We start from the raw sequence: 115,601 nt of genomic DNA, 5'->3' as shown, positions 1-115,601 counted from the left end.
CTGCTCCCTGAGCTATTGTGAGACAAGAGTACTGCACAGGCAGCCCATGTAGCCCCTGGGATGGCTCATATTTCTCTGTTACAGGTGGTGCCAAAGTGCAGCTCACAAGCCAAAAGCAGCCTACTCACTACAACACAAATGTGGCAGCTTTAATTTTATCCTAAGCTGTGGTTTTGGGGACACTACAGGCCTCATCATCTAGTGTTTCCAAAACCAAGCATTCGAAAGTCAGGAGCTAGGGTTCCAAAAAGCAGGAACTTGGGCTTTAATTTACTGTTAATTAATTTGGGAATCCGTTTGCCTTGTGGCTTTAAGTCTTTAGGCCCCCCTCTCCACTTCCCATTTCCTACGTTTCTTTAGAGCTGGGAGAGACAAAAAATGTATAGAAGGAAAGCTGAGTTTTATGCATCCGCATGACACCAGGACCTGGAGCTTTAGAACACACATTAACTATAGCAAGATTTGCAGTAAGATTGCAAGGGCCAACAACACTGAATATGTAATGTCACACAGCACTGAACAATTCAGCACCCTGCCCATCTGCTGTAGCCAACAGGCTTCCCAGAAGCTGCTAATATGGCCCACAACCAAGCAAAAAAAGACCCTCACATGCTATTCTAGCAACTCAGGAGAGGGACAGGCCTCATCCAGGAGTAATACCCAATTGCAGCTCAGAGGATTAGTTTGCTTAAGATGCCTCACCTTGAACTAGCTTTAAAAGATAGGTCAAAAGGGCTACCACTTGCACAAACAGCACTTCAGCAAATGAAGGAGGGAGATGCCCTGGACTTCTGGTTTCAGGGTGAGACAGAGTGTGGAGTCAAGTAAGAGGAGTAAATAAAAATAGGAGAGAAAAAACCCATGCACCTTAGGGGGCTGTTGTAGCAAGACAAAGTTCAGTCTAACATCCCAGGCAGCAAGCCTCAGTTCTGGGGCCCTTACTGTTCATCTGTTACCCTTGCCGTACCTATTGTCTTCTCCAGATATGGTTTGTCAAGACAGAGTCTTCTCCTGAAGAACAGCACTTTGGTTAGGATATGTGTGTCGGTCGTGGCACTAAGAGGGAAGCCAAGCAGGGGAGGGGCTTGGTTTGGTTCTAGGCAGAGGTGCCATTGTGGAGCTGACAGCAAGTGTGGGAGACCTTGGGGAAACACTGTGTGGGGGTAACACTGCTCTCTTGGGTCTTGTTCAGCATTAGAAAAAATGGGGCCATTCCTCATAGTCATATGAGGCTTGTGACATGATGTTTCCTGTTGTGGCATTCAAGACTGACTAATGTGTGTAAACTTTGCTAGAGAAGCACATCTGTGGCATGAGGGCAATTTAGTCTTATGATTTGCTGAGCTCTTGGCTTCTCAGAGCCTTCAGCATCATTACACGATGTTCTCAAAAGTGATGCAGTGGAGGGATGGGGAGTGGGGACAGATGGAAGGGAACATGGAAAATAATAGTGGGGAAGGAGAAGTAGACTAAATAGGCAATAGAGAGAAGGAAGGAAGGAGGGAGAAGAAAGGGGATTTGCTGGGCAATATACTGCAACTGGAATATACTGCCTTTGTGCTGTAGCAAGGGTAGTCTGCCACTTCTCAGCATCTGGGTGCTTGCATTAGACACACATCCCTTAAAAGGCTGCCACTTCATATAGTCTAGAAATGTTTTGTCTGAGCCAGGTGCTCTCAAGGCTCCTTCCCTCTGAAGCCCTAGAGGAGGGGTGAACATTTCAGGAGCTTTGCCAGAGATTGCTCGTGTAAGTTAACACCAATGGAGCATTGCCATCTCTTGGCTTGAGTGTGCAACAGCAGGCATCTGGGAGGTATGGCTGCTGGCACAAGAGTCTTTGCTGAGTGTGGGGAATGCATCCTGGGCAGTGGTGACGTGTAGGGGGTGCACGGGAGTGCGTGTGCACCCCCTGAGAGTGCCAGTGCACCCCCTGACTGGTCGTGCTCGCTGCTTAGGCGATAGGTGGGGGGGGGGGGGGGCAGGAGCACCGGTGTCCACCTGCAAGCGCTGGCCGGGGAGTGGAGCGCCGGTGTAGTCCTAGAAGCAGCCGCAGCCACTTCCAGAAGCGGCTGCAGCAATCATTTGCAGTGATCGGCCATCTTGTGATTTTTCGTGGGGGGACCCTCCTCCCCCAGTCGCTGGGGGGGGCACATGCCCCCCTTGACTAAGACGGCACCAGTTGCCCATGATACTGAGTCAAACACCAGTAGGGAGCAGGGGTGGCAGGGACATGGTTATGGATGGGGTAAGTGGACTGACACCTCCTACTCAAGTGCCACAGAAAAGCACAGAAGACTTACAAAAAACTAGAACTCTTGGCTCCAAAATCTATGTCTTCTTGTCTCAGACCAACACAGCTACCAAGTACACCCACAGAAGAGCATGATTTTAACTTACATTTCTCTTTCAGTAGTACTCCCAGCCAGGAGGGTTTAAAGTGCTGCCTCCTGCCCCCAGGTTATTTAGCCCTGATAGAACTTGGTTTCCTTTGGCCGTTCCAGCCCAAACCTGCCTTCCTGTCCTACTGCTTCCAAGTCACTCTTGCTCTAGCATTTCAAGCCTCGTACGTCCTCCAGCCCCCTCTGAGGCAGCGACACACTGCCAAGCCCACGACTTCTCTGGGATCCCAAGATTCTCCTGCACTAGTCCCCCCCACACCTTCCACTGGTGAAGGGGCTCCATAGCCCCCTGCTTGAGATTATAGCAGGACTCAAACAGGCTCTCCCACCCCAACCATACCTGGGCACCCTGCACACTCCCTTGGACCATGAGTTCAGACACCTCTTTTTCTTGGCTCAGCAGGCCCATGTCCCCCTTCAGGGGGTCCTTGCAATTCAGACAGGATTCTTCAACCTAGCAACTTCTTCCTCTGTGTTCCCTGACATTCCCTGCTTCAGGTCACCTGGTTTTCATCAAGTAGTTGCCTTGTCCACCCCACCCACTTCTCTACTTGTCTGCTGATTTCCTTGAACACCTGTTTCCTTAGAGGACCCCTGATAAGGAATGGGCACTAGCTTGCTCCAGGCCCCCCTGCACCTTGGAGGAAAGGGAGTGCCCTGCTTCCTCACCTGTAGAGCAGGGCTTAGGTGCTTCCACAGCTTCATAAAGCTCTTTGAGAACCATGGCTCATGAGTCCCAGGGGAAGAATCCATGCGCTACACACATTCAGGGAGACCCTGACCTCTGCCTCAGCATACCTACAGGCTGGGAAATTCCCTTCTCGAAAGCACAGTGGCAGAAAGAGATCTTGGAGTCATTACTGATTCCAAAATTAACATGGGCCAACAATGTGAGGATGCGGTCAAGCAAGAGCAGGGCTGCTGGCTGCCACCTCTGAAAATTTGGCCACTGTGGCCAGAGCCAGAACTTCTGACCACCACCATGATGCTGGAGCTGCCCATGCCCCAGCTCTTGTTGGGGCGCTGACTGCTGCTGAGGGAAGCCCAGACACCATGGCCAAAAGCCCAGCAAGAGTGGCACAGCTTCTGCCCATGGTGCTCTTGGAGCTGTATGCCCACCAGTTCTCACTGGGGCACTGACTGCCCCTGCAGGAAACCAGGCCACCAAAGCCAGAACAGGGACTCTGGCTGAAGTGCCAGAAATTCTCTCTGTGGTGCTACTGGGGCTGCCCATGGTGCTCTTAGAGCCGTACGTCCATCAGCTTCCACGGGGGCATTGGCCACCACCATGGGACTCATCACAGCCCCAGTCTCAGCTCTAGCCACAGGGGTAGGGCTTTGCCTGCAGTGCTACTGGGGTAGTATGTGCCCTGCCTCTCACCAGGCATGGGGTTTTGCTGTGGGAAACCCTGCCAGGGTGCAGACAGCCCCAGCAGCAAACCCCATTACCTCAGGCAGAGTGCCAGCTCCAGATGTGGTGAGGGGGCTTCCTGTGGTGGCAGCATTAATCCTGCCTCTTGCAGTCATTTAGGCAGACACATGCACGTGTCCGCATGCGTGCGCGCTCACATACACAATGTCGCTGATGGATCTTCTGCCCACAGTGCTACTAGAGCTGCCAAGATAAGAGCTGGGGTATGGCCCACAGACACCTAAAAAGGAGGGAATACATCCTTCCAGCTGATTTTACATCCCTGAGCTAGTGAATATATCTTACCCATGCCCATGCATCTGCCCCATTCAAATCCTTGTGGGGAGTTGGTTCTCACTGGCTATCATTTACCCTAACCATATAACTTGTAGCTCTCCTCAGATCAAACCCTGCACCTTGTTACACCCCGTTGAATTGCTTTTTTGAGCTTTTTTCCCCCTATTTGCCACATGGGTCAGCATATAGGCACTGGGTGGCAACTTGGCCCCTTTGAGGATGCTGCCCAAACATCCTTTGCTTTCAGCAGAGGCAAGGTTTTACCAAGGAGTCTAACTGCAGTGTTATCAAAGAGCTAGCTGCATATGCGAGTACCCACAAGGTTGCATGCCCACACTACTGCTTTGTGAAGCCTATGAGACCCTTGCACTGTTGTGCCAAAGGTGCCAGAACAGCTGACCAATAAGGTTTAGGTGTTTGATACACAACAGTCTCTGCACTATATTTTTTTCTCACAATGTGCCAGTCAGAACCAGAACACTGATTTCCTGATGGCCCATCCTGTGCTTTGAAGCCCTGACTGTTTAAATAATCTAACAAGCCCCCTAGCGCTAAGGCTGTTTTTCTTCCTTGATTGTTAGGGATGTTGGATGCGGCCTCCACCAAATATGCTCAGCCTCCACCCTCCTCCTTAGCCCAACCCTTCCTCTCCGCTTTCTTGCCCAGGAACAGGGTCGAGGATCAGAGCTGGGGGAAGAAAAAGTGTTAACCATGTTGCAGAAAAGCTCTTAGATGTTATGCCATGTTCTAGGTCTCCTCTCTACTCTGGTCTCATCAAAGAACTGTCTCTCCAGCTGGGAAAAGGAGTCTCAGCTGGTTGCCTGGTGCCATCACTTTGGGGCACAGCAAGGGTGTGAGATCAAGGTCCAGACTAATGCAAGTACCTGGCAATATGTGATCTAAGCAAGGCATTAATGAAATAATTAAGAGGTCCTGTAGCTTGCCCTTTAACTAAGGTTTCTGGTACCTGTTTCCTATAATGCTTTATTAGCCATGATTATACCGCACCCCCTAGGGAACTGCACTTGGAAGTCAGTGAGAGCAAAGAGGCTGGTTCCTCCCCGGGTAACTACAAGCAACAAGCTAAACAACACCTTGTTAGCTTCAATTTCCATGCCAAATATAATGAATTGACCAAGGTAGTTGGGGCCCTCCAAGGTTAGGCAGATGTCTGAGATTTGATTCAAACACTACAGTGAAGTCCTGCATTTCTGTGAGGGCAAGATACTACCTCTCAGTTATGTTGCCCAGCCCCCTCACCATTTAACAGATCTTACATATTGCAAGATAATTAACTATCTTCTCCACCCACATCACAGAGCCAAGTGCCTGGTTACCAACCTTAGTACAGTCCAAAAGCCAGAGTGCTGTCTAACTACCGCTTGCTTCAGCTTCCCACATGGTGCCTAGGAGAGACTAGGATTCTCCTGTTAATTTGGTCTAGATGTGAAGTGACCTCATCAATTTGCAGGCATTTCCCCAGCCAGTTCTGGACTATTGGAAAAGAGTTTGAGTCATTCAGGCTGGTCAGAGGTTTAAAAATATCTTAGAGCTGAGCTATTCTTGAGGAGGCAGCAGATGTAGGCAGATGTCAAACTGGGAAGGTTGCTGCTCTCTGTGCAGTGCTGCTAATTCTGATGGCAGGATTGGCATCCATTTGGGGTGTGCACATTGCACTCCCAAATCCCTGCCCAAATATAAGTATTACCACCCCCAAGGAATCAAGCATCAGTCATCGCCTCCACAGGCAGTACTTAAAGTTGAGCATCAATAAATCAGTATCTTCACTCTTCCACCTGGACAATCACTGAGCCATGAGCATGCTGAATATCAGAGTAGGCAACCACATCCTTCCTCATGAGATTGCCCCAACCTACCTAGGAGTCACATTAGACTGCTGCCTCACCTATAAACACCACATTCAGGTCAGCAGTAAAGTTTGTGCACAGGTAGCTGCTGTATGTTTAGCCAGCACAACATGGGGTGCCAACTTCAAAGTGCTCAGAATCACTGCACTTGCAATTATATGCATCCCAGCAGAATATTGTGCTCCTGTATGGTCCAGAAGTTGTCACACTAAAAAGCTCGACACTGTACTTACCAGTGTGCTGAGTTCACAACAGGCTGCACAGCCTACACACGCACAGATGTACTCCCTGTACTCTCAGGCATTAGAACAAGTGATATAAGAAGACAGACCCTAACATCATTACTAGCAATCGAGGCAAGAGATGATGAAAATCACTTGCTTCATCAACTGTTAAATGAAAAACTGAACAGATGGAGGCTTAAGAGGCTTAAAAGTTGTAAACTGTTTGTACATGAAGCCCATAAGCTCCTGGAAGAGATTAAGGATGCTGAACCAAACCTATGGGCAGCAACAGTGGGCCAACTGCTGGGAACGGTCAGACCTATTCCTACAGCTTTTTATACCAACACCAAATTAGCCTGCTGGGAAGGAGGAGCACTTTCACTCCACATCAGTTGAGAAAACACACATGGCCAGCACGTCATCTGGGCACACTCTTGAAACAGAAGTGTGGGTCAAGCTGAACACTGAGATTTGAATATGGACACTTCACAACACTTCAAAAGGTGAACATCTTGGACAGCCCCTTTGTGAATTCAGTGTCCATCAAACAAACAACACAGCACTTAATCAAAAGCTGCTATCTTTACAAATGCCCAGAGAGGGTAGCTAGAATCTGTATATTGAGTGATAATACCAGGCTGTAGCTCATAGATTTGGAAGTTGATATCTGAAGCCATATGAAAGAAGTCCTGGCCTCCCATCAGCCCCCAAAAGCATGACATTTACTTGGGTACCAGGAGTTTTTACATATCAGATTTAAGTGAAGGGCTGTGGTTGTGTTTTGTTTAATTCTGCGCTTCTGGCCCAAACCTTTATGGTGCATATTGGTTATATTGGAGTTTTTCCCCAGCCACTGCAAAGAACAGAAACCTGCTTTATTTTAAGGAAAATCAAGAGTCTCACGTATCCCTAGGGGCTGAAGCTACAGGTAAACATCAAGCATGACCAGATTTGTGATAAAATTGAGACCCCGAGTCTGTAATACCAAAATACTGCCAATTTTCTTAATCCACAGTTAAATATTGTTATGGCAGGGCCAGCTGATAGTGCCATTACATGGGCTTCCAAGTTCTTTTTTAGCAAAGAAGTTTTTATGATCTTGAGATCATGCACTAGCTTTCTGATGAAGCTTCTTTGGGGCAGCAGTTGGACTGAGGCTCCACCCAGACTCTCCTTCCACTGAGAATCAGCAAGCCTTTTCTCACACTGCCCCAACATCTGTTTCCAGTGGGTCAAGACAATGAGTATTGTAATTGCTGTAATGTACATGGGGAAAGAAAAGCTAAGGCCTGCCTGAGGCCATTGTGGTCTAAGGGTATCATGATGGATTTAGATTCAGGAGACTGGGTGTTCAGCTCAGCTTCAGTACTGACTGTCTGTTTTTAGGTGGGGATTGTATGTGCCAAGGAACAAGGGGAGAAGAGACAAATGTGACTTTGTGGTCTGCAAAGGATAGCTGCCCTAATTGTTTCTTCTCATCCACAATGAAGAAACATGTTAAGAGAAGGACTCCTGGGTTAAAACCCAGATGATGTGCTGGCCATGTGTGTTTTCCCAGCTGAGGTGGAGTGAAAGTGCTCCTCCTACCCAACAGCCTCAGAGCCAAGTCCCCAGCAGGTTTGTCTTTCATTTCTCCTGCCATCCCCTCCCCAAACTTAGGGTCCAGTTGTACTCTTGCTAACAGCACTGTACCCCTGGTTTTCACGTGTGTAACCAAGACAAAAATCAGGCTCTCCACAAGTCAGGGCTTGGAGAAAAAGATAGGTTCCATTCTCCCAAGTTACTCCCAGGCAGGCTGACCAGGAACAAATACTTGCTGCGGAGACAGTTTTCATATGCCTTTATTTTGAATGGTACAGGACTTTTACAGGCACTGTGCGTTGGTGTTTCAGACCAGTTCAGATTTTCCCTATATCACCCAATGACCGAAGAAGAGGTGAGAGTTGGGGGGGGGGAGGAGGAGGAGGAAGAATATCTCACAGCTACAGTTCCAGCCTCCAGAAAGGCATAAGACATCCAGGGAAACAATCTGCTTCTTTCGAAGCTGCAAAGCAAGGTTTATAAACAGACTTAAAAAAATAATAATACACATATAGGAGCAACTCAAAAGCTAAAAATACAGCTATAAACTGGCACAGATCTATGCTGCCGCTCGGGTCTTTTCCCCAAAGCTGGAAAAGGATGTTTTTAAAACTAAAAATACATTAAAAAAAAGTTTCCATGCATTAAGTCTTAGTGTTTTGTGCAATTAAAAAAGGAATTAAAATAAATATAACTTAAAAAAAAAAAACTTTTCCATGACACTAATGGAACAGAGGCAAGTCTGTAAGGCACTTCCATATGGGCTATTCTAAGCAGCCTAGGAAGACTGGGCAAAGCTAAACAGTGCAACCATTTACAACTGTATCAAAAGAACTACAGACATGTGCCTGGTGAGATATGAACCAAGAAAGTCTTAGGAGATTTTAATCTTCATGAAAGACGCTTGTGTTCGACTGCAGAACAATTGATGGCTAAATCGCTCCTGCATTATCGTTGCAGTGAGAGAACCTCCCTGACATAGGAAGCTGCACCCATTTGACTATGGCAGACAGTCTCTAGCGCTGCCACTGGAGAAAGAGATGAGGCAATGACCTTTTGGAGTCAGGCGAGTGAGGGATTCAGAGCTTCTGTCGGAAGCTGCTCTTACTCGTGGACAACAACCTTCAGGACTGCTCATAACCTAAACTCAATGCCATCCTTCGGTCCTAAATCCCAGAGACCTCCAAGCTCCCTCTGATGATCAGAACACACCAGCAATGCTTCCCTCCCTGCCATTCTGCCAATACTTGACCTTTAGCAAACCGGCTCCAATGCAAGCAGTCTGCTTAGTTCAAATGTTCCAGGAAGTTAAAAAATAGCCTCCACCCTCAATAGAGGGCTGGTTGTTTTCACAAGACTTGAAGCAGAGGCCATGTATGCTATCCAGTTCAGACAGAGCAAACTGTAAAAAAAGCTGAAGACCGCCACCAGATTTAGTGAACTGTGGCACGAAAGGAATGCCTTAACATCCTTACATTTTACCATATCAGACTGATGTGATCATCTTGAGAGCTGATTGACTGCCCTCTTTCTTCCTGGTATTAGCCTACAGGTATTAGGTCACACCCACACCACCTCAAAGATCGCTTGTGTGTGTACTGAAAAGCCCCCTCAAGACCTGACAATGCAATTCTCTTTTGAAGACACAGGCAGGGTTTGACCTACAGGAACATACAGCTCTGCTGCCTGGCACTTGGTAAATTTTAAAAGGTTTGTAACAAGAAGTCTGCAATAAAGTAAATCATGGAGACAGTCTACACATCACATTTTGACTGAACCAGATGTTAGGGGGCATCAGGGTGGGGAGGAGAAGAAAGGGGCATCCTGGCAATGTTAACCTTTCATGCCATGGAGGAGAGCCCGCTTGAGTGCTAGTCAGAAAGAGCAATCAGCATTGAAGGCTTTAAGTGTCTCTGTGGTTTCCTACCACCACTTTCACTCTCCCTCACTGCTGTCTTGGCCCTTCAGGCCCAGGGTGGGCCAGCTGCCCCTGCTGAGGAGTGCTAGAAGCTGCTCCTAAAATGAAAAAAAAAGAGATCATTGGCTACGTAGAAATCCTTCTCCTCTTGTCTGGCCCCAGACTACTGGTTCTATAACAGTCCTCACCAGTGCCAACTCAGGAGCTCTGAGCTAATGCCTCAGACCTTCATGTGGCATCACACTGCTATACCGCTAAACCATCCAAAGGCATTTTCAATTGGAAGTTGAGGCTGGTGGTAAAACTTCTGCACCTAACATTGTGGCCCTACCTCAGCAATTAGAGGGAAACTCATCATCCAGCACAGGTAGGTCAGCATGGACTAATACACACACACACACACACACACACACACACACACACACACACCCCGACTTGGCCACAGATAAGAAGTAACCTTGAAATCCAAGTGGCCACTCAAATGATCCCATGATCCCAAGCAGATAATAGGATTTCTCAAGTATAGAGAAAAGCTTAGTTCTGCTATTACTAGTTACTCCCACAGACTCTACACAGCTAGGTTCCTAGATTTAAGGATATTAGTAAATAACTAAATTGCTCCCACTTGGCTGATCCTGCCTTTTCCTGCTCCACGACCTCTACGTTTGTTCTTTATTCCATAACCCCTGAACACCTGAAATGGCAGTCTGCAACTGCCTTAGCCTTGGCTACCTTGAAGATAGTGTGTTACCAACACCTGCCACTGGAGGGCAGCTGATCATTACAGATAAACAACTACTAGCCACCCTTCACTTGACTGAGCTGTCTGATACCTGGAAAGGCATTAAAACATACACATAATCTCATGAGCCACAGAGTTCAGCACTTAAGACATCATCTTCCTTCAGCTGGAGAATGTATCAACTGCCTAACCTTTCACTAAATAAATTTTTGTTAAAAACAGATGGAATAAGAACTAGAGATGCTACAGAAAGAGCGTACATTTGCCTAGCCAGACCAACCAGAGTCGTTAACCTCCAGTACTGAAAGGGTGTGACACGATTTGCTTCTGTCTACTGCACAAAGCCAAGACTTCAAGTTCAGCTTTTGTTCTGGCGGGTGACCTACATATTTACACAACTAAAAAAAACCACCTTAAATAGGGAGATTATAGCTTTAAAATTGGAGGGGTTTGGAAAGTGTCTTGTAGTGCAGTTCGGAAGAGTCAGTTTGAGGGGCAAGATTCTGGGTAGTGGTGGAGTTGGACATATGGCTTTAATGCAGGTCCTCACTTTGTGACAATTCTGTCAGGATCTGAATGAGGTTGTCCAGTCCCCAGAGGTAGCCATCCTCTCTGTTCCCTTCTACCCAGGGCACGTTGTGCTGGAGGACTTGTCCCTCTGGCAGTGGTGTGGTTTTCCCAAAGTCGATCATCCAGACTTTGGCCTGTTCTTTTTTATCATGAATGAAGAGCAGGGAGCTCCCAATCACCTGCAGAAAGAAGACACCAAGTTATTTATGCTCCAGCTTTTCCTTAGACACATGCCTGCCCTTCCTTATAGCACCAGTTTTAGGGCCACACTTTCAAACACATTACCTAGAGGTGCACCTGCAATACTTCATATAGGGTTTTTGCATGAGCAAAACCTTAAGTGCATACCTGCCAGCTGTGTTTGCACATACAAATCAGACATTTTAAAACAACTGGACTTACCAATACAGTACAGATCCCAGTTTTTGTACATGCAAAGAGGTTCAGTTCAAAAACGGAAGTAGTACGATTCAGGTGACTTTGACCCAAAAGGAGATATTCCATTTAGACTTTTATATTGAAACTGATTTTTCCTGTGGAAAATTTCAGTTTTACCAAAACTGTTTTGTCAGGAAATTATTTCAATGGAAAATGACTCAACACATCTACCCAGTAAGCACTACAAATGCTGTTTTGATATAGTCTGCCAGCACTTTTTTTTTTTTTTTTTTTAAAGATCTCCAAAGCTGTGTTCAACTAACTTAGTGGTACTCACGCTTCAAGCCCCCAGGGCCAGATGAGTACAGGGAAGCTAGGCCCACAGGGCTGTGTCCACTGTGCACAGTGACCTGACCCAACATTGGATCTGGCCATGGCACAACCCCATATGCTATGCCAGCACAGGACATGCCATCCAGTGTACAGGGTCCCCATGGGCCTGGAAATTTGGCAGTGGTGGGGAGCAGTGACAGCATTTATACAAGGAATTTATCACAGGCATACCATCTAGTCTGTAGCAGAATAGCCAAAAATATTTTTGAAGTCACATAAAACTTCGACATTCCAAACCCATACACAAACTTCTGGACTAATTAAAATTGATAGTTTTTAGCTAAAAACTAATCTTTAACCTCATCAAACGTACCAAGATTAGAGTGTTTTACATCAGATCTCCATAAAGATACTGACTGGAAAAATAAATTAAAGCAACAGATTTGAGAATGGATGCAGATTTCAAAAAGAGGAGCTTTTATGCTGACTATGCTACTTCCCTTGGGCAGGATCTAAAATGAAATTAAAAGCTGTACAACAGTTAGAAACAGATCAAGCCAGGAAAAGTTACAATAGAGAAAGGCAAGTTCTACCTCATGGCATTTAAAGAACGGTGACATCTCCAGGGTGGCACGAATCCCCTTCAACCGATTAAGGTAACTGTTCTGGAAACACAAAGAAAAAGTGTTATGGCCAGTTTAAGCAAATTTCAAGGAAGTCCTTAGACAGACTCAGTGAAGCGTACATGTGGGATTGTTATTATTGTGAATGTCTATACGTTCACTGAGAAACCCTTACCAGGCAAGCAACAAGCCTATGTATTTTCCTGACCTAAACAGAAAGGCTAAATTAGAAACAGTCTGATGTGCCCAATACTGGACAAGCAAGCTGCCTGCCAGCCCTTCCTTTAATCCAGTGGTTCTCAACCTTATTAGACTGGAGACACTCCTTGATAGACTCAAGTCACCCCTATTTTTTGAATACAGAAAAATAGAGCAATTCTTCTATTGCAAAAAACTGAGAAAGACCACAGTAGGTCAGAATGCTTTTGACAGCACGGATTCCTGTCTGGAAGTTTTGGGTTTAATCTTGTGAATTGTGTTTGTACACCAACAGTACTAACATTGTGTGGCACCCCATAACACCCTCGAAAGGATCTCAAGGCACCCTGGTTGAGAATCATGGCTTTAGTATAATTTGGGTGGACAGTTCACCAACTATGATGGGAGCTTGTGGGCTGCAGGGGAAGGCAAAGATAAGGCAGGATGGATTCAAGAAGCCTTGACAACAGGATGGATTAAATTCAGTTCTCATTAGCTGTACTCTAGAATGGGGTCAGGATGGTTTGAAAGACCTCCATGTCCTTTGGTGTACACAGGAGCAATTTGCACAGCTTTGTTTACTGAATTACAAATCTATCCCAATTTACTACTATCAAAGGAAATGTGCAAGTTTAGACATGCCATTTAGAGTCATTAGTGTGTAGGCTTTATATAGCAAGACCTAAAACAAACCTCCCTCAACACAGCGAGATCTTGGACAGTCAGCATAAAGTGTTTACAGTTAAATATCTAGTCTAATCTAGCAACTCAGCAGCCAGATTTGGCAAATGCAAGATATAGGGGTTTGCCACATTCAGACTCAGATGTCCACCACAGATAAGGGAACCTGGGCACCTTGTTAGATCATGCCTTCCCAGGCTACTCTGTAAATTTCTTTAGGAAGAAAAACTCTTCACCAGCCATGCAGGCAGTTGCCATGGTTAAAAACCACATGAAAATGTCCATTCCTCTTTTTCTGCACTACCCTCAGCCACTATAGATGAGAGTTTTACATCCCAGAGGTGATGCCTTCAGCACCTCTGCAGCAGACTTTCCCTTGCCTAGAGTAGCCAACCCAAGCTTATGCTTTTGCCTGTCCTGTGACTTAATCTTACCAGATGCTATAGGCAACAAGGTTCTTTGTGTTGTTATAAAAGCCAGCCATGCAATCTCCCTTAACCTCTCCCTACCCTGGCAGCTCCACCACTCCAGGAAGTGGTTTCTCTTTGCCCTCTTTTGTGCTATTTTAAAGCATGCTCAGCAGAGCAGCAGAGGGCTTCATCTGTCTGTGGTCCTCAGCATTAAAGAAGTTCACCAGCGAGGCACGAGTCCGCAGAGAGAAGCCCCATTCTTACACCTGGAAGACACTTGAGCAATGCCCTCCTGACGCAATGAATGACTCACCAGAATGTTACGGTTCCCTTTAATGAACTCTCTGAAGGCCTCTGTGACTTGTTCCTTTGTCTTTGTCTTCTTGAAGTCCCGGTTTACAGTGCCATCTTCATTCTTAAAAGAAGGAGAGAGAGAGAGAGAGACTCAGAGAGAGTCATGAAAGCTGCTAGTCAGGGAAAAGTATTTGTGTTTTTAAACACTACTTTGCGCATCTTAGGAGGATGTGGACCAGCCTCTTAGATTGCAAGGTCAGGATTTAAACAAGTGCCACTCAAGGCAGGTTAGAGGGAGACAACAGCCAGCATCTGTGCCCTTGCTTTAAGGAGGAAACCAGCATAAAACCTATGCCAGAAACCATTTGAGGGTGGCTTGAGAGAAGAGGCAGACATTTCCCGGAATTTGTAGCATGGTCTTATTTGAAGTACTAAAGCAGCTTGCACAGAGCAAAGCTATAACAGCTCACCTCTACTTACCAGAGACATACCCTGGGTAATAGCCTATTTTCTCCCTCTAGAAAGTCTCAAAGTGATATGACAGAAGATGGAGGAGGTCAAACAATGAAGTCTCCTTTCTACAAACAATTTGGTCTCCTTTGCACTCAGCACCAGCTTTCCACCCAGCATCCAGCTCCTTTCATCCCAGCACCAGATGAGCAGCATTGCTACTTGGTCATCATCCCAGCTTCTCATACTGCATACAACCCAGACTCAGATCCAACCCAGGATGTCCTCCAAGTTGAGCTGTCCTCCCTCCAACATCTGTCCTTACACAGGAGAGTATATAGTCCAATCACTGAAAGACAGATTCCAAGAACCTTCCACCTAATGGTATCTTACCCCAAGAAAAGTCCTGGATTTAGAAGCTAGTATGAAGTGTGCCCTAGGCATGCAGCTGTATTTCTATAATCTAGTTCTGCCATGATAACAACTTGTTTGTGCACAATAATTTGAAGGGGTGGAAGCCGGAAAGACATCCTGTTAGTCTGGAGGGGATGAAGGAAGGCAGTACAATGAATATCCTGCCCTGAAGATTGAGATGTCAGGGGATCCCTTTCAGAGTTTGCCCAGCAGAGTGCTCTTTGTTGAGCACAGCTCTTGGCACACAGCACTCCCATGAGGCAAGGTACTAACTGCAAGCAAGACGGAGTCTGAAGTCAGTCACAAATGGAAAGTGAAGTACACAGATACAATGCATTGAGCTGCAGGGCTCTGCAGACTATAAAACAGCGTGCTGGACTTTATCAGTAAATGATATGTATGCAGCTCTAAGGCAAGGTTATATATGGTTTACAAATTAAAACTTCCAATTTGGAACGCACACCTTGATAGAATCTTTATACACACACACGTGCACGCATGTGCACACACAGAAGGCGGCACCCAAACAACTGTCCTAGCTTAAGCAGCTTTATGTATGCACAGTGGAATAGGTCTCGGTGCTCTGTAAACTGCTCCTTGAAGGTGCAGGTTTGGGAGCCATTTATAATACATAAAATCCTGGATGGTCTGGGACTCAAGGGCAACATATGTTCTCAGAGGACCTACACTACTGTAAGGGACATGGACAAAGCAGCTGTGCTGATAGTCTACAAAACATGGACCCTCAGAGAGGAGAAACAAGCTTTTTTACTGGAAACTTCCTTGCTTAGAGACTTGCTTCCTCTTGTGCTCCAGCAAGAGACAGTTTGGTGACTTCCAGAGCATGCAGGCCACATGCCAAACTTTGGTTAAGTATTGTGACCAGGTCCCCACTAGGGAAAGGATTTTTGTGGTCATCAGGGGTAGGACAGGCACTGGCCCCATTTAGCTGACTCCTCTGGGGTTCTCGTGCTTGTATTATGCGCACACATTAAAAAGAAAGCTGCCAACATGGCTGCACGAGTCACACAAGCCCTTGTGCTGTGGTCTGGAAACATACGTTCACCCTCTCCCCTGGGACAGTCAACATAAATGTGGGGAAGGGCCACAGCAGCAGCCATTGAAGTCTAGTCTAAGAAAGGGAGATGCATGTTTATAAGTGGAGTCTGATACAGAGTTCATAGTTAAATGAAAATTGTGGATGGGCTTTGAGATAAGGCATGATCTCAGCTTCAGGAAAGCCATCTAGCATATTCACAATGCTGCTCCCATAATTACTCCCCTCGGGCGATTTCCTTGACCTGCCAGATGCTGCAGTTGTGCTTTCTGCAGGCATGGCATTTACAGGTGTTCTAACCCCAGGCAGCTAAAGTTTAGAAAGAAGAAATGTGAAGGTGGTTGATAAGGCCAGAGCAACGAGGCTTATCCTGCCCCCTCACCACATCAGCGGCAGCAACCCATTTTTGGCCCGAGGTAACCTTTGTAGTGCTCAATTCACCAGATTTCTTGGCAGAAGCCCAGGACTCCTAATCAAGCAAAGGTCAGGTCCTTTCTAGGAGGGTTCTTGTGCACTGCATACCATGGGACATCATGAGATTTTCCACAGTCTAAGAGTTAAAACAGTAAATCTGGACACCTCATGCTTAAGCTCCTTCCCAAATCCTGGTCTATAGAAATGCCTCTAAATCAATACAGAAATCCTTTACACAGAGCAGGGGATTTAAGGAGAATCATAGCAGTTAGCCCACATCCTTGCTGCAGCACAACAGTTAATTCTTTGGGCCATGGAGGCATCACAATAGCCTAATGAAGAGATAAATGTATCTGTTCTTAGCGAGACAGTTGAGAGATGCATCAAAAGAGTCACTTTGGCAAGCTCCATATATTCTTACAATTTTAGCAGTATAATACCCGTCAGTCAGAGAGTGACAGCTGTAGGAAATAGGTAAAAGTTTGTTCAGAATAAGGGCTGATGACAGGACCTGGCTGACAATGCACATGTCCACTGGAGGCAGCAGGAAAGAAGGGGAGTTTAAGAGAGCTGGGAAGTCAGAGAGATGGAGAAAGGAAGTCTCTTGCAGCTGGCTGGGTGGCCCAAAAGTTCATCCTGTGACTGGATTGGACAGGGTAGGAGAGTGTTTGGAAGCGACTGACCAGAGGGAATGGGATATGTGACAGGATGAGCTTCATGGCAGCAGGATCATGAGGACAGAGGTTTTGTATTGGGCAAGTGGCTACTGGTTTTCTCTCGCAGACTGGGTTAGGTGGAAGGGCCTGCATGAAAGGGAAGATTCGGATTCAGCCAAACTGAATCAGGGACAGTGATCCGAATCAACAAATTGAATCACCATCCCCGATTCAGGCTGAAATCGGGATCCGAATCGAATAGGGCCCGCTTCGCACACCCCTGATGTTCAGAAGTGCTTAAGCAGCTTAGAAGCCTAAGTCTTACTTGATTATCACTGAAACATAGTCCAAGTCAGTTAGGGCTGGAGTTAAGTTTGCAGTAGATACAAGCAAGAACTCTAACTCCTAGCCACACACAAGACCTTTTAACTCAAGTGTGCTGTGACTTTTCATTGGAGCTGGCTGGCCTGTCAGAGGCCACATGCCAATGTTCTGGTTAATGTAAACCTTCAGTTGCTGAAACCACCACTCTGTAGTGAATGCAAGCTGGATCTGCTCAACTGCTGCTACTTTTCTGATGCCATCCCACAATTACCTCTACTGTCCATGTTCTTCAAAGGGGCAGGCACGTTCTCCCACAATTTATTGGGAAACAATTCATAGCGAGTATCAGTTTGCTGCAATGCAAACAACAGTGGAATGTATCCATAGCAGTCTCAGGGTGTGGACAGTCAAACAATAGTACCAAGGTAAAAGGTTTTGGGGGTATGGAGGAGGACAGATTGAGAAAGGCCCCCCTTACACTTTAGCCTCAAAAGCTCAGTGATTAGGCTACTCACCTAGGAAGCTGGAGACCCAGAGTACCTATACATGTGCCCAACACCTGCTCCAATGAGTTCTTATTAGAATGCGTTAGAGCAGACTCAATTAATCAAGTCTGCTGGAATGTGCTAATTGGCATGCTCCAGCAGCCTCAGCATTACAAGTATTCAGTGTCCTCATGCTTCAAAACGGCAGTGGGGTCACGCTTTAACTACAGATCTAATTAAACAACCCCCCCCCACGCACATGTAAAGATGCCCCCAGGTTCTAGCCCTACCCTAACCTTATCCAAAGGGAACCTGAACCTGTATTTTTTACTTCTCTTACATATTCAGGACTCGGATGTAGGCACACATCCAGAATGGGTGCATATATATAGCTGAGTAAGTGTGCACTCAGGTGGTCACCTACTATGCATGCTTAGATTTCATAAAGAAGTAAGGTGGGAAGGGACCTCATGAGATCATCTAGTCTAACCAGGGATCAAACCTATGACCTTATGCATCCCCACTGCAAGGATCTGCAGCATCATTACCTGCATGTAAATGCCAAAAATAACACTTATTCAGCTTAAAAGCTGCCACTTAGATGCACAAAAGAACTCAGAATTCCACCTAAAGCATAGGCACTTTGACCAAATTACTCCTTGCCATTAAAAGGGAAAGCAGTGCATGAGAGAGGAAACAACTTAGAACCAATTAGGACCAAAGTCACCTAGATAGGCTGCCTCTAGAGGGCAGTTTTAAACTGTTAGGATGGAGAGAGATAATTAGCTACCTTAGTCTGAAGTCAGGCAGAAGGCACCTTTGAACCAGTTAGTCTCCAAGATGGTACCCGGCCCTGCCTTCTTAAAACAGTTAAGAGCAGGTAGCCATTTAATGCTTTCATGGACCACAGTGGTGTGTGAAACATGAATAAAGCATGCAATGTTACAGAGAACCTCTCTCACAAAAAGCTTACCTAAGGCAAGTAAACTGGTGAGTCTGAGTGCACCTTGCTATAACTGAAGGAGTAAGGCTGAGGGAACGTTTGCAGAAACAATAGAAACAAGTTCTCTGTAGATTTTGCAAAGAAGCGGCTTGAGTCAGACGAGCTGACTCAAGACTTTTTAATATCCTTGAAGTTTAGAAAGGATCCTGATCCAGTTCAGCTCTGGAGCTATATAGTATTGGGTGCTGACATGGCCCAAAGCGAAAATTCAGGCAAAGATGCCACTGCTGCCTGGTTTTTGGTGGAGGCAACAGCTTTACAAAGTTCCATCTTAGACACTGTAGTGCTATGAGCTAAGCCCAGAGAGAGTGGTGTGCGCTCTTTACAGTAAATCCAGCTACAGAAGCTTCCTGAAGCTAGGGGGGGCTCACAGGAGGTTCACATTTTTCCATTCCTCCCATGTGGTTTTTCAAATAGGCTCTGCAAGCAATGGATGGTACAGTACAGAAGGCAAGTTAGGCAACCTCACCTTGATCCCCTCGATCCTGAATCCCAGCGTTGCTGTAGAACTGATGGTCTCTCTCCACTGCATGTATCGGGGTTTGGTTACTGCTCGCTGGGCATTCTCCTCCTCGGTTGGAGCATCTGGATCTACTTCAGTCATCTTCATATACATGTCCTTCCGCAGGTTCGGCTTCTTCCGAGCTTTTGTTAGTTCCTCTTCCAAGTACGTTCTGTCAAAGGGGTACAAAACCTATTAACAGCCTGAACATACATTAAGGTTCCACTATACGGATTTATGGTTTATGAATGATAACACTGGTGAGGGATGAAGTGCACCACTAATTCATGAGCAAGGTCAGGGATCAGGTCCTTAATCTTGGCTACAGCAGAAGTTTTCATGTACCCTCAACACCCACTGCCTTCACTTGGAGCAGATAACACTCAGCACCTCCCAGGATCAGGCCCTAGACAGTCTGTTTCACGTGGGCAGTGCCCAAAGAATCCCCCGAACCTCTGTAGTCTCACTCAAGAAATATAAAGCCCCAAAACTTCAGGGCCTGCAATGCTGGAACAAACAAGTATCAGACTCACATTCTACATCAGCAACCCAAGCTAGGATGCCAGAGGAGACCAGCATCTTCCACTCACACATAGGAAAAGATACAGAAGGCAACTGTTGAGTTCACAAACAGGGTTTTCACTTCTACTCCCCCAGCCACCACTTGGAGCTCTGCCCAGCTCGCAGATATGCCCTAGTCATGGTGAATCATAGAAAAACACCACAATTCTGGTGTGATCCCCTCCCCCCTCCCTTTTCCCGAAAGTGCTGCAATTTATACCATGTTCCAAGGGCAGGATAAAGTAGGACTGTTTTTGCCACGTGCAACAGGACAAGGAGAAAGACAAAGGTCATTCAGCCTCAAAGACTTGCCATGCGAGGCACTGCATAGTTAGCAACAGTCCCTGCCCCAGAAAGCATGTATCCAGGATAACCAACACCCAGGGAGTAGTTAGCCACAGAGGAGCATAAAGAGACTCACCCCCCCCGCCACCACTACTTTATTGATCCTGCTCAGTTCAGCACCCTGTCGCACGTACTTCAGATATTCTAGTTTACAGAGAATTCAAAATGCATTGGGATAAAATCAGACTAGTTCATTTAAAGCATTTGTCCTAGAGGACTGTGCTCTCCAGGGCTCAAATTACTCTCCGACTCTTGGGGCGGGGGGTCCTGAGGTGGTGGCAGCCGGAAGCTGGGAGCCGCCACCGGAACTGCTTAGAAAAGTGCAGGGCAGGCTGGACGGAGGCTCTTGTCTCTTACAGGGGGGCTGAGCCCCCCCAAGCTCCTTGTATTTCAAACCCTGGTGCCCTCTCCCACAAGCTCTGACAACTAGACAAGCAGGTCACACCAGAGTCAGATCTGCTCCAGTGTTACCTACTCAGCATTGCTTGATAATCTAAATGGGACTTAAGTACATTAAAACAGCTTATCTCCAAATCACTAATCCCCTTTCAAAATGGATTAAACCAATTTGGAATAGGGAATCTGCAAATGGAGTTCATCTGGAGTAGTCCACCTTGCAATTTACACCCTACTTTATTCCAGATTATCTTTCCAATGTAGATTATGCCACCTCTGTGAGAATTTCCTCATATGAGAGGCCTGCCCTGCTAGATACCAAGCACTACTTGCAGTATCCATATCCTGTCACTTCCTCCTACCCATCACCACAAAGACCAGCCTTCACTCCATTCAGCTGCAACTCTGGTAATGACCTCAACAGCCCAATACTGTTACCTCCTAGCTAGTCTTCCTAAACACTTCTGCCAACCTATGCAGGAATGCAGCCACTGGGATCATCTTCCTTGACCAGCTCCTTCTTTTCAAGTCCAACAAGGTCAAGCTTCTTTTAAATCACCTTGAAGAGCCTACATGACAACTGATTCAATTTTCCAATTCTCAAAAGTGCATTGAACAAGGATTACATCCAATCATGGTTGACACTGTCCTAAAGTAGAAGGAAACCTCTCTTGACCTTTACTTGAAAGGGAAGAGCTGTTTTTCTCCCCTCTGGCAAGCTGGGGCCAGACGACTCAAGACTGGACAGCTTGTTTGGAATACTGAGCAAATCTGAACAATGACTTATTCTCATGAGTTAAATGAAGCTTTCAGACTGTGCTCTGTCAACTGATTTTGTACTGGAAAAGTTGGCTAGGTTCAAGGAAAGAGAGCGAGTGAGCGAGCTACATCCCAGCACTTGGCTGTCAGCAGCATTTGATGTTCCCTTTGAGAATCAGCTGACATGTTCAGACTTCTGCTGAAATCTAGTGTTTGCCTTATACCCTTCCCCGCCTCTTTGCCACACACAGGGAACTGGACTCTCCCAAGAAACAACAAATGAGTTTATTCTAATTCCTGAATTTGTGGACTACTTTCTTTTAAGTCCACCTCGAAGGCGGCCTCCACCATTTGCTGAATTAAATTAGGTCAGCTCGGGAAGAAACTATGCAGAGTCAGGAGTCTCCATGGCCCCTTGCAAACCTCACTGTGACAGTCTGCAGTCCTAACTCAAGCTCTATATAGAAACTCCTACTCCTTGCAGGTCCATTCATGGCATCCTACAAAGCAAGCTATTGCTTATGAAATCTTATGCCCTTCTGAATTGGTTAGTCTTTAAAAGGTGTCACTCTGCCTTGCTTTCAAGCTCTAAAGCACTGGTTCTCAATCTGTGGTAGATGTACCACTGGTGGTACACAGACAACCTGTTAGTGGTACACATTAACAAACTTATTATAATTACTTTATATGACAAACATTTGCTGGTGGTTTTTAAGGTTGTATTGTTTTAAATTGGTGGTGCGCAATCTGTCAGAGTTTGGGAACCGCTGCTCTAAAGGGAGCCATTCTCCAGTAGCGGAGAGAGTCAGTGGCTTTCACCTTTTACTGCTTCTCCGACAGAGACGATGTTCATAATATCAGACCTTAGTTTTCCAACTTAAGGGACTTCCACCTTCTCCTTAAACCTTATACTGGTTATTCAGCTCCCTTTTCTACAGCAGTAATAAGCATCACTACAAAACTACACAAGAATCTCAGAAGATTTTTTTTCCTACACTAACTTGAAACCCCATTAAGTAGTAAAGAGTCGATTTGATCAATCTGTGACATAACAATGCCTCCAGGGAGGTCTTTTTACCCTTTTTTGTCAGCAGTGGAAGACACCCAGGTGAAAAGCAGATGGAATTCAAGAAGACAAAACTTAATTACCACAGCTTGATTTTGGCTGGGAAGAGATTAGTCTTAGTGTGTCAGGGGTCTTTTAAAAGCCACAGAAACCCCCAAAACATAACAAAACACCTTGGCTTTATTTTTCCTTTAGAAACACAGTGTGTCCTAACACTCTAGGAAAGCTGCTTCAGGCCTCACTCAGGAAGAGTGCTGTCTATCAACACCACAATTTCCAACTTATTTTATTTATTCCGGCTTATTTTCCAGAATGGTTTCCAGGTCCCAGCCCTCTTTGTAGAGAGGTCTTGTCAGAACCAGAGATAACAGTGGAAAACCTTGCTGCGTCCCTTCACTCCATGTCTGCTATATCCAAAGAGCAGCTTCCTGTTTAGGACAAGGCAAAGAGCTCTAAACACATACTTGACTTTCCTATCTCAAGCAGAGTGTAGGGGAAGCAAGCTAGGGAAACTGTGGAATGGTGTTTGCACATTTTCCCCTGGGACCTACCCCAAGCCAAGTCATATCTTTCAGAGAAAGCATCTAAATCACATGGTAGATATCCCCAGATTCTATTGTCTTTTTTTAAAAGCTCAGATGAAACTGATAAAGGGCTCTTGCTTAAGTCAGCATTGTGATTTCTCAGTGGGTGGAGTAAGACAGCAATGTATTCCTATAGTCATGCTACTCAGAGGGCTAATTTTTCTTCACAGGGCACATAATCACCTGTGAATTCTCTTCCCTCTACTTCTCCCAAGGTTTAACCCTCTCCAAACCCCATTGAATCACAGGTTTCAGTCTGAAAATGTCTGGAGAAGTTTGTGTTAGGTGTAGCCATACTGGTCTAAAGACATAGGCAGATACTTCCTCTGCCTGAAGAAGGGTGTTTGTACCCGAAAGCTTGCAAAGAAGAATTTTTCCAACTATTTTAGCTGGTCTAATAAAAGCCATCAGATCTCTTGTCTGGAGAAGTTTGCCACTGTCCAAAGGAAAGCAGGATAGCTTCCAACTTGGATGTTAAAAAAAAAAGGTGTCAAGTCAAACAAGTGGTCTCTTCCTCCACTCATAACACAGAAAAGAATACTCCTGCAGAGATGAACCCTTTTGACAGGAATGCCACAAATCACCCCTAAACCCTCTTTGAGTGCCACTCTGATCCCCCTCCTCTGCTCAGTCTGCTGCTCTGCCTCCTGTCCCATCTGCCTGTCCCCTCCCTTATCTACTGTATGTCACGCAGAGGCTGCCTGTCACTTGTGCTGCAGGTTGCACACCCCTGGAGTACTCTACCTTCCCTGTGTTCTCTGACTGGGGAAAACTCCCAGAAATCCTCATGTCTGAGGAACAGCACAGAATAACTCATAGGTCAACCAAAAAGATGGCTCTTACATTTTGTGATGCCATATACTTAAGGAAACGGACCTGATCCAAAACTTCAAAGAGATGCCAAACCATGATGCACTTTCCAATCCTTCAGCTGGGACCCACAGTGTCTATGGGCCTAAATTCTTTATTAGCTACTAAATGTTGCTATATATTTCACGTAACTTATAATGCGGTAGCACTTTCAGGGCCTGAGTAGCTATTATAATACATAGATAGTTGTAGAGTTTCTTTATTGTGATGGCATATAGGTCTCCAGGATGAGGTACTGGTTGTGCAGTGTGCTATACATATGCACAATAGAAACTATTCCTGCCCAAAGAGATGATAGGTGGATTCGTACAGCAAGGAAAGTAATAGGGAAATTATCACACTTAGCAAAATAGAGAGCAATCACAGCACAGCAATGCAACAGTCACTTTCAAAACCCTGCCCTAGGCTTTAAGGCTAAGTACAGACAATCAAAAAGCCTGAGGCTGAATCAATTCAATCTTTGCAGGTTAGTCTAAACTATGTAGATTGAATCCCTACAAAATGTGAGCACACATTCACTTTTGATTCTGGAAATGCAGCCACATGCCTGCTGTAGCCCAGCCAGAAGCTGGGGGAAATTAGAGCATGCCTTTCCTGCTTGTCTGGTGCAGACAGCTTGGGTCAAGGCTAGCCCACCCACCTGGAGGGGTTTGTGGAGGAGGTGCAAAGCATCCTGGTATGCTGGAGGACTGTGAGTTAACTTGAATCTGTAGGGGATCTGGGACAGAAAGTTCAGTAAGTTTAAAATCAGTTAAATCTGATACTACATCCATCCAGGTATATCTTAAACTACTTTTAAAAATGTCTGAAACCAGTTTATGTGCATTGAAACTTCTACTGTGTTATAGATTTGAACTGGTTTCTGATCATTTATACCAGTTTATGTGCAAATTCTATCCCTAGCCTAAGAGGTATGTGCTTTTCTCACCGAGTTGCTGTTTAATTTTAATGATTTCTTTAGTGCACCGTTATGTGTTTTAACAACAACAAAAAATTGTGCACACCTCAGTGTACTTACTGCACCTCTCTCCCCTACACATGTGCCACTAGCTCAAAAAAAACCAAACAAACAAAAAGAAACGTGCAAGTTAGCCCACGTAATTTTGCCCACACACACACAGCCAGCCAACCAGTTCATCTCATGGGGAAGTGGGACATGCCAGTGGTTCTGAACCGACTAGAGGCACTCCCTGAAAAATGCCAGCTTATAGTTTTTACTCTTTTTCTGCCTACAGAAAAATAAATAGTGCAGCTTTTCTCTTGCTAAGGTCTCTGAAAAACCACAACTATGGCTTCCTATTTGAAATCTTTGGGCTTACCTTATGAATCATGTTTGCACACATGGTAGTGCTAATGGTGCATGGCACCCCGCAGCACTCTTGAAAGGATCTCAAAGTACTCCAGGGTGCCATGGCACCCTGGCTGAGAATCAGTAAGACATGCAACCCCCTTTCAACCTGACAAGCGGGAGGCTGATTGACACAAGCCAGGCCTACAGGTTACTGCCGGTGCACGCACATTTTAAAATGAAACAAACTCCCATGATCTGTTTGACAACGATGTGCTTTTATGGGCAAAACATCAGTTAACCTGTTCAGAATGTTTTTCCATTTGTTCATGCAGTAACTTGAACCTCACTCCCCTTTCATGCTGGCAGAGTCCAATCAAAACAGTGTCTATGAGCAAGACTTCTCTCAGAGATGCTAACAGAAGCACATGAGAAGAGTTACTAGAGCAGCAGATAATAGATGAACAATATTTAACTGTCTCCCCAGGTAACAGACTCAGTTCACATTTCCTTCAAGGTACACCTCAGGCCATGCTGGAGCAGGATATGTAGCTAGCTTGGAGATTACCAGCACTCCCTTAGCAATGCCTTCACCCCTACAAAGGAAAGAACAGTTCTGTTTCTGATACACAGGCACAGGAGGCACGTGCCAGGAAAGGAAAGGAGGGGGGGAAATATTCCTCTAGCCAACAAGAACCATCAGCTTTTTCAGAAAGAACCAGTCTCCACTACATCTGAGATGCATTTCAGATCCCGATCCCCTCCCTCCTGCAATAACTAAGCCAGCCAGATCTGTGCAGTCTGGCTGGGCTGCAGCATAACCATTTGTGCACCTGATCCTGCAAACGTTGCTCGTTCAACTTTTGCTTACTCATTCCCACCCCTTCATCCTCCCCAGAGCCAACAGGATTTGCCATGTCTTTAAGGACTGAGCAGTTAAATATGTGCAGGACTGAAGTTAAATACTTCACAAATGGGCTTCAAGACAAGCAAGGACAATAATGTCCAAGAACCTCAGAGAAAGAATGCATACATATGCTATATTGCAGACATGAATGTAATAGCAGGAGGAAAGCTCTCATACCTTTTCCTTACTTTGAGGTCAGATGTGAAGCAATGAGAGACTGAGGAAGACATACTGAAGAACTAGCAGTGACAGCAGCGATGAAGGCCTTGACACTAATGAACAGGGCTACTTGAATAAGCTATTCCAAGGCTCAACGCTTTACTAGGACATTTTCCAGAAAATTACTGGTTGCAGCCTACTCTCGAGTGAGCTAGAAGAGGGCTGTCCAACTGGTGGGCCACATGTGGTGGCGCACAAGGGACTAATTGAGACCCCAAGGCTCCAGTCTGGCTGTTGCTCCCCTCATGACTCTGCCTGTAGCAGCTGCCAGATTCTCCAGGCTCCCCACACTTCTGCTTTCTGTACCCATCCCAGGATGCAGCACAGTTCAACACAGCACTGAGCCACGAGCAAGGCCAGGGACACATGGGTATATGGTGCAGTGGAGGCGGAGAGAGAGGGGCACGTCTGTGTGGCATGCAGCCTGTGGTCCTCCTGGTGTGGCCTGTGTAGCATGTGTACCCCACACACCTAGAAGCTGGACAGCTCCAAGCTAAAATATACTCCACCAACATAAAATAAGAGAGGACAGTGCTGTTCTTCCTTCCAGACATGACATGAGTGCAGCTCCGTAGTTCTTTTAACCATGGAGCCCAACATGGCTGTGTGACATGACTGAAATCCTTCAGTCATGACATGCGATGTCTGACTGCTTATGGCAATGCTACTCCCTTCCTCATCTTAAGAGAATTTGTCATGGGAACTCCTGGGCAAAGCTTCATGGAGGCTTTACCTACTTACCATTTTAAAGCTACTTCCATTCAAGGACTGCTATTTTACCCCCTAAAACTCCTGCAACATGTCACCCCAGCTTGTAGATCAATGCCTTCCTGTAGCTGGGAGAGCACAGTAGACTACTTCCTCAAAAGCTGCCACCCCAGGCCAACAGAATAGCAATGGGCTATTGCAGCAAACTAATGCAACAGTCCCCACAGCTATCCTTCCACAGTGTGCCAGGAGGTCATCAGGCTGAGAATATAAAGAGCCTGTCATGCTGCTGCTAAACCCACATGACCTGGGTAAGTCATTTAGATCCAGGGAAGCTTGTTACACCAATTTTTATTTTAGATATTTATTTCCTTCCAGCATTAAGTTTGCTGCGAGTTCTGCACTTTCAAACTTCAGCATCATGTTTTTCCTACAAAGACAAGGGAATGCAGTAAACAGTACTCACCTGACTCCCATCTTGCAGTCCATAACACAGGGGGAGTCAAACTCAGCCAGCAGGTCATCCATCTGATTGTACCGCTCCCCATCCTTCATTACGTCCCCATGATAAGCAGGAACAAAGGGCTTCAGGACATCATTCATCAAGCGGTCCAAGCAGCGCTGCTCAGATTCACAGTGCTTCTTCAGTATCCTGCCATTGGCTGCTGCTTTAAAGCTTCCTGCAAGACAGAAGACAATACAAGACTTGCCTCAGCTCTGGAGCAGGACACCTTGCCAGGTAGAGGAAGACAGGCCAGGAATTTCAAGTCTCCTTCCCCTGTCCACCTCCCTACCCAAACAATATTTTAAAGGTTAAACACTCAGAAGTGCTGTGAATGGTTAACAAGCTTCTACTGATGGTTTTATTTAGTGTCAAAGGCAAATGATCATCACCGCTGCTAGGACTGATTCACTCCCACTTGAGTTTACAGCTAAAACTCATCACAGTAATTTCTACTGAAGATTAGTCCTGTTTAGAGGACTCTGTCTCCTCTTCCCCCCAATCACTGTCCTTAAGAGCTGGAACTCTCAGGAACTGGTAGGAGGAGAACTTAACATCACCTCCTACCTTCAGTCAGTGGCAGAGTTTGAACGGAGGTCCTCCATGAGGAAAGCACAAACCTCCACCACTTGACAGACATGAGTAACTCCAAAAGCTGGCAGCAGTCCTAAGCAACCACCTACTGTAGAGACTACACTTTACAAGCACAATATGCTAGAATTTCCTTCACCTCTACTTTGTGCTATTTAAGATCAGTTGCTCCCACAGCCCTGGGCTTCCCTAGAGGCTTAACAAATTAAACCCTGTGAAATTAATTCGGAGACAATTTAGGCTAACACAGCTAATTAGCTTAACAGTCGAGAACCTGCCTGATGCTCTGCCCTTTCATTAGTTTCATGCTCAGGAGCATCTCCTTGGGCTTTATATAGCACAGCTTGATGTCCCATACCTGCATGACCCGCCAGTTGGATCCAAGGGTACTTCTTCTTGAAGGACATAACAAAGGGGGACCAATGCACCATATTCTTGATCTTCCGCCATGATTTGCTCTGAGGGGGGAAAAATGAAAGGAACCCATGGAAGTGAATACAGTGGGTTTTTGCTACCCAAATCCAGCCCAGAGAGCGTATTAGTGTAGTACAGTTTTTTAGACAGCGGACAAAACTTTAAAGGCTGGAAAGGAAAGGAGCATTGGGGAACCTTCTCCTGTTTTGTCCCCATCATCACTGTCCCAAACCGAGTCACTGGGTGTCAACTCCCAACCCACCACTTACGTTAAGGCACAACCTTGAAGTGAATGGAATCACATTTTTCTGTGGGATAAGCAAGATAAGAAATCAAGAGAGTACCATACAGCACAATTACTAGATATCTTCTCCCTACTCCTCAGAGCTCCTCTTTAGGAAAGGGCAGAGTATTGCCTCCGTCCCAAGGTGCAACCATTACATTGAAATTTGAGTAGTCAAGATTTTTCATGAACTCCAGCATTTTTTACATGGATTTTACCTCTTGAACCATCTAAAAATTAATACAAAAAGCTTACTTTTATTCCCTTGTGAAAAACAGCTGCTTTGGTCACTACATTTTGAGCCTGTTTTAAGCAAGCGAATAACTATACTGGAGAGGACAGTTCACCTCTGACATGTGGAATTTGTTACCAGACAGATTGCATACTGTAGTAATGTAAATACTTCTGAGGGGCTGTACTCAAAAGACAGAAAAGTCTCATACAAAATGTGAAATCTTTCCTGAGAAAAGTTGTTTTCCTTAGATCCATTCAGTGGGATACACAGATAATAAAAAAGGCAGAGGTATTTCTTATTTCAACACCACAAGACTCTAGGAACTATGCATGCAGGCAGTATGCAACAGGGACAATGGAAAAATGTCTAATTGCACAGAATGAGGCAAACAGGGATTATCTTCTGGACAGTCACAAGTCACTGAATCCAACTTGGAAGTGCATGTTATATTACCCTCTTTTGCACAACCTGAAATGCAATCATTCCACAAAGCTAAGATCATACCCTCCTACTATTTGCAGAACTCCTATTTATCTGATAAGGATGTCTGACAACTCCATCAGCTAAACCCTTTACTAGGATATGTGGTAGAGTAAAGTCACAGGCAAGAGTCAGGCAGCTGGTATAGTAGCTGCTGATGTAGTTAGAGGAAATTTTATCTGGATGAAGCAAGCTGACAGGTGTCCATTTCCTGAACCATTCAGGTAGTAATTCTCCACTGTAGGAAGCTACAGGGCAGGGACTCCAGAGCAATCATGAGACTTGCAGAGTGCCAAGAGGATGTCTTTGCAAGACAGAGAAACCTTGATTATCTGAAGGGGTGTCCTGTGTTTTGAGACAATAGGCTCTTCTACTCACTTGGAGAGAGATGATGTCCTACAGCAGTGGTTTTCAACTTTTTTCATTTGTGGACCCCTAAAAAGTTTCAAAGAGACGTGTGGACCCGCTTTCTATTTAAGTGTGGGTATTCACATGCTTTTGATTGATCATAGTCATCTTTTGCAGACCCCTTCAAAACAGTCTGCAGACCCTCAGGGGTCCACGGACCATAGGTTGAAAACCACTGCCATACAGTGTGATAAGGCAATTAAGTGTTAATGCTAAATGTCAAAGGTTCAAGCAGTCTGCCCTGGATTGGCAAGGGCCAAACGTTTTGGCGGGGGTGCCACCAATTAGCCCCGCACCCTCCTCGAGTGCCACTCTGATCCTCTTTCCTGCCTGATCAGCTGATCTGTTTTCTGTCCTATTCCTTGCCCAGTTTGCCATGTGTCACACAGGGGCGGCCCATGCCACCTGTGGTATTTGTACTATACACTGGCCACTCCTGCCCTAGATAGTGCCATTTAGGGGCAGCCCAAGTAAGGGTGGTACAGAGCTGCCTCCTGGGATATCCGAGGAATGCCTTCCCAAGCAGCCTATGGGCAAGCAAGAACATACCACCCCATACTTTACACTGGCCTCCTGCAGGACAGCGAGGGCACGCAGGGCCTGTTACATTCAGTGTCAGGCACTTAAGAGGGAGGACAAAAGGAAGGATCCCTGTGCACTGCCTCCTTCCCCATCCCTCACCCAGGGTTTATGTTGGCAACTGTCCTGGGATTGAAACTGTTAGCCTGCTCTTTGGATTGTTTGCAGGACCAGACCAGAAGCTTGGCAGAGAAACCTCCTGGAATTAGATCACCCAGGGCATCCCCCTCTCCAGCACTGTGTTCAGGATTGTTTTGTATTTGAGCTGTAGCTATGCCAGGTTGGGTCAAGGATGCAGAAGGCAGCTCCCTACCTGACATGGGGATGAATGTTTTATTTCCATGTAAAGTGCCAGAAGCTATGCACTTTGGCTGTTCTTTGTTCTCTCTTGGCAGACAGCACCCGGGGTTTTCCCCTCCTTTTGTTTTTAAATAGCACTCAAGTTCTGACTGATGTCATTTAAGAGAGAAAGAGAGAGAGAGACTCTAGTCTCCAAGGGAGTTTAGGCTCCAGAGCAATGTGACCCAACTCGTCTAAAATAGAGAGGAGGAATCCTCCCACCAAACAGAAACATAAGTCACTCAGGCCCAGGATGGACGCCAAGGCAACAAGTGTTCTCGAGCCAAGATTTTGTTTTTCGGTGGTTAGAGGTTTATAGCAAAAAGCTTGATGTACTTCAAAAGCATAAGCAAAAAAAATGAAGCTCCAAAACTACTGCAAGCCTTCCTGATCCTTCCTCCAGCTGAGGCTTTCTGATGAGAGAGGCATGCTAATGAATTCTGCTCTATGGATTTCAATTTCCCTTCTTCTATCAGACCCCAGGGCCTCTTCAGCCAAGAAAATTGAGGCTTTTAACTCCAGGGAAGGGTTAATCCCTTGCCCCTGGCAACTTGTTCATGCCAAGTATAGATTAGAGGCCACTGACTTATGGAGTGAACTTTCTATTGAGTTGAACAAGATAAGAATCCTAAAAAGGCAAGGGAGCCAGGTTGAAGAGTAACCAGCCTCAAGCATGGCTACAAGAATTGCAGCACATTTACAGCACCTTCAGAAGGGGAGAACAAAACAAAATAAAAAAACCCAAAACATTTTGATGCAGTTCTTGCCTGGTTTCATGCACACCTTTGGAGAAGTGATTCTTTCACACCAGTCACTGCATTTTGGATCAGCTTGCACATGCTAACTGTCCCTCAGCCCTGCTAAGCAGTCAGACCCTTAGATCCAATAAAAGGAGCCTTTTATTGAGCCGGTAGAGGAAAATAAAAGAGGCTGAAGTCTTTCACAGAATTTGTATTTTAGTACCCAAGAGATTTACTTGGAAGTTGTGTGAAAGATTTCCCACAAAAACCGGAAACAACTAGGGGCTGCAAACAGCAGCTCTGGTCTTGAGTTCAAGTTGCCAGAGATCATCCCCAGCATACTTACTGCCACTTCAGGTGTGCGCAGAGCTTTGCAACATGTTAAGGAGGATTCAAGTGATGTCAGGCTTTCAAACTGGCTTAGATTTGTTGGGGGCAAGTCGCGTGTAATTTGAAAGGCTGAGCTTATCCCACACTATGACAGCTAATCCACCTTCACAGAAAGCATTTCCATGCATGTTCTGAGACACAGCACTTCACTGGAGCCCACCCAGTAGAAACTGCAAAGTTAGCCAAGTCCTCACCCTGGGCAGTATACAGCTCTGACAGGCAGCAGCCTCTGCATTCATTACTACAATCTGCAATTCCTGCAGGAGCCATCTTACTTTACATTTGGCTTCGCATACTCTTCCCCCGTCCCCACACACTTTAATAAAGGAAAGTTTACTTTATTAAAAAGTTCTTCCGTGCCATCAGCCCACAGCTTATTATGCATTATTCTCAGAAAATGGCACAAGAGCAGCTTGTTTTCCTGGCTAACCTACTGGGGCTCTTTTACATTTCTTTTTCAACAAAAGTACTCCTGACTGCTCTGTTCAAGTAGCTGCCAACATACAATACATTTTTCTACAGACAATTCTCCTAATAAACCAGGCAGCCTCAGTTTCCATCCTTGGAAACTGTTATTTCTCATTTTCAGAAACACAGGGGCAATGGTTTTTCTTTGTTAGATTCACACAAAGAAAACCTAGTGGCCCTGGTATTCCAGTTTATTTGAAGACAACCTCACTCCACCCAGAGGAACTTCTCCAGTGGGATAAAGGGTGGGTTCAGAGAGGAAAAAAACAGAGCAGCCTGGATGAGGAGGGCAGCTGGGCAGGGCATGAAGCCAGCAGGCTGGACTCTACTTTCAGCAGGAGACAACAATCTTAACTAAAACCTTCTGCAATACAGCGCAGCGAAGACAGGACATCGGCAGGAATGGCCCTTTTTGCAAGACACGTTTAAGCAACCAGCAGCAGGCTGAGCAGCTTTGGCAAGCATGCCTAGATATGGTATATTCTATACATGGGGTACCCCTCCCTTCCTTCCAAAATAAAATGCAACATACATTCTGTCAGTGGGGCTTATTACTTTGTTCTCCAAACAGCTTTCTTCTCCGGGCAAGGCCAGCTTGTCCACTGTCGCCTTGGTTTGCCAAGTGTCCTATCTCCAGTCCTCCACAGTGCGAGGTGTGTTCTCAGCCCAGTCTCCAGGAGGGGACCATGAGAGTCACTGGCCATATTTTGTTTCTGGTGAATCCCAACCAAAAGAGTCTGTCCACAAATCAGCTTCAATTCATGCAAAGATGAACTCACTTCATACAAATGGGCTTGGGATTCCACTTGAATACTAGACCAACACAAGAGCGCTCAGAAAGCTGAAGAAACTCAGTTCCTGAGCGGCGCATTGCTTTAGTTTTACTCTACAAGCTGTGTTTAGAAAACAGCAGCTCTTTCCACCAGAGTTGGCTGTTGTTTCCACCACAGTACCACACCCTGAACTATTGATACATTACAACAGAAGTGTTAATGCTATTTACAGCTAACTGAAGTTCTTTAAACTGGTTTTTGGCCTAGAATTAAAGGGTCACCTCCAGGCTTTTACTAACAGCTAGTTTGTATTTCAGCAAGTTATCTGAAGGTAGATTCAAGTATGAATGAACAATTAGGTAAGCTGGCTGCAACTGCAGAAATCTGCAGACACACAGGGGAAACAGTATCTACCAGCAGGGACACAGATCCATAATAAAAGCATTATGATGCTTCATTAGGGTACTCCTTTGGTAATATCCAGTCCATGAAGTTCTCTCTCAAAGTGTATACAAAAAGAATTTTTAAACTAAGTCAATGGGACTACTCATATGCCAAAAGTGAAGCACTCACTTTGTATGAAATAAACAAGACATGCATAGATAGCCATGCACTCTAGGCAGGGCCCAGGCAGTGGTGTTTGACAGAGCCTATCCTACCAAATGATAAGGGAACACCAGTTAATTTAATGCAACTGCTGCAACAGTCAGGCTGCTGTGCATCTAAGCAGGGCAGGGATGGAAGGTGTTTGATGCAGTGAGAGAACGCTACATTTCACCAGCCACAGCACCAAATGCCAAGAGATGAGCTATTTTGTGCTAAATCTTCCAGCGACTATGCAAATATATTCAGCGTACAGCTCTACTGTTCACACAGGCAGTTTGATGGAAGTGGGCTAAATACTATAACTAGGATCTGATGCATTAGATTAATTTAAAAGAAACTTAGGAGCTAAAAAATTCACACTTTCTTCTGCCCCAACAAAGCAGTAGCTACTTGCTAGCTTCTTTCTGTGCATTTCTGAATGCAAGGCCCCACCACACACAGTGCAGAGTGCCCTCAGTAGGGGAAGGTTACAGCAGATGTAGGATTAGGACTCTGGCTGTGAACACTCCCTTTCAGTGGGTGGGGGAAGAGGGCAGAGAAGACACCGTTTTATTTGTCTGCTGTGCCTTTAGGAAAGCTAAAACTGTAGGCTTTCCCATCTGTCAATGCTTCATATGGAAAGTGCAGCATATGAAAACTGAGTGCCAACCCAAAAGGTCAGAGAAAACATTATGCCTAATTGCATTAAACAAAACATAACAGATCAGCTCAACATTTACGGTACATATTTTCCTTATGGCAGACAGCTTTCCTTTAAGCAGGTGAAACTAATAACTGCTCTAAGGAGATATGCCTTCTGAGAGCATCCATCCGCTTATGCTCCCCATACTTGCATGGAATTTGACAGAATTGTAACAGTATTGTTTCCCTTATGTATGCAGCCAGAGATCTGTGGCGACCAACTTCATTTGCTGCAATTATAGTTTCCTACAGTTTTATAGACCAGTTGTTCCTGGAAAATGCTGGGGTCAGACTTGTACTGAAATATTTTTTTGTTATGAACTCCAGCACATTATGTCAGAGTCAAGATCTAACTTGACCTTAGGCTTAAGAAAAAGGAGAGAGAATGCAGAGGGAGCTTGTAGTTAGTGACCTCTTCCTATGCTGAAGAAAACTTCCTCCCCATCTCTCCCTCCGGGGAGATTTTGAAAGAATTTAAGAGATGGAAAGCTAGAGGTAGACTTCAAGGGACACTTTGGTGGAGTGCGAGGGGAGATCCTAGTAAAGAATCCAATACAGAGGGGCTGACAACCTACTGTTCTCACTAGAACTGCAGGTGCTAAGTAGTTCTGTAAATCAGGCCCAGAATAAATAGGTTTATCCATTCATCCAGTTTTGGAAAAGCAAACAGAGCTAAAGAAGTTGAGCTCAGGAGCAGAGGGAGGATCAAAGCCCAGGCTGCTAGCTCTATTTATAGACACTCCCACCCATTTAGATTTTGACAAATTTAATCCTTGGAATCCTTCCCCCCCCCCCCTTCCACAGTAGGATGGAGTGAACTAAGTGCAACTTCTAAAATCTACGCCAGGAACCAGCAACCAGTCCCACTTTTGCTAGTGTGGCACTTCAGTAACCGTTGGGGTGGTTAATGCCTGCAAACTATCCTGACCACCAGTGCATTTCATATTTCCTTAACGACTGAAAATAACATGTGGTGATTGCCTTTACTGAGATCAAAGTTTGCAAAGCCAGCAGGGACCTTTGCTCCCTGGGTCCAAGCTGCTTCAAGTTTGCATTGACACACATCACCGTGAGAAGCAGTGTTCTCTGCCCCCTTTCCTTTTGCTGTATGGCAATTAACCCGGTCCAAAAAGGGAACTCCAGCCACAGGAGGTTTTTTTGCTGCATTATGAGAAGTCCCTGGAGGATCAGATTTGCAGCAGCACTTGATAGGTGCTGGGGAGTTTGTAATTGGCAACCTTTAGAGGTATAGTGATTAGCTGGTGGCTCCCAGAACCTACTGCTATATCCCCTACCCCCCCACAAAAAGAGAAGGAAGGAGGACAGGTTGAACTCAGTATTTAGTGGAATCCTTTAAAGGGAGGGAGAAAGAAAACCCGGGCATGCAGTATGTTTACCCATGGAGTTCATTTCGTGTCAGCCTGTTTTGAGGCCACAGTACATGCAGCCAAGGAAAAAGAGGCTATTTAGTTTAAAAGAATGAATGTTTTCTTTTGGCCTTAAAAAAAAAAAAAAGTATTTAAGGTTTCCCTAGTGATGATTTGTTTCCCTCCACTGGAAAAGCCCTGTCCCTCCAGAAGCGATAGGGAGGCCAGCTTTGTTTATTGTACAAGACACTGCCATGCAGATGGCAACAACACAACCTGTGTTCAAGCCTTGGCAGGTAGGTGCTTCAGGCTGAACAGCTTGCTCCTGGAACCGCATTTGAAAACCTGGCCTCAGAGCATCGGAATGTCCTGGCACGGACCGGAGTAAAAACATGGTTGAATGACAAGAGGCTACGGAGCAGAAAGCTGTATGGCATCTCTTCTGGCGCACGATCACAAGTGTGTGACAGGGCTCAGACTGTGCTCTTTTCTTTCAAGGCTTAGACATCTGCTGTGCAATCTTTCCTGATCAAAAAGTAAAGGAAGAATGCAGCTTCTGGTTCCATTCCACCATGCTAGCCATCTCCTCCCCTTTTAGGCAACCTTTTGGTCTTGGGGGAAAAAAAATATATCAGCAGCTTTCTACTCACTCACTATTCTGTTATGAAGCCTGAGCCTTTTGCTTTCAAAATTGTGATGCAGATAGAGTGGAAGGGAGCCACCCTGACACTGTTCTTCATCAAGGAACTCCTCCTCACCTCCTCAGGGCCTCCTACTGCCAGAGCGCAAGCTGCCTACATGCCAGCTCACTTGTTAAAGTACTAGCTCACAGTGGAAAGACCTTGAAATCAAGGGATGCTCAAACTTTGTTCAGTCAAATGTATATCATATCCCTAATCTGTGCGAATTAAAATCTCAGCAGCTCATTCCAAATCTTAAACGTGCTCCCATCACATTTTTATACTGCCCCCATCACCATACTATCTGTAGAGCCAGGACACTCATGACCAGCACCAGCCTTTCCCAGTTACTGGAAGGGAAGATGGTCTAGTGGGTGGGAAGCAAGTCTGGGACTCTGGAGAACCTCTGCTTTATGCTCCATTTTGCTCCATTTCTTGTAGGGGACCCTGGGCAAATTACTCTTCCTCCTCTGTCTCATCATCAAGACAGGCAGTTAGCTCCCCACTATAAAGACCTTTCCAAATTATTGGATGGCTCCACTCCCCACAACTTCCAAGATTCCATTGCATTTAGCAGATATTATGTGAAAGTCATAGCATGCATATTATTTCCATTGCCTCAGATACTCTGGTTTTTCAAAAGCTATGCAGTTCCACTGACCAAGCCACTCCCATCGAATTTCAGTGGGAGTTCCTCTTCTTCCAAGAGGAGATTAGCAATAGCCCATTTCCCCCTCCCCAGTCAAGGTTTTGCTCTTAACACTAAATTAGTGGTTCTCAGCCTTTTCAGGCTCAAGGCACACCTCCATAACCTTTCTGAATTTAATGACACCCCATTTCAAAAAACAATTTAAACTTGGGGGTTTTTTGCTATGTTCAAAATAGAACAGTTCTTCTGGTGCAAAGATACTTGGAAAGACCAAGAGAGGTCAGAATGTTTTTGACACTGTAGATTCCTATTTTCAAACTCTAGTTATATCTTATGAATGTTGTGTAGATGTTTGCACACCCAACAGTGCTAATATTGCATGGCACACTCCAGCACCCTTAAAAAAAAAAAAAAAAATCTCGCAGCACCCTTGTTAATAATCATTGCTTGACATTAACCACCCCCAACTATTCCTGCTGAAGCATGAAGTCAGCACAACAGCCTTGGTAAGATTTACAGGATCTAGTAACATCTGCCTAGATCACATGAAAATATTCCAGTTTTTAAGAAAGCAATAGTTTGCTAGAGTATTGTTACAAAATCCTTCCTGCATTATAGGCATGAAGAAATGGAGGCTGAAAATGCAAACCCAAGAGCTTCTTCTCTGGTACAAAATATATCGTTATAACAAAAGGAAGTGGCTGTTGAGGGAGCATGTGGAGTGCAAGTCACCCTTGCTATATTTCCAAATGACTGCATGTTTACAACCTGAACCTCAAACCATGTTCTACTCCCACCCATCCCCACCTGTAACACAGAAAGAATACCTACTTTACAAAACATTTTTAACATTCATAAAGGAACAGCACAAACTAAGAGTGAGGTATTGTATTTAACAACCATTCAGCCCTGATTGCACAGCTATAACCACCCACCCCTCTAGCAACAAAGCCTCCATTTCCTATTTCACAAAGATGTATTTATCTAAGGCCTCACAGTAGGTAACTGAATGGCATAGCTGGAACTGGGGCTCAAAAGCCACTGAGTCCCAAATCCATAGCTGTGCCTCTGATACTTCCTCCTGAAAGAGAGTCCTTATTTTAAACAGCTTAGTTTCCTAATATAGATTAGTCATAACTGGTTTTCCAGTAAAGCTGGTTGAATTATTAAATTAAAGTTGTGTGAGACAAGCGCAGCCAATCTTGTTTGGGAACAGATCCAGATTTCTAAAATGTAATTTTCTTCATTAAATATACCTAAATTAGCTTTGCTAAACAATTTCCAGTTTGGAGAAGAAATGGCTCATGAATAGGCATTTGCAATTTGTGGTATGTGGGTAGCCACCTAAATCATATAGCATTTCTACTCTGCAAGTGCATGGCAAGTTTTAAAGCTAAATAGATTAAGGATATACTCACTGGAGGGCAGAATTAAGTCAAATCATCCACACCTAAAGAGTCTAGGGCAGCAGTGCCCCGCTCATCCAGCCCTGCAGGCCAAATGATATAACTCTGTGCTCTGGATCTGGCTTGTGGGGTTCCCTGGCGGTCTCAAAATTTGATGGCAGGACAGCTTGTGTTAATTGCTATGGCTGCAGGAGCTGTAGCAATGGACACTGCCACCACTTGTCATGCCACCAAACATCCAGACCACGGGGAGGCCCATGGCCCAGAGGACACTGCTCCTGGTCCCCATCCTGGGGGAACAGGAAGTCTTCACTGCAAAGTGCTCACTAACAGCAAGCAAAGGTGATGAGTAGCCAAACTGAGCAGCTATTCAGACATTTCTTTAGAGTGCTGCTTTCTGCACTTGACAACTACAACACATTGTCCTGAGACCTGACCATAAGCACTAGAGAAGTTAGTGGGGGCTTTGCCACCTACTTCAATGGCAACGGCATTGAGTCTCTGATGACTTGCTTTTTATCCTCTTTGCACTTGTAAAGAGATGAAGTGAGGTTGCAGTGCATGGACTCTTGCTAGCCACAGATCGGGTAAGAAAAAGACAGAGGCCCAGGCTGTCCTGTACATCAGCCCCACCTTACTGAAGCAACCCTGGTTTCCCATTCTTATCTGACTTGCCCTGAAAGGACCCCTCCTCCTCCTGCCATCATTAACCTATTAGCTGGCAACTAACAGCACAGGCTTTTGAACTAAAGAGCATTATCACCTGTATTTTGAGAGAACAGAGATTATCCCTTCTGGATGCCAAATACAAAGTTGGTTCCAGGCTTGTTTTTTATTCCTGGCCACAAACAATTTCAACATGAAGCCAGCACAAAAGTTCAATAGTCCACAGAAGCAGAGGGCTGCAGTTTAGAAGTCAGAGGGTGTTTATTCTTAAAAGTCACCATGAAAGTTTAAGACTATCAAGTCTTAGTAGGCTATAGGTCTGCAGTAAAAAAAAAATCCACCGGGGTCAGTGACTGAGCTTTGTGCTTGGAAGCAAGACAGTTAGAAAAGTTATCAGCTGCAGGGAAAGTGCTTGATAGGAACTATATAGCCACAAAACAGAAAGACAGCTCCATGAGTATGGCTGGCAAGCCCAGAGGAAAGCAAGCGTTTAAAGGACTGGCTCCCCACCCCCTTTTTTCAGTGGTAATACTGTAATAGGTCAGATGAAACTATTACTCCATGTTGCATGTAGGCATTTATATATTTTACAGGTTAGTTTGACTCGCAATGTGTAACTTGCCCTGCTTAGAGACACTTGGTACAATACCTTAAAGATGAGATAGTCCCAGTCAGCAGAAGAATTCAATATGAGGTGCTAATACTTAAGCAGGAAGCTGTGCATTGGTTTCCTATTAGCTTTAGGGTGCAGTTCAGAATAAACTCGGGGCTTGGCCAGCCAAGTCCTGTTTCTCCCCTTGGATATCACTATGGCAATTCTCACTAGAGCTGTGTGCAAGTGGCAAAGCACTTTTGGTGGATGGCCATCCCAAGCAAAGGCTGATCTAGGGCAGACTTGAATACATAATAATACAAGATGCCTCTGTTTAGCCTGGCATTTTAACAGGCAGAGAGTATACAGGCTGATTCAGGAGAGGACTGATTTGTAGCCAAGTTGATTAGCCATCTATAATGATCTACTTCTCTAGCAATGCTTAAAGAGGACGATTTATGCATTTAAATAAAATAAATAAAAATGGTTCTAGAAGTGAAAAAGCCAAAAGAAAAATCTCCAAACCTTGTACAAGGCAAAAAGTTAAAACCTACTTACTATGAAGCTGATTTAAAGCAGAAATTAAATATAAAAGCTCCAAATCCCAGTGATTTAGCTCCAAACTAAGATTTCTAGAAGCCTTGTTGAAAGACCAGCTCAACAAGGGATTTTTATGTAAGCCCTACAGATGGGGATACAGTAGTAGGACAGTGTTTAGATGCAAAAAAGTATTTCATTCACTATCTTTTATTTAGTTCATCTCTGTAGTACTAGGCTATTACACTACACCACTTGCCTTTTGCTAGACTGCATGTAATTTTCCTGTGAAAGTGAGAAATATTGAATGAGTGTTTTAATTTGGGGTGTTTTGGGGGAGGGAGTTGTTTGCTTTTTTTAAGTAGAGATTTGCTCTACTTAAAGACAAATGCATGGAACAAGTTTACTTTAGGTCACATTTGTTTGGGGGAAAAAAAAAAACACCACTCAAAAATCAAGAGTTTCACCCAAAGAACCTTGTCTGAGTTTATTCACTTGCATTAGACACATGGAATGAGAGAGTGATTTGGGGGAATCGTCATGAATTTTACAGATATGACTGAACCCTAAAGTTGAATAAGTAATGTTGAACAGCTGTAGCCTCTTAATTCCCTTTAAATCAGTTTAGCTCTTTGGTTTATATTCACTAGTGCTTAGAAGATTTAAAGTGCTAGTCTAAGTTTTATTGTTTTTCCTGCTTTGGTATGGCAACTGCAAATGCTTTGTTAAGTGGAGGAAGAAGTCCCATCACTTTCATAGCAGCTTCTGTAAATCATGACCTCTGCTGAGCTGATTTTTGTAATACAGAGGAGTCATCACACAGAGAAAGAGCTCAAGAGTAAGGACTGCCATGCCAGGCTGGGGAACAAACTGGCCTACACAGACTGCACAATGAACAGCGGGTTATGTTAGTTGCAAAACCCAATAGCAGAACACTAACCTCCCTGAGCAATCTAACCCTGACATCAGGGTACCTGTTCTTTAAAAAAAACAACAAAAACAACAACAACAAAATTGCAGACCAAGAAAATCATCAGAATTGGATCCAGAGACTCTGGATTCTTATCCCATTACCTGAACAAACTGCTTTACTGCTTTATTTATCTCTTTTGATCTCTTCAACCCACCTTTCCCTACCAGAATAAACACACAGAGACAAGATTCTATCAAAGACAAGAACACCTAGTTACCTGTGGGGACACATTTCTCACAAGAAAAATCACTCTCTCCAATATCACAGTTCTAATCCTCAGAGGGAATTTACAAAATACCTTCCACAGAGAAGCCTATGAACTTCACTGCATCAATCTACTGGATACAAAAAATCATGGACTAAATATAGACTCTGGATTTATGACACATTATAACCTGCCTAACATCTGACTCCTCAGGCACCTCTCCATTTTTTACCAGCTATATTCATTCCCTCCCCCCCATCTATTGACTACAGCTACATTCATTCCCCTTCCCCACCTGTTTCTTACTTACTGACTCCCTCAATTCATGTTTTAACTGATTGGCTTTCTTGCATGTGTACTGGCCTCTAGCTTCTTTACTACTCCATCCAGGAAGAGCACAGACCAACTGCAGACATTTCTCCCAGACAAAGAGTATTTGTACCTGAAAGCTTGAAAAGAAGAATTTGGATATATTTAATGAAGAATTTTTCCAACTACTATTTTTGAGTTGGTCTAATAAAAGATAATTGGATTTACCCAAGGAAACTGGTCTACCTTTTCCTATCCTTTGTATTTAAATGACCTTACTTAAAGTCATTTAGTATCCCCCATCTCTGCAAGTCCATTCTAGCATCTGATGAAGCAAGCTGTTGCCAAAAAAAGCGCATGCCTCTTTAAATGAGTTAGCCTATAAAGGTGCCACTTTGCCCTGCCTTCTGCCTAGCAAGTTATGTTAGTCTGTTTTACTTAAAAAATGTAAATCCTCTCCTCGCCATAGAATATAAAGGTTTCACATTTGTACGGGGCAGAGGAATGGCATAGGCATATCACTGCCTGCCCCCACAATCACACACCCCTCCCCTGTTTCCTCCCCCCTCTCAGGTGTCCTCTGTTTTTATACCGGAAATATAGTAACCTTAAGTAAGTAGAGGTGAGCACAGTAGCAGAGCAGGCTTCCTGTTTTGTTAGCTGGTGAAGGTATGCCTAAGAACTGGAAGAGACTAGCATCCACACTATTACAATACATACTCCAAAGCTCATGGATGCTCCTAAATGCTCATGACAGAAGTGCTGGTCTCCTTCCCTAACTCCTGAATCCCACTTTTGCCCTAGTTCTGTGCTATAGTCAGGATATTTGCTATAACTGAGTAAGGCTACTATACAGCAGGGACTACCATATGGTCCCAAGCAGGTGAGCTCCTGCAAGAGAAGAGAACCAGTTTGTGTCAGCAAACCTGTTCCTCAAATTCTTCCCACAGGACAATTAAGGACTGCTTATAGTTAGTTTCTTTTTTTATTTTTAAGAAGCTCTTGATCAGGAGGCTTGGTCTCAGTAGAGAAACTGCTTCCCAGATTCCAGCATGGTAAGTAAACTAAAAATCAATTTCCCCCAGAAGCATAACCATTACTAAGGTCTGCAAAAGATGTGCACACAGCTGCAGCTGATGCAGTAATTGAAATTCTGGGTCTAAATACAGCTTTCACATCCTTGGAGTCAGAAGCTATGCAAGAGAAAATACTGGTCACTAGCAACTGTAGATAATAGCAAAACTTTAAGTCTACTGGCCTGGTTCTTTCTATGAGCAATAAGCACTTTATTGGACCTACAATCTTAAACTTACAAGTTGGAGCCTCTGGGGGGGAAATAGCAGAGGAGAGAGAAAGTCATTGGGAGGGAAAGTGGGTGGAGGAACATAGCTAAAGAGTCAAAAATATTAGCTCCCCATCAGCTCAGTATGTTGTGCGGACAATGATGACCTTTGAGGTTATGATCAAGAGTGAAAAGTTCGTATGAATGTCAGACACATCAAGTGCTTCTTTGGCCTACAACAGCAGAACTACTTCAGTGAGGTCAAATCAACAGTGATCAGACATCAGGGCAACCTCACAGCGTCACTTATGTCTTTAAGGGATCCTTTCCCCCCCAGCACCACGTACACTAACCATTTGTTTAGCTGGGAGTCATCAAAATACCTGTGTTTTAGCAAACAAGAGAAGATGCCTTGCTCAGCTCCACTGCATGCAATATCAGCTACTGAAACAGGCACTGCCAAGGCCACTTAGTTTTACAGAATGTGCCTCCTTCATCCAGCACTTCAGCTGGGAGAAGTGCATTAACCACATAGAAAGACACTTGCACAAAGTAGGCAAGTATAAATGGTTATCCTTGTTGAATGCTGGGAGGGCAGTAACAAGTCAGCTGTGGTCAGCAAACTGTGGTTTCCCTTTTCATTGACAAAGGTGACAGATGAGTGAGCAGCCCTGCAGCTTGGGGGAAAGCCAAAAAAAATTAGATGACAAGTGAGGAGGCCTCCTTGGTAGCTAGAGGGAAGGGGTGGGTGCTGTCTACTTGTTTCTTTTACACACTACCCCCCCTATTTTTATTTTTTTTTACACAACCCTTCTTGGCTTTGGCTTGTCAATTCTACCTACCTAGCAGGAAGTGGCGCACCTTATAAACTAACCCAGAGCTGTCCAACTTCCCTGTGGCTGGGGGTCATAGAGTGCCAGGATCCTGCCCCCACTGTGCAGGCAGCACTGACAGCTTGTGCCCCCCCCACAGCTCTCCTCCACTGTATGGCTGTGGAAGATGCAGCTGCAGGGGCGCCATGGGCCTCATGTGGCCTGCAGGCCACCTACTGAACAGTCCTGGACTAACATGGACCCTGCCTTCTGCCTGATTTCATCGACGTTAGGGCTGGAAGGGACCTCGGAAGATCAGAGTCCAGCCCCCTGTCCCAGGGGCAATTGTGTGCAGCTAACTACCTCTCTCTACTGACCCAATAAGCCTATTAAATATGGTAGCTGGAACCAAGGATTCTGGACTCAGAGCTCAGAGGAACACCATCAAAATCCACCCAGCCCCTAACATTGTTCTCATAAACACTGATTGTTATGTTTTCAGCTTAAAACTAACATTGATGCCCAGAGGTATGGCCAGAAAAACAGTGAGAGGATTTCGACTGTAAACACTTTAAGGGAATTGCATTGTATAGCTCCTATATAAACTGTGGTTATCTCATGGGTGATCTTCCTTCACTACCAAAAGGCCAATCATTCCTGCTTACATTCTCCCAACAGCACCAAGTCGAGTAAAAAGAATCACGAGCACCTAACGTGTTCAAGTTACAATAGAAACCTGAGCTGTCAGAAGGGAGTTTACTGCTTTAACTTGTGTTTACAGTGTTCCACTGGGTGCTGAGGAGGAAGTGGTTTCTCTAACCCAAAGGGGAAATGCTCATCTGAAACAGGAAAATGGAACTTTCTTTTGAGCATTAATAATGGAAAATAGTGTCTGCAGGGCTGCTTGCATAACCACTGGGCAGTGCAAAGGGAGCTTTCAAATACTTTCTTCTCGCAAACCCACCCAGTCATCTGCATAAAGATTCTGGAGGACCTGATTCTGTCCTTTGGGACCCCTTTACAACACAAAACAAAGGTCGGTGACACTGGCTCACATTTCACTTACCCCATGACTATTTTTTTCCTGGTGCAGATCCAGAGAATCTCCACTAGCCTCAAAATTTAAAAGTGACATTTGACCCTTAGTTAACCATCCGGTCAATATCTGCTCAGAAGTAGAACCCAGCTCACTCACATGACTGCTTCTGATCTGCTGGAGTGAAGACCAGCAAAACAGCTCAGCCAAGCAAGCAAATCTGATAGCTCACGCCACACAGGAGCAGGTCTGGTGAGGTGGTGCTTTTTATTTTACAAAACAAGTCAGCACTTTAGTTGCCATTTATGATAATCCAGGTTTATGGTTCCAGGATACAAAAACAGTAACACCCATGCAATTTTCAAAACTAAGTACTTGCATAAAGTGATTTAAGAGAGACATAAGCAAGATATGTGGTATGGCATGGCGCTTATTGACAATTAAGTCATAACCACAGGGCTCTTGCCGCTTCAACTACAGCAGCAGTCCTAAGGTAGCCAGGCACTTAGTTTCACCCCAGCTGTACTAGTGAGTGAGATTTCTGCCACCAGAGCTACACCAGCGCTGCTCAAAAATGACAGTCTGATAGTACAAAGTGACATCTGCTGGCAGGCTTGTATTTACATCAGGGGTTTTGCTAGCCATTATGTGATATAAAGAAGGTCTCAGGTAATGGCTATGTTACTTACTGGGCGCATCTACAAGATGCTGATTGCGCAGTAGCCCGATACTACTGCACAAGTAGCGTCGCATGGCAAAAACTGTGATCAGTGGCGTCACAAAAAAAATGGTATTCACCAGTGCTCCTGTGCAGTAACTTGGGTTACTGCGCTTTTATTTAGTACTTGTATAAGCAAGTACTACTTTTATAAGCTACTCCACAGTAACTGCTGGTTTGCAGCTCTTGCCCCTCAGTGGAAAGGAACAAAGCAAAAGAAGATTACCTGTTACAAACTTGTGCTCTACCTAATTTACTTCACAGTGCCCACATCTACATGAGATGCTACTGCACAGTGGTTACTGCACATTCATTTAGTACTTCTTTCTTATGTATTTATATGCCAAGTGACAGCACCCTGGAAGAAGCAATGTAATAAAACTCCTTCAAGGGCAGAATTTAGTCTAACTATCTTAAACATGTAGGCAGCATCCAATAACTGCCACTTCTAGTGCCATGCTTATAACTCTAAAACAGAGCTCATTGTATTAGGGAGCAGTTTAATTTTGTACTCCCTTTAGAAACATTTTATTTTTCATGTGACTCAGCAACAAGCGTTGGAGTAAGCTGCTAGATTAGACCAACGGTTTAAGAGAGGTTCCTCCTAGAAAGACGAGCCAACAGAAGTATATGATAGACTTGTATTGAGCATGGGCACAGATCTTCCATACAGAGATAGGGATCAGTCGGAATGATGAAACACAGGGTGCTGACATATCTACACAGAAAAGAGTTGCTCTGCAGCAGGGGTGAGGAGCTCTCCCTTCATTTGAAAGAAGTAAAATGATAGGAGGAGATTAAAGATGTATAAGGGAGTCAGTCATATCACTACCTTATACTACCCAGTCATTGCTACAACTGGATCAACAGCTTCAGCAAATGAACAAGCTGCTTTTCACCAAAGCTGAAATAAAATTTGTGCCCTCTCAAACCTTCTGTTTACTTCCCAGACCCAATATGAAATACTGGAATTATAAATTCATTTTCTGCTAACAATATGCAACTTCAAGATAGGCAAGAGAACACTTGAGCCTAAGGAGAAGGGGATTTTTGCTACTTAAAAACACAAACGACAGCTGATCTTGGGCTAGCCAAAATATACACATATTTCCTTCTCCAACACCAAAGTACCAGTGGAATAACTCAACCAAGACACAAGAGTTGTGGACTGAAGGAATCATTTGGGGGGGCGGGGGGCAGAAAGAGTGTCAATATGGCATTGGTTCAATTATTACAGGAAAAAAACCATTGCAGAACTGATGTTCTAGTCTCTGCTCACCCCCGAAGTGGTGTCAGGTGGGATGTTTCCATCTATAATGGGCAAGATCCTAGCATGCTCCCTTACTGAAGATCATCGTATGGACAAGGGAGAGAGAACACAGCAACTGGATGACGTTAGATTGTACTCAAAGCCAACAACGCCATGCATTTCTAAGCAGCCTTGTTTTACCTTCCCTAGTTCCACATACGAAAGGTGGACAGTGAGTTTTTGAAAGAAGGGGTGTGAAGGAATCATTAGCCCCAGAAGAGGCTGGATTTGTAGCCAGTCAGAGGTACCACCACAGTTATTTAGACCCATATTCTGGCTGACAGATGGTGGTGCCTGCATGGAGACAGCATGAACGAGCTCTTTTGATACATGGCGACTCCAGAATTCAGCTTTGGGCTTTTCCTGCTCAGAGGTGGGTAAGCCTCCCAGTGTGGTTATAACCAAGACATTTTACAGTTGCAGTTTATAGTGTTTCAGAGGTTCATAATAGCTTCCAAAAGACACCCTGATGGTTTCCAGCTTCTTGTTGGTTCGGCTTTACTACAAAGCAACATAAACAGGTCTCCATTCTTTGTTTACATTTGGTGGTGTACAGCAAAACAGGTATTGTTAGCCTAAAAATAGGAAATGTCGTAGCAACTTTGAAGCGAGTTGCTGTTTTTCCTATATTGATATTAGCACCGTGGCCCACTGCCAGCTCTTCTGTCCGCTTTGATGGCTGGTGAAATTCTTTGTGAAGCTCATAAGTTACTTCTTTGTTAACGCACAGCGGGCTACAGTGACAGCAGAAAGCCCTGGTATTTCCCTGTTCTCAACCACTGCACTGGTTGGGGCGGGAGACTGTGGGGGAGGTGGGGAGAGAGTGCTCAATGTTGCATTTCATCACTGTATTGAAGTGGGCAGGAAAGCCTGCATATTAAAGAATGGAGCGCAGTGGTAGGTTGCTAAGATACCACATGACGTGCAGCCAGGCCTCACTTCTACATTTTTCCATTACACTGCGTTTGAGCTTGCAGAACAGGAGAAGCCTCTCAAAAGAGCTATCTAGAGATCAGCAAGAGACTGTAGGAGCCTGCAGGGCAGGCCATGTGCACTGTACATTGAAGTGCAACACAGAGCAGAAGACAGCAATGGGCGCCTCTTCAAACCCTTACTTGAGCATGCCCTGCGCCTCTCTGAGCGCGAGCTCTCAATGCAAAACTGATCAGTCAAAAATCAGGTGTAAACAACACACTCCCCTCCCACCAAACACAATGCCGGGGGGGTGGGGTGGGGTGGCATTTAGGGCTAATATCTGGGTGAGAGAGCAGAACGAGTTTGCATAGAACAGCTAGAACGCCCTACCGCTAGGCCTGTACATCTGACTTGATGCTGTCACACAGTTAGCCTGCTAATCTGAAGTCAAGTGGAAGGCAGGGTTAGGGTTGCCAACTCTGAATCTATTCTGGGAGGTTTCTGGAGCGCCAGTGTGCCCGAGACAACGCAAATGTGCCCATGTCCTTGCGTACAGTATATCAGTTACGGATTACAGTGAGTAGACTTTACATTAGGAAGGCAAATGCACATTACTATTACATTTTAAAAATCCACTGGACTACTGTATGTAAAAAAAATAAAAATAAAAAAAAATCAGATTCAACATTTAATATTTATTTTAATGAATGCCCCATCATTTATCTCCCAAGTGACTGCCAGCAGTCTCCTGGAGATTTATATCCAATTCCTGGAGACTACAGGGCAATCCTGGAGGGTTGGCAACCCTAGTAGATTTGCACTTTATAGACTAACTAAAGTACTTAATATAATATCACAAGGTTTTGTGCGCTAGATGTTATTAGCCAGTGATTCAGGTGACTCCAAAGGTTCAGAGAATGATCAAAAGGCAAGTCAAAACAGGTGCAACTGCAGCTTGTGTCCACAGATTAAGCTAGCCTTAGCTTAGTTATCACAGGCCCTAGTGACAGTTTAACTAAGGAGCCATGGATTTCAGCCACCAAATACTTGGTCTTCAGCACAACTCCCCCAGGCTGCTACAGCTTCACTGCTCTCGGTTCCAAAGTTAGCTAATTTAGTGCTAACTGAGGAATGTCTAAGCTGCAAACATTGCCTCTGCTAGCCAGAGACTGGCTACAGTCACCTGGCCCAACCCTGTGCAAGATGGAACAAATATGGAAAGCCAGATTATGCAACACTTCCAGGCAGATGCAAGTCACTTCAAGGCCTTAGACCCAGACCCCTCTGCTGTTCCCCCTCAGGGCTGCTCTAGGGACTGGTGCCAAGAATTGCACAGTCAGATCCTTAAATTACAGGAGCCCTGTATGGCTGCCTGTGGCTCCTGTAGCATCCAGAAGAGGTCAAGTCCCAAATGCTCCAGTCACATGACCCACATCTGCTTCCTGCCCACCTCTAACTGTTCCTTATGTCAGGACTCCTGGGAGATGATGCATGAACACCTACATGCTGAATTCCCCGGGGGGCCAAAGGACTACAAAGAACTGTTCTGAAATGGTCTTAAATTGTTCTGGTCAGTCCATCATCCAAATTTTAAATCTTCTTTATACTCAACGTAGACATTCCCCCCACTCTCCCCCCCCGGCAAAAAAAGTGTTGGCACTACCATGACAGAAATAAGACAGGGTGCCAAAAGTAAGAAAGCGTCTCATCTGCTACTGCTATATGTCCCATGCACTAAACAGGAGTTGCAGGTAGTTTAAGTTATCTGATGATTTCTATAACAAGTAGGACAAGCAGGACTGTTTACTGCTTTTACAATCTACACGTTTCACCGTAGTTAAAGAGAGTCTTATCTACTGTTTGAAAACAGAGAGCCCTTTTCCAGAACTGGTTAAAAGTAGTTTTATACAATTTTTTTCAAAGTCTGGAAGTTTTTGCCCATCTCTACCCTTTTATAAAAAGGGCAGGCAAAGCCACAACCTCCTCACAGATCTTTTAAGCACACTATGCAATGCATTGGTCTTGGTGCTCATGAAACAGAGCCAGAGCCAAGCATAATATAAGCAGAGGCACTCTAATCTTTCCCCAGAACACAACCAGGGCATTTCAGACATTAGTTCTGGACTGCTACCAAGCACAGATTGCCATTTTTAGTGGACAGTACTTATGAGGAGCTAATTTAAAATTGCTGCTTCCTCTGTGACCCACACCAATTCTACACCCAAGTCAAATTCATGCATTGCATAAAGTAGTTTTCAACCTGTGGTCTGCACTCTGCAGACCCCTAGAGGTCCACAGACTATGTCTAAGGGGTCCACAAAAGATGTCTATGATCAATCAAAAGTATTGGCAAACCCACAGTTATGATGCAAACCGGTCTGCAACTCCATTCAAAATTTCCAGGGGGGTCCACACATTAAAACAGATGGAAAACCACTAGTGTAAAGCCACTGGCATCAGTCAGTCATGCCAGATTTTTAACTGTCAAGGCTTCAGAGATGGACAGCTTGCTTTGCTACCAAGCCAATTTTCTGATGAGTACGGACAATTCATAATTATCCTTTATTCACAATGAATTATGACAAGCCTGTCAGTTACAGCTGAAGACAGAGGATGCCCTCTGACAGTCATAGGCATTTTGATAATGACCAATGAAATGAAACAGTTTCATATAATTTCATCAACCTTGCTCAGAGGTAAGCAAGTTAGGGCTGTTCCTTCCTCTGCCCTACAGTTACCATGCTACCATTAGAAGTACTCCCTGCAAGCTCCACTCATTACTTTGCAGTGCCCCAGAACCACAAGAAGTTTTCAGCTACGACTGAGAGGCCATTTTATAAAGCACTGTACTGGCAAACAGCAAGATTTGCTCACAGAGTACAAGACAGACAGATAGTGGGAAAATAAGTGTTAGCCTAACAATATTACATCACTGTTTAAAGAAGCCTCCTTTACATCAGAAAAGCAATATTTTAAAATGTCCATAATAGTTTTGTGCTACAATCTCCACTCACCCTTCCAAAGTCAACTTTTCTTGATCTAGGGACCTTGTTGAGGCAGAGCAGCTTCAGCTATAGGAGGTCTCCAAAAAGGAATAGTCTGGGTGCCCGACTTGGAACCCTCTAAACACTGAGAGTCTCTTTAGCACTTCCTGATAAAAAAAAGTCCTTTTAAGGTATCAGACCAAAATTGGGACAACTAAGAGCCAGGTTTCCCACCCACCACCACCAAAATGATGCCTCTGAAACAATTAATTAATCATCTTATATGCCAAGCACAGTTGTGCTGGCTGTATGGCAGTTAGGAGAATACCATTTTCTGGAAGGATTACAGTGTAAACAACATGGCTGCAATCAGGACGTGACACAGTCTGTAATGTATGGTAGAACCAGAAGGCCAATATAACAAATGGAAGGTTAGACACTCTGCAGCCCTATAAATAATGAGAAGCAGCAGTTAAAAGGGGGGGGGGGAGGGGAGTTCTGCCTCTCATCGCATGTAAAGCAGTAGATTTTTAAAAGGTATCTATGATAGAAAACTTTATTTGCATTTTTTGCATATCCCTGATTTCAGTCCAGCCTGTAGCCACCTGTATAAACATCAAGACTCTGCATAAAAACAAGCCACCACGCTACATACACATACCCCAGGAAGCTACTGGCAAGAAAGCAATATTCCAACAAGTACACTAGAATTACTGTACGTTCCCTTTGAGACACCCTTCTTGCTTCCTCCCACCAGGGCAATGATAGTCATACAGCTACAGATCACTCAAGTCCAAATGTTACTGTTAGCTGATGTGACTAGAAAGCTTTGTCTGTTAAGGGTATTAACCAAGGCAGCTGCCCTCCAATTACAGTAGGCAAAAATAAACCAAATGACTCACTCCGTTCAACTTTGAGCGATGGTAGGAGGAAGCCAAGCCAAACCAACAGAAAACTGATCACTGTTGAAGTTCCTTTGTAAGAAACTTGAATGATGGAGCAATACATCTGGCTAGAGTTAGAGCAGAACAATATTTCTTTAGAGATGAGTACACTTAATGCTGACAAACCTTAAAGCCAAAAGACAATGGGTTTGTCCAGGTGCTTTAGCAGCTCCAATAAGGTAAGATAAATTGCCCATGAAGAGCAACTTTAGGTTTATGCAGTGGCAATGTCTGTTCATCCACAGAGGAAAATAGAAAGCTATGCAAATATCATGGCCACATAAAATTGTGATTAAGAGTGGAGTGTAAATTTATATGCAAATCATTTATAGCCCTCAATATCATGACAAATGGCTAGCTTGCTAGATGGTGTTGCACTTTGGGCACCCGATGTAGAATTCCAGAGAATGGAACACCAGTGAAGACCCTAGGGAAGTGGTAGTCCTATTCTCACAACACCAGAATTGATTTGAACTATGAGCAGTGGGACCAGAATTTTAAAAAATCCAAGAAACCACAGCCTAAAGAGGTGGAATATTTTTAAAGAAATCAAAAATGTTGATGCCTGGCATTAAAGTTACTCCTAGAAGTAAATCCTAAAGAGTTTTCATTTGTCTAAACCCTGGGTCCAGATATTTGCTGGCATGAAAGATACAATTGTGGAAAGAGCAGTAGCCTTCCCTTCCATGACAGTGTAGGCAATGTCACATGAACAAATGCAAGAAATCCCATCCCACACAGTTTATAAATGGCTGACCAACTTCCATGTATTAAGTTCACTTATACTGGAAGGAAAGAGTGCTTGTACCAAAAGCGTTGTCTCACTAATTAAACTAAGGTATTGATAACCACCAGGGCATTGGAAGTACTAATGAACAAAAAAAATGTCTTGGTTTTAGGGTGGTATGTGACGTGATACTTGGTGGTGAAAAATGCAACTGCTGGAGAGCAAAGGAGTCATCACACGGTTATGACACGCATTTCAGATAACTGTTCTGAAATGGTTGATTGTAGGCTGTTAATTAAAGAAAGGGTCAAGTATAACATCTGGAAAATGAAAGCTATAGCTACCAGTTAATAGAATTAGAAATGCACAGCTCACGTGGAAGAAGTTAATGCCCTGTTCAAATAGTTTCCAAGGAAAGGAACAGAAGGGCTAAAAGAATGAAGAATCTGTATGAGGTCACCAGGGAAACTGCTGCTGCATTTTAACTACATAGCTGGGATTTAGGATTATCACCAGAATTCACTCAGGAGAGTGAGTGTGCTGTCATTTTGAGAGTGGAAAGTTTTGGAAATAACGCACAGGTAGTAAGTATCCAGCGGGTGGAACTCTCAGTCTCCCTCAACAACTTGGTTGCTTCCCTGGACAGGAAGGGGTACAATATAAAAATAAGCTGCCCAACTGAAGGAACCAATACTGAGACTTGGATTTACTGAGTCAGTTCTAGCTTTGTTTGATTTTTGTTTCCCACTTCTTCCAAATGGGAAGTCTACTCAAACAGGTTTGTTTTTTGTGTAAAGGCTCTGCTCCATGCTCTATTACCAGACTGGCCTGGGGCCATGGGCAATTCACTTAACCATTGTCCCTTGGTTGTGGTCAGATTAAAGAGAACAGTGTTTGCTTACTTGTCTGGGCTCTTTTCTGAGCAGGGATAAGGAAGCTATATGTGTTTAAGTATCAAAAATAGACTCTCTTCATCCATTTCTAAGTATATTTCTTAGAACAGTGTTTCTCAAACTAGGTTGTGCAAGAGGAGGGAACTGATAAGAAGAAATATAAATGGGGGGAAAAAGAAAAAAGAGAAATTGTAGAATTCGTCAAGGTTGCTGAAAAATTCACAACATGGTTGTAGAGACATGAAGTGTTACTTTATTACTCATAACATGGAATCAGAGATGCACAGGAATATAAAAAGCTTCAGAGGGGCATGAAACCTAACAAGGATTGGGAATCAAGTTAGGTTTCACACACAGTGAGTATGTAGTTGGCACAAGGGACTGTTGGTGTACAACACCTGTTCTTACAGTTAATAGGTCATTGTAGCCTTGATGATAAGCAGATGAATATGGTAGCTTTACTTTGAAACCCTTCAAATGAAGGCACTACCCCTTTGGTTTTGGTAACCAATTTAAGATGAAGTCTAACTTCCCATCTCCAAGAGTGGTCACTGGTACCTGCTTTAGCAGGAGCAGGGGAAACCTTTGTATTAGGCAGGAATGCAGTAACATGGCAATGAGGAGAATCTCTTGTTAGCACCCATGTCTTGCAACAAGCTAAAAACTAATAGGAGTTTTTATTCCTTCCAAAATCTTGGGGGACGGGTCGGAAAAGGGAGGGTATTGAGAGCTGAACCCTTGGTATAATACCATAATACACATACCATACCCCTGTATATAATATACATCTTATTTTTAAGAGGCAAGGTGAAAGACAAAAAAAAGAACTGAGCAGCAGCAGCAGCTGGAAAACCAGGTCTGTTGCCAACTCTATGCACTGGATGGGGCCTGTGGACCAACCCAATGTGCTGGGTCCAGGCCACATGCTGGGCATGACCCTGGGTGCCAGCCACAGATGCAGATAAACCCCAAATGCAGATTGGCCACTGATCCAATCCAGAATACAAGGCCATATCTAACTGAGGTGCTCCCCAGGGGTCCAGAAATTTGGTGGCAGGGGAATGGTGACAACATCAATTGCCATGGCCCAGAGCTGCTACCATTCCCTTACTGCCAAATTTCCAGAGTCATGGGGATCCAGTCTTCTTATATACAATACGTACACCAAGCTTCATCAGCTCATTTTGGTGCAGAAGGTTGGGTTATGTATAAGAAAACTATGGTATTACTAATCAGTTAATTGAGCTAACACAGGAATCTCCCGGTGAAGTTCTATGGCCTGTGCTCTGCAGGGAATCAGACCAGATGATCATGAGTCTCGCCTCATCTTAGAAGCCAATTTCCCTTCCAGGCTACCCACGATATTCTGTTTGTAGAAACTGGAGCAGTTGTTTGTTCCCTGAATTACAAGAGCATCTAGGAGGTCCAAACCAAGATGGTACCCCACTGTGCATCATGCCAGGTGCTGTCTGGACAGACAGCCTACCTTAAGGGAAAGCTTACCTTAAAAAGCCCATGATCTAAAACAGACAGGACATGAAGAACCAACTCAAAGTTACTGTTAGAAACAGATCAAGTGACTTGCCAAGGGTCACGTTGATAGCCTGTAGCAGAGCCAAAGAACAAACACATTATCTCCTTTTCCCAGTCTTATGATAGCCTGTAGCATATGCACAGTTCAGGCACATCAATGTCTGAATGGTTCCCAGCTTCCAGCTTTTTCTCATCTTTGCAAACAGCTATGTGCTGTACTATCATTTTGGCACATTCATTCCTTCCTTGGCAAGTCAGGCAAGAGCTAAGTTTTTCCACTGAGACAAGTAAACAGAAAGACTCTGCCTTTTTACCACAAAAAGAGTTCAGCTCAGGAAGTCACATGAGCAGTGCTCTACACCCAGGATGCATAGCCAAGTTACGACATGGCTCAAGATCCTGGACTTTTACAAAAGCCCTTCACAGAAGACCATCCAATTGTACCTTAATGTGATGGCTAAGTTCTGCTCCATGAGCATGTGATTACATCAATATGTTCTATCCTCTGGTAGCAAGACCAAGTTTGATCTCTTCATAAATTGTGTCTGCTTGTGTATATTTACAGCGCTGAATGTTTTACTCCTTGCTCCTCCCACCTAACATCTATCACTAAAAAACCCTCCTCCTAAAATACTTCATTTCACTTCTATATTGACACCTCTAGACTCTAGAGAATATGTCCAGGAGTCCTGAGATATTATGAAGCAAACAAAAACCTTAGTCCATGGACTAAACCAGGAGCATCAAACTCATCTGACCCCAGGGGCCAGATGAGTTGCGTAGGGCCACTGCTCAGGCCAGACTGGATCCATGGACCAGGCCTGCATGCCAGATCTAGCACGTGTCCGGAAGCAGCTGGAGTGGGCACCAGGTATAGCACAGTCCTACTCTAGCTGCTCTGGGGTTGTGCTGCACGTGACAGCTATTCCACTGCTCTGGGGTCATGTTCCATTTGACAGCTGCTCCACTGCTCCGGGATGCATGCTAGAGCAGGCGCTGCATGTGGCACGGTCCCAGTGACTAGAGTGGGCACCACATGAGGCCGTCCAGCATGCCCCATACTTTGCCTGTGGGTCAACTCCACGACACACAAGCAGCACCAGGGGTTGGATGATGGGGCTCTGCAGGCTGGATCAGACCCTCAGCCTAAGCCTTTGACCAAACCCCTGGCCTAGACCATTTTTTCTTGACAAGCCTTCCAGAATTAAGGCTACAAAGACCCTGAGCTCAGAATTTTACTGGATATATGAGCAAACAATGCTGTCTCTCAAAGGCAGCAAAAAACCTAGGGTCCTTCTGACAAAAGTCAATTTTTGCTATTATGGCAATAAATCTAATTGGCTATCAACCAAAATAAACCTGTCAGCTGCCAAAGAAAAGAATGCTGAGCCCAGCCTGTTCAGGAAAAAGTGCATCCTTTGACCAGTTAATATTTTGTTTTCCAATTATGTTTAGAGGCAACACTGGCTCTCTTAAATGAGCCAAGAGAACATCAGCTAGTTGCACATTAATTTAAAGTCCCAGTTTCTTTGCTTGTCCCAAAGCTGGCAGTTGTATTCAGAATACAACTTTCACAAATAAGACTAATACCCCCATGCAACAACTTTCACTCTTCAACTCACTCTGAATGCTAAGTAATTAGTTCTCAGCACCCTGAGGAGGTAGACAAGTTCCAGTTCAGAGTAAATTAAGTGGATTATACAGAAGAGGAAACAGAGGTGGGTAGGTTAAATCAACATTCCTCAACATTTTTTAGACTCAAGGCACCCTCCATAACTTTCGTGAATTGAAGAGCGCCTCATGTAGAAACCAAAATGTATTCACTACAATACTTGCCTTCTTGCAGAGGGGCCAAGCAGGGCAGAAAAGAACCTGACCCTGCCCTTATCACCCTACATCCCAGAGTACCCTTCAAATGACCTCCCAGCACTCACAGGACCCCAGCTGAGAATCACTGATTTAAGTGGTTTGACAGAGTAGCAGAATTGGAATAAGATCTTGGTTCAAACATCTCCAGTCATGTCAAGGTGGTCCAGTATATGAATTATGACATTTGTTTACTAGCATTTCCATATACATTCCATGTTATTCCTGAAAAGGAGACCTTAGACACCCAAAAAGACAATGAAACAATCCCTCTTATTTCATGACTTCTCTTCCTTCTACCCGCCCCCATCCTTCCCAGATTTTGGAGGGCACTTACCAAATAACGGCACTAGCCAAATATGTTGTGCCTACTTGTAGAAATGCATTATAATGCAACTCTGAAGTTAGAAAGTTACTACAGGCACTATTGACACAGAGTACTCAACTGAATGTGCCAGATTCATCCCAGCTGGAAAACATCTGCAGTTCAACCAACTGCGAAGCTGCATGTACTTAATCTTAGGTCACAGTATACATGAAGCAAGAAGAAGCTGTTTCAGAGCACTTCCAAAGCCCAAAAAACTTCTGGATCACATATTAGGATTTTGAGACAAGTCCATCTACACTATTTCAGCCATATCAGGGTCAATCATGCATGGTACTCAGTATTCCAAAGCTTTATGTAAGTTATGGAGTATCACCATCCTATCCACTGTACAAAAAGCCATATCATAAACAGGACTGGGAACAATGGATATCAATCAATCCCCTGAGCCCATGATAACTGTTGGACAGCATACTGGACCAAGTTACCTGGTGTGTAGTCCCGTTGGTTATTTCAGAGGGCTCTATTATTTCCTTGTTATGCCTGCTAAGTAGGACACTGGTTTTATTCAACATTTTGTCCTTTTTACAGGCCTCTTCTTCCTCCCAGCAGTTCAAAAACAACCGGATCCATCTAAAAAAACCAAATTCTGACCATAAACAGATGCGCTGTCTTTGTAACCTACCTCACTTTATGTGGTACAAGCATTCACATGGGCATTTACCAAAGTCACAACTATTGTCCATTCACCTTATGGTCACTTCTTCATGTGCCCATACTGTTGAGGCAACATAGTTTATATCAGCAGAGAATTTAGCTTCCTGCCTTAAGGTTCTGTGGCAAGGTTTCCATCAAGCTAATCGCTCTGTTCAGTGGGCAACCCAGCTCCCATACTGATCCCACAGGCACCACCTTTTTATTTTGATTCAGGTGGTAGTGAAGCTTTTGGCTGGAACACTATTAATATTCAGATTTCCCCAGGGACTGAAGCTATTGCTTCAGCTGGACCCTATACCCTGGAATCCTCCAACATACCCAAGTGCTGTAATAGATCTAAGGCTGCTTGGATTGAGTCAGTGATATGCAAGTCAAGAATTCTCACTTGGAGCATTAGTTTCTTATGGAAACAAGCTGTCAGGTCTGCACAGTAAAGAGATAATAGCTACCAGTTGCATTGCACGGGCAAAACATTCAAACAGAAAGCTTCTGCCCCAAACTAAGCATGTACTTACATATGTAAACCTACTTTTCCATACTGACAGCTGATAAAAGAGCAACTCAATCAGATGTCCTTTATATAGAGGATGTGAGTCTGTCTCTCAACTCTCAGATTTGCTCCTTCACTTCATGTATTAGAGATGTGTGGTTTTTAGATCCATAAATTCTAGGTTCAGTCCCCAGAGATGACTCAGCCAGATTAACACAGAACCAATCTGAACCAGGTGCCATGTGTGATTAATGCGTCAAATAGCTAAAGTCCTTGTATCCTACAAGCTGCAGCTCACATTATAGGGAAGTCTGCCCCAGGTTCCTAGTTTGTTGTGAGAATTGCATCCATGTTCTCTCACCCAATCAGGTTCATAACCTCTGGCTAAAACTGCACTTTAGCTTGTGAGTTTTCATACCAGCACTCAACTTTGAAGCAGCTCTGTTACTACACAAGGCTTCTCTTTTCAAGACACAATGATGAAAAACAGAAAGATGTACAAGCCAGGGTACTCCAGGCTTTGTTAAGCAAATTCATATACCAGAAGTTGAAGTTGCTCTATAAACCACACTCCGCAATGGTGAAGTGTGCTCTACCCAATGAGAGAGGCTCATTGCTAGAAATCACCCTTGGCATCTGCCTATTAACACACCTAATGGCCATGGCAGAGCAAGAACTTTTGTTGGAAGTTTCCACAAGGAGTCTGTGAATACAAACAAGGTTTGATTGTGCTGCTGCATGGATGGAGTAGGGGTTGAGAATGAGGGTAGCTGTGTGGTACAAGTGGGTTTATATGTACTTTGTAGCATACTGATGATCACCTTTTCCAGTTTCCAAAGAGAAAGATGTCCTACCCTCGTTTCCTCCTTGGCTATTTGTTTCTGTATGCCCCAGAATACTTAGTTTGTGTGAGATAGTCACCGACTGTGCAATGCCCAGCTATCAGACCTCTAAAAAAAGGCCAGACTGACATCCTTATTTTTTATTAAGAGACATCAAAAATAGTAGTCTCTAGCTTCTCTATGGGAGATCAGAAGGAACCACTCTAACAGGCTGCAAGAGAAAAGACAACTTCAGTTTTCTTCACAAGGAATTTTGGGTTTTGGGCATCCTATGCCTGCCTAAGGTTTAGCATATGGAATCTCAGGCTCCAAAAGTCCAATCCTGCTACCTGGAGTAAAGCAGCTGTTCCTTTAGTTGGAGGCAAGCATCAGGCTTTCATTCTTGATATACTTCCCAGGTAGGGATAAGAACACTTGCTAGAGTATTTTATTAGCACAAAAAATACTTTTAAAGCTTGCAGAACTACATGTATCCTACTGCAGATTTGGTAACTGGTGTTAAAGAAGCAACAACAAAATTTGAAGCCAAGACTGGACCTCATTGTTTTGATCTATTGTGGGTTTTCCTCTAGAAGTTAAGCCTTCCTCTCTGCTGCTGAGCTTTAACATCTGCGATTTCCATGAGACTCACAAGACATTTCAGAGCAGCAGTTTAACAGACAGTGATTTAGCATAATTAAAGTTTTTTTTTAACTTACAGACAGCTATGCTAGTTTAGCTCCATGCAGCAGACTAGTGGGAGGAAAGCAAAACAGAGAAATAGCCAGCAGTTAAAGTAGCATTCTTTAAGAGACTGCTCGAGAGATTGAGAAGTGTTTGAGGTCTTGATTAGGTAGCATTATGTTAAACTACAAGTTGTGAACAGAATCCTGACACCCTGTCTTCCCCCAAAAGTCAGTTGCAGTCAGGGGTCATCCAAGTAGTTTTAGATTTCGTCTAGGACTTACTCCTTTAAGTAAAGCAGTCCTTAAGCACACACTCTCCAGCAAAACAAAAATGGCAAAGTTACTATCAAGCAAAACAGACCTTGGCTTGCTTGGAAATGCCTTAATTTTTAGTCAGCAGAGACACAGTTAACAGCATATAACTTTCAGCAACATAGACTATCTCTAAGAAAAGGCAAGTCAGTTAGCAGCCAAGTAATGATCAGTAGGGCTAGATCTGTGGCAAATAAGGCCACAGCCCATAAGAAGTGGGATTCTTAAATCATTCCCACCTGACCAGAGTTCTCTTTATTGTTCCCCTATACTGAAGTTTGCTTTAGCCTCTAGAATAATGGATAAAGACTATTAGGAATTTATCCACAGTGATCACAATAGTTTTAATATTGTATCAAATTTAAAAAATAAAAACCAACACAAACCTTTAAAATAATGATTTCCTCACTTACTATGAGAAGCTCTGACAGTTTTGCAAACACCTGGTAACACAAACAATACTTTCATAGTGTCTCTTTTAGCTATCAGAAAATAGTTCACTAGTTTCCCTGCCTTTAAGCTGTGTTAACAACTACCCTTCCCCAGTAGCAAAAATGTATACTCTGCACAAGTTTCATATGGTTTGTGAGGCATGAACCAGTGCAGATTCAGCTGTGTGTGCTGTCATTACAGTCCAGAAGAAAGAGGAATGTCTTAATTACAAAGCAAATTGCTGGTCAGCATTTCCTCCTCACCAACAGTCTTAAATATCAGTATGCCTTCAGGAAATTTTAGCTTGCCCGAGATATTTACTAGAAGATAGACAGGGAAATTCTTACACTAGAACCTAAACATGTACACTAGGCCCCCACATGAAAGGACTTCCCCTAGACTACCATTTGCTCCCTTCTGATGCTCTGCTCAGTTTTTCAGTTAAAGGGATGTTGCCAAGTAATTTAAATCTGTGACAGCTTGACAAACAATATTTTAATTCTCTCATAGTAAGACTGTATTTTCTATGGGTTCTTTCCTTCTGCCACCTTCCTAAGTAGTCTGGATGTGCTCAGGCCTCTTCGTGATGTGCACAACTGCTAGACAGAAGGCATAGAGAACATTTCTAGTAGCACCTTCTGCTCTACAAGTTTTTCCTAAACTCACACAGGCACACAATCACCTCTGGCTTCACCCAGTTACTTACCCCTCCTGCCAAGTGCTGTTCTTCCAGCCCTGGTTTGGACATAGGTCCCAGACCACAAAACATCCAATGATTTAGCCCCTTCTATTCATAATAGGATTTATTTCCCTTTTCTATATCAGATCTCTCTCAACACTGCTGAGTCTGACACCCACCCAACAGGACACACCCTCGCTCCTTGGAGTAACCAGTGCTCCCTGCGCCCATCCATCCTTAATTTGTCCTGTGACTTCCAAAGTTGCTCATTTTTCCCCATGACCAGTCATGGGACAGTGACACACTATCACCATCAAGGGTAGTGGCCGCTTTTCCCTGATGGCACTACACTATTGGCTACTTCAGACAGGCAAATCATATCGAATTTCCCAGGGAGTTTAGGTATTGTATTGACTACATAAGAATGACTATCTGTGAGGGAGCTGTCTTGCAGTTCCTTGAAGCAGTAGCCAGGAAGCAGGAACTGATGAAGGCAGGAAGCAAGTTTCTCTCTCCTCTGCTCTGCTACCAAAGCCTTGTTTGGGAGAGGTGACATGGTCATTGGGCCTAACAACCAGCTTACCAAAAAACAGGGGATAGAGATGGGAGTAAAAGGCTACTGAGCATCTCAAGCATGAGATGGCTTGAGATAAGAAAAGAAGCTTATGGCCTGTTGCATAAGGGGAGCATTGTGGAAGGCTCTTAGTCTCTGACTGGGGCTTACCAATAATATATGTGGTGGAAAGGGGTAGAGAAAGTAAGAACTTCCTCTGTGATTTGGCCATCTGAACACACAGCAATGTGTACCCTGTTCTCTGGTGAATGCATCTGCCTGTACTGAGAGGCACAGGTACTTTTCTAGGAGGTACCCCAAAAGGCCCTGATATCCCAAGCTAGAGAGTATCCTCACATCCTGTTGACTTCAGTGGCAACAGTCAGTGCCCAGCACTTTTGAAATCTGACCCTTATCTTCTTTAGCAATGCTACATTTCAGCATTCAGACCCATGTACTGTAACTTTTGCCATCATGAACCTCGCCATTGCTCTCTAATAGTGTGCTATTACTACTGTTTCTTGATGCTAATGAGCACTTGTCAATGAATGTCCTTCCTTGTCCCAATAAATACCTACCTTATGTAGGTAGCCCCGTGCCAGCTGCTCCAGCCCATGACTGCTGTCTCTCCTTTGCATCCCTTGCACTGTGATCCAGCCCTGCACAACACTTCCTTTACCCAGAGGCAGCCCAGACTGTGGTGTGTCCCAAGGGGAAGGACCACCAGCTTTGGGTTCTTCCCTTACTCACAGCTGGCCCTGAGGGCTCTGAAAGGAGGTCCACACTGTGCCCTGGAAGGTTTGTGCTTCTCCGGTGACAATTCACTAACCCATAGGTACAATGTGCATGGAGGCTTCCTGTACCTGCTGTAAATGGCTACCGGTATTAATCAATTGTATTGCTTAGTCACTTCTTTCCTTCCAATATGTGCCAAGTTAGATTTGTTATTTCACAGCATGTACTGTACTGAGTAGCCAGTTCCTGTAAACTAAGCTGCTCTGCAGCAAACTGAATCACATGTTGTTTTCTGCATTCTCTTATTTTCTGCTTGCCTGAAAGAAACAGGCTATAAAGTCACTTACAAATAAGAAATAGAAAAAAGGAGTTTCAGATCTTTTAAGGGCTGGTGCACGTGTCTGAATGGTGGCCACATGTTTCTGGGACACTGGGGCGTTAGACTTCTGGCTAAGCACAGGGCTGAGTGCCAAGAACCCCTGAGTTCCTTACCATCAATACTGCCTGCAACTCATTTAAATCAACATTTGTCAAAGTGGCGATTAATTCTGGGTAGCTCAAATTCCAGGTGTCCAAGATACCTAGGTCTGATAATTAAGAAATGCTGAGCATCTACAATTCTAGCTGAAATCCAAAGCAGCCACAGATGTTCGCAGCCTTTGGCAAAGCAGCCATTTGTACATCTTAAGATGGACACAAAATGGAAGAATCCCAAACCAGTAGGCATGTTAGAAAATGTTGCTCTGAACTTCTGTCTTAATGTTCCCTTCCATAAAATGAGAGATTATGATGCTCACTTAAACAGCCCAGACAAAAGCAATGTAAATATCTGTTAGTGGATGTTTATTTACCTAGAACTGTGAAGTTTGGTGTTAGCCATAACCATGTCTTTGGCACAGGCCCAGGTTATCTACTATGCAGTGATTTGCTGTTGATAGTTCCATAAAATTTCCACCAAAATGTGTCCACCTTGGGTTGTGACCCTCACAATGTACCAAGGGTTAATACAATCACCGTGGGGAAAAGTAAGAAACACAAGGCACTTGCTTTGTCATTGAAACAAGTTTATCCACAATTGTAAAGGAAAGGGGCAAATAAACCCAAATCAAGCCACGTTTCACTGGAATGAAATATTTATACTTTGTGACTTAAAAGTGTAGTGAGAGTCTGGCAGTGTTTTACGTGCATGAATTGTAAGTAGGAAGGATGGCAGATTGCTTGATCCAGGAAGATCCTTTTCTGGGAATAAAATATGCCTGTATTAGTATTGTGAAAATGCTTAAAGTAAAAAGGAATTAGTGCTTCACTGGACTATGTCCTGTACAGTACTTTAATAGAAAGACCACCCATTGCCCCAGGGAGTTTGCAATAGCAGCACATAACACCTAGTGAAATGTGTGTGTTTCAGAGGTAAAGAATTCGCTCTTCAGAAGTATCTTTCTGAAGCTTCAGAGACCAAAATCAATGCTGGCCAATCTAGAGAGGGAGTGACTGTCACTAGTAGAGAAATTAGTTCAAGTTGGAGACAGAATGTTAACAGGAGTCCCACAGAAAAGACTCATCATTGATGCCAGTGTAGGCATGAATTCATGGTTCATTGATCTGCTGTGCAGAAAGGAAGAAAGAGGGCAATACATTTAAGACTGGCACAGTTCTTAAAAGAAAAAAAATCCAAATCGGTGGAAACTGTGCTAGGTCCCTGCTAGCAACACCCCATGTTTGACACAGTGGTTGCAAGTGAAAGTCTTAACTTCCACACCTATAAGGACTAAACATGTCAGTGTACTTTCATTGCAACCTTTGTTATTATTTGATCCAGGTGGGTGGGGAATGGTGTGAACTTGGTTCCTTTAAGTAAAGCATCTTGTTTATCTTCATCTGCTCCCCAGATGTAGAAGGCTGAACTGGGCTAGAAGAATTTAACTCAATGTATCAGATGCTAACTACCATTCACAGAAATGCAATGACACAGTCATAGGCTTAACAAGTCCTATAAAAAATCCTGTTAGAAACAAGATATGGGCCCATGCCCTACAGGTCAAGGCTAAGTTAGATCTTTCCCAAAGTTTCATAGATTTCATAGACATTAGGGCTGGAAGGAACCTCGCAAGCTTAGAAGTGTCTGGATGTAGACTGTTGCCTCAACCTTTTACAGAAAGAAGGGCCTATTGTAAAATGTGTATTAAACCCAAACTCTCTCAAATTTTGAGAGTGTCTAGGGCTTAGTTCAACCCATTACAACCAGCTACAAAAAACAGTTTTGGAACTGAATTTCCCCAAAAGGAGCAAAACAGAAAATGAGACCTGATTGTTTTGTAATCAGATAAGCACAAAATGAGGCTTCCAGACAACATGTTCTGAGAGTTCTTAGGATCGTTGAAAAGTAGGGCTGGAAGGGACCTCATAGGGTCATCTAGTCTGGCCTCCTACTTAAGGCAGGATCATCCCTGACTAAACGATCCCTGCCAAATATCTATCTAACCTGATTTAGGAAGTTTCCAAGGATGGAGATTCTGCAACTTCTCAAAGTAGCCTATTCATTCCTGACCATCCTCCTAGTCTCCAACCTAAATTTCCTCTGCTGCAGCTTGAGGCCAGTGTCCCCTGTCCTTCCCCCTAAAGCCACAGAAAAATGCCCATCTCCATCCTCTCTATAATCATGTCAGGTATTTGAAGACTATTATCACATCCCCCACTCCCCAGGCTAAATAGCTCCGATTCTTTCAGCCCTTCCTCATAAATTTTGCCTCCCAGGCCCCTGATCATTTTTGTTATCCTGTGCTGGACTCTTTCCAAACTGCCAATATCCTTCTTGAAGTGTGGAGCCCAAAACTGAACAGTACTCCAGGTGAAGCATCACCAGTGCTGAATAGAGCAGAAAAATCACTTCCCTTTGTTTGCAAATGACGCTCCTGTTAATACAACCCAGGAAGCTGTTGGCTTTTTTGCATCAACAGCACACTGTTCACTCATATTCAGCTTATGGTCTATTGTAACCTCCAGATCCTTCTCTGCAGTACTACAGCTTAGCCAATTATTCCCCAGTCTGTATTTGTGCATGCAGTTATTCCATCCCAAGTGCAGGACTTTGTACTCGTCCTTGCTGAATTTCATCTCACTGATCATGGACCATTTCTCCAGTCTATCCAAGTCATCCTAGATTTTAAACCTACCCTCCAGCACAGCAGTGGGCAATTATTTGAGCCCGTGGGCCACATAGGCAGTTTTGGGGAGCTGTTGTGGGCTAGTCAGCACTGCTCCCCCCACCACAACAGCTCACTAAACCTGGAGCCCACGGGCCCTACGGCTCCTTTCTGCCACTGCCACCAGTGCCCAGTAGCAGCTGAGCACGCAGCCCCAGCCCCCGCCCATCCCAGACTCACCCCAACTGGAGTAGATGAGCCGAGACCCAAGCTCACACCCCATTCCCAGCCCCATCCTGCCCCACGCCTGCTGGACCTTTCTTGCTGCAGCTGCCTGGAGCTTATGCCTGGGCTGCCCTGTGGCTCCTCTCCACAGTCACCGCTGCCCTGCTGGGCAGGCCAGAGGCAGCACTGGTGGTGGTGGTGATGGTGGCAGAGAGGATCTGCAGGGCAGCCTGGGGGCGAGGTCTGGGCAGCCACAGCAAAAAAGGCCCAGCAGCAGCGAGGGGGGATGGCCACTTTTCCCGTGCCCAGCAGCAGCTTCTGCCTGCGTGCTGCTGCTGCTCATCGTGGGTGGGACAGTCTGGAGAGGGGCAGTAGTGGGCTGGGGTTGGGGTTGGCTGTGCAGGTCCCCACCAGTTTCTATGGGGCTAGGGTCAGGTTTGGGGCCAGCAGTGGCAGCCAGAAGGAGCCGCGGCTGCCTAGAAATGGAGTCCAGCAGCAGAGCCACCTCAACTCCACTGAATGCCTGCAGGTAGCAGAACATGTGCCATGGGCCAGACGGTGCTTGGACCAGTCAGGACTGAGGGACTCGCCACAGGCTGTTTCAAATCCCTCTGTGGGCTGGTTCTGGCTTGTGGGCAGTATTTGGCCCACCCCTGCTCCAGAGCGTCTGCAGTTCCACCCAAATTGGTATCATCAGCAAGTTTGTTAAGTGTGGACTTGATCCCATCATCCAAATCATTCATGAAGATGATGAACCAAAGGACAGATGCTTACAATATGGCATCTCCTCTGCTCTTGGCAGGTTCACTCAGATGGATTGTGGGATCTTAAGTAAATAATCCATCCTGGCCTCAAACACACGTTCATGACCACTTTTCCTACCATGTCCATTGGCCCAACTAGTCGACATCTTCCAAAAGTTGTCGAGACAACAAGCCTCAGGCTAGATATCTGGTTTGAAATGAAACACGAGACATTTTGCTTGGTTGTGGATTTTCTAATGAAAGCCACACACCCGCCATTGCTAACTACTTTGCCAACCCATGACTGACCAGTTTAATGAGAAGACTTGTTTTGTTTTGTTGGTGTAAACCAATGGATTTGGCTGTTGGTTTAAACATTCAGCAGCTTCTCCCAGCTCCCACAGTTAACTGTTTTCTTGCTTTGGTCTCAGTTATCAAAGAATCCTGTAATGCTTGTCATTTGAATGAAGCAAAAAGCAAAAGCAGATTACCCTCAAGCAAGACTTCTGTGGACTTCAGTGGGAGTTTGTCTGAGTAAAGACAGAAAAAAAAATGAATCAGGACTTCAGGATTTGGCGTACAGGCTATTAACAGTGCAGCCAGTGTAGTGAGGAAGAGGTCAGAACATTCACCCCTGGGTGTGTATGTGTGTATGTTAAAAACACTAGAGCAATTTTTCTGTTGCAAAGAACTCAGAAAAAGCCCAACTGAATTTTTTTAATGTTATGAATTCTGATTTGAAATCTGAAATCTCTGTGTTCATCTTGTGAATCGTGTTTGCACACTTAGTGCTAGCATTGCACTGCACCTTGCAGCACTCCCAAAAGGATCTCAAGGCACCCCTCAGTGCCACAACACCCTAGCTGAGAATCACTGCTCTACAACATGGGTTTGGTGTAAAATGTCTACACATCCCTTTCCTGGCCCCATGCTCCCCCATCAGTCTGGACTTTCAGCTTGAACTTGCACAAGTCATATTTTTAGCTCTGGGGTTTGATGGTTCAGTTCCTGATGCTTGCCAAGACCGTGGCTCTGCCATGTGTGCAAATGCACAGTCTAGGTGCATGCATGTGAGTACATTCTACAGAACGTGTGGCACTTCTGCGTTAAATCGTTATTTCTCCTATCTCTTGCTACTGCAGCCTGTTACGCAGCTGTGTAAAGAAAGCAAGGCCACAGAAAGAAATAATGTTAATCTCTCGTAACAGAAAGCAGCGTTGTTTCATTTTTTTCAGGCTCCCCCTTTTCACCTCAAGCTGTTTACAATTAACCACACTCATAAAAGGCTCTTCCACCTTATATGTTGCTGCACTTCAGGTCAGTTCAAAAGGGCTGCAAGACACATGCAGATCTGAAGAGGAAACCCGTATGCCCCAGTTTACAGGTTCCACAGAGATGTTTTTATCACTTCTAACATGCTTAACTTGGCGAGCTGCCATCCAAAGAAGGAAGCACGCTGTAGATCCCTCTCTTCTCTTGCCTTTGGAGGGCATGGGCTCCCTTGCAGGCCAGGCATTGGGTGCATTTTCTTACATACAGCACTCGAATGTGTGCATTTCTAGTTGTGCAGAACATAGTTGCAGTTCCAATATTAGACTATTGGAAATAAATAGAACTTTACCCACCTGCCACAGCAGCAGTTATTTCTGAGGGGGTTGGCTCCTGAAGAAAAGGGAGGCTGAAAGCCAGAGCACAGACAGATGGAGGTAATCACTGTAACCAGTTGTATGCAGCTCCAGGCTCAGCTTGACACAGAAAGGGGTTAAACCTTCAGTGGAAAATCTGCAGAGTACCACCTGACTCACCTCTAGGAAAGCGCTGTAGCTACTTATCACAGGGGAAGAGCCCTCCAACTGAAGCAGTGTAGAGCAGAACACAAAGAGGAGGCAAGAGAGATGACTTTTATTCTACAAGCAATAAAACGGATGGATGTGTGTGGGTAGCAAAATGTTCGGAAAGTGCCTGTGCAAGCAAGTCAGACTGCGGGCTGGCAGAGCTGGAAGTTTGCTGGGTTGCCCAGGGCAGCAGAGTCGGAGGTCTGGCTTTTCTGGCCGTCCTCCTGAGGAAAGAAATTAAATCTCTTGCCAGTCAGGAAGGGGAAGCCCCAGATCCAGAGCCAAACGGAGACCTCCAGGGACGTAGCTGGTGAGAAAGAAAGAAACTGCCGGCAGAAGCAGGTTTTGCTGCCCCCAGGAAAATAATGCCTAGTGTCTGCCTGAAGTTCTGATGGAGACTAGTTATTGCAAACTTTATTTCCTTTCTCTGAGGACATGGAACTGGGAAGGTGCCTGCACCAGGGCTCTCAGGTTATTTTATATCCCGTGCTTCATGGGGTAGATTATCTCAGGCCAGTAGAAAGGCAATGAGATTGCTATGCCCAGAGGGCAGAGGGTACTGTTGCTATACCATTCCTTCTTTGTCTACATTTACAGTGACGTGTGCTGGTCTCTGGAACACTTTCATGTCCTAACAAGGAGCCAGAAGGAGCCTTATTCTGCAACCTGGCTTGTCTAACCTGTATAATCTAACTCACTCAGGGGAGTCTGGATGAATGTTTGAAAAGCACTAAGCATTATTACTGATCTACTGAGTCTCAGCAATGTCCCTTAGTCCAAAGAGTAATTAGTTCCCATCCTGGGCCTCTCCTAACTGCCAGCTTCAAATGGGCCTGAATAAAGATAAAAAAAACTTTTGCATCAGTTGTTATTATTTAGATTTATATTCCACCCTATCCAAAAAGTCTTAGAGCTACTGAACGCATTTTCTCTCGCAATGTGCATCAGGGTTTCATCAACACTCAGCTAGAAATATACATGGCATGGCCCAGTATAAAAATTTAGGCCCTGATGCAGAAAAGCATTTATGCATCTGCCTTTCTGTAAGGAGAAGTTTCGCTGTAGCCAGAGGTAGCCCTGATGACGTCATTGGGATTGCTCATGAACTTGATGGTAAACATGTGCTTGATGACGTTCTTGGATCAGGGTTTTATTGTAATTAACCAACTGTAGTGCCAAGATTATAGGATCCTGGTTACTATAAAAAAAAGTCAAACAAGACTTAGGGATAATTAGCCAGTGTCTGTAGGTAATGGTTGAGCGTTTATAACTCAGTACCATTTTTGACAGGTGCCTGGAGATATCCTGGCATGAAAAGACACTATACACAAGGACACTAGAATTGCTGCAAGTGACCCATTTTTGACACACACAACCCCTAAGCACAACACTAATCTTTCAGGGCCAAGCCATCCTCTTATCCTTCCTAGCCTTGTCATGTCCATTCTTTTGGAAGTTAAATTATTCTGTGAATAATTTAGCCAGGCTCTAGACAATGTGGTAGACCACAGGTGTCTATAAAATCCAGCTGTGGTGAAATGTCAGGCTACTGATTAGTCAAAGTCAACAGACACACTCACAGGACTGTTCCAATTTCAATACAATATAGAGAAGAGTAAGACTATTGGGACAGTGTGCACATTGCCATTTCCAGTTAAACCACTCATAAGATAACCACAGTTAAACCCATGAAAATAAAATTCAGGTCTGATTCATTTCTTTTTGCATAAATAAATTAATTAAAAATACCAACCTTCTAATACATGCTCACCCTCCACACAAATACAAGCTAGATCACCTTGTTTTCTCATGTTTCGCTTACTTGTAGTTGTGATAAAGCATCACAGTGACATAGCCTCTCTAGGCAAAACTGCAGGAAAAGGGTGGGGTTTTCTCACTGACTGGAGCCGTTACCTATTTATGTAACTGTTAAAGACTTTGGCCATATCCTCAGCTCATGCAAAGCAGAGCCCTCAGTGGAAGTGAAAGAAGCTCTGACAATTTCTACCAGCAGTAGACCTACCATCAGCCTAAAATGCCCAAGCTCCCTCTTCTACAGTGACTTCAACAAAATAGTCATTCCAACAATGCTGTAACCCAAAAGGATGTAGCTGTAGGCTCATGTGGTTTTCTAGCCTGAGCCATCCCAACGGTTTTTCAAGCCCAGGATCCTGGGTCCCACCATGCTCAATACCTATGAGGCTAGCCCACTTGCCAACAGGAACCCCTCAGGCAGGATGGTGAATTTCAGGCCCACTTGGGGCATCTAGTGTTTTTTAGCTCAGAACACATGATCCAATTGGCCCTTCTAGCATTAATATCTATGAATCTTTAAATACCTGACATTTTAGAGCAGGGGTGTCAAGCATATGGCCCATCGGCTGAACTCGGTTCACAGAGCCTATCAGGCCCATCAGGCTACCAGTGCAAGTTGGGGGTGTTGCTTGCCCTGAAATTCTGGGCACTTTGGCCCCACCGGCTGTTACCATTGGTAGTGAGCTTGGCTCACTACTCCCACCTCCTGCTCCTTTCCCCCAGACCCACTGCTGGTGTCAGATCCCTCATCACTGGACTCACTGCCATGGTAACTCCCCACCACAGCAGCCACCCCGATCCCCGGACTGGATCAGGCCCACGAGAAACCCTGAGGTCCAGATCCGGCCTGGGGCCACAGGGAGTCTGACACCCCTGCTTTAGAGGAAGGTGAAGAAAAAACAAAGAGCCTGATTTTCTTTTACCATAAGAGCCACCAATGAACATGAGTCACCCATGCAATGTCGCAGCTGGTAAAGCAAACACAACTCTGGCCTGCATCCATAGATGCTTCTCAAGCAGATCTCAGGATGTCATCCTCCTGCTGTACTTGGCCTTGGTGAGGCCGCAGCTGGAGTACTGCATCCAATTCTGGACTCCACAATTTAAGAAGGAGGTTGAGAAGCTTGAGACAGTCCAGAGGAGGGTCACGTGCATGATCAGAGGGCAAGAGAATAGGCCTTATGATGAAAGGCTGAGAGCCATGGGACTCTTCAGCCTGGAAAAGTGCAGGCTCAGGGGGGACCTGGTGGCTGTTTATAAGTATATAAGGGGTGTACATCAGGATCTGGGAGAAATCCTGTTCACCAGAGCACCCCGAGGGCAGACAAGGTCAAATGGTCACAAACTACTCCAAGACCGTTTTAGGCTGGACATAAGGAAAAACTTTACTGTCTGAGCCCCCAAGGCCTGGAACAGACTGCCACCAGAGGTGGTGCAAGCGCCTACTCTGGACTCTTTTTAAGAAACATTTGGACGCCTATCTTACTGGGATCCTTTGATCCTAGCTGACTTCCTACCCCTTGGGCAGGGGGCTGGACTCAATGATCTTCTGAGGTCCCTTCTAGCCCTAATGTCTATGAAATCTATGAAGATCCCTTTATATCTTTCCAGCAATATAAATGGCCTTGACAGTGGTATAAACTGCAAACACTTAAAAGGGCTTTACACAGCCAAAGCAAAATAGAGGAAATGAGAGCCCAGCCCATAATCCATATACGCATTTGTTCTGCATTGCCTATGCTGTGTGAAAATTCCTTCTTGAGTCTTTCAGATGACTGCTGTATGACATGACCTGAAACACACAATTTCACATCTTAGACGGCACACTGCAGAGTTTGTACATGTCTCCAGTCTTCTTTTTAAATCTGAACAGCTTTTACTCCAGTTTGTGACAGCCTGTGGCTGTGAGCTCCACTGCCTGCCTATGGGTGGAATGAAAAAGTATTTTCTTGCATAGGGCTAAATTTACTCCCTTCTCCTTTCACTGAGTGATCTATTCTTGTTGTACTACTGGACCAGAAAGGAAGGAACTGATCAGTTTTCCCAGTAACCTTAAACATCTCCTTCAAGTTACATTTTCCTTTCCAGGCTCAATAATCTTACTTCTTGAAATATCGCCTGCATATAAATCCTACTTTTCTTTTAGCCATCTTCATGATCAGGAGCTTTCCAGTTTCTCACTATCGCATACCATGGTTTTGATAGACAACATTTCTGAAATTATATTTCACACTTGTGCACACACACAAGCACACATACGCACACAGATGCACTCACAGGAACAGCTGTTTCAGGCAAAATAATGACAACATTCCCCTGCAAAGATGTATATTTTGTTTTTGGTACTCTCCATAACATTTAAACACCGACCCAAGTAACACCACAATGGTGTTGTTGTCCTATCAGTGGTGGCTGAGTGGCAGAGTTTCTGCCACCATGCAGGAGAGCACCCTTTGAGTCCTGGCTGGGTCAAGTAGGGGTGAGTATGAAGTGACATGGGGGGGGGGGGGGGAAATTGGAGGTCGTCAGAGTGGAAGGGGTCATTCTGTTCATGGGAAAGTCCTGGCTGTTGACCTTGCTATAGCTGCCTTAGTGGTTTGGGTCCTCAATCTTGGTCCAAAAGATTAAGAGTTCAAGGCTGGTTGTGTGCCCAACCCCTCCCCCCCTTTAGACAGCAACCATGCTTTTAAAGACCTTGTGCTTGTCCTGGCTGTTTGGCCTAAGGGTGTGTGTGCTAACTCTGGGGCCGAAGAGTTGCAAGTTCAAGCCTGCATGTGTGCCCAGACTCCAAGCTGGATCCCCACATCCAGGAATTGTTCATCTGATCAATACCCCATGGTCCTCATCCACATGGGAATGAATGATGCAGCCAGGAGCAGCCCAGACTACGTCATGAGAAACTACAGCTCTGGGGGCCAAGCTCAGAGAGACAGGGGTACAGGTAGTTTTCTCTTCTATTCTCCCAGTGAGCAGATGCAGACAGCACCACAAAGCATGCATCGGTGAGGTCAACAGGCAGCTTCAGAGCTGGCATTACTGGGCGGGCTCTGGGTTCTTGGACCATGACCCACATTTCCGCACAGAGGACATGCTGAGACAGGATGGGCTTCATCTCACCCCAAGTGTTTTTTCTCCCAGGCTGGCTGATCTCATACAGTGAACTTTAAACTAGGTTCGCTGGAGGACGGGGATGTAGAGGAGCAAGAGGAAACTTTGCAATTAAGCCAGGTGACACAAGCGGGTAATACCCAGGTAAGTGACAGGGGCCAGGGCAGGCTTAGGCACAAGGGGGTGGCACATGCACCCCCAGGCTCAAATGCCTCTACACAAATGCTCGAAGCATGGGGAATAAGCGGGAGGAACTCGCCCTCCTGCTAGCTAGCAAAAACCCAGACCTAGTGGGGCTCACAGAGACTTGGTGGGATTCTACGCATGACTGGGCAGTGGATATTAAGGGCTACAGGCTGTACAGGCAAGACAGAGCAGGAAAAAATGTGGGGGGTGGAGTGCTCTAGTTAAAGAGCAATACACATCCTTTGATGATCAGGATGGGGTCAGAAGAAAGGGCAAACTAAGGCGCTCTGGGTAAGAATGCAAGGGGGTCATGGGGAAAGGGACTTGATAGTGGACATCTAGTACAGACTGCCTCACCAGGGGGACGAGCTGGACCTGGAATTCTCAGGTCAGCTCATGGAGGCTGTAAAGTCAAGGGATGTGGTTGTCATGGGTGGCCTAAACTACCCAGACATCTGCTGGGAGGAGCAGTCAGCCAGGTCTGACCACTCATGTAGGTTCCTAGCCAGGATACAGGACCTCTACCTAACCCGGGAGGTGCATAGTCCCACCAGGGGAAATGCCTTGCTGGACTTGGTCCTTGCCTTGCTGGACTTGGTCCTTGCCACAAGTGACAACCTGGTAGGGGGTCTGCAGGTACTCAACCACCTGGACGACAGTGATCATCACCTGCTGGAATTTACTATCCAGTGCAGGGCAATGAAAGCAAGCAGTAAGCCAAAAGTCCTTGACTTCAGGAGGGCTGACTTCAGTGAGCTAAGAAGGTTAGTAGGAGAGGCATCGGGGTCTTGGAGCTTCAATGAGATGGGAGTCCAAGACAGATGGTTCTTCCTCAAGGAGACAATCCTCCGAGCTCAAAGGGAGTCAGTCCCATTGCGCACCAAGGGGGGCAGGAGTGCTAAAAAGCCCCCATGGCTCAGCAAAGGCATCCAGGAATGCCTGAAGGGAAAAAAGGAGGCGTACAAGCAGTGGATAGCAAGGGGCTATCACCAAGGAAAATTACACCTCTGTTGCTCGTGACTGCAGGAAGGCTGTTAGGAAGGCCAAGGCAGAGATGGAGCTAGGGCTAGCGACCAGAATTAGAGATAACAAAAAGTCCTTTTTCAAATACACAGGGAGCAAGAAGGCGGCACCGGATAATGTAGGGCCCCTACAGGACAGACTTGTCAATCCAGTGATTGCAGCAAACAAAAAAGCTGACCTCTTTACTGAATTCTTTGCCTCCGTATGTCTGAACACGGACTGGGACATCTCCCCCACTAGGATTACGAACAGACCCAGGGGAGGCACCGCCATGCCTAGGGTCAGGGACAACCTAGTTAGGGAATTTTTGGAGGGGCTGGACATATTTAAATCAGCAGGTCCAGATGCTCTTCACCTGAAGGTGCTGAGGGAATTGGCAGAGGTCATAGCGGGGCCCCTGGCACAGCTATATGAGTGTTCACGGGGCTCTGGCCAGGTACCAGAGGATTGGAAAAGGGCCAATATGGTCCCCATTTACAAGAAAGAGAGGAATGAGGACCCTGGCAATTATAGACCAATCAGTCTCACCTCAGTCCTTGGGAAGACCTTTGAGAAAATTATCAAGGAACACATCTACAAGGGCCCAGCACTGAAGGTAATGCTAAGGGGCAACCAACATGGGTTCATTGAGGGCAGATCCTGCCTGACTAACCTGGTTTCCTTTTATGATCAGGTCACAAAGTCCCTGGACGAGAGCACTGAGGTGGATGTTGACTTCCTGGACTTTAAGGCGGCCTTTCACACTGTTTCTCACCACATTCTCTCAAAAAAACTAGGGGACTGCGGCATCAATGCCTAAACAGTCAGATGGGTGGCAAACTGACTAGCTGGTCGCACCCAGAGAGTGGTGGTGGATGGGTCATTTTTGACCTGTAGGGATGTGGGCAGTGGAGTCCCCCAGGGCTCAGTCCTGGGGCCTGTACTATTTAACATCTTAATCAGAGATCTGGTTGTGGGTATGGTAAGCACACAGTGTCATCAGCAAATTTGGACAAAGATGTGGGGCAAGGTGGGCACGCTGGAGGGGAGGGACAGAATCCAGCTAGATCTAGACAGGTTACAGGGGTGTCCAGATGAGAATAGGATGGAATTTAACAGAGACAAGTGCAAGGTGCTGCATCTAGGGAGAAAGAACCAGCAACACACCTATAGGCTAAGGAACACCACACTTGTCAACAAAGAGGCAGAAAGGGATCTTGGAGTCATTGTTGACTCCAGGATGAACATGAGTTGCCAATGTGAGGAAGCGGTTAGTAAGGCTAACCGCACCTTGTTGTGCATCTACAGGTGCATCACAAGCAGGTCCAGGGAGGTGATCCTTCCCCTCTATGTGGCATTGGTCAGGCCACAGTTGGAGTACTGCATCCAGTTCTGGGCACCGCACTTCAAGAGGGATGTGGCTAGCATTGAGAGGGCCCAGAGGAGGGTCAAGGGGCAGCAGGTCAGGCCCCATGAAGAGAGGCTAACGGGCCTGAATCTATTCAGCCTCCACAAGAGAAGGCTGAGAGGGGATCTGGTGGCTGTTTACAAACTCACCAGGGGGCCAGCGGAAATTGGGCGAGACTGCGTTCCCTTGGGCACCACTGGGGGTTATTAGGAATACTAGCCACAAATTGTTAGAAAGAAGGTTCAGGCTGGACATCAGGAGGCATTACTTCACAGTTTGGGCTGCTAGGCTTTGGAATGGACTCCCAAGGGACGTGGTACTCTCTCCTACCTTGGGGGTCTTCAAGAGGAGGCTGGATAGATATTTGGCTGGGGTGTTATGACCCCAGCACTTGTTCCTGCCTGGTGCAGAAGCTCAGACCTGATGATCTGTTTAGGTCCCTTCCGACCCTAAGCACTATGATACTGTGATACTATGATACAATTCCTCTGAGATTACTTATTTAAACATATAATAATGCAAGTGGAAATAGAGACTGTAGCTTCCCCACTCTTTTTCCTGGGCATTGCCAGTAGGTGGCAAAGGGACTTTATGATCTGAGAAGAGAGCACTGGCCTCTGGCCTACCTTCAGATCCCCTACATTATGAAAGAGAAATAAAACAGATATAAAGTGCTAAGAAAGTTAATAAGATAAAATTAGCACTTTCTGAGTCAGCAAATCAGGTGCCCCTATCTGATTCTACATTGATCTGTACCTTGTATGAGTGTATACCCTACCCTGGTGTAAAGTGAGCATAAAATGGAAAGGAAAAGATTTACACTCACTACATGCCACGGTAAATGACTATGCAAAATGTAGAGCAATAGAGAACTAAGTCCCCTCAGCCACGGTGTACTGCCTCTACTGAGTTATGCAGTTAAATGGCTTTATAGTTAGCCATGCACATCTCTATCACAGGCTGGACTCTTGACAGCCCTGCGCACTGGTTTGCATATCCTTTTTTAAGTCTGTTGCACTGCTGTGTACCCCTACAATTAATGTTATGGACAATAAAATGTACTATATCCCTGCAACCACACTATAACCTCTCCAGCAACTTAAGACATATTGTAGTGTTTTCTTCACTTTTCCTTTATCTTTCTTTCCCTCCATGTATATTTCCCCTTTCCCTTATCCTTTTCCACGCCTTACTCCCATATACTCTCTAGAAATGCACCATTTACCCTCAGGAGTATAAGCACCGCATCTTGAATAACTCAGCAAAACTGTCAGCTGAAGCCTGTCTGATGTGCCTTCATTTCTCAGCCCATGATCCAAGGTGGAGTTTGCAAACTCCAGTAGTTAGAAATCCTTTTGTGACTTGTCACCATCTCTCATGCGGAATCACAGAGAGGGAATAAACATGGAGAATGCATGATTTCATGTTAACTTTTCTAACTATTATATCAAAGGCCCAGAAAATGAACAGTGAAAGAACATAATAGCTTAGGAAAAGCACTAAACAAAAGATGCACTATCCAAACCCAAGCGTTGCATCTGCTTGACAGTGTCATGATCACTAGATTTGAAAGTAATTATCTTCCACTTAAATAGTAAGTGATGAAAGTTCAACAAAGCTCCAGGAGCATGGGAGACTTTCAAATCTACTACCACAATGAAAAAATTGCCACTTGCCCTACAGAGGCATTTCACTTTTTCTCAAGTTAATAGGAAAGGCTGAATTAAGTTCTGAATCAAGCTTCTCATAAAGCAAGAGCTTCTCATAAAGCAAGCACCTCTCAGGGTGCCACAGAATGTCAGTGAATGAGGGACAGGCTCAGACAGACTCAACAAGGATTTTAATAACATTGTGTTGATGGCATCACATTTGCAGGGACAGTTTTAAAGATAAGAGCCCAGTGAGCAAAGGAACAGAGGAATGAATGGTAAGGATGAGCAGATTGTAAGTCGGGAGCTGGCCTGGGCTGATGGAAATCTGAGCAAAGCTGCAAAGAGGTAGACTGGCTGGTGCACATGGGAAGCAGCTGACTCCTTTTCCAAAACTGGACTGAGAAGGCACAGCTTTATGGCAGGGTCAGCCTAGTTTGGAACAATGTTCTGAACAACTTACTTTGACTAGCCAGGCTGTGGGCATCCTCACTGCAAAACCAGACCCATCTTATTGTTCCCCTCCCTGGTTCTGTACTTGCTCACACATGCTTGGGGGAGCACTGGTTCATTGTTTTTTATGCTGTGACACTGAATCATTCCTTCCCAATCAGCTGTATCAGATGCAGAAGAGTTTTCTGGCGTTTAGGGGGGAACTAAGGGAAGGCAGTGACTAGATGAATACCTGTGCTCAAGTGATATAGCCTACATCGTCACTGTAAGGCGGGAAGATTCCAGTCCAAGTTAAACAGCCCAGGGTTCAATGAACACCCCCAAACCTCTCCAAACCCAAGTAAAAGATTTCTGCGTGGATGGAAAGGTAGGGGGAAGCTGGGCTAAAACCCTCTGGTTTACAGGATTTTCCTACTGACTCAGGAGTGGGCTAGCAGCCTCCAAATTGGTAGCACAACCTGCATCAGAACCACTGATAGGAATGATCCTGCCTCAGGCAGGGGGCTGAATTAGATGACTTCTTGAGGTCCCTTCCAGCCCTACTGCTCTATGATTTACAGTGTCAAAAACACACATACCGATAAGCTGAGGGGAAGGAGGTGAAATCACAAAGCCTTGCTCACGAGAGGCCAGTTTTTCACAGTTAGAGGTGCCCCTGAATTTGCATAGGCTGAGCTGGTGCAGACAAACCTCAGATGCGTGCACGCTGAAGCTGGAATACACATGCGTGGGTGGCCATTTATGCAAGTAACCGCCACAAATGCAAAAAAGCATGGGATTTGTGTGCAGACTTCTGCCGCCTGTACGCAGAGATTAGGAGGGTGTTCGTACAGTTAGCTTTGAAAAGTAGATTCCCTGAGAGTGTGGAGTATCCAGGGTTCCTTCTTTGCATTTATTTTAACAATCTGCTATCAAGTATCCTTAAAGCAGTTTTAAAATCCCACTGTCTTGGACTCTATTGCCTCTGCTCTCCCTCCCCTCCCCCACATACAGTTTTTCCACTGCCTCCAGTTGAATTTCTTCTCCCACTTCCTCCCTTTCTGCCCCTAAATTAGATTTTGCTTTCACTCCCATGTCCTTCCCTTCATTTCCCCCACCCCCGGTTTGCCCTTCAAAGTTGTTCCTTCCTCCCTCACTCCCTTTGCTTGCACTCCCCTTGCTCCCCCCACCTGCTGCCTGCCCACACCCAACACTCGCACACTGGCATAAAAGCACCGCACATACATACATACACCCACGCACTCACTAGGCCCAACCACACACATGTGCATTGACTGAGCTCGCCTGCCTGTTCTCACATACAACCCACAGCACCAACTCACTTCCCCTCCAGCCCCAACTACTCACCCAAGCACCACCAACTCACTCATGTACGCCCCCCACAAACCTATACGTCAGCTCCTTCACTGCTCCACACAGCAGTACGCCCACCTGCTGCTCCCACAGTCATCCACCCACTTACTCATTGTCCCCATAGCCACCAACCTGATTAGTCACTGCCCCCCATAGCCGGATGTTCTCTCTATCACCCCCCACCCCGATCACTTCCTCCCCACCACGTATCTTCCCATCCCTGGACTTTCAGGGCGGATCTGTAGAGAATCCTTAACATAACTTCCACAACAGAGATGTTCCAGCCTCTCGAAAGGGAGGCGCTGCAGCCAGGAGTCATGGGACTCTTAACATGCATAAGCAAATTCCACAATGGCTTAACAGCTCACCCTGGCTAAGTACAGGCAGTCAAAAAGCCCAAGGCTAAAACAATTAAATCTTTGCAGGTTAGTCTAAGCTGTGTAGATTGAACCAATAAGCAAGTGAACAGACATTCACTTTTGATTCTGGAAATGCAACCACATTCCTACAGTGGCCCAGGCCAGAACAGAAGCCAGAGGGCACTAAAGCACACACCCCTGCTCAGCTGGAGCAGACAGTTTGGACTAAGGCTAGCCCACCCACCCTGTGAGGCAGCTTTGCGGGGGAGGTACAAAGCATCCTGGGCTGCTGTGGGACTGAGTTAACTTGAATCTAGAGGGGATCTGGGACAGAAGTTCAATAAACCAATTTAACCTAAATCAGTTAAGTCTGATACTACATCCATGCAGGTTTATCTTAAACCGGTTTGGGTCATTTTGAAAGTGGTTTATGTGCACTGAACTTCAGTTGTGTTACAGATTTGAACCAGTTTCTGATCACTTGTACCAGTTTGTGTGTAATTTCTGCCTCTAGTTCCTGTCACTTTCCTCCTCTTCCTGCCACCCCAAGGATTCCTCTTGCACCTGCCCTGCCCCTGACCCTCCCACTTGCCCCTTCTAGCAGACTTCTTTTCCATCCAGCATTGATATACCTCCTCCCAGATCTGCTTCATTTCTCCCACTGAAGGTTTCCGCATCCTCCCCTGACTCTCTATGTAGTGCCACAACCAACAACTTGGAGGCCTATTAGCATTTGCTACCCATGTCACCTATTAAAACATCTCTTGTATTTCTACTCTATCCAGGTACTGCGGAGAGTTATATAAATGTGCCATATTCAGCTGCAATCAGGTTTATGGTCTGGGGCCAATAGACAATCATCATGCAGGGCCCGCTGTAATGCTGTACTGTGAACTGAGGAAAATTCAAAGGTTGAGGCACTGTCATTCTTCTTAGTAACTGAACACAGAAGCAGCTTTAATGTGTAATGTGGGATGAGTCTCAACATCTGTTTTTCAATGCAGGGCACCCACCTAATGCTTAATACTGTGGGATCATCCCACGTTGGTCTGTACTTAAAAAGCCATTTGAATGATTTGGGGCAAGGCAGAATCATCTTCCCATGACAAACTTCACAGCAGTTTGGACTTCCATCAAAGTTAATGTAGATTCTGCTTCCATTGACATCAATGGGGACTTCTAACATGATTTTAAGTTACAGTGGTACTGAGCAGTGGTAGTTTCATATGACACTATCCTCATATTATGTCATAATTATACTGAGACAAAGCCAGAGTCTTTTAGGCAAAAAGGGGTAACAACAGCTGGTCAAATTTTTTCCACTAAAACTTCTTTTGGGCAAAAAGTTAGGTTTACAACTATTTCATTTTTTGTGTAAAGTGCCTATTTTCCACAGAAAAGGCTGGGGAGGGGGTTGGGAGGGGCAGGGGGGACACATCTAAAAAACAATATGCTTTTAGTTTCGTGATGCCCTTTGGAAGCTCTATCTGCTGTCTTCATTCTCCTATACTATACTTTCCTCACAAGACGGAAGACCATACTGCATCATGACACCAAGAGATCCCAGCGTCAACAACACCCCACCCCACTGCTAAAAAAAACAACAGGGCGGCATACGTGGCCACAGTGTGCACCATCAGAAACTAGAGTCTGGTGAGACAGATCCATGCTCTGGCTGCTGGCTAAGCTACAAGCAGCCAAACTGCTGTTGCTGCTGTCCTGGGAGGCAACCAGAACCCCAGGTAAGGCTGCTGGGACCAACACAGGTACTGGCCCCAGCCTCCCCTACCCACCCAGGTCTATATGACACAAGCCAGAGGGCATGTGCAGGGGAACGCCTGGGGACAAGTAGCAAAGGCACAAATATGTGCCACTGCTATTTGTCCTGAGGGAAACGCAGGCCCCTGCATGTGCATGCTCGTGGGGACATGCCCTTAGGGTCCATCAAAATCAGCTTCAATATTCCTATCTTCATTATATAAATTGGCATGGGAAGTGCTGCAAATTACCTGAGCTTGGTCTTCTGCAGTGGTGAGTTGCTGTGAGGCCTGATCCAAGGTCTGTAGAAAGCAATGGGAGTTTTTCTAGGGAAGAGCAAATGAGAAGACTCCTATTGCCTTCAGTGATATTTGCATCAGGACAAAAACATATATCATACAAACAGTCCATAAGAAAAGCTGTTTCATTACAGGGGCAGTGGAAGACACAGCCTGCCTTGGAAGTGAAAAGCAACGTCCCATCTCAGAAGAGAAACTACAGTAATTGCAAAATAGCAGGCTGCAGTTTGACAAAATGATCTCAGATAGTTTTTTCACTGACTTGACAATACTGGTTACTCAAACAGCTTCTCAATCTACTTTCTGTTCTACGGGAGAGCTCAGCAGTTGTGTTAAGAAAAAGAGGGAAAAGAAAGCTAAATTCTAACTTTGTGTTGGGATGGCCAGAAATAGCTGTGATGAACAGTTCTTCTTTTGTTCTAAAAAAGTAATCTTGAAAGGTGTCAGATTGCCAGCCCTAAAGTCTGAGCTCTTCTATGTATGAAGACACCCAGGACAGTGTGGCCTGTTGTCCCATCCCTATACTGAAGAGTCAGACTCTGAGAATAAGAGGAAAGTTCAGTCATCATGGCCCACTGCACCCTGAGCCTTTCTGGGATGCGTCTGTTGAACAGAGCTCCAAACGTGTTAGTTGTGGTGGTAGATTTTGTGATGTTGACATCTCTCTATTCTTGGATGTGGGAAAATCTGTTCTTTTCAAACAAGCCATCAGTCCTCATTTAGCTTATCTGGACCAAACTTTAAAGTCTCTATTCTGTCAAAACATCCACTGAAATCAATGGGAGATTAGACTAAGGAAGGATTTTAAGGATTAGGCCCTATAAAGTCAGTCAGCAAATACAAATAGCAATTTAGCCATCTGTATAATGCTCCGAGACAAAACTTGTTCAGAGGCTAACATCCAAGGAATCCTTCCACAAGGACAGAACTAATGTCTGGGATCTTGCCTAAATCCTTGAAATGCCTTCTGATTATGTATAAAATAGAAAATTATGTAGTGGGAATTTATATCGGTTAAACTCTGTACAAGAGGTAGTTGGAGGCTGTTCCTTCATTCCCAACAGATAAAAATTAAAGATATTTTAATTCTGTTGTTGTTTTTGCCTTCCTTGGCTAATGATATTATCTTTTGCTTTTCAATTTCAAGGATATTCCACAGCTGAGTACATAGAACAGTGATTCTCAATCAGAGTGCCACAAACCCTGGGATGATACTAGATCCTGGAGATGTGTGAATTGTGTGAAGAGATAAGCAGACAAGTGCATGCTCAGGCTTGTCCCTGCCTGAAACAACCCTTACCCACAAGTGCCTGGCCCCTCTGCAAAGAGGTGAGCACTGTAATATATGAATCCATTTTTGAAACTGGGTGCCACTCCATTCACAAAAGTTATGGAAGGGTGCCTTGAGTCCAAAAAGGTTGAGAACCACTAGCACAGAGCTTGCAGCATAGGGGTGCACTACATGGAGTCATATCTTGTTTCCATTGAACCCTGTTGTGAACATCCCACCCGTCCCTCTGTTTTCATACCAGTCATCCCTGGTACAAGTTCACTGGTCTCTACAGAGCTACATCGGAGACAAATTTGACCCAGCATCATTAGAGCATTTCAAAATTAAGTGAAACAATGTTCTGTAATCACAGTTGCTCTCCCCAAATACCTGGGTTCCAATAAACCAGGGGAGCCACGTAGGTGGCCTTGCAGCCTGTATTCCTCTGGATTAGCTACTCTTAGTGGCAGAAAAAAATTGCTAAGAGAATAGCACAGACCAAATATCATAATTAGAGGTTATGTGCGTTTGTTTCATTGAGGTCAACAGAAATTGCACATGCACTCAGGAGAAGAATCGGCCAAAAGGTACGCCTGGGAGTTTCCCGCACCCTACATGAACACCAGTTTACTGGTATATGTGCAAGATTGTGTGTCTACCTTGTGGCTGTTGGGTACAAAAACTAGTATTTGTTTAAGTGTTTGATGGGATTAACAAGTATTTTCAGAAGTACTGTATTTTCAGGGCTATTATTCCAAATGGGTAATGCTTGTACAGTCCTTTACGTTGTTAAGTGCTATCACATTGTTAGTATTTCTTGGGCCAGTGCTTGTTTCCGAGATCCCCTTTCTGTTCAATAAATGCTGACACTTACTAATAGCATGCAGTATGTATTTTGTAATGTGTGTTATGATACAGCTGGCTATGCTGTTTAAACTGGCTTGGACTTTCATTCCCAAGTTATTTCACTGCATAGGGTAAATGGAAAATATCACTGTGATGCAACTCTGCTTTCTGATACTATCCAGTAAACTTGCTTTCCTCAGCTGTTTTTGTATCCTGGAAATGTTCTAACTCTGTATAGTAGGTCTACAGCAGGCAGTGCTAATTTGCCAGTGTGCAGATGATTGCCAAAACAGCATCTGATGTAGTATACAGCTCCTTATAATTTCCCTCCTGGTTACACTAGTGCAACTTCCCTGAAGTCAGTATAACAGATGGTGCATAACAGAAGCTGCCCATTGATTTTAAATGAGATACACCCAATGCTGATATCTTTAATTTGGGGGTTATTATAATTAAACATTTCCAGTGGCTCTGAAAAGATACTGAAAAAACACAGAGGAAACAATATCCCTGTCCTTAGCAGGCAGGATGTATGCCCATCAGTTACTAATGAAACACGTAAATGGTACAGTATTTCAATACAAGAAGCCAACCTTAAAGAATGTCAATCTATTTGCCCAGATTAGGTCTGCATCCAACTCCTTTAGCACAGGCAGAAAATACAGCCATTGTAATCAGTCCAATGCCTTGGTAGAATTCAATTATAGGGTAGTTGTAGGGTGTTTAGATAATCCTGCTTCTTTATTTTCAGTATTGTCAAGATCTCTGCTAAAGTCAAGATCTCTGTTAAAATCTTGTAATCTGCAATGAAAAAAGATATTAGCCAGAAGTCTCTGCACTGGTTTCCTGTTTTAGGATTAATACAATCAAAGCTTTTTTCCTATCTCCTGGCTGCTGCTGGCATCAAAGAGCTCTCAGTGCACCTTTATCAATATAAGGCATGATTTCTCTTTTTAAAGTTTTATAGAAGAATCAACTAGAAAATGACATAGCCTTGGGTCTGCAATGTGTCAGATGTGAGCTCTCCTGTTACCTCTGTTATCTTTATTTGTGTGTCTATCTCCATATTTCATCTGGGAGCTACTATTTTCTAAATTTCACAGAGCTGTAAATTAAGCGGATCCCGCCTCTAAAGGACTTATACATGAGGTCTGAGCTTTTTTGGCAAGAAGGGAAGATTTGATTCCTTCATGTTAATTACAATCAACAGATTCCACTTAGTAGATGTGCACTCCTTTTTGGCCTCTAAGTCCATTTAGTAGAATTCCTGTGAGAGGAAGAAGCCATTTTAATTGCAGTGTTGCCAGCTCTTGTAATTTTATTGCATGCCTCATTGTGATATTCAGTGTTCTTCCTAAAGCCGTGGCTCTTGGAGGCAAGTGACTGGTTAAGATTCTCACCTAAATACATAAGATGCTAGCCTTCCTGGTTGCAGGCAAAGGCTGAAACATAACCAAACTGCAAATTAAAGGTTCTAAGACTAGAAAATAAATAAAATGAAGCCAAGGTTAAAGGAAAAAAACCCAAGGTCTTTGAAATTTTAGTTTCTGATTCATGTTTCTGAATGGGCATGGGGTTGGCAAATATTTCAATAGTACAGCTGTTGACAAGGGAGCTTCACAGATGCCCCTGGGCAGGACCAGGCAGCTTGGTAGACACTGGCCTTGATTCTTGGTTCCACTGGAGCCCTTGGCTCCACCAATGTGGAACCATTGGTATAAGAGGCCATAAAGCAAGTTGGACAGTTGCATGGGTAGCCCCTCCACCACCCCACTTAAGACAGTAGCACAGACCTGGCAAAATTTTTCTACCACTCCAATCCCTCCTACCACAGGCAGAAAGGAAGTGCAGGTCAGTGGGCACTGCCCAAAGAATTGGTGAGCATAGCCCAAACACTGTTTCACTCTACTGTTCTCAGCTGCTGTTTTAAGACTTTTGTCCAGAGCTGTAGCCTACCTACAAGGTGTTATGACAGACATAATCTCTCTCTCTGATGTTCTATCAGGATGTTCAGAGCTGTTAGATGGTGCCGTGGTAAAAATGTCTCATCCTGTCTACCCTATCACTGTCATGTGCTACCACCCTTTAAATTGCCCCAATTTGTAAAAGCAATGCAGAAAGGACAGCTTTGACTAGAGAGCTCTGTGAAGCTTCATCATCCAGCAAATGTGTGGGATCCTGCACACTTTTGTATTTTGTGAAGCATTAGCTTGTTGGCTGCCAGTTTCCTTTTAATGAATCAGTTGAATGAGACTAGTGTGAATGTCTAGAAGAGTGAAAGTCTGCCATTCAGCTGTGTACAAACTCAAGTTGTCCTGAAGATTTCCAGATCAGATTTTGAGGCCCTCTGAGTTTAGGTTATTTCTCTAAATGGGCTTATGCAGTCTACCTTCCGGAGAAGCTGCCAGTTATCTAAAAATCCTGCAGTTCTTATTCATTTGATACCACAGGTTTCACTTTGAATCACAGCAAAGTGTGGTTGACCTCAGATTAAACTATACTCCTTGTTCGTGCCATTAGATTTAAGGATTGGACAGGACTAGAGCTGAGAGAATAAATGACTTTTCTGTTGCTGAAAACACAAAAGTTGGAGAAAAAACAATTCAGTTTGAAGTGAAACAGACTTTTAAATGTTTTTTGACAAAACAAAGACCAAGAAAAAGTGTTAGGGGCCAGCCCAAATGTTTCATTCAGCTCCCAAACAACTATCTTTTATTTTACTTTCTGATTACTTAACCTTTCCCCATCCTCCCCACACACATTTTTGACCTTTTTTAAAATTCAGGTCCTTTTTTACGTCAATGAAAAATACCAATTTGCCACGAAGAGGCAAAAATTAAACAAAATGTTTCATTCAGGCATTTCCAAAATGTAACATTCCCTTTTCAAAATGTCTGCACAATGTTTGGACCTATTTAAGTCCCCCATATTATTTCAGCTAAAACTATTTGCCAGATTCCAAGATTTTGTGACCATCTCCAATCCCTCACCTACCACCCTCACCTCATTTTTCTGCAAATTTATTATCCAACAGACTAAATGATCCTAGTTCTCACCTGCCCTGTGGTAAAAGGCCTGTCTCTTATCAAGAGCTGATTACTAACTATGAGCACAAAACACAGCATTGGTGACTTGGGCTGGGCTGGAGGGGTGCAAACATGGCTTTACTAAGACCACCCTCCTTCTGGGCAGCTCAAACAGTCATAACCCTTCATTCTCACCTTTGCCCCAACGTGCCCACAGCCACCTCTCCCCTTGGGCTGCACAGGAGGCAGCATACAGCTTCCTATATGAGTTTTATGCAAATGAACTGGGGGAACTCCCCAAAATCCGCTCCATCCCTTTGACACCACTAGATTATATATAGTTTCTGGGCCCCACACAGGTAAAGCTTAAATTCAAAACCAACCCTCTCAGGGAAACTGGAAAATCTGCCATTAACTTCAATGGAAATATGACTGATGTATAATGAATACAGAGGCTTGATTCTCCTCAGTCTGGCACTATGTGGAATATTTTAGGCCTAGAGATGTGAGTGTAGGTGCTAGCATTCTGACTTGACAGTTTACTCCCACCTTGCACTTACTTTTCAGCATGTGGAAAATTGAGCTCAACAAACGGTCATCACATCCAGGTTCTCTCTAAGTCTCACCAATTCTTTCTACATACCAGCTCTAAGATATACCCTCTCCTGTCTATGTATGCAGCTAAAAACTCTTGCCCAAGTTCTCATCTCACTTACTGATGCATCCTTTTTTTCTGGCCTTAACCAATATAGTCTTACCCTCTAGATATCCATCCAGAAGTCTGTGGCAAAGATCCACCTGCCTCCACCTTTCTGTGCATCTCTCCATCAGTTCCTTCTTCTCTGTTGCATGAAACATAAGCTACATCTCTTTGAGTCTCTTCGTGGCTTATCCCCATGCTCCTACATCTCTCACATTCAGTACTAAAAGATGAACTCCTTCCCCCCAGTCAGTCCACGATACCAACCTTCATTGTCTATCTGCTAAATTTTCAAACAAGCCCCTTAGTGGTAGCATCCACATTGCCCCTTACACTGGGGGGGGGGGGGGGGGCTCTCCACTATCACCTGCAAATTCAGCCCAGTATTCTCCATTAAACTTCTCAAAATGGCCCTTTTTCAATGACAGCTACAAAACCTCAGCCACAGCTAATGCTGAGACCCCAGCCCACCATGCCAATCCAGTCTGTCTCACTGTTTTCTTGTACTCCCCACCTTAGTCTGTCTGTATTCATGTGTTGTTTGGTCTTATTCTTAGATCAAATGCTTTTAGGGATAGGGACCAGCTTTTCATTTTATGTTTGCACATCACCTAGTAATGACTGGTGCCCCTAATGCAAATAACTCCACTGATGCAAACAGCCTCCTGGAGCCTGATCCTGCAGTCTTTGTACAGCATGTGATCAGGGCCTGGAGAGATTTCAGATGACAAACACTGGACCTGGATCCAGATTTATACTGCTTACAAAGATCTGTTTTAGTCAAGGTACTCTTAGCATAGAAACTGACAGGGATGGCAAAGGTGGCTTTATGCTATGCTTATGTTTCCCATTTCTTCTCAACCCAGCCCCTGGTAGAGGTAAAGAAGCTTCCTGGATACTTTGACTTCCATCCCGGCAGCTAACAACAGCAAGAGCATAGTCTATCTGGCAACATCCTCCCTCCTCCTGGAATGACAGAGTTGCTTTTCAGGTTGGCACAACATTGTTATCCTGCCTGGCTATGACACTTGCTGTAATACCCTCTGCAGGGAGTATTCCCCAGTAACTGGATCCACACTGGCCGTTACTCCTTTCTAGGGTAGATCTATTTTGGTATACATTTTGTTTTTACCAGTTGAGCTTCTCCCACAGTGTTAAGCTAACTGGAAAACATACCTTTTTGCCCATCAGAACAGGAAGTGTCATGAGCAAGAAGCTAACATTGTTGGATTTACAAACAAATAGGATTTGCTTCAGCTCTATTAAAAGCCCAGGAGAGAAACCAAAGTTTGCCAAGTGGGAATAGGACAAAATTGATAAGGAATGAAGTTTAATGTACAGGTTCAAGTTCCCAGGAGAAAGTGATGAGTAATCAGGCTGAGGAGACAGTACTTGACAGTGTTTCTGCAAAGGCTGGGTTTCACATATACTGTGCAGACTTGTAGCATATTGCAATAGTTCAGGCAGATCCACATTAATTTCTGAAATCTCTTTTCTATATGTGTTCTCCTTCTCCTCAACACCCAGCCTTCATATTGCCCTCTTACATCAAGGGGAGTTCCTGCAGCTAAAGCCAAGAAAAGGCCTTTAGCATTATGGAAATATATCTCAAGAGATAATAATTAACAAGCTTCTTCTGTAGCTGCTTGAACACACTAGCAATTACATTCCCCAATATCTCCTGGTCCAATGACCACACACTTTGCTTTGAATAAATAACCAATCATGATGGTTGGCGATTGCCCTGAGCCATGATACTTGGATCCCTATTTGAGCATCCCTGCAAGGGTAAACAGTGCTTGGTTCTGGATATTTGGTGTGGCCCACCATAAAAATTGGATTTGACAGTCAATTTCAGAGCCATTTCTTATTCATCTTCCACCCTGCAGGGCCTGACACACACCTTTCATTCACTGAGGTAAAGCAGGTGTAACTCCACACGGTTAACAGGCCTTGAGCCAAGTAGCTACTGTGCATTTTTCATCACTGTCATGTGTATTGTGCAGTCATTTACACCTGTACAAATGTACTATGTAGTAGCATCTTACACCCACTCTGTACTCCTATTAAATGACTTCCAAAGGTCCATGACAATGGTGAATCAGTTTCAATAACCTGAAGACTGTTTGAAACTTGAGGGCTTATTCTAATTATATCTAAATATTCCCCCTAACTCAACATTTTTAATCTGTTATGTAGTCCCCAATGAGGATTTAGCTGTAATTTCTTACTTAAATTCTATGCCAACCTGCTGCTGGATTTTCCATTTGATTATTAAAAGATTAAAGGTGTATGCCTCATCGTCACGTATCTGTTCCTCTGGGTTTCCTCTAAGTAGAGTCTGGTCAGATCAGAGAAGATAAAAAAAACCAAGATACAATCCTGATTCAGGATTTGTCCTTATTATTGTTACTTGGATAAAATTATTACTTGGGATATGTAAACTTTGCTGACTCTTTAAATCTGGAATTTATTAAAGAAAGCATTAGGAATTACAACTTGTCATGAGACTGTACAGCCCTGATTCAGCTACAGCTGTGGAAGAATACATAACAGGAGATCCTGCAGAATTATACAGTTTCAGGCTTAGGTCATCAATTGCCATAGAGAATATAAAAACAAATGTAGCTGAGCCTGGAAAGAATGTTGCTAAAATTGGAAAAACATTTAATGTGAGTAGCCAAGGGGTGCAATAAATTTGCCTTTAATTTAACAAAAACCCACCAGCATAAAACATACCACAAAAGATTGCAGACTTGATTTCTGGTCTGTAGATCACAAGAAAGGCAAGCCTGTCTCTTTTTCTGCACCTATCACTGCAAGTCTGAACACTCCCTACAGTGTGTTAAAAATAAACTGTTAGTAATAGAAACTACACTATATTTCCCTCATATGGTTCTACGTGGGCACACTAGCAAAGCCACCTCCCACCCAGTCCCTCTCACAATAACCCCTCTATGCTAGAGCTTGTGGAGTGGGCTTTGTAAGATGCCTGTGCTGTTCTTTGTTTCTGCTCAAGAAATTCTCCCCTGGCCACTTAAAGTGTTTTATGGCCCCCAGCGCACTGCTTCAGTGGCATGTCGGCTCTCCCAGGGCAAGAGGAATCTCTTCATGGTGCTGTAGACTTTTCCCTATTTAAGTACAGGAACTCTTTGCCACAGTATCTGGCTGCTTATTTCATGGAAATAATCTGAAGGCATTTGGATTGATGCTATAATACTTATTTTTGTGTATTTGAAGCATACATCATAAGGCAAAATCCTTGGGAAGGCAATCAGTGTTTGACAGGCCACTGCTAGGGTTGGTTCTGTTTGTACCCATTTAAGTGTGGGAGGGGGAAGCAAGAACATTCAACAAGACATGAATAAAAAAGGGGGCAAAAAGGGAGAAAGCACACTGAAATGTGAATTCCAAGAGGCCACTCAGCAAGTCTTTTTGCTTACAGACTTCTACTTCCTGGCGGGACAGAATACAAAATGTGTAGATTCTCAAAACATATGTGGCACCTTCATTCTCCCCAGTGTTACTCCAGTTTCATGTTGGGATTCACATCAGCATGCAACTGGGGTAAGGACTCAAGATAATAAAGCTGATAGGACCAGACTGCCAGCTGGAGTACATGAGAACAACAAAAATGGAATCCATGGAGCCACAGGCCACAGTAAATGAGAACAGTTCAATGGGGAGGAAATCAGCTACTTTTGTTCTCTTGTATCTTGATGCATGTGAATTGCCCAAGCAAGGGCAAAAGAACTAGAAGGACAGTTCAGGGTTCCAAATCCAAATTCTCTGGAAAGTGTCTGAAAAAGGGCAGAGATGTGGGAGCTGTATACCTGTAACTCTAGCTGAAGTCCAAAAGTGAAGCCTTGTACAAAAATTCCATTGAAATCAGTGGGGTCAGGGTTTCACCCAACAGGAGCTGTAGGTACTCAGCATCTCTGAAAATCAAGTCCTAAGTGTATATTGCAGAGACGCATCTAATGCCAGAGACTGCACCTTGTTCTGGGGAAATGAGGGCTGCTTTCCCATTACTTAAGTACCTCAATACTACTGAATGTTAATGCAGTTCCTATTGCATAGTGCTAATCAGATAATACTGTACCATTTATAAGAATTTGAAGTGCAAGCAGTAAGAGACATTTGTGTTTCACATCCTAGTTCTCCTCTGAGAACTAATCCCTATGTTTTTATAAACAACAAATCTTAGATCTAAAAGGAACAATTGAGTTTTTTTTGTGTAGGGTGTCTCCTTTTCCCTTCTCATTAAGAACATTTTTTTTTTAAACTATAAAAGCACTTCTTTCAAAACTAAGATGCATGATGCTGTTGAAAATAACATTGTCGTAGGAGGAAGAATGTTAGCTGGAGTCTTAACTGCACTCAGCTGCTTCAGATTTTGATTCTACACATCCTCAAAAAGCTACTGCAACACAGAACAGTTGCATTGGTGCTCACCCATAAAAACAATTTGCACTTCTTTATTAATTTTCCTATTAGGATCTCAAAAAGTTTGACAAACATGCATTACCTAAAATGTCACCGATGCTCTGTGTTCTACGCAGACAGTATTTCATAGTACTGTCGAATGAGAAACCTAAGCACAGTGAAGTTAATTCTCCATTTTCAGAAGGGACCACTGATTTGGTCTCCATCCCTTTACACATACTCACTTTGAAACCCAGAGACTGATTTTCAGTTTCTGGTCAGACATGGGAAGCCAAGAAGAATTGTTGTATGCTCAGCCCTGCTGAAAATTAGGGGACTTATCTGGCTACTATGTATGGATACAGAAGCTTAATCATAGGTATGCGTTTTTGAAAAACTGGAGTATTGTACAGGTTTCCCCTGCTTTATGCCGATTCTGTATGTGCTAATTCACTCTTATGCGGTGACCCTTTTTATACCAAATATTCATTATATGCGAAGTAAATTCACTCTTATGTGATTTGTGTAGTGGAAACCTGCAGTCAGCTGCTTTGTGCAGTACACTGTGGGAGTGATGAGCACCAAAATATAGTCTCCTGTGTGGATCTGTGCTCCTTGCTCATTGTCTACACCATGTGTTTCTGTAGCTGCCATCCCCATTATGACAGTGTCCTGTGCTTGTGTGTACTGTCTGCTGTTGGCGAGTACCAAAATTGTGTTGTAAAAGTGGTAGAAATGGGTCTGGGGGTCAGTACAGTCGAGGTCTTGGAACATATCCTTATTTGTTACATTGTAAACTGGGTTCCCTTTATGCGATTTTGAGTTATGCGCTGTTTTCCAGGAACGCATGTACAGCATAAAGCGAGGGAAACCTGTATTCCTTAACTACTTATAGCCACTGTGTAAGCTGTGGCTGGGACAAAGGCAAAGCCTGATTATAATTTTGTTGACATGAGCTAAAATGTACCTAAGTCCCATTTTCAAAAATGACCAAGGCACTTGGGAACCTAAATGTCACTGAAAAAAAAAATCACTAGCACTTAGGTTCTTAAGTACTTCAGCCACTTTTGAAAATGGGACTCAAGCTCCTCAGCCATTTCCCTTTTTCAGAGATTTAACCACATTTCATTTTTTTGCCACACCTGTTATGTACTAACACATGTTCCTTAGGAAATTGGCTGAGCTTCTGGTGATTAAAGCAAATCAAAATAACTGCATCAGTTTCACCTACTGGTACACACAAAAGTGAACTCTAATAATTGTACAGGACTAACCTTAGCAGAAGTAAGTTTATTACTGCAAGCAAGTGCCACCAAAAGCAAGAGGTGCCATACAGTGATAAAAGTACATGCTGAACAAATATTTTCACTGCATGTAAATCTGTTCTAACACATTACAGAAACAATGAGGAACATGTAGAAGAGGTACTGAATCCAGTCTGATTGCTTTGGGCATTTTAAGGGTCTGTAAAAATATAGGCAAAAATGTTTAAAATGTCCACTAATTTGGAAATGGGATCCACTAATTACAAGATGGCCCACTTCAGATACCTGGGGTCTCATAAGTGGATGTCCTAGAGACCTACAGCTTCAGTTGGTTTCAGTGGGATCTGACCTGTCGTTGTGGGATCTGAACAGTCCATTGTCTTCTCAATACGCTACACCCATGGTGTCTCAGGTTAACTAGCCAAAGACTGAGGGACCTCAAATGAGTGGACTGTTTGGACTTAATTATCCTTCTGGCACTATGAGTCACAACTGCACAGGAGAGAAGTAGAATCCCTAATCGAATCCTAAACCTCCCCAGCTTTCTTTAAATAGAGCTCTGTGTGTGTGGAATTACTACAGAATAAGAAAAAAAAAAATCAATGAATGTACTGATAAACATGTGATGTACCTATTAATGCCATGTGATTCCCCTGCTATATTGCCTGGAAACAGGTAAATGGAGTAAAAACCCTGTTCAACTGGCTCAAGAATGGTTGAAGAAAGGGGAGCCAAAACATTGGTTTAAGTTATGGAAGCATCACCACTGGGTCTCTTCATCTGGGGCTCTGCAGAGTTTAAAGAACATTGCCACATTGGAAAAGTATGGCCAGGAGCTCTGCACTGCACCGCCCAGGCCCTGTGGCAAGCCTGCGGGGTAATACTTGATGACAGTTCGTGTTGACCCCATGGACACTAACTCTTACAGGGCATGTCTTCAAACTTCATTATGGAGGAGCAGAACAAAGTACAGCAAAGAGTGGTCTAGTCGCTGAGTAAGACAGGCTGGCGCAGAACAAGCAACCCAGGGGGTATGTCACTGAGACTGGCCCTCTGGGGATGTCTGAAGATGCCTGGGATTGCCCACAGGATCATCCTGAACTTGACAGGACCCATCCTGTATCCATACACCAAGATGGTCCCTGCTTCTGCTTTGACAGACAACCACCACACCCTTCCCTCAGGGCTCCTTATTACAGAATGCTACGAATTCAAATACACAGGTGCTCAGGGGATTCTGTTCTTCTTGTGAGTTTTTCCATAGCAAAACTGAAGAAGCCTCTCTAGGCAACCAACAAAGTGTGCTAAATACCTGACCTGCACTGCTGAGATACCTTACTTCACCATCATTTAGCGTAGTCATGACAACACTATTACTGTAGTGTAGAGACAAACAAGAATGGCCCCCTCCCCTTGTGCTAGGCACTGTACAAACACAGAGTAGCAGCCATGCCCAGACCTGAGAAGGAGGAGTAACCCACAAACCACACGAACAATGAACAATGCAATGGTGTTACAATGTGCATGCGTTCGCCAAGGCCTGCATGCATCAGCTTAACCCTGTGGTCACGGTTTATAGTGCACAGCCGCTTCCTGATTAAAATAACAGCTAGAAAAGGAATGGAAACATATTCCATCTGGCTGCTTTTTATGGGAACAACTCATGCGAACTATACTTGGGAACACCTCACAGGAAAAAAAACAAGGAGTCTGGCTGGTGCCTGCCTACAGCTCGCTGCACCACCGTTTAGCTCACTTCAGGAATATTTTACAGTCACTGCCAATCAAACAGATCAATAAATACACTTCCCTTTCAGCAGCAAACCCCAAGACAACTGCCAATAGCTCTCACTATTGTGCACATATTAATGACAGTACAGACTCTAGGCAAGCAGTGGCTGTGAGAAGCTTCATCTCTGCCTCCCTGGGACAGGTGGAGACTGTGGAATGTGTTGAAAGTTTCTCAATTGCTACATTTCAATGTTCAGAGGCCTTTGGTTTCTACATTAGTGCATGAGAAAGTGAAGAGGAGAAGCAGTTACTATGCCTCACACTATGTTTCTAAGGCTTTCCCCTGCCCACCCCCCTCCACTCCTCAGGGTTTCATTTTCATAAAGCAAATAGTTAAATGATGTCCCAGGCTCCTTGCCAATTGTGTGTTGCATTCTCTGCAGCTGCTGAATTATTGAGGCATCAAGAATTTGGGGTTTGAGAGCAGTGATTCTCCCTAAAAATTGGCACTAGGTCACACTGAGCAATTGTTTGCTCAAAAGTCACTGTAAAGAGTTTAGCCAGCTTTGGGGAATGGGGACCCAAGCCTCTGGCTGGAGGATCAGTGTAATTCCATTGGTTCCAGCTATAGTTACACTTTGATTGCAACAGGAGAAAGATTCCAGGCAGAGAAACACTCATAGGGGCCACATTTCCCAACTCAAGTCACTAGAGACCCTAGACTGGAGGGTCAGGCACCTGGTGAAGGGGAAAGTTTCTTCAGGGGCCTATTCACCCCCTCAGCTACACTTGTGCAGCACCACTGACTTTAAGGGTTAGCTTCACTCCCCTCTATTCTGTGTAAAATCAGCATGATCCAATGCAAGGATTATCAGCCAGGGTGCCACTGGTCTAAGGGGAAGAAAGGAATCCCCCCCCAGCATGCAAAGCACCAGCTTTGCCATGGTTTGGCTGCTCTCTAGCCCCAGAGTCTAGCAGCAGCTGCGTTCCTCTGGGCTGCAAGGCATGTGAACCTACTGGCCACACTCCCACTGCTTCCCCACTCAGCTTACCAACATATTTTGCTGCCTAAGAAGGTCTGCACTGAGCACTACAGAGCTTCTGTTTGCTTGAGGCCTCCATTTCACATTGCTTGAGAAGCGCAATAGCTCTTCTGCCTTATAAACCTTGCAAGTGTGCACAAACAGGCCTGGGGTTTCCCCTAAGCCATTACCTGCAGCCCAGTGGAAACCACTAACTGAGGCCCTTGCATAGTGTATGCTTCATTTAAACCTTTTGGAGGAGTTGCTATTGGAAAAAAAGAAAGGCTAAGAGTGTACTGCCATTTCACTGTGCCTCATAAATCTTTCACGATATCTCGTCCCGTGTCACCCTTCTCTAACGTCATACATCCCACAGGATCCTCCTAGAGACTTTAAGTCATGTCATGCTGAACGTAGTGAGGAATGTGGTAGATATCTCTCTACGTTAATCAAGAAGGAAGAGAAGCTCTGGAGGTATCTTACTGTACAGCTATATAAAAAAAAAATTGGGTCCTGATTCAATATTTTCTGTGTCAAATGAAGGTGACTAAAACGTTATTCTGAAATATGAGAGCAGGATGAGTCCTGAAACCCAGCTAAAGGGAGTTGCCTGCTCTGCCCCACAAAGAACACAGAGAGGAACTACAATAGACAGCCGGACATCCCTAATAGTCCCGGTAGCAAGACAGCATCCAAAAAGGAAGGGCATAAGTGAACCTACTGTTTACTAAATTTGTAAAAGCCCAGCATGAAATGCAGAGCCTTTAGAAGACCTCTAGCAAAAACCGCTTTCCTGTTGCTCAGCATTATCTCCTTTACAGGTACAGTAACCTTTCCCGCCAGCACAAATAACACCTCTTGCAGATGCAGATAACCAGGACCACATCCTTTGCTGGCATAAAGCAGCAAAACTCAGCTGAGCTCAATGGAGCCATGCTGATCTACGTTAACTGAGGATCTCCCACCAGGGTTTTCCTTCTCAAAAAAGTATCAGCAAGACTGCCAGTAAGATTGCCTGATGCATGCTCCCTGGCCATAGAGTTGGCTTCCAGACAATACATATCATCAAATGGAAATTGGTGAGTTTGTGAAAACAAATGTGGGCGTCTGAGACAATTCAAGCAGCTGTCTTCTCTCATCACTATGGATTTTGAAATGTCTCCAGTGAGAATGCAAAGCTGGGTTTGGAAAGGTTTTGTTTTTTAAGTAGATCACTGATCTGCAGAAAACAACACTGGACCACTAGGCATTCATCCATGATCCTGGTGAAAAAATCTGTATATTGCAAAGCAGAAGATAGTCCCATCCCATCCCCCACCCTTGGCCCTCCAGAAAGCAATGGAGAATCCCCGCAGAGGTTGCAACCCATCAAGCATTAATTGAGATTATACAAATCCTTAACTAGAAAAATCAAACGAAAGGCAGACTAACCCCCTTTGCATTTCTGGAGGCAACTTTGGGCCAGGCTCTGATATTATACTGCAATAATCCCCCTGAAGCCTGTAGAGTTACTCTGGTGGTACAAATACAAGCCATGCCCATGTTGCCAAATTCTGCTAGACCACTGGGCCTAAAGAGTCCAGCAACATTGACAGAAGTCTTCTTTCTGCCTTCAGTGGGGTTTGGATCCTGTTCATTGTCAACAGTGGGTCTTACAGAAAGACTTCATAAAAGTTTATCCATGGACATAGAAGAGGGAAAACTATTTTCAGCAGTTTTGTATAAAAATCAGTTTTGAGACTTCAAGAAACGTTCCTCCACACTCCTGGAAATGATCTTGTCTTATCCACTCCAGCAGTCAAATCTTTTCAGCCCCGATTCAGAAAAACTTACTGCAGATAACAATTGTCATTGATAGAGAAATAATGCACACAAAGCCAAATGTTGTCAGCTACAGGAATATTGCCATGACCAAAACAAGTGATCCAGCTATGAATCAAAGGACCTGTCTGTGTGTACAAACCTCTCTCAAAACTTTACAGGCCATAACATTCACAACTTTTTCAACTGCCATTCTACCCTGCTGCCTCTCTGGCCAGCACAGAACTGGCTTTCAATCCTTGCTACATGAAGAAACAGGCAGTTAAACAAAAGTGTTTCTTGCTGCATCCTGATAAATGGCATTACATCCTTTCTCTGCGATGGGCTTCATCCTTCTATTCTAATTAGATTCTTATGCCACATGTCCTGATGCCACTTAAGTTAATAGGAGTTTCACTATCACATATTACAGGATACGTAAGCTTAATAAATCAAATCGCTGGAAGATGATGAGACTTGTTACTCCTCTTGAAATAAATGAGACAGGTGGGTGGCTCCACATCTTTCAGGATTTGCCAGTCGAAGGCTCTGGTTTTAATCTCAAAGCAATTAATGGATCAAGCCCCAGGTACATTAAAGACCAAATTGCATTCTACCATAGACAGCTGCACTCCACAGAGACAATGCAGATCACAGAGCCCAGGACTGAGCATAAAGGAGCTGGGGAAAAGGTATTCTCGATGGAGAATATCCAGATGTGGAGCAAACTTCTCTAGATCAGTGAAACCCACAGCATGACTACCTTTTTCAGAAATATTGGAAAAGTTTCCTTGTCCTTCCTACCATCAGAGTGTTATATAACACCAACACCCCTTCTACCTAAAACACCCTAAGCACGCTAAAAACCACCCCCGAAAGAATCAGCATAAATGCATAACTAACAAGAAATAAGGAATATTAATCTTTCCCCAAGCAGTTTTTATTCCAAAGGAAAAGTACCCCAGATCCCATTAAGTCTACAAGGGACTTAGCTATCACTTGGTGGTAGAAGGTGCTCAGATGAGACGGTACTCAGCAGCACTATAAATGCTAAAATAGACAACTAGATAGAGGCCCACTGGGATTACATTTTGAAGAAGAAATACTTAGGCCTGATTCCCCCCTCTCTTGCACCCACGTAAGCCAAGGGAACTCCTCAGAAGCCAGAGAAGTTATGCCGGACTAAAACCAGGGCTAGTGAGAAAAGAGCAGCACAGCGACTTGAGGTGAAATAGTTAGAGACAAATGGTCTGGAGACAGACAAAACTCCTACCCAAGGACTACAAGCCTAAATACTGCAAAACTGGGCACTTAAACAAGATCTACAAAGCAATTAATTTTCATCCTGTTACTAGTGATGATTTCTATGCGTGTGTATGAGAGAGAGAAAGAGGCTCTTAAAAGCCCTCAAGTCTCTCCAGAACACCTCCAACTCATTCTGATCTCTACCAAGTCAGACAGAGTCGCGTGCCTAGCTTGGCCTTCATCAGAACTGAATAAGCACACTGGAGTAGCGGTTAACAATGGTTGGGAGGGGGGAAGCCTCCTTTAAGTTATGTTAAGAGACAATATCCAGGTCTTTTCCTGCAATGGCATCAGAAAACTTGCTCCCAAGGCTGACAGGAGACTGTCTCTCTTTGTGGGACTAAGACTTGAGCTGTCCCCTACCTCTCATCAGCAGGGCTGGGAACAAGGCTGGGAAGGAAATGGGGGCAAGAGGACAAATTAAGGTGCAGAACCTGGTGGAGGTGGTGGCTAGTAGGAGGGCAGGGGGTGTGGGGACTTGGGGAGGCAGATACGGGGAGTAGGAGATGGATACCTGAGAAGGTGGGGGGACCTGGGGAGGCAGGTGGCAGGGGGAAAGGAGGAGGTGGGGGGGCCTAGGGACACCTGCAGAGGCAGGTGTAAGAGGAGTGGGGGAGACCTGGAGACACCCGAGGAGGTGGGGGGGATCTGGGGACACCTGAGGAGGCAGGGTTGGGGGAAAAAGGGGGAAACCTGGGGTCACCTGAGGAAGTGGGTGCAGAGGAGAGGGGGAAGGGGGGACCTAGAGACCCATGAAGAGGTGGGGGGGACCTGGGGACACCTGAGGAGGCAGGTGCTGGGGGGCATGAGGGAGGCTGCTCTTGGCAGGACTCACCACGCGGGGCTTGTGCTGATCCAGGGTCTGCAGGAAGGCGGAGGCAGGCTCCAGGGGCCGCTCGGGGTCGCTGGAGACGTCCTCCTCGGACTCTTCCCAGGACGAGGAGAAGCCGGTGGACGAGGCGGAGGAGGAGGACAGCTTACGCAGTGGCACCGTGGCGGGGGGGCCCTCGCCACCCTGCTCCTCCTGCGCCCCCAGGTCCGTGATGACCACGGCAGGAATGCTGCTGCTGCCGCCCCCACCAGCGGGGAGCTCCCCCTCGGGTGCCCTACAGCCCGCCCAGCCACTGCAGCACCCGGGCCCGCTCTGCATAGCCCCCTCGACGGCGCGGGGCTCCGGGGCGCCCTCCGCGCCTGGGTCCGGGGCTGCTGTGGGGTCGGGCGGGGCCGGGCGGGGCTGGGGGCTGCGCGCCCGGATGCGGGCCTCGAAGAGCCCAACGCGCTGGGTCACCTGCACGTGCTGCAGCTCGCGGGGCCGCGGGGGGCGGGCGGGCGGCGCAGGGCTCAGCCGGGCCGGGACGAGCAGGGCCGGGGGCGCCGAGGGACGGCTGCTGCTGCTGCCGCCGTCGGGGCCGGGGCTGGCGCCGCGCTTCGCCTCGCTGCTGCTATTCATCATCACCAGGCTGTTGAGCGCGTAGTAGTACACGGCCATAGTCCCGAGCCCGGGCGCGCAGGGGCCGGGCCGCCGCCGTAGGGGTCAGCCTGTGCGGGGCGTCCAGGCAGCCGCGGCATCGCCGGCCGGGCGGGAGGGCGACGCGGGGGCGGACCTGGCCTCCGCCCCGGGCTCCATGCGCGGATCAGCTGCGGAGACACGCGCGGGTCGGGTCAGCGCGGGGCAGGAGCCGAGCGGCCGCCCCCACCCCGACTGCAGAGCGGCCTGCCCGCCCCCGCCCGGCTTCCAGCTTGTGTGAAGCAGCTTCCCTCCCGACAGCCTCCCCTCCACCTACACCCCCCCCCGCAGCTTCCCCTATACACACACAGGCTCCCCTACACACGTGCATGCATGCACACCCTCCTCTTCACATACATATAGGCTCCCCTGCACCTATACACACAGCTTCCCCTATACACACATATAGACTCCCCTGCACCCATACACGCAGCCTCCCCTATACATATACAGGCTCCCCTACACACCCACAGGCGCGCGCGCGCTCCCCTATACACATGTATAGGCTCCCTACAAAGCCTCCCTTATACTCACAGGCTCCCCCTACACACACACAGGCTCTCCTATACACATATACAGGCTCCCCCTGCATGCACGCACACACACACGCTCCCTCATACACACTTGAAAGCTCCACTACACACATAAACACAGCCTCCCCTATACACACATGCAGGCTCCCCCTACACACACAGAGGGGATAAGCCCCCTCAGCATCATGGGTAGTGTAGTCCAGCCAGCACACCACCCCATAGACAAGAAAGAGGAACATGAGGCACCGAGACTACAATACCCATGAGCTGCCCCCAGCAGCATGTTGCAAATCCACATGTTCATGTTTTGGGTCAAAAACATGGGGGTCTTTGGCTGAATTTTTTTTCCAGAAGGCCCAAAAGTCGAAATTTTTAACCAAAAAATTGACTCTAGTGTCTACAGTAACTACAGGTGACATCTTTTTGCTATATATATGTATTTGGGTATATAATGTGCCTGTCAAGGTTCTTTGGGTATATGTGATATCTTTTATTATGTGTCTGTCTGAATACAATATGAAGATCAAGCAAGCTTTCGGACTCCTCTGTGTTTCTTCAGGGTTCACCATATAATTTGATATGATATCTCTATCATATGATCCTGTAGATATAATTGTATATTTTTGGGCAGCTTTGTATACTAAAGATCCATTCCATTGGATCGTAGGAAAGAAGGGCTAGAAGGGACCTCACATCTAGTCCAACCTCTGTACTCAAGACAGGATGGTCCCTTAAACCAATGTTTCTCAACTTTTTAAGTAGCAAGCACTCCCTAACTTCTGAAAATTTTAATAAGTACCCCAAACACTCAATTTTCCAGGGGATTTTGTATCTGAAGACTAATGTGTGCCGTATGTTGGAAGAAGGGCTGTGTATATAAGGCCATATGACAGATGTCTGATCTGGTGTCGGTAGGGTTGCCACCTTTTACACCAGGGGTGCACAACTCAAGTATGTACCTAGGCCAGAGGTGATGTTAGCTAGAGCTAGGAGGGCTGAACCAAATTATTACTGGGAAATTTAATTTTTTTAATTGCACCAATTTTTTTGCCATAGTTTTGAGAGGAAAAGAGGGCGAGAGACAGTGTTGGGGTACCCATGTACCCCCTGCCTGTGTCTCACGTACCCCCAGGGGTATGCGTACCACAGGTTGAGAAACTACGCCTTAAACCATCCCAGTTACATGTCTGTGCAGCCTGCTCTTGAAAACTTCCAAGGATTTGAGATTCTACTGTGTTCCTCGGTAGCCTGTTCCAATGCTTGAGCACCTTTATTATCAGAAAATTTCTTGTAATCTCCAACCTAAATTTCCCCTACTGAAACTTGAGGCCATTACTTCTAATCCTGTCCTCTTCAGTCATAAAGAAAAGCTCATCTCCATCCAGGTATGTCCTAATCTCCCTGTATGTTTGTGCTCATCTGTATGGCTTTGTTTAGCTTTATATATATTAAGCCTTATCCTGACACATTTACTCTGTATAGCAAATCTCTATGGTATATATTTATGTATCCATCTCTTCAGCCTGCCATACACACTTGAAACAGCATGGGTGTCTAGCTTGTGTCTTGTGTCTATGAAACAAGGTTCCATATATGGACATCTATATGAGTGTACATAGCTCTGCCTGTCTGTGTATGCTCAATATGCAAGTGATTCCACTTAAGTGAGTGACCCTTTGCACCCATGTGTGTTTCTGGCCCTCTTTGTTGGTGTGTCTTTTTTGTATGTTATGTTTCTTTCTATATGTATGTCTCCTCTGTACAAGTATGGATGTACTGTTTGAATTACAGGCTTCTTTTCACACTGCAACATGTAAATTCTATGCATGCGAGATAGGCATGAGAATATCTCATATATGTGAGGTACCATATGGGCACACAAGCGACAGATCATGTGCATATGGATGGATCTGTGCCCGCTTGTGTTTCTGCCCATGTTATATTTCTGCACGTCCCTGTGAATCTATGTGTCACAAAATGCCTTTGTATGTTGCGCTGTATGTATATAAATCCCATTTGGAATTTATTCACTATTCACTCCGGTTTGCAGGTGTGCACACACATACACATCCCATATGTGTGTGTCTGTGTGCGCACACAGTCAAAGATGGCAGGGTGCTTGTGTTTACATGTACTTCTGGAATTACATCAACCCACTCTTTGTTCTGGGTTCATGTTGTGATGCTGTGCAGCTGCACGAGTGTCCAGGTGTGTGCAGATGTCATGCGTGCAAATGTGTGGCTCTGATGTGCGCATCCCTACGGGTATGTCCAGGAGAAGCACATTTGGACACATATCTCCTATGCCTCAGAAGAACAAACTGAAAGCCTCTCATGCTAAACTGTCCAGAGAGGTAATGAACGGCAGTTTTGCTGACAGCTCGCTTTATTCTGGCTGCAGAAGTCTCTTCAGAGAGTCTAACAGCCCTATTTTTCTGTCTTTTACATGTTCTTCAAGTGTTTAACAGGGGGGTGGGAAAGATCTAGCAGCCTCTTCCTGCCACTGAATTCTTGCCAATAAAAAGGAGAACTTTTACAATCTGTTCTCCTATGCCTGATCCTTGTCCACTAAAGACATTTTTCTTTTTTTGTGCAAAAATCGAGTTGGCCTAATAAAAGCGATCACCTCTACCACGAGTCCTGATGCCTTTTGCCAACAAAAAGGCATTCCTGCCTGCTGCTGATGTGGGCCAGGGGCGCAGGACAGCTGCTCATGACATCGTGGAGAGGAGGCTTGAAATGGCATTTGCAGAAATGCCTTTTTGAGCAGCATTATGAAACGCCTGCCATTGCTTTTGACCCAGAACCCGAGCCTGCACCCTGCACCCCCCTCCTGCTCCTGCTCTTCCTGGGAAACACAGACCCCTCAGGAAGCAAAGCGGGGGGGGGGGGGGGGGGGGGAGGGGGGTAAGTCAAATGAAGCAGTCCAAACTTACCTAGGACGTGAGGGATTCATGCAGAGTTCAGAGCCCTGCTTGCAGTTCACATCGCTTTGAAACACCCGCAGAAACGCGGAGACCAGCCCGCTCCAGAAATGATTTCCTCCTCCAGATATCCAGATCGAGATGATTTTTTTTTGTTGTAGAAGCAGTCAACTGTTATACATGTATATTGAATGAGAGGGTTTTTAAATAAAAAAATGACAAATCGAGTTAGCCAGAGCCGAGGTGCGCGGGTGCAGCGCGGGGCGGGGGCGGCGGCGGCCGCTCCGTGGTCGTGGGCCGGGGGCTCAGCCCTTCCCCGCCCGCCGCCGGCTCGGGAATGCCTCCGCCGTGCGCCGGGCTGCAAAAGAAGAGGAGAGGAGAGGAGAGGGGAGGGGGTAGGAAAGCAGGAAGGAAGTTGTGAGCTTGTCTGGGGTTGAACTCAGCGGAACAAGTTTCTTTCTTTTTTTTTTTTCCTCTATGGCTTGGCAGGACCGCTGGAGGGAAACACTAACAACAACAAAAAGTTTCCATTGTTCACTAGCAAAGAAAAAAAACCGTTTCAACCTCTGTGGGTAAAGATACACCATCCATTTTCCATCCCTCGCTTGATCTTACTAGATATGTCTTGCCGCCGCTGTTTTGAAGCCTCAACCGAGTTTCTTTTCACCAAGAGGATCCAGGGGGGCCGCTGCCTTGCGGCTGTAAGGGGCCCTTGGAAGACGCAGGCCGCTCAGCCTCTCCCAGCCGCGCAGGTTAGGGGGGCTGGGAGGGAGAGCGGGAAAGTAGCAATGGAGAGGTAGGTTTGCCTTCTCTAACCTGGGTAGTATTTCTGCTGCTTTCGCTTTATAGCTTTTCTGATTAGAAAAATCAGGTGAGGAGTCATTTCTCTGCACAAGCCAAGCCGAAGTGTTTAGGGGTCAAGTCAGCCCCACTGAAATCCTGGTAAGAGCCTGTGTGCAAGTGATACTTAGGGCATGGGCGAACCAGGCAGTCACCAGACAGAAAGGGGGCCCCAAAATGGTGGGGAGGTTTCCGTTGTCCAATTATTGTTATCGTTATCTCCAGCAAAGGGGGGCCTGATATTTATTAGTAGATGTTTAGCATTGTAAATCAAAAAAAAAAAGCTGACAAAGCCAGTAGGGAAATACATAGCGCCCAGGCGAGGGACTAACAATAGAAGGATGGGGGAACACTTGATCTGAGCCTTCAAGGGGCCGAGAAGTGATGGAGCCACCAGGAGTCTAGGTACAGTGCTGCTGGGCTCACCTGTTTGAACAGCTCTGTTTTTCTAGAAACCAGCTTGGGTCTGTCTGATTGGTTCCCAGCCTGCTCTTTTTAGTCATGGTACACTGGTGCAATGTAACCATAAAATGGTACTTTGCTGTTTTGATAATATTTGATACCTACTTTATACTGTGCTAAATGACTAAAAGATGCTGTGCAATAGTGCAGGAGTTGTCAGCCGGGCATATGCATACCCCTATGGGTACTTGAGATGGCCCCAGGAGGTACATGCAGGTGGGTAGGGACGGAGCGCCGCCACGCAGCATCCTACACTGCTGCACAGGTGCTGCCCACCCAGCCAGACACGGGGGGCAGGGGAAGCCCCCCCCTCACTGCTTGCCATCCAGCTGCACAACACTCCCCTTCCCCTTCCCCCCCCTACCCCCCCAGCCAGGGGTACACTGCTCTGTGTCCGACCGCTGGGGGTACAATGATGCAAAAAGGTTGAAAACCCCTGCAATAGTGAATTCTCCATACAGATTGTCAGCTGCTGCAGACTCGCTGCCCCACAAATAGGGATGTTCGCTGTGGTTCTTCCCCCATATATGTGTACGGCACAAGGCACAGAGAAGGGCAACAAAAAGGATCGGGAATATGGAGCAGTTTAGGTAAACCCTGAAATGAGAGTTTGGGGTTGCCCATGGTTTAGCTACATCAAAGATGACTTAGCTCAGCTAGGATTTTGTACCACGACAGCTATTTTGAGCTAGCTGTCTTGGTATGTTTTTTTTGCAGTGAAGACACAGGAGGGAAGAGAGGCAGAAAGATCTCCGAATTTGTAGAGCCAGAGGTGAGTTGGCAATCCCCCAGACAGACAGAGCCACTGGGAATTAGCACATATGCTTTCCAGTGAAAGCAATGTTGTTTTATTTCAAATATTGCGCAGGAAAAGAGATCTTCCCACAAAAAAACTTTTTCTGCAACATCTGCACTCATTCAGTCCTTCAAGGATCTCCAGGAATACCAGTACACGATTAATCAGAAGTAATCTGAAGAAGAGGAATTTAGACTGTCCACAAGTGGCTTTCACGTTCCAAAGCAGGACATTAGAGTAAACAGCTTTGCTTCCGAGACTGACACTTCTGGAGTATGGTGGGAAATAATGATGTATGAAATAATTATGTTTATTTTGCTGACACGCACATCTTCTGTTAGCATATAAAAATCTTCCCACAAAAAGAATGGATTATTTCAGGAAAGGTTTTCTGTAATGCTTCAAGTTACTAACCCTGGAACACAGCTGTAGGCTTGAAGGAAGGCCAGTGCAGTGGCCAATTAATTATAATACTTTATTTAAAAACACATGTTGTAATAAGAATACACTGTGCAGTTCAGCCACATCTACTAGCCTTCAGGGCTGCGTCCAGGCAAGTGCAGCCGTGCGGTATGTGGTACATGTCTGTGGCGCCACGTCTGCAGCATGCAGTACATATCTGCAGCACGCGGTACACATCTGCGACACCACATACCACCTGTTCAGCAGTTCTCCGTGCTGCAAAGGAGCAGTGCAGGGGGCAGGGGTTGGGTTTGACCCCTGGATATCCAGGGGTCAGAAAAACCCATACAAAAAAAAAAATGGAGCGGCACATACAGCGGCAGCATGTGTCACTCAAACCCAGAGCAGGGCCAGCTGGAGCTGTGCTGTGGCTGCTGGCCAGGCTCTGAGTGACAGGATTGCTACTGCTGCAGCCCCAGGAGGCCCCCAGGTAAGACTGCGGGGGCCAGCCCCAGTGCTGGCCCCAGCCTCCCCTACCCTACCCAGGGTAACCTACTACACACCAGAGGGTGCATGGCACAGGTGTTCCCTGGGGACAACTAGTGGAGGCATAAGGTACACCATTGCTAGTTGTCCCAGAGGAACCAAAAGTTCATACTCTTCTGTATGAGGCCCAGGAGTGTGATATACTGGAGTATGAAGCTTCTCCAGCCAGAAGAGAACTCTGTTGCCTGTCTCCTCAGTAATGTAGACTCCCGTGAGCACATCACATATATACTCTGCTTTCTATCCTGGCTTCCTATAGGATTTTGAATTGAGTTCAAGTTTTTGGTCCTAATCTTCCAGGTTTTCTACAGCACAAGCCACAGAATATCTAAAAGATTGCTTAACACTCTGGGATGGAGACCAGGGTTGACATTTTTTCTTCACTAGCACAATAGAAGGTAAAGCTCATTTGTGAAAAAGGGGTAAAGCTCATCCTCTTCAACTCTCTTGAAGGGGTAAAGCTCATCTGTGCAGGAGGGAGAACTTCCTCAGGAGGTTGGTCTGAGATGGTGGAGCACACTCCCCCCAGGCCTAGGGACTATCACAAATTTTACTGCCTTCCACCCCAAGTGCAAGACACATTTATGTGACCTTGCCTCCTCTACCATGAACACATAGTACCATGTGCATGTTAAAAAACATAACAAAAACAGTACTGAAAGAAGAGACTGTACTTCACATGCTTCTTCGTCTGGGGAGAGGATGGGAGAACACTCACATGACAAGTTTTAGTTACACTCTCAATACACTAATCTGGTTATAAATGTGGTATAATAACCTATATAGAATAGAACAGAATACCCAATCTCTGCATACTTCAGTATCACCCTGCTATTAATAACAATGACTGCAAACTATCCTCATGTTGAATGCGATTCCATGTTAATAGATGATCGGGGCCTGGTACTAATAGCACCAAAGTCACAAGTTTGATCCCAGGGTTGGACTAGATGATCTCTTGAAGTCCCTTCCAGCCTTACTTCTCTATGATCCATCTCTGCGAAATAACAGGCTTTCTCTGTGTATTAAAAATAGATTTTCAGAACCGGTGTATCTATTACTGCTTATCTATCTCAGTATCTGTGAATGGTGATAGCGCCCTCTCAGTGCAAGGTACCATTTCACTGATTCTTTCTGACAGTAAGTCCAGCTTTATTATAAAATGTATACATAAATAGATTAACATAAAGCAATTCTACATAAGTCAACCGACTTCCTCTATGTTTGTGTCAGTGTGACTGAGAATGATTTGGCTAATATTTTATAAGAAAAGTAGCCACTGATGACCTCAGAGGAAATACAAGACTGAACTGCACGTCAGGAAGAGGATGGAAGTCACACGAACAGCATGCTTCTGAACATCCTAAGGATGAGGCACAGGGTGGTGGGTGAAGCATAAGACTGAGAATAAGGTGTCACATGTTGGTTCCACTCCAGTCCCTTTTACACTGCTTCAGTAGTTCAGAGAGGCCAGGAGACAATCAGCTCATGCTAGCTGAGAATTACTCTGATGTAAGGGAGCTCTGTTAAGCCAGAGCTGGCTTGCTTGTAATTGCTCTACTGCCTTCTCACCTCAGACCTTCACACAGCTGGACTCCACCATAGGGTGTATGTTAAGGTGGGAAGAGAGCAGAGGTAGGGAAAATTGTGTTGCAACCAGTGCTCAGCAAACATATAGTCTGGTAATGACTATAGGAAGCTGGTTGAATTTAGAGCAGCCTCTAGGTTTCACTAATCAATGCCAACATTCATATCAGTGTAAAGCTACCTTGACTATCAAGAAGTCAGCTGTGGTTCTGAAAGCTTCTCTCCCCTTCCCTCTGTTGCTCTACCTGTTGTGCCAAACAGACACTCAGTACAGCACAGAACCCGAGCCAAGGATTTATAGGCTCTGTTCCTGGCCCTGTTCTGCTACTGACTTACTGAATGTCTTTGGGGGTGTTTCTTTTTGTCTTAGTTTGCCTTTCAGTGAAATGGGTAGACTAATATGTATTCTGCCACAAAGGACTCTATGGGTGCCTATACATGAGCATGGAGGCTGCTACAACGCACTGGAATTCCAGTGCATCAGAGCAGACTCAAATCGCATGCTCCAGCAGCTTTCTGCATCTCGTGTATCAGCATCCTCATGCTTAAAAATGGTGGCATGGGCACCTGTCGAATGAACTTTAGTTCAAGCGGCCCTGCCACCATTTTTAAGTGTGAGGGCACTGTTACAGGAGACACAATGGCACTTTAATTAGAGCAGGTCTCAGAGCTGTTCTAATTAAAGCACCACCCTCCCACCCCTGGAGTATGTGTACAAGTGCCTTATAGTTATAGATTACTTGATGCTTGTAAAGTCTTTGAACCCCTTGGATGTAAAGAGATCGTGTACATAAGTGTAAAGTACTTGTACTATACTAAGGATTATGTGCTGCAGAGGGTTGGAGACAAGTGTTCTGGTATCTATGTATGAAAAGTATTATACAAGGGCTAAGTACTCTGAATAGTGATTATATACACATACATGCAGAAAGAGAGAGTCCCTGGCCTTTCCCCCTGGCCTTATACAAGCATCACAGATTTTAGTCATTATTGGGCATGTCTACACATCACTGTATGGCAACGTTGCTACGGCACTATGCTTTAGTACTTCCTTTTGGAAGTACTAAAGCACAGCGCCGTAACCACCTGTACTGTGTCATGCGCACAGTGCATGGTTAGATTTCACTACTACATCGCCATAGTGGTGTGCTATACCAGGGGAGTGCACCACTATGGTGACATAGCTGCCAATCACATGCAGACCCATGTGATCACTACGTCACTGTTCTGTGCCATACGGCAACGAAGCGCGTTGCTACTAGGGCAACGTGCAGATGCACCCATTGTTCTGTTTGATGCAACAGATCTTTTTCTAATGGGAACTCTATGTCCTCTCAGGTAACTAACTTGTGTAAAGATCTACTAAAATATGAGGGGATTTATTATGAACATGTACAGGCCTTTATGTTGTGTAATTCCATTGACTTCAGTGGCATTGTTGCTACTTTATCTCAGGAGAGAAGAAACAAGGTTTATAATATGTATCTGTCAAAGATGTGTCCTCTGTTTTGCAAAAGTGTGTTAGTCCATCAGTAAGCCGGCCTGTGGTTCCTAGTTGCTAATAATAATATTTGTACGTCTACATATCTGTAGCATGTCCTATGATTCAGCATTAAGGTTTCCTTTTTGCCCAGAACTCACAAAGGGTGTTAAAAACACATTAAACTTTTTTGCTGTTGGAGGGGGCAGTTCAGAAAGAGGGTGCAAAAGAATTACAAACTCTCTCTTTTTTTCCAGTGCTGCTAAATGTTATCAACTATTTCTGGAAGAAGGGATAAACCTTGAGTCTTCAAGTAGAATTTCAGTGTCTTGGAAGGGTCTCTGCTACCCTTTAACCAAAATGATTCCACTGTGTGGACTGTGACTTCATAACCATAATTGGACAACTTTGCATTCATATAAAATCATCTTATTCTGCCAGGATGAAGACAAACTGTGGGTTTTTTTAAGTCTGTAATATGTCATAAAAGTCTGTTTCACCGGCACAGGCATGGTTGCTCCCTGCTTTTGTAAAAGGTGATAGATGTATATTGTGTGACATGGCTGAGATAATCCACAGCACCTTTTTCAGGATGAGGTGAACAGGAAGTCACAGGAAATGTTGTCAAAGTTTCCATTCTCTGTAATAAGTGGCCTCTGGTTTGAAAATGGAGGGGGAGGGAGTAGGGAACAGAGGACACAGGGCGCTTAAGAAGAATCAGTTTATATTTTTAGATCCCACAGTGGGAGACGGGCATTTAAGTAAAAATTAAGCACCATAGATGCATGCAGGAATCTATCATTTCATACATCTGAGAGTCTGTGGCATAATAATGTATTTTAAGGGTTTGCAAAAATATTTCTCATAAAACACACAGAAGACAATTATTTATCTCATACTCTTATGTCTGTGGAAGAAAAAAACGGTCTTTGAATAAGTCCAGCAGATTTTTATCAACTGGTAAGATCTAGGCTGATTTTAAAACATTTTGTATAGCTATAGAAATAGAGCTATGGAAATATCCTTAAACAATGTTGCTGGACAACAGTGTCTTATTTTTCTATATACAGTACTTATTGCTATGCAACGGATAGTGAAAGTCAATGGACTTCTGACCCTGAAAGACAGCTGTAGTACAGCAGGCACTGAAGAACCCATGTTCTTAAATTAAAAAGAAAAGTAAGTTGTTTCAGGCAAGTACATCTTCTCAAGATAAGAGTGAAATTCATGTTCTGGTTCAAGGCAGGGAAGTTACTGTTTTTTAATCTGAGAAACAAGAGATGGGCAGAATTCCTATAGAAATAATCACATTCACATGCAAACTTTTGCATGTATACTATATATACTGTGTGTCCATACTGTTACCCATACATGCACACGATCACAGTATGAGTCTGTATATAAATGTATAGCATGAGCAAACACATACAGCATAAACGTGCATTATTTAAAGAGAAGAAATTTCTGCCCAGAGGAGTATCCCATCTATTTATTCATCTGTGAAATATGAAACACCATAACCAGAAGGGAATATGAATACATCCTGCTTGCCAACAAACAATTTCAAGGTAAACAGACTATTCCAACCTTTCTCTGAGCCTAATCTGAATATAAAATTAACTTTTCCAAACAGGAGATTTTTACCACCTTCAACTCTCCTATGAAATACAAACTTTCCTTTCTACCCAGGAGAACTTTTACAATCTTTTCTCCAATGCCTGGCAAAGGGCATTTGTGCCTGAAAGCTTGCAATTAAATTTTTTTCTGTTGCAAAAATCTGGTTGGTCTAATAAAAGATATTACCTCTACCATGAATCCTGATCACAGTTATGTATGCACTCGCACACTCATGCAAGTGTGCATGCACACACTTGGGTCCACGCATCAAGCACATTTCCAGCCTAATCTAGAATTTAAAGATCTAGTCACTGCAAGACAAAATTTATTTCCAACTTAATATTGTGGATTTGTGAGGATCAGACCATTCAGAAAAAGGTGGATTCTTAGTCTTGTACTTAGTATGGGACTAAGAGGTAGAGGCTCCATTCCCAGCTCTGTCACTGACTTATTGTGTAACCTTATGCAAGTCTCTTTGGCCAAACATTTGAAATCTAACTAACTAAAGTCAGACACTCAAATCTATATTTGTGGCTGAAACGACAGCTCTTGTGCAATTTTACTTCTATGCTTCAGCAAATGCGTCCTGATGCTTTTCCATTCTGGGCAGATACCAATACCAACAATAATAATGAGCTTCTTAAAATAAAGTGTACAAAGAGTCATTTCAGCCAGTGAAAGTACAGCTCTGGCACAGAGGAAAGCATTCACCATCCATTTCCAAGCCCACTGACTGAGACCTGAAGCAATGGGCCAGATTCAGACACTAACCAGTTTCTAGACATTCAGCACTTTGTTTCCTGGCTTTTGCAGGATGGGGTGGGGTTGAGAGTTCCAGGTGAGTTTTGGAGAAGGATTTGATTTTAAGAGATCAGTACAAAATCCTGCTCACGGAAGAAGAATTTGGGCTCCTGAAATCCCTCACATGTCTTCCCACAGGTTCTTTACCTGTGCTGACACTGTGCTCTTTTCCTTTTTGGGTATATCTGCCCAGGGCATGCTCAGGCATCTGAGCCAGAGTCTCCTAAGTCATGTTAGTGGGATTCCCTGTGAGTACAACAGGAGCTGTGATTGGGTGACTAAGAGAAATCAGCTCTCAGATTTCTTGGTGTTAGTGTTGGGCCAAACCCTAAGGGCCCTGTCAGCTGGCCCTCCTTTGTTACCATTGGCAGGAGCTTCAGGCTAAGCAGACATTTGAGCTGGGGCAGTGCAGGGCATTAAACGGATGCTCGGACAGTCTATTGTTGGGAGCTAATGCAAATAAACTCTTCATGCCCCTCTCCTTGGACCATCGTGGATCTTGATGCCCACCATCTTGCATTCAGAAGCTGCTGGCGTTCTGCAACTTGTAAACAATGGGAGATGCCATAGACCTGTCAAAGGTATGGGGAGATTGGGTGGAGTTCACAGGGACCCCTGACACATAACAGCATTTGTGGAGGAGAGGACAGGTGAGCTATGGGTGCTATGTTGACCTCTACCCTGAGTGCAAAGAGGAGGCTCTGCCTGTTAAACCCAAATGGCCACTCTGCCACCTGGTCTGTCCATGTTTGCAAGTGCAAGTGCTGTAATTTCTCTGGCCTGATTTGCTAGCTTTGGGGGTCACTTTGCACATCAGGATGTCTGTTCAGTCATAGAAACTGAGACCAGTTTTCTACATCCAGCCACCCTGCCTCCACACACAGGAAGTTTTGTTCTTAAGGTCTGTCTCATATAAAAAGCAGGAGGGGGGAGAGCTGGACAGAGCTCCAGGGATTAACTTCACAAGAATGCCAATTGATAAAGTGCTCAGGGTTTGCCAATTTCCTGACATTTTCTCCTTTCACTAACAATACTTCCTACACCTACTGGGATTGTCAGTTCCAAGGAAATGCTGAATCTGCCCACTGAGAACATTTGAGGAGAAATCATGCCCAGATCACTAGCAAACAGGAGGGCAGTCTTATACTGCAGAGGCTCGGTGGGTTGTCAAAACAACATGTACCAGCCAGCACCATGCCTTCCTTCTCCAAACCCCAAGCATGGGGAAAGATTTCACTCAAAGATTCCAGAGAAATGCCTTGGAACAATCAGTTTTCATAGGGGAGACAGCTGGTGTCCTGGAACCACCAATTTTTTGGGAGGGGAAGGGGGCTGTTGGCAGAGATACTGAATCAGAACTGGGATCTGATCCCTCATCACGCAACTGACTTTCTCAGCTGAGTAATTTTTGGAGAATCAATGTGTTTTATGAAGAAACACCATTTCCTTTTGCTTTACATACTTGACATTTCCCCAAAAGAACAAATGTTGGAGTAACTACATCCTGTCCTTTTCCCCCTTTACAGGGCCATCTGTCATTAAAAGTCAGTTTACTTCACAACTCATGGGTATTTGTTAGAAGTGTAATGGATGGGGATGAGCAAAGAGTGACAGGAACCAGAACAAGTGGCAGTTGTGGGAGTGGTCCCCCATATTTGTTGTTTAGAAAAGGGATCTTTGGGTAAAGTGTAGCACACTGTAATGGACTCTGCTTGGTTGAATTCTGTTAGCACTCAGAGTAAAAGCACTGAGGATAAATGCTGAAAGTCAGACAAAGGGAAATTGTAAATCACCACATGCAGTTGGGTTGCCTTCAGCAGGGTTTGGACCAAACTTTCTTTGATTTGGATATGGATGATCCTGCCATAAGCAGGGGGTTGGTCTAGATGACCTTTAGAGGTCCCTTCCAGCCCTACTTCTCTATGGTTGTATGAGAGTGTATATGGCTAGGCAGGGGCCTTAATATAATTGTTCCTCTGGGATAAGATATCATAGTGTAAGCTCCACATTGTCTCACATACTGCACACTTCTCCACTGCCTTCCCCCCAAAAGACATGCACCTTCTTTGGGGAAGCATTTTTTCCAGCATTGTGGCTAAATCCTGGCTGCATGGCCGAAACATGCTCTGCAAAAAGCTACAGTTTTAATGCTTTCACACCACTGATAAACTGGCAGCAGCTTGTGGCTGCTCAGCCAAAAGCTACTGGGCAGCAACTTGGAGAGTGTTAAAATTAAATATGATGCTAAAGAGTTCACTATGCCCTTCTTTCCCGGACTGGGAAAGAAAGACAGCCCTTGCAGTGTCCCTATGATTTCATTCCAGCACAGAAAGCAACTTCCCTGATTAAGACCTACTCCCCCATTTTAGAGGCCTGATTTTTGGGATACAGGTGCATGTGTTATGCAAGTAAATATGGTATATTTGACCTTGAGACCTGTAAAGAAAAAACACCACTGGGAATCAGGAGTAACTCTACTGGATTTGCATCAATAGAGAAAAAGTGGGAGTGGAAAAAGACTCTGACCAGCTGCCTTTTGGACAGGACTTAAAAAAACAAGGGTTTGAAATTCTTGCCTAACTGAAACCAATGAGAGTTTTGCTGTTTACTTCATCGGAGCCAGGATTTCACCCAAAGTCTTGCCATTACAAGACCGCAAGCACACTTCATATGACTGTGGAATTAACCCCGGTATCCTCCCCACATTCTAGCTGGGAAACTCAATCTCTCATGTGACATGACCCTCAAGTCTTCAACAGTCGCGTGTTGTTCTTCACAGTCCCCTGCCTAAGGATCCTGAAGTA

The 115,601-nt window shown here is 44.9% G+C and overlaps 1 protein-coding gene and 1 long non-coding RNA gene across 4 annotated transcripts; one reads left to right on the top strand and one right to left on the bottom strand.

Moving 5' to 3' along the window:
- Positions 1-8,024: 8,024 nt before the first annotated feature.
- Positions 8,025-104,597, bottom strand: ITPKB (inositol-trisphosphate 3-kinase B). 2 transcript variants are annotated; one of them, XM_006272616.4, is made up of 10 exons: positions 104,279-104,597; positions 100,139-100,941; positions 81,866-81,940; positions 28,387-28,486; positions 27,402-27,615; positions 19,200-19,404; positions 13,947-14,048; positions 12,315-12,386; positions 10,991-11,189; positions 8,025-9,796 (listed from the first exon to the last, which is right to left on the bottom strand). In XM_006272616.4, exons 2-10 carry the CDS (start codon positions 100,790-100,792, stop codon positions 9,726-9,728), a joined length of 1,692 nt encoding a protein of 563 aa, XP_006272678.1. In that variant the 5' UTR covers positions 100,793-100,941; positions 104,279-104,597; the 3' UTR covers positions 8,025-9,725. The 2 variants fall into 2 exon arrangements, with proteins under 2 accessions (XP_006272678.1, XP_019338650.1); XM_019483105.2 differs by lacking the exon at positions 81,866-81,940 and having other exon boundaries at positions 104,279-104,595.
- A 135-nt stretch (positions 104,598-104,732) lies between these two features.
- LOC132244822 (uncharacterized) lies at positions 104,733-108,520 on the top strand. 2 transcript variants are annotated; one of them, XR_009456604.1, is made up of 3 exons: positions 104,736-105,062; positions 106,286-106,340; positions 106,437-108,520. It is a non-coding gene; the product is annotated as an uncharacterized LOC132244822 (long non-coding RNA). The 2 variants fall into 2 exon arrangements; XR_009456603.1 differs by having other exon boundaries at positions 104,733-105,062; positions 106,286-108,520.
- Positions 108,521-115,601: the final 7,081 nt, after the last annotated feature.

Source organism: Alligator mississippiensis, chromosome 1, assembly GCF_030867095.1.
Source record: "Alligator mississippiensis isolate rAllMis1 chromosome 1, rAllMis1, whole genome shotgun sequence".
NCBI classification, from domain to species: domain Eukaryota; kingdom Metazoa; phylum Chordata; order Crocodylia; family Alligatoridae; genus Alligator; species Alligator mississippiensis.
This window is presented reverse-complemented; position numbering and strand designations above follow the sequence as displayed.

Coding starts and splice junctions, on each gene's coding strand:
- ITPKB (XM_006272616.4), bottom strand. CDS start 100,792: ATGGCCGTGTACTACTACGCGCTCAACAGCCTGGTGATGATGAATAGC. Junction 19,405..27,401: donor GACTGCAAGATGGGAGTCAG/GTGAGTACTGTT, acceptor CCCCTTTGACAG/AACGTACTTGGAAGAGGAAC. Junction 11,190..12,314: donor CGTTCTTTAAATGCCATGAG/GTAGAACTTGCC, acceptor TTCTTTCTGCAG/GTGATTGGGAGCTCCCTGCT.